Source organism: Pseudophryne corroboree, chromosome 2, assembly GCF_028390025.1.
Source record: "Pseudophryne corroboree isolate aPseCor3 chromosome 2, aPseCor3.hap2, whole genome shotgun sequence".
Taxonomy (NCBI): domain Eukaryota; kingdom Metazoa; phylum Chordata; class Amphibia; order Anura; family Myobatrachidae; genus Pseudophryne; species Pseudophryne corroboree.
The window spans coordinates 354573280-354717458 of NC_086445.1; the positions used below are offsets into that span (position 1 = coordinate 354573280).

Here is a 144179-nt window from a genome sequence, read left to right on the forward strand (position 1 = left end):
CACAGCTCCAGTCAGGCTTGAACTGTGCATGCGCTGCAGTGCGCCGGCGCATGCCAGACAGTTGATGTTCACCTGAGCCCTGCGATCGTCTCTGCCTGACAGGCAGAAGTGGTATCTGGGCGGAAGGGGGCGGGCCGGTGGAGTTTGGCCTCTGTTTTAGGGTCACTGCCCAGGCAACGAAGGTGTGCGGGGGGCGGGAGGGGGGGGCACGGCAGCTGCATGCGTCACATGCAGTCACTGCAACCCTCACAGCGATGAGTAGCTCCCTGCCAGCATGCAGGAGCCGCGCTGGTAGGGAGCTACTCGTCAAGTACAAAAGCATTGCCGCTGTGCAATGCTTTTGTACTTGTGCGACAGGGCAGAGCCAGACGTGCGGGGTGGACTAGCCCTGTGATGGGCGTCCCCCCTCATGTCTGAGTAACTGATCATAGCCGTGCAAAATTTTGCACGGCTACGATGAACTCTGAATTACAGTAGGCCCACTGTATCTCTCTCCATCACTCTCTCTCCCTGACACGGTCTCTCTCTTCCTACTGTATTTCTCTCTTGCTTCTCCCCCTCTCAAAGATCTTTGATTATGCTGGCTGCCTTAGTCATAATCAGCAGCATACGGCCACTCCCAAATTTTCTGAAGGTCTGGGGCCCCTTGGAATCACAGAGTCTGTCACAAGCATCCCCTTTCTTAAGTTGTTACTTTAATATGGTACTTTGCCATAGTACAGTAGAATACTGTATGTATAAACAAAATTGTTGGGTGTACATTAGGCTGGTCTATAAATATACTGTACAGTAAGTCAGTTTCCAAAGAAACACTCTTCAATACTGTACATCAGGGATGGGAAACCCTCAGTCCTCCAGATGTTGAACTAAACATCCCAGCATGCCCTGCAACAGTTTTAGCATGGCAAAATAGCAAAACTAGCAAGGCATGCTGGCACTATGTGTAGTTCGTTCAACAACAGCTGGAGGACCGAAGGTTCAGTGTACAGAGTGAATAATAAAAATTAAATAAATGGATCAGTAACGAAAATGCACCATGTACAGTGCTGTACAGGACACTAGTCTTTTCCACAGGAAATGTGTTTTAAAGATACTGTATGCACTAAATCAGGGGTTCTCAAACTCGGTCCTCAGGACCCCACACAGTGCATGTTTTGCAGGTAACCCAGAAAGTGCACAGGTGTATTAATTACTCAGACATTTTAAAAGGTCCACATGTGGAGCTAATTATTTCACTTGTGATTCTGTGAGACCTGCAAAACATGCACTGTGTGGGATCCTGAGGACTGAGTTTGAGAACCTGTGCACTAAATGTATAGTAAATGATTTTTTTTTTTTTTTTATTACAAACACACAAATGCATCCCAGACGGAAATCCAGCTTATGGTGACAGGACTCATTTACTGTATCCCCACCTATAGTCGTGGTGTATTTTAGATAGCATAATGAGACGCTCCTGCAGCATTGCCCCGATTCATGTAAAACCTGTGTGCATACAGTATCTCTATTGAATGTAAAGTACAGTATATTACAATAGAAAAAAAAATTCCTCATGACAGATACACAAGCTCATGTCTAAATATACAGTAAGCAATGATCCCTTGCCATTGGTTTTAAATTATGTCCTGATGGCTAAGGGACTTGGCCACTCACATACTGTACTGTATCCCTGACTTCAATGGACCATACTGTACTGTTGCTTCAACTCGTTTTGTGTCTGTATACACTATATTTATTAATTGATCACTCTATGGGACCTCATTGCCCCTGTGTATTTTAGCTAGGGTATTGAGACTCTCCTTCAGCATTGCTCTGTAGTTTGTCAACTTGCTATGTGATCGAGTCTGGTGTATCGCATACAGCACCCTCCAACTGTACCTTTTTGGCAGGTACAGTACCTTTTTTTTTTTTTCTTAATGGTCTGTACCTGCCAAAAAGGGCTTTGTACCGATTTTTGACTCTCCAAATTAACATTGAAAGTATACGAAAAGGGCCTTGGCCACACCCCCTTTTACCTGTGGTCACACCACTTTCCTAATTTATACCGATTTTCATGTGTAAAATGTTACAGGGTATGGTACAGTATCATAATGTGCATAGAGCTCGCTTATCCCCATCGCCCCTGTGTATTTTAGCTAGGGTATTCAAACACTCCTTCAGCATTGCCCTATAGCCTGCAAAACCTGTGCCGTCGCTCGCTCCGTAGCCGAGGGCTTCCACAGGGCAAGGGATAACGAGCGGCAGCCATTTTGTCAACTTGTTATGTGTTCAAGTCTGGTGTATCGTAATGTGCATAGAACTCACTTATCCCCCATCACCCCTGTGTATTTTAGCTAGGGGATTCAGACGCTCCTTCAGCATTGCCCTGTAGCCAGGAAAACCTATGCCGCCACTCGATCCATAGTCAAGCGCTGCCACGAGACGGGAAAAGTGGGTCACCTGCGGCGGCCATTTTGTCAGTTTGCTATGCGATCGAATCCAGTGTATAGAGCTCGCGTATCCCTATTGCCCCTGTATATTTTATCTAGGGTATTGTGATGTTCCTTTAGCATTGCCCTGTAGCCTGCAAAACCTATGCCGTTGCTCGCTCCATGGCTGAGGGCTGCCACGAGGCGACTGGAGTCAGGTGGCGGCCATTTTGTCAACTTGCTATGCGATACAGTCTGGTATATTGTAATGTGCATACAGTAGAGCTGGCTTATCCCTACTGGCTCTGTGTATTTTAGCTAGAGTATTGTGACACTCCTTCAGCATTGCCCTGTAACTTAAAAAAACTTATGCAGTTGTTGGCTCGATAGCTGAGGGCTTCCACGAGGCAAGGAGTCACGGGTGGTAGCCATTTCAATTGAATCTGCCCTGCTACAGAATTGTATGTGTACCTTACGGTGCATAGAACCTTATCCTCGTAACCACTGTGTATTTTACAGTAGATACGCTCCTGCAGCCTTTCCCTGCTTTATGTAAAACTTGTGTGCACACTTCTATTGAATGTGAAAGTATAGTACAGTACAGTACAATAGATACAAAAATCAAAAAATTAATAGTGTCTGGAAAAAATTAACACTTTGGGAATCGAACCCGGGACTCTAAGCATGGGAAGCGGAACACTTCACCACTCGGACACGTCGCTGCCATATGACAGATGAATAAGTCCATTGGTTTTAATTATGCTGTAATGGCTACGGGATTTGGACGCCAACATACAATATCCCTAACATCAGTAGACCACAATATGTACCTGTAACACGATCGTTTGCGTCTGTGTACACTACTGGTTTTATTTGTTTATTTGTCTGCGGGACTTGGACACAAATATTCCTACCGTCAATGGACTAAACTGTGGCTTTATCACGTTCGATTTTAAAAAGCGACATCTGGTGGATGATCACAGGTATTACACTTAAAGGTAATGCCAAACGTTCTGTGCGCCTACCTATGACTAGGCGTGCCTCCTTGCGCCCAGGCACACTGCGTATGCCCGATCGCGACTAACGCCTCAGCCAGCCAAAATAATGGAGGCTCCATCTGTACACACTTCTCTTTCGAGGAACTATGGACTCCGTATCCACATTGGGAATATATACCCCTAATATAAAAATGTAATCTGCGGACCTTCTACTGAGAAAACTGAAGGTTTAGCATAAAAAAATAAAAAATTAATATCCAGCATGGGAGAGAGCATGTGTCAAAGGTGAACCGGTAACTCCTCATAGAACTTCCAACTGGAAGTCGTGGCACTAATCATTTCCGGTCAGTGGGCAGACTGCGAGGAACAGGAACCAAATGTCTAACAATAATAATATCAATATCTATAAATCACTTTCATCCTAATAGGACTCAAAGTGCTTTCCATTTGCCTTTACAGCACAAAATACAACACAAGCTTAACAGGGGTGGTCTTCAGTATGCCGACTGTCGGGATCCCGGCGCACAGTATACCGGCGACGGAATCCCGACAGCCGGCATACCGACACTTTCTCCCTCGTGGGGGTCCGCGACCCACCTGGAGGGAGAATAAAATAGCGTGGCGCGCGTAGTGCGCCACTGTGCCCGCAAGGGGCTCATTTGCGCTCGCCACGCTGTCGGTATGCCGGCGGTCGAGCTCCCGGCGCCGGTAGCGCTGGGAGCCTTTTGCAGGGAATAATCCAGAACGTACTCTGCAATTCCTAGCACCCGCAACTCCTATAGTGGTACGATCAATAATATTTAGTTGGCATTTTATGAAAAGTAATATGTAGCACTGCCTTTGTAGGCATCTGATTGTGTGAAAAACTGGGCTAATTGCTCTCATGTAGATTTTACATGTTTCTTATTGTACAAATAAATTGTCCCTGCATTATTCCTAAATTTGCATCCAATTTACCAAAGATAAAAAAGTATTGGCCTTGGGTGCTAATACAGGTTGAGTATCCCTTATCCAAAATGCTTGGGACCTGAAGTATTTTGGATTTCGGATTTTTCTGTATTTTTGAATAATTGCATACCATAATGAGATATCCAGGTAATGGGACCTAAGATTAAGCACAGAATGCATTTATGTTTCATATACACCTTATACACACAGCATGATGGTAATTTTAGCCAATATTTTTAATAACTTTATGCATGAAACAAAGTGTGTGTACATTGAGCCATCAGAAAACAAAGGTCTCACTATCTCACTCCAAAAATTCCGTATTTCGGAACATTTGGATATGGGATACTCAACCTATAGAATCTTCTCCCATGGATCCATTGGGATACACAGTGTATTGAATACTAGACTTGCTTTGTCTTGGTTGCACTTTATAAATATTTCTAACTATCTATCATATGGGGAAGACTGCCCTTTAGCAGCGAGTCAGCTGCCAGAAGAATTGCATTTAATAAAAGAACAATGCACATATCATAACAGTGGATCTCTCCCCTAAAAATATGGTAAGGTACACCTCTGCTATTATGTTACTTCTCAGAAAAAAGCGCACTAGTGACACATACCATAAAGAAAACAAATATTTTATTGTTAAGACAACGCAGACATTTCTTCAAGTGTACAACCCCAATCAGGCATCAAGCTAGGCAACCTGCATATACATATCTATACTGTACACGTGCAGAAAAATATCATCCAGCTGTAAGTTTAAATTAAAGACAATATCCTGGAAAATAAAAACACCCATTTTATTTAGAAAAAGTAACAGCTCTGGAAAAGCAGAGCGTCCATAACTGCAAACATGACTTATAATAGAAATAGTGCATTATTAATGCCCCGCATGAGCATAGCATTTACTTTTCTAACTAAATGAGAAAATTATAGTCACTGTAACCCAAACAAAAAAACACAAATAGTTGTTACATTTAGATTGGTGTAAGTCATTTCCGTTATTAATCACATGTGCAGGATGATCTGCAATACTTAGTACCTGTAGAACAGAACATTTTCCCTTTGAGCATGAAGAGTAAGATCGTTACTGAACGCCTATGCAAAAATAGTGCATTGATAAGTAAGAACGCCTTGTGTATAAGCACTTTGTTTCTTCCACTGTGATAAGAAACAGCCCAACCCTAAGCAAACAAAAGAAATTGAGACTCATAATTTCAGGAGCAGATCCTCAGTGCATAGTCAATATATGCTTGTAAATGGCAGGTCACATTAAGACAGCAGAATCTCTTAAAATGCATGAAAATTATGCCCACACAAATACATTTCCCTAATTCAAATTATTGGCTCACTGCAATTCTGTGTTGAGCTAGTGGTAAAGCTGCACGAAAAACCCATGTTGGTTATATTGTTTGATATCCAGCATGACTTCTCTTTCTTCCGATGAGATAAGCGATCAGTACAATTAAAACAAGTCCAGCGAGACAAGCGCCAACTACAATGGGCACTAGCATGCCATTCTGATCTTCTGCACATTCCACAGCTAGAAGAAAAACAATTACATTATGCAAATAATTATGGAATATAACTGGAGTCAATAACCATTCCTAAACATAATTACTAAGCCCCAAAAAGGCAAAAATATACGTTATGGTAAGAACTTACCGTTAATAACGGTATTTCTCCTAAGTCCACATGATAACATTGAGATATAATGACGTGACAGCGGATTTGCACCAAACGGTCAAAGCTTTTCGGCTTCCCAGCATGCAACGGGCCCGTCCATATATCCCCGCCTCCTGGCTCAGGCAATCAGTTTTTCCAAAGCTCAAGGCAGGAGCATCATAGAGAGCCACAATCAGGTAAGAAGAACACATATGCACACCCTTCCATACAAGAAGGAAGAGGTTAGTGAGTAAAAGGATCCTCAAATCAGGTGCATCAGGGTGGGATGCCTGTGGACTTAGGAGAAATACCGTTATCAACGGTAGGGTCCACAGGTTATCCACAGGATAACATTGGGATGTCCCAAAGCATTAGTGGTGGGGATGCTCCTGATTGGACAGGAGAATCCTACGCCCGAATTCAGCATCCTGAGAGGCAAAAGGTATCAACGGCATAATGTCTAATGAATGTGTTAATGGAAAACCATGTGGCTGCCTTATATGTCTGTTCTGCTGAAGCACCATGTTGTGCTACCCATGATGGACCTACCTTACCAGTATAGTGAGCAGAAACATTAGCTGGAACAGGGAGATCAGCTTGAGAATATGCTTCTGAAATCTCACAGGCAGAACACAATGGTAGGTAAAAAATGGTGCTATTCAGTTGCTAACATAAAATGTAATTTATAAAAATTAAATGTAAAAATAAATAAATAAATAAATAAATAAATAATGTAATAAAAGCATAATAACATGCATCAAATAAGGAGTCCTACCGGAAGGATGGTCCTCCTTGGCAAAATCTCCTCCACTGTTCCTGGGACAGTGGAGATTTTGCCAGGGAGGACGTTTAGAACTGGTAGCTTGTGCAGGGTATGTCCAGACTGCTCTGCACTACTTTGTGACCTGCAGCTCCCCCACCATCCTTCCTTATCAGCAGGCCATCCTCTTGTAAAGTCCATAGAGAACAAAGAGAGAATCTGTCTTTCTGATAGCACTGACACGATCTACGTAGATCCTTAAGACACGGACTACTTCCAACGATGCATCTCCCGCAGAAAGGTCCTGCCTTTGGAAGGCCAGGACTGCAATCTCCTCGTTAAGGTGGAATTTAGACACCACCTTAAGAAGATACCCAGATTTAGTTCTGAAAACTGTTCTATCTGGATAAAAAAAAAAAAAAAAGAGAGAAATGCGAGGACGACATAATGCCCCTAAATCTGAAACTCTTCTAGCTGAAGCCATGGCCAGTGTAACGAGAACTTTAGCTGTCAACCATTTAAGATCCACTCTTAAGTGGTTCAAATGGAGCAACTTGAAGAGCATTTAGGACTAAAGTTAAATCCCAAGGACTCTGTAGGAGGAACAAAAGGAGGTTGAATGCGCAGCATTCCCTGGAAAAAACTGCGCACATTCTATAGATTGGCAATTTTCTTTTGGAACCATACAGTCAATGCTAACACTTGCACTCTCAAGGAAGCCACCCTTAAACATTTATCCATTCCTGCCTAAAGGAATGCCAAGACCCTGGAAACTCTGAAAGGTCTAGGGTCAAATTGCTGTTCACTGCACCATTGAATCTAGGCTTGCCATATTCGGTGATAAATGCAAGTTGAGGCAGGTTACCTTGCTCTGAGAATTGTCTGAATTACCTGTTGTGAGAATCCTCTCGACTTCAGGATAGTTTATGGCGGGAGACTCGGAGGAAACTGGTCATGAACTGGGGGGAGGGGCGATCAGGGGAGTGTCTGACTTCCCGCTGCTGACATCAACCCTAGGGATCGCGGCCTCATACTACTCCTGGAGCCTATGATCCCTAAGGCCTAGCGCTAATGCACACTAGGTGGCAGCCGCGTCAGTGACTGTTTGGTAGTCTCCTCCCAAAACAGTGCGGCTGTGTCCGCGTTCCCCCTCTAAGCGGAACCGATGCCTTACCATCTCCCCGTGCTCCGGCCGCAGCCTGGTAATGTCTGCTGGACTGCTAGTATATCAGACACAGACGCCCGCCGAAACAGCACTGTACTCGTGGGTAAGCGTTGTCGCGACCCGGCAGGGAGTTGTTGTAGCGACTCTTTCTAAGGTACGTATAAGACGCTTTTTAGAAAGATCACTCAGGAAAAATAGTAAGACTATAAAAATAAAATAAGAAAGCTTAGGGCTGCTAAAAAACAGCAGCCCTGTCACCATGGTACGGCTTTCATCCACACCAAACAAAAAACGGATTTGCCTGAGCTAGGAGACGGGGATATATGGATGGGCCCATTGCATGCTGGGAGGCCGAAAAGCTTTGACAGTTTGGTGCAAATCCGCTGTCGCGTCATCATATCCCAATGTTATCCTGTGGATAACCTGTGGACCCTGCAGGAGAAAACTATGCACAATCATTGCTGATGTGTTACTTGCAATTTATCATTTATATTACACAATTTAGCCATAACGTGGCACTGTTCAACCCATCTCTACATTTATTACAACTGAATTGGGTTTGGACACATAGAAAACTATAAGCACTCATTCCTCAATAATCTGCTAAAAGGGGGTTCGTTCTACTAGGTGTGCTCCCCTGTACTACATAATCAGGTATAAAGAAAATAATTTAAGTTAGACTACATGGGCCAAGTGGTTCTTATCTGCCATCACATTCTATGTTATGTTAGAATGCATGCAATAAACGCTGGTTTTTGCCAATAATGTATTTAGAAGGGAATTATATATATATATATATATATATATATATATATATATATATATATATATATATATATATATATATATATATTTTATATAATATATATAATATATATTATACACACACACACACACATATATATATACATATATATATATATATATATATATATATATATATATATATACACATACATACATACACACATACTGTATATACATACATACATACATACATACATACATACACACACACTATTGAAAATTATACATACAGAGAAGTAGAATAATTTTCTACAAAATGTTGCTTGCAATTAAGAAACTATATCAGAATCCCATGTTTGGTCTATGGGGATGCATTCAATATCCCGGCGCCGGGATACCGACACCTACTCTCCCTCTTGGGGTGTCCACAACACCCGTGGAAGGAGAATAAATAGTATACTGGGCCACCGAGCCCGCAAAGGGCTCTTTTACGCTCGCCCCATTGCTGGCATTCCGGCACCCTGCACCCCGTGGTCGGGATTCTGGCCGCTGGGATGACAGGCACCGGTATATTGATACCAACTAGTTCTATGGTGTAAGAAAATTAAAAGGTGACAAATGAATAATGGTTGTGAATCCTTTTATAGCCACATGATTTTACGTAAAAGAAAAGGAATCACGTGATATTACAAAGCACACAATTTAAGGCAAGGCATAGTAAACTTTTGCTTCTTACCAGGGCCAAATTTGTTTTCATCTATATCGAAGGCCTGGACTTGAAGGCTATAGGTGTCAATGGCAAAGTTGCTTGCAATCTGAAGATGTTGCTTAGAGTTGCATTTGTACGACTTATGTGTTGTTGCCTGCAGGTAAGATAGGTTTCCATGGTTCAGAATAAACCTGGGATCTGCAAATATAAATAGGTGATTCAACCGTATACTTCTCAAGAAAGGGGAACAAATATGTACACAGTTTAAAAGTTCATCTTTTTCTCGTAGTCCATAAGGGATATTGGGGAATCTAGTACGATAGGGTATAGACGGGGTCCAAAGGAGCCGGTGCACTTTACATTTCTTCACTGGGTGTGCTGGCTCCTCCCCTCTATGCCCTCTCCCACAGGCAGTTATAGGTAAAATAGTGCCTGAAGGAGAAAGGACATATACGAGAGAAGGAACATGAAAACAAAAAGTGGTGAGATTTATATATCAGCACACAACCAACATATAATAACCAGCAACAGCTGGTAACAACAGCAGCTGAACAGGTAACCACACAAAAGAGAACCTGCAGAAAAGTCAACGCACTGAGGCAGGTGCCCAATATCCCTTATGGACTACGTGAAAAGGATTTACCGGTAGGTAATTAAAATCCTATTTTCTCTAGCCTCCATAAGGGATATTGGGGAATCTAGTACGATGGGGACGTCACAAAGCTTCCAGAACGGGCGGGAATGTGCGAAGACTTCGGCAGCACCGCCTACCCAACCTGGGTATCAAACTTGTAGGACTTAACAAAAAAGTGTTCTTCCCCGACAAGGTAGCAGCTCGGCACAGTTGCAAGGCCGAGACTCCACAGGCAGCCGCTCAGGAAGAGCCCACCGATCTTGTAGAGTGGGCCTTTAGAGACTTAGGGGTCAGTACCAGTCAGTCGGCTCGTAACTGCTATGCCACAGGCTGTGTTTGAAAAATGGCAGTTAGTAGCCGATTGGCTGGTACTCTATCTCCAGTGACTATCTCCATCCAAGGCTTAGTAAATAGACACCTTTAGGAACAGGTAAAGTTGCCGACACATAGGCCTGTTGGATAGTAAGTCTAAGCCAACGAGCAATGGACTGCTTCGAAGCAGGACAACCCTTTTTCTGTGCATCATAGAGCACGAACAAGGAATCAGTCTTTCTGATCCAAGCCGTTCGCTTGATATACATCTTCAAGGCTTGCCCAACATCCAACGCCTCCGGAGGAGCAGAAGAGTCAGAACTGGACGGAAACACAATAGGTAGATTCAGGTGAAATGCAGAGACAACCTTCGTCAGGAACTGCTGTCTAGTCTGGAGTTCCGCTCGGTCCTCGTAAAAGACAAAAGCATGGACTTTTACACGATAAGGCCCCCAATTCTGAGACACGACGAGCAGAAGCCAGGGACTATAACATCACCTTCTTCCACAGTCATCAGAGGTTCACACCAGGAGGACTGTAGAAATTCCAACACCACATTCAAATCCCAGGGCGCCGTAGGCGGCACAAAAGGAAGTTGGATGTGGAGAACCCCTTGCAAGAAGGTCTGCACTTCTGGCAACACCGCCAATTTCTTCTGGAAGAAAATGGAAAGAGCTGAAATGTGGGCCTTAATGGAACCCAGACGTAAGCCCTTATCTACATCAGCCTGCAGGAAACGTAAAAAACGTCCCAAGTGGAACTCTGCAGGGGGATACGCGCGTTCCTCGGAAAGAGAGACATATCTCCTCCAGATATGACAATAGCGTTTTGACGTCACAGGTTTCCTGGTCTAAACCATGGTGGCAAAAACTTTTTTGGAAAGGCCCTTGTGAGCTAGGATGTTCCGCTCAACCTCCATGCCGTCTAACGAAGTCGCCGTAAGTTGTGTAGACGAATGGTCCTTGTTGAAGAAGATCTCTTCTTAGTGGTAGAGGCCAAGGGTCTTCGACGGACATGTCCAGAAGATCCGTGTTCCAGGCCCTGAGAGGACAATCCGGGGCAATCAGAATTGCCTGGACTCCTTGATTCCTGATTCGCTTGAGCACCCTTGGGAGCAACGGAATCGGGGGAAACAGGTAGACCAGCCGGTAAGGCCATGGCGACGCCAGTGCATCCACTGCCTTCGCCTGAGGGTCCCTGGTTTGTGAGCAATACCAGTGAAGCTTCTTGTTGAGTCGAGAAGCCATCATGTCTAATTTGTGGGCAGCCCCACCGATGTATGATCTGCTGGAACACCTGACGGTGGAGTCCCCACTCCCCCGGGTGGAGATCATGACAACTCAGGAAGTCCGCTTCCCAGTTGTCCACACCAGGAATGAAGATTGCCGACATGGCTCTTGCATTTCTTTCCGCCCAGGGGAGTATTTTTGACACATCTCGCATGCAGGCTCTGCTTTTTGTCCCTCCTTGTCGATTGATATACGCCACTGCTGTGGCGTTGTCAGACTGTACTTGGATCGCGTGATCCTTGAGCAGAGGAGAGGCCTGAAGCAGAGCATTATAGATCGCCCGGAGTCCCAGAATGTGGATCAGAAGGAGGCTTTCGTGGGCTGACCACCTGCCCTGGAACAGCGCCCCTTGGGCGACAGCTCCCCATCCTCTCAGACACATCCGTCATTAGGAGGGTCCAATCTGGAATCTGGAAACTCCAGCCTTACAGTAGACTGGAGGACTGTAACCACCACAGGAGGGAAATCCTGGCCTGAGGTGACAGCCGGATTAACCGATGCATCTGTAGATGCGAGACAGACCACTTGCTCAGGAGATCCAATTGAAATGTTCTGGCATGGAACCTCCCATATTGGACTGCCTCGTAAGAGGCGACCATCTTTCCCAGCAAACGTATGCAAAGATGGATGGACACTCGAGTAGGTAGGAGCACCACTCGAACCATCTCCTGAAGTGTTCTCGCTTTGTCCTCTGGTAGGAACACCTTCTGTTCCACAGTATCCAGCAACATCCCCAGGAACAGGAGCCGCTGAGTTGGCTCTAGGTGAGACTTCTGTAAATGAAGAATCCACCCATGGTGTGACAGAAGTTGGATCGTGTGGTCGATATGGAGCAATAAAAGCTCCCTGGATCTCGCTTTTATCAGAAGACCGTCCAGGTAAGTGACCACATTGACCCCCTGGACCCGCAACATCATCTCCGCCATCACCTTCGTGAACACCCTGTGGACAGGCCAAAGGGCAGGGCCTGGAACTGGTATTGATCATCCAGCAGGGAAAACCTCAGGTACGACTGACGAGGTGGCCAAATCGGAATATGAAGGTAGGCATCCTTGATATCCAAGGAAACCATGAATTCCTGTTCCTCCAAGCCCGCAATCACCACTCTCAAGGATTCCATTTTGAACTTGAAAACCTTCAGGTGAAGATTTAAGGCCTTTAGGTTCAAAATGGGCCTTACCGAACCGTGTGGCTTCGGTAACACAAACAGGTTGGAGTAACAACCCTTGCCGCATTGTGGTTTGGCACTTAGACAATGACGCAGGACTGTACCAACTTTAGGATGGCTTGTCTCAGCGTAACCTCCAAAGCTGGTAAGCTTGATATGAAAAATCGTTGGGGAGGAGCACCGTTGAACTCCAGCTTGTAGCCCTGAGAAATGAGATCCCTAACCCAGGTATCCTGGCAGGAATCGTCCCAGATGCTGCTGAAGTGACGCAGCCGAGCTCCCACCTCGAGATCTCCTCAGGGTGGGTGGGCACAGTCATGCTGAGGCCTTAGTGGAAGCAGAATTGGTGGACTGTTGCTGAGAACCGATGTTTGCAGGTTTTCTGGTCTTACCTCTGGTGCCTCTAGCCACATTGGAGGCACCTCTGTCCCTAGATCAAAATCTTTTAGACAGAAAGGACTGAATAGACTGCCCCGGGTAGAAGCGTCTCGCCGGTGCGGCCCCAGAGGGGGAAAATGTGGATTTCCCAGCAGTTACTTTGGAAATCCACGTATTCAACTCAACCCCAAAGAGCCATTCCCCAGAAAATGGGAGGGATTCCACACTGCGCTTTGATTCTGCGTCCGCTATCCACTGACGCAACCACAAATTCCTGCATGCAGACACTGCCATGGCAGAAGTCTTAGAATTAATATTCCCCATCTCTTTGTGCAAGTCACACAGGCATGTGCAGTGTCCTGAATGTGCTTCAGGAGAGTCACCATAGTGACCAGAGGCATAGCCCCGGAGAGGCCCTCCTGAATTTGAGTAGCCCACATATGAATGGCATGGGTCATCAAGCAACCTGCTGTGACCGGCCTTTGCGATACACCTGCTGCCATGTAAATAGATTTGAGTGTACTCTATCTTTCTGTCCTCAGGATCCTTCATGGTAAAGGAGCCCGGGGCAGGCAGCACCGCCTTTTTGGACAGTCAAAAGACTGATACGTCAAACCCCGGGGTCCTCTTCCCAGAATTTACTACCTTCAGGAGTAAATGGGAAAGTGCGCAAAAACTTTTGACACATGGAATTTTTTGTCTGGATTTTTCAAGGCCAACTTGAATAGGTCATCTAACTCTGCAGAATCAGGGAATGTGACATCAGGCTTGTTTTGTGTAAAGAAAAACGAATGCTGTGAGGCAGCGTCCTCTAGAAGGAGCTTGAACATGTCCCGTATAGCCAGAATGAGGGGATTCAATACCCTGAGCAGAATCAGAATACCCACTAATGGGATCCAAGTCCTCCCCATCCTCCTGTATATCCCCATCTGAATCAGACAGTAGGGCAGGTAAACCACACTTCTGTGGGCCTGCATGAGAGATGGAGGGCTGTGTAGCATCTGCCCTAGCAGCTAAGTCTGCAACAGCCTGTTGTAGTAGCTGAGTTTTCTGAACATTAGCAGCGAGTTGTGATGAAATATCAGACATCATAGTTTTAAGAGCACCTAGCCAGGAGGGCTCTGGACCCTCTCCCCCAGCCACTTCACTGATTTGTGAAGATTTGCTGCATTGTTCACAGGAAACGGAATCAGTAGATAAGGGAGAGAATCTGGTGTGGCATACACTACAGAGTTTGTGTTTACCCATGTTTACAGTAATCACAATGACATACACACACAGTAATACTTATCAAGCCTGCCCTTACTGTATGTGAGAGGAGACACACAGAGAAAGACCAGCACACCCCTAGCTGCACTGCCCCAGTGAGGCTGTCCGCTAACTTTATCACAGTGAAACACTAGTAAAATTTCTGTCCTGTAGAGGACACAGATTGTGTACAATACCGGCTCTCTCGCTTTGCTACACCCTGTACCAGTTTTTCAGCGTTTCTTGGGAGTCAGGAAGAGCTGTGTGCTGGTTGATGCTGCATTAAGCAGAGGAAGATGCCAAAATGCCTCTGTTTCCGCTCTGAGGTATCTCCACCCACCCCACCCCCAATGGCGCCGGAGCTAGTGATTTTTATACTGGCAGTGTCTACTATCATGCTTTAAAACATCACACAAATGCTAGTTTAAGCCATCTTGAGCAAGTTTACACAGGGGGGCTCTAGCGGGTCACCCCCAGGAGGGTTCCGTATGCCGCGCCCGCATTCAGACGCACTTTGAACCGGGGGACCCCCCTAGCTGGGCCCCCGGCTTGTGCTCCCCACAAACGTCACCTTCAGGCATATGTTAGGGGTGTGCGGCATGCTGCGAATGCGACAGCTAAGGCAGTGCCCCGCTGAACAAACAACCGCCCAGGACGGTGGTCCTGCAGCGGGGAAACGGCTCTGACACCTCGCAAGGCCGGTGACCGCCCCCCCCCCCCCCCCCCTTCCCCCCACCCCCATAACTCTCACGGTGCAGGTATGCTGTTGCCCAGACAGCATACTGAAAATAAAAAAGTTTAAAAGAATTTGAAGAACACTCTCTGGAGCTGCAGAGATGTGCATCCTCTCCCGAGGGCACTTTTTTCTAAACTATCTGTGGAAGGGGGCATAGAGGGGAGGAGCCAGCACACCCAGTGAAGAAATCTAAAGTGCACCGGCTCCTTTTGAGCCCGTCTATACCCCATCGTACTAGATTCCCCAATATCCATTATGGATGCTAGAGAAATATAGATTTCAGTTAACAAAAACACACCTTTTGAATCAGGGAGAGATGCGTTCACAAAAACCTCGCTAAGATAAAACTTGCTTGCATTGGTATTCTGAAAAACAAGAACACAGAGTGAAAAGAAGGAAACATAAGAGTACAGGCTGGCTTGAGAACAGAGAATTAGCATATTTACATCAGTATGCATATTTACAAAATGCATAAAACAAGTATAAGAAAGTTGCAATTCAATTCCTGCTATGAAAAAATAGATCTCCAGGAACTGCCCTAATTGCCCCTTCACTCTGCATTACACTTACCAATGTGAAGTTGAAGGAGAGGTCCACAGTCTTCGATAATAGCATCAAAACTGCTGAACTATTAGTGCAAGTCCCAGCGACATTAATTAGATTTGGATCAATATTGAATGCATAAGGGATTTCCTGGAAGGAAAAAAATAAATACAATTTAAATAATTCAAAAAGGTGTGATCTTACAGCTTAACAATAAAAATGAAACAGAAGCCAGAGGTAGACATGTAGCCTGAGAAGTGGAGTTGAGAGGACAACATTTAGTGTGCAAGCACAGGCACTGACTATTGTCAGGTGCTGACACCCACTGTGCAGAGAGGTGTACTACGATATCCCGGCTGTCGGGATCCCGACTGCCGGAAGGCCAGCAGTGGGGCGAGTGCAAAAGATCCCCTTGCGGGCACGGTGGCGTGCCGCGCTATTTATTTTCCCTCCAGGGAATGTCGTGGACATCCCAAGACTGAGAATAGTTGCTGGGATCCCGGCACCGGTATGCTGAGCGCTGGGATCCCGCCAGCAGGGATAGTGAATGCTTCCCGTGCAGAGAAGTGGAGGTCCTTCTGGGCAGGGTGATGAGGGTTTGTCAAATACAGATTAGTGAACCACAGATAACGAAGAGCTGGCAATGCAATTTGTTAGATTCTGTACATTGTCCTTAGAAATTCTGTTTTATATTCATCTACATATGTATAGTATATGTATTCACATATTGTGCTTAACTGTGTTTACCTGCTCCTGTATGTGTCAATAATCTGCCACCCAGGCAAGAAGCAGAATCAGTAACTTTGGCCACATGCCTCTGTATGTAGATATATCAGACATCCCAGTCCTAACTACTCTATTAGTACATCCCAATGACAAAAAAAAAAAAAAAGGAGATCACATTGTAAGCCAGGATTGCATTGCTGCTGTCAAAGTAAACCAAGGTTTCAGAAGGATACTAACCAGCTCTCTGCTAGGATCTTGGTAGACTGGTATTCTACACTAATCAGCCATCCATATTCCTGCACTACCATTTACAAAGAATGTGAAGAATGAGCATTGTAGGAATCAGATGCACGTCATGAACACTTAGCATAACCTTCCTTGAAAATCTAGTAACAGCACAGACCATAAACGTGTACAAACAGAGAATGATCAACTACAGGTTGAGTATCCCCCCTTCCCTTATCTCAGGCATGGCCAAACTGCGGCCCTCCAGCTGTTGTGAAACTACATATCCCAGCATGCCCTGTCCCAGTTTTGCTGTCAAAGAATGCTAAAGCTGTGTCAGGGCATGCTGGGATGTGTAGTTTCACAACAGCTGGAGGGCCGCAGTTTGGACATGCCTGCCTTATCCAAAATCCCACATTTTTGGGTCCCCTACTGATATAATGACTATATATATCTATTATATGTACATATATATATGTCATTGTCTCAGTAGGGAAAGAAAAAATATGGATTTTAAACCTACCGGTAAATCTTTTTCTCCTAGTCCGTAGAGGATGCTGGGGACTCCTTAAGGACCATGGGGTATAGACGGGCTCCGCAGGAGACATGGGCACTCTAAGACTTTAGATGGGTGTGAACTGGCTCCTCCCTCTATGCCCCTCCTCCAGACCTCAGTTAAAGAACTGTGCCCAGAGGAGACGGACAGTACGAGGAAAGGATTTTTGTTAATCTACCAGCCCACACCATACACTCTGGAATATACCAAACCAGTTTACAGTATGAACAAAACAGCATCAGCCAGAGACTGATCACAACTGTAACATAACCCTTATGTAAGCAACAACTATATACAAGCCTTGCAGAAATTGTCCGCACTGGGACGGGCGCCCAGCATCCTCTACGGACTAGGAGAAATAGATTTACCGGTAGGTTTAAAATCTTATTTTCTTTTACGTCCTAGAGGATGCTGGGGACTCTGTATGGACCATGGGGATTATACCAAAGCTCCAGACCGGGCGGGAGAGTGCGGATGACACTGCAGCACCGATTGAGCAAACATGAGGTCCTCATCAACCAGGGTATCAAACTTGTAGAATTTTGCAAAAGTGTTTGAACCCGACCAAGTAGCTGCTCGGCACAGCTGTAATGCCGAGACGCCTCGGGCAGCCGCCCAAGAAGAGCCCACCTTCCTAGTGGAATGGGCCTTTACCGAATTTGGTAACGGCAATCCAGCCGTAGAATGAGCCTGCTGAATAATGTTTCAGATCCAGCGAGCAATAGTCTGCTTAGAAGCAGGAGCGCCAACCTTGTTGGCCGCATACAGGACAAACAGTGCCTCTGTTTTCCTAACTCGAGCCGTCTTGGCTACATACATTTTTAAGGCCCTGAAATCCTCCAAGTCACTTGTAGCCACAGGCACCACAATAGGTTGGTTCATATGGAACGACGAAACCACCTTAGGTAGAAATTGAGGACGAGTTCTCAACTCCGCTCAATCCACATGGAAAATCAGATAGGGGCTCTTGTGAGACAAAGCCGCTAATTCGGACACCCGCCTCGCAGATGCCAAGGCCAACAACATGACCACTTTCCAAGTGAGAAATTTTAACTCCACCATTTGAAGAGGTTCAAACCAGTGTGATTTAAGGAACCGTAACACCACAATAAAGTCCCACGGTGCCACTGGGGGCACAAAAGGAGGTTGGATGTGCAGCACTCCCTTTACAAAAGTCCGGACTTCTGGGAGAGAAGCCAATTTCTTCTGAAAGAATATAGATAAGGCCGAAATCTGCACCTAAATGGAGCCTAACTTAAGGCCCAAATCCACTCCTGTATGTAGAAAGTGGAGAAAATGACCCAGCTGAAAATCTTCCGTAGGAGCATGCTTGTCTTCACACCAACAAACATATTTCCTCCAGATACGGTGATAATGCTTCGCCGTTACCTCCTTCCTAGCTTTGATTAGAGTAGGGATGACTTCCCCCGGAATACCTTTCCCAGCTAGGATTTGGTGTTCCACCACCATGCCGTCAAACGTAACCGCGGTAAGTCTTGGTACACACAGGGCCCCTGTTGCAACAGGTTCTCCCTGGGAGGAAGAGGCCACGGATCTTCTGCGATCATTTCCTGAAGATCTGAATACCAGGCCCTTCGAGGCCAATCTGGAACAATAAGTATTGTCTGCACTCTTGTTCGTCTTATGATTCTCAATATTTTTGAGACGAGTGGAAGTGGAGGGAACACATAGACCAACTGAAACACCCACGGTGTCACTAGTGCGTCCACCGCCACTGCCTGAGGGTCCCTCGACCTGGAACAATACGTCCAAAGCTTTTTGTTGAGGCGTGACACCATCATGTCTATTTGAGGAAGTCCCCAACGACTTGTTATCTCTGCAAAGACCTCTTGATGAAGTCCCCACTCTCCTGGATGGAGATCGTGTCTGCTGAGGAAGTCTGCTTCCCAGTTGTCCACTCCCGGAATGAAGACTGCGGACAGAGCGCTTACATGATTTTCCGCCCAGCGAAGAATCCTGGTGGCTTCTGCCATTGCTGCTCTGCTCCTTGTCCCGCCCTGGCGGTTTACATGCGCCACGGCTGTGACGTTGCCTGACTGAATCAGAACGGGTAGGTTGCGAAGAAGACTCTCCGCTTGTTGTAGGCAGTTGTATATGGCCCTTAATTCCAGCACATTGATGTGTAGACAAGCCTCCTGGCTTGACCATATTCCTTGAAAATTTCTTCCTTGTGTGACTGCTCCCCACCCTCGGAGGCTCGCGTCCGTGGTCACAAGAACCCAGTCTTGAATGCCGCACCTGCAACCCTCTAGAAAGTGAGCACTCTGAAGCCACCACAGGAGAGACACCCTGGCCCTGGAGGACAGGCTTATTCTCTGATGAATTTGTAGATGGGACCCCGACCACTTGTCCAGTAGGTCCCACTGAAAAGTTCTCGCATGGAACCTACCGAACGGAATGGCCTCGTAGGCCGCCACCATCTTCCCCAATACTCGAGTGCATTGATGAACTGACACTCTTTTTGGTTTTAGCAGGTCCCTGACCATGTTCTGGAGTTCCTGGGCTTTTTCCGTCGGGAGAAAACCCCTCTTTTTTCCCCATGTCCAAACCATGCCCAAAAATGACAGCCGAGTCGTCGGAACCAACTGCGACTTTGGTAGATTTAGAATCCAGCCGTGTTGTTGTAGTACTCTCAGGGAGAGAGACACGCTTTTCAGTAACTGATCTCTCGATCTCGCCTTTATCAGGAGATCGTCCAAGTATGGGATAATTGTGACTCCTTGCTTGCGCAGGAGCACCATCATTTCCGCCATTACCTTGGTGAAAATTCTCGGGGGCCGTGGAAAGCCCAAACGGCAACGTCTGAAACTGGTAATGACAATCCTGTACAGCGAATCTCAGGTACGCCTGAGGAGGAGGATATATGGGGACATGAACGTATGCATCCTTTATGTCTAGTGACACCATAAAATCCCCCCGTTCCAGGCTGGAGATCACTGCCCAGAGAGATTCCATCTTGAATTTGAACCTTTTCAAATATAGGTTCAGGGATTTTAGATTCAGAATTGGTCTGACCGAGCCATCCGGCTTCGGAACCACAAACAGGGTTGAATAAAACCCCTCTCCCTGTTGCATTAGGGGAAGCTTGATAATCACCTGCTGTTGACACAGCTTTTGTATGGCAGCTGAAACTATTTCCCTCTCTGGGGGAGAAGCTGGCAAGGCCGATTTGAAAAATCTGTGTGGAGGCACCTCTTCGAACTCCAGTTTGTAGCCTTGGGATACAATATCTACCGCCCAAGGATCCAAATCCGACTGAACCCAGACCTGGCTGAAGAGCCGAAGACGTGCCCCCACTGGTGCGGACTCCCTCAGCGGAGCCCCAGCGTCATGCGGTGGATTTTGTAGAGGCCGGGGAGGACTTTTGTTCCTGGGAACTAGCCGTAGCTGGTGTTCTTTTCCCTCTACCTCTGGCGAGGAAGGAAGAGCCCCGACCCTTTCTGAACTTATGCGACTGAAAGGACTGCATCTGGTACTGAGGTGTATTCTTTTGCTGTGGGGGGACGTAAGGCAAAAAAGAAGACTTACCCGCGGTAGCCAGGTCCGCGAGGCCCCCCCCAAATAAAAACTTCACCTTTGTAAGGCAAAGCCTCCATATGTCTCTGACATATAGCATCACCTGTCCATTGACGGGTCCACAGGGACCTTCTAGCAGAAACTGCCATGGCATTGGCTCTTGAACCCAAGAGCCCAATATCTGTCGCAGCCTCTCTCATATATAACGCTGCGTCCTTAATGTGACCCAAGGTCAACAAAATACTATCTTTATCTAGGGTGTCGATGTCAGATGACAAGTTATCTGCCCATGCTGCAATCACGCTACCCACCCATGCCGACGCTACTGCCGGTCTGAGCAGGGCACCCGTAGTCGTATAAATTGATTTTAAGGTAGTCTCCTGTCTGCAATCCGCAGGATCCTTGAGGGCTGCCATGTCCGGGGACGGTAATGCAACCTTTTTGGACAAGCGCGTCAAGGCCTTGTCCACCGTGGGCGAGGATTCCCACTGTAACCTGTCCTGAGAGGGGAAAGGATACGCCATAATAATCCTCTTGGGAACCTGCAGTCTCTTGTCAGGAGTTTCCCAAGACTTTTCAAATAAAGCGTTCAGCTCATGAGATGGGGGAAACGTTACCTCAGGTTTCTTTTCCTTAAACATGCAGACCCTCGTGTCAGGGACAGAGGGGTCCTCTGTGATATGCAAAACATATTTTATTGCAATGATCATATATTGAATACTCTTGGCCACCCTTGGGTGCAACCTTGCATCATCATAGTCGACACTGGAGTCGGAATCAGTGTCTGCTATCTGGGAAAAGGGACGTTTATGGGACCCTGAAGGGCCTTGTGACACCGTCAAAGCCATGGATTGACTCCCTGCTTTTTCCTTGGACTCTGCTTTGTCCAATCTCTTATGTAATAAGGTCACATTAGCATTTAAAACATTCCACATATCCAATCCGGTGTCGGCTGTGCCGACGGAGACACCACCACCATCTGCTCTGCAACCTCCCTAGACGAGCCTTCCGCTTCAGACATGTCGACACACACGTACTGACACCCCCACACACACTGGGATATATGAATATGGGGACAGCTTCCCAATAAGGCCCTTTGGAGAGACAGAGAGAGAGTATGCCAGCACACACCCAGCGCCACTAGACACTGAAAACAGTCCCAGCCTGTACAGCGCATATATATATATATATATATATATTATATATATATATATATATATATATATATATATATATATATATATATATATATATATATATATATATATATATATAATTTGCGCCAAATAAATGTGCCCCCCCCCCCTCGTTTTTGTCCCCTGTTACTTGGTTCAGCAGGGGAGAGTAAGGGAGCAGCTTCTCTGCAGCATGCTGTGGAGAAAAAGGCGCTGGTTAGTGCTGGAGGATCAAGCCCCGCCCCCTCAACGGCAGGCTTCAGTCCCGCTAATTTTTTTACACTGGCGGGGGTTTTATAATATACTGCCAGTGTTATGTGAGGTAATTATTGCTGCCCAAGGCGCCCCCCCTGCGCCCTTGCTGTGCTTGTGTGTGTGTGTGTGGGAGCAATTGCGCGCAGCGCGGTACCTCTCTGAAGATCTGAAGTCTTCTGCCGCCTTTGTAGTCTTCTTGCTTCATATACTTACCCGGATTCTATCTTCCGGCTCTGTGAGGAGGACGGCGGCGCGGCTCCGGGACGAACAGCGAGAACGACACCTGTGTTCCGACCCTCTGGAGCTAATGGTGTCCAGTAGCCTAAGAAGCAGAGCCTATCAGTAAAGTAGGTCTGCTTCTCTCCCCTCAGTCCCACAAAGCAGGGAGCCTGTTGCCAGCAGTGCTCCCTGAAAATAAAAAACCTAACAAAAGTATTTTCAGAGAAACTCAGAGCTCCCCTGCAGTGCATCCAGTCTACTCTGGGCACAGGATCTAACTAACTGAGGTCTGGAGGAGGGGCATAGAGGGAGGAGCCAGTTCACACACATCTAAAGTCTTAGAGTGCCCATGTCTCCTGCGGAGCCCGTCTATACCCCATGGTCCTTACGGAGTCCCCAGCATCCTCTAGGACGTAAGAGAAAAATGTGTGATTTTTTATTTTGGATAAGGGATACTCAACCGTATCAGTATATCACTGTGCCGATAATGTTTGTCATTCATATCAGTCCCTGGACCAGTGGAGCTTACAGTTTAATGACCCAACATCAAAACACACACGACCCACCCACAAATGTCAGATCAAGTGGGAGTAAGCCAGAGCACTCAGAAAAAACCCACGCAAACACCGAGAGGACACACAAACAGGTTCAGTATAATTTACGGACGGTCATAATATCAACAGCCATTGACCGACAGTCAAAATATCAACATTCATTATGCAGACATGGTCAAAATGCTGACATGAGTTTTCTGGGGGTTTGTGTCGACCTAGGTTGACATGGACACCTTCTAAGTGTTCCGCGTCCACTCACCATGCTTCGGGCACGGTGCCTCGCTTCGCTCAGCACACTATTATATTCCTCCTCCAGGTCCACTAGGATGGACAGACTGTAGGTCCGCGTACCAAGCCGCCGTGGCCAGTCAGGCACAACTAGGTTGGTAGTGCTGCCCTTCAACTTCAGTTTGCAGAGGACCCGTGGTAACGGAGTAATTGATACACGAGACAGAAGTTTAACGATACCCAAAGAGTGTCCATCAGAAAGGCTATGTTTTCCCGGGAGCGGCTTGAGCCTCGGTCAGAATGACCGCCACTTGCTGCCCGGGCCAATGTCCGAGGAGGACGGGAGGTAGCAAGTTTAGAAGTCAGTTCCCGCATAGCCAGCAGCAAGGTGGACACCCATGCCATACAGTCACCAAGCATTGTTCACAGAGGCTATCATGATCCTGTGACGAACTGTAAAAGTTGGCCTGCTAACCATGTTTACAGTGCCCCTGTTGCAAGTGTATCCCTGTTGATCTAGGTGCAGCACTGAGAAAGACTGGGCGCTATTATCAGTCCCATCAGCCACATAAGGTTTCGCTGGTGTACAGTGCAGGTGGTAGCCGGCGACACTGACCCACTTGTCAGTGCACTGGCCACCGGACCAGGGTGAAGGGGCATTCAGCGGGAGAGTGAAAAACCTGGATTCCTTTGACAGCCAGATATACAAAAAATAAAATTTAAAAATCCATTCAGAAATTCATGCCAGCACCAAAGTGAAACTGAATTAAAGATGACCATAGACGATTCAAATGATGGTTTATGGCCGATGTCAAATACTTTCACCATCGATTGCGGAGAGCCATATGGTTTCCCACCATCAATGGTAGCTGTATTCCCGATGGGTGGTCTTCTGTATGCCGGCGGTCGGGCTCCCGGCGCTCAGTATACCGGCGCCGGGAGCCCGACAACCGGCATACCGACACTTATTTTCCCTCGTGGGGGTCCACGACCCCCATAGAGGGAGAATAAAATAGTGTGGCGCGCGTAGCGCGCCACCGTGCCCGTAGCGTGGCGAGCGCAGCGAGCCCGCAAGGGGCTCATTTGCGCTCGCCACGCTGTCGGTAAGCCGGCGGTCGGGCTCCCGGCGCCGGGATGCTGGTCGCCGGGAGCCCGACCGCCGGCCAGCCGTAGTGAACCCTTCCCGATGTCCCTGTCCCCTGCCCTGTCATTTTCAGGGCTGTTGCTGCACAGAGCTACTAGACTGGCATCCAGCAGCCCTGCACCGACCCTGCCCCTTACACTGTGTGTAAGAGCCAGGAATGGGATGTCCCACTTCTTTCAAAGGCTGAGCTGTCATTCACAGCTCAGCCCCATTCCTCAGTCAGAAGCAGAGCCAGCTGCCAAGCACGCGTAAATACAATAATTGTAAAATCAACAATGAATAGTTACCGGCCAGCAATGGTTTATGTCACCAATGCCATTGATTCCTTCCATCGATGGATGCCACACCGATGGCCATCCCTAAAGTGCCTTCCGTGGGCTGGGGTCGTGGGGTATGGGAGGAGAAGTTGCCTGTGCTGCAGCCAAAAGACATTAACTATTTGGTGCCCAGGACTCCTGCAGCTCCAAGATAACCAAAGTCTATAGAGATCTGAATGTTGTGCATTAGACATCTAGTGGCCAAGAACTTGTTCTAGGTTGTAATGCAAGAACAAAACCATGTAGAATGTAACTGCACTGGCGGGGTGTGCAAGTGCACCCACATCACAGGGTATGCAGTTCATGCCTGCTTTTGAACAGGTTAAATATAAGAGAGAGACATCTGGCATATTTATTAACTGCAACTGTGGTTAACTGGAATCATCCAAAGAAATGGCTGAAGAGTGGCAAGCCAGCCAGAGCAGTCTCTCGGACCAGTGGGTGACCCACTGTCCATACATCCCAGTACCATATTGCTTGGAGGTCTGACACTGAACATAATGAAACATGTTACCTAATTGGACGGGTGTTAGATTTCACTTGGTAGAACATTGAAGCCACGAAACACTTAAAAGTAAATCCTCTCTCATAACAAGACATTAGCGTTTCCTTACAATGAGAAGCTGTAGTTTCAGAGAATGGTGCACCAATAGCCTCCAGACAGCAATGACTGGAGACTTTTATATATAATTAGTGCAACTTATTAACAAAGCTTAAACAACTTTACGCTCTGGTAAAATATGCAGGTTACAGTAGGTTAGTAGGCGTGAGACAACAAACCACAGATTAAGGCTTCTTCCCATCCAGAGAATCACTTACACACTAGCTTCCATGATCTAAATGAAGTAAATGAAGTAAATTTATGCTTACCATAACAACCCTTTTAACATGGATGCTTAAAACCAGGTGAAATGCTGGCTCGAATTTAGCCAGCCACAGAACCTGTGTAATTCAGGAGTGTCCCAGTTTAAGGGTATATTATGGTAAGCCTATGTAAATTAGATACTGGTCAACATGGCTGCTGGACATATGAAAAGTAGGCTGACCAAATAAATTGACTACCCATCAAATGCATCAGAATGAGAATCAGTCATAACGTAACTGGTTAAACCTACTGTAATACTGAGAGATGTAGTACAATTACTGTATATGCTCTAATGACAAATACAAAAAATAAGAATTTACTTACCGATAATTCTATTTCTCATAGTCCGTAGTGGATGCTGGGGACTCCGTAAGGACCATGGGGAATAGCGGCTCCGCAGGAGACTGGGCACAAAAGTAAAGCTTTAGGACTACCTGGTGTGCACTGGCTCCTCCCCCTATGACCCTCCTCCAAGCCTCAGTTAGGATACTGTGCCCGGACGAGCGTACACAATAAGGAAGGATTTTGAATCCCGGGTAAGACTCATACCAGCCACACCAATCACACCGTACAACCTGTGATCTGAACCCAGTTAACAGCATGATAACAGAGGAGCCTCTGAAAAGATGGCTCACAACAATAATAACCCGATTTTTGTAACAATAACTATGTACAAGTATTGCAGACAATCCGCACTTGGGATGGGCGCCCAGCATCCACTACGGACTATGAGAAATAGAATTATCGGTAAGTAAATTCTTATTTTCTCTAACGTCCTAAGTGGATGCTGGGGACTCCGTAAGGACCATGGGGATTATACCAAAGCTCTCAAACGGGCGGGAGAGTGCGGATGACTCTGCAGCACCGAATGAGAGAACTCCAGGTCCTCCTCAGCCAGGGTATCAAATTTGTAGAATTTAGCAAACGTGTTTGCCCCTGACCAAGTAGCTGCTCGGCAAAGTTGTAAAGCCGAGACCCCTCGGGCAGCCGCCCAAGATGAGCCCACCTTCCTTGTGGAATGGGCATTTACAGATTTTGGCTGTGGCAGGCCTGCCACAGAATGTGCAAGCTGTATTGTACTACAAATCCAGCGAGCAATAGTCTGCTTAGAAGCAGGAGCACCCAGCTTGTTGGGTGCATACAGGATAAATAGCGAGTCAGATTTTCTGACTCCAGCCGTCCTGGAAACATATTTTCAGGGCCCTGACTACGTCCAGCAACTTGGAGTCCTCCAAGTCCCTAGTAGCCGCAAGCACCACAATAGGCTGGTTCAAGTGAAATGCTGAAACCACCTTAGGGAGAAATTGAGGACGAGTCCTCAATTCTGCCCTGTCCGTATGAAAAATTAGGTAAGGGCTTTTATAGGATAAAGCCGCCAATTCTGAGACACGCCTGGCTGAAGCCAGGGCTAACAGCATTACCACCTTCCATGTGAGATATTTTAAGTCCACAGTGGAAAGTGGTTCAAACCAATGTGATTTTAGGAATCCCAAAACTACATTTAGATCCCAAGGTGCCACTGGAGGCACAAAAGGAGGTTGTATATGCAGTACCCCCTTGACAAACGTCTGTACTTCAGGAACTGAAGCCAGTTCTTTTTGGAAGAAAATCGACAGGGCCGAAATCTGAACCTTAATGGACCCTAATTTTAGGCCCATAGACAGTCCTGTTTGTAGGAAATGCAGGAAACGACCCAGTTGAAATTCCTCTGTAGGGGCCTCTTTGGCCTCGCACCACGCAACATATTTACGCCAAATACGGTGATAATGTTGTACGGTTACATCCTTCCTGGCTTTGATCAGGGTAGGGATGACTTCATCCGGAATGCCTTTTTCCTTCAGGATCCGGCGTTCAACCGCCATGCCGTCAAACGCAGCCGCGGTAAGTCTTGGAAGAGACAGGGTCCCTGCTGGAGCAGGTCCTTTCTTAGAGGTAGAGGCCACGGGTCCTCTGTGAGCATCTCTTGAAGTTCCGGGTACCAAGTCCTTCTTGGCCAATCCGGAGCCACGAGTATAGTCCTTACTCCTCTCCTTCTTATGATCCTCAGTACCTTGGGTATGAGAGGCAGAGGAGGGAACACATACACTGACTGGTACACCCATGGTGTTACCAGAGCGTCCACAGCTATTGCCTGAGGGTCCCTTGACCTGGCGCAATATCTGTCTAGTTTTTTGTTGAGGCGGGGTGCCATCATGTCCACCTTTGGTTTTTCCCAACGGTTCACAATCATGTGGAAGACTTCTGGGTGAAGTCCCCACTCCCCCGGGTGGAGGTCGTGTCTGCTGAGGAAGTCTGCTTCCCAGTTGTCCACACCCGGAATGAACACAGCTGACAGTGCTATCACATGATTTTCTGCCCAGCGAAGAATCCTTGCAACTTCTGTCATTGCCCTCCTGCTTCTTGTGCCGCCCTGTCTGTTTACGTGGGCGACTGCCGTGATGTTGTCCGACAGGATCAGCACCGGCTGACCTTGAAGCAGAGGTCTTGCTAGGCTCAGAGCATTGTAGATGGCTCTTAGCTCCAGGATATTTATGTGAAGTGATGTCTCCAGGCTTGACCACAAGCCCTGGAAATTTCTTCCCTGTGTGACTGCTCCCCAGCCTCTCAGGCTGGCATCCGTGGTCACCAGGACCCAGTCCTGAATGCCGAATCTGCGGCCCTCTAGAAGATGAGCACTCTGCAACCACCACAGGAGAGACACCCTTGTCCTTGGAGACAGGGTTATCCGCTGATGCATCTGAAGATGCGATCCGGACCATTTGTCCAGCAGATCCCACTGAAAAGTTCTTGCGTGGAATCTGCCGAATGGAATCGCTTCGTAAGAAGCCACCATTTTTCCCAGGACCCTTGTGCATTGATGCACTGACACTTGGCCTGGTTTTAGGAGGTTCCTGACTAGCTCGGATAACTCCCTGGCTTTCTCCTCCGGGAGAAACACCTTTTTCTGGACTGTGTCCAGAATCATCCCTAGGAACAGCAGACGCGTCGTCGGAATCAGCTGCGATTTTGGAATATTTAGAATCCACCCGTGCTGTCGTAGCACTACTTGAGATAGTGCTACTCCGACCTCTAACTGTTCCCTGGACCTTGCCCTTATCAGGAGATCGTCCAAGTAAGGGATAATTAAGACGCCTTTTCTTCGAAGAAGAATCATCATTTGGCCATTACCTTGGTAAAGACCCGGGGTGCCGTGGACAATCCAAACGGCAGCGTCTGAAACTGATAGTGACAGTTCTGTACCACAAACCTGAGGTACCCTTGGTGAGAAGGGCAAATTGGGACATGGAGGTAAGCATCCTTGATGTCCAGAGACACCATATAGTCCCCTTCTTCCAGGTTCGCTATCACTGCTCTGAGTGACTCCATCTTGAATTTGAACCTTTGTATGTAAGTGTTCAAGGATTTCAGATTTAAAATAGGTCTCACCGAGCCGTCCGGCTTCGGTACCACAAACAGCGTGGAATAATACCCCTTCCCCTGTTGTAGGAGGGGTACCTTGATTATCACCTGCTGGGAATACAGCTTGTGAATGGCTTCCAATACCGCCTCCCTGTCGGAGGGAGACGTTGGTAAAGCAGACTTCAGGAACCGGCGAGGGGGAGACGTCTCGAATTCCAATTTGTACCCCTGAGATACTACCTGCAGGATCCAGGGGTCCACTTGCGAGTGAGCCCACTGCGCGCTGAAATTCTTGAGACGACCCCCCACCGTACCTGAGTCCGCTTGTAAGGCCCCAGCGTCATGCTGAGGACTTGGCAGAAGCGGGGGAGGGCTTCTGTTCCTGGGAAGAGGCTGCCTGCTGCAGTCTTTTTCCCCTTCCTCTGCCCCGGGGCAGATATGAGTGGCCTTTTGCCCGCTTGCCCTTATGGGGACGAAAGGATTGAGCCTGAAAAGACGGTGTCTTTTTCTGCTGAGAGGTGACCTGGGGTAAAAAGGTGGATTTCCCAGCCGTTGCCGTGGCCACCAGGTCCGATAGACCGACCCCAAATAACTCCTCCCCTTTATACGGCAATACTTCCATATGCCGTTTGGAATCCGCATCACCTGACCACTGTCGCGTCCATAACCCTCTTCTGGCAGAAATGGACAGCGCACTTACTCTTGATGCCAGAGTGCAAATATCCCTCTGTGCATCTCGCATATATAGAAATGCATCCTTTAAATGCTCTATAGTCAATAATATACTGTCCCTGTCCAGGGTATCAATATTTTCAGTCAGGGAATCCAACCAAGCCACCCCAGCACTGCACATCCAGGCTGAGGCGATTGCTGGTCTCAGTATAACACCAGTATGTGTGTATATACTTTTTAGGATATTTTTCAGCTTTCTATCAGCTGGCTCCTTGAGGGCGGCCGTATCAGGAGCAACTTGCTTTGATAAGCGTGTGAGCGCCTTATCTACCCTAGGGGGTGTTTCCCAACGCGCCCTAACCTCTGGCGGGAAAGGGTATAATGCCAATAATTTTTTAGAAATTAGCAGTTTTTTATCGGGGGAAACCCACGCTTCATCACACACCTCATTTAATTCATCTGATTCAGGAAAAACTACGGGTAGTTTTTTCACACCCCACATAATACCCTTTTTTGTGGTACTTGTAGTATCAGAAATGTTCAAAACCTCCTTCATTGCCGTGATCATGTAACGTGTGGCCCTACTGGAAAATACGTTTGTTTCCTCACCGTCGACACTGGAGTCAGTGTCCGTGTCTGGGTCTGTGTCGACCATCTGAGGTAACGGGCGCTTTAGAGCCCCTGACGGTGTTTGAGACGCCTGGACAGGTATTAACTGTTTTTCCGGTTGTCTCATGTCGCCAACAGTCTTTTGTAAAGTGCTGACGCTATCACGTAATTCCTTCCATACGACCATCCAGTCAGGTGTCGACTCCCTAGGGGGTGACATCACTATTACAGGCAATTGCTCCGCCTCCATACCATTTTCCTCCTCATACATGTCGACACAACGTACCGACACACAGCACACACACAGGGGATGCTCTGATAGAGGACAGGACCCCACTAGCCCTTTGGGGAGACAGAGGGAGAGTTTGCCAGCACACACCAGAGCGCGATATATAGATATATATATATATATATATATATATATATATACACAGGGATAACCTTATATAAGTGTTTTTCCCTTATATAGCTGCTGTATTATTAATCTGCCAAATTTAGTGCCCCCCCTCTCTTGTTTTACCCTGTTTCTGTAGTGCAGGACTGCAGGGGAGAGTCAGGGAGCTTCCCTCCAACGGAGCTGTGAGGGAAAATGGCGCTTGTGTGCTGAGGAGATAGGCTGCCGAGAAGGGGGCGGAGCCTTTCTCCCGCTTTTTTAAGGAAAAACTGGCAGGGGTTAAATGCATCCATATAGCCCAGGAGCTATATGTGATGTATTTTTAGCCATCTAAGGTGTTTTTATTGCGTCTCAGGGCGCCCCCCCCCCCAGCGCCCTGCACCCTCAGTGACCGGAGTGTGAAGTGTGCTGAGAGCAATGGCGCACAGCTGCGGTGCTGTGCGCTACCTTATTGAAGACAGGACGTCTTCTGCCGCCGATTTCCCGGACCTCTTCAGTCTTCTGGCTCTGTAAGGGGGCCGGCGGCGCGGCTCTGGGACCCATCCATGGCTGGGCCTGTGATCGTCCCTCTGGAGCTAATGTCCAGTAGCCTAAGAAGCCCAATCCACTCTGCACGCAGGTGAGTTCGCTTCTTCTCCCCTTAGTCCCTCGGTGCAGTGAGCCTGTTGCCAGCAGGTCTCACTGAAAATAAAAAACCTAAAACTAAACTTTTCACTAAGCAGCTCAGGAGAGCCACCTAGTGTGCACCCTTCTCGTTCGGGCACAAAAATCTAACTGAGGCTTGGAGGAGGGTCATAGGGGGAGGAGCCAGTGCACACCAGGTAGTCCTAAAGCTTTTACTTTTGTGCCCAGTCTCCTGCGGAGCCGCTATTCCCCATGGTCCTTACGGAGTCCCCAGCATCCACTTAGGACGTTAGAGAAACATACTGCAAAAACAACATACATACCTTGCCAGCTTTATTGGTGTAGGTAATATTAAGCTGCAAACCCATCTTGGCCAATATGCAAGCTACCCCAGAAGTTGTATTAACCCTATAATCCCCGGGTTTAGGTGTTTGGGGGTTTACAGGTGCAGTGGTTGGTGTAGCAGTGGTTGGTGGAACAGGTGGTCCGGAGGTTGGACTAGTATCCTCACTGCATAAAGAAACTATAAAGAAATGAAAAGTCAAAATTAACACGCATATGTTCTATAGTTAAAAACGTGCCATATTGCTTTTTTAAAAACTCCAATGTAAAACCTAGATTGCCCACATATTGGAAGTAATCTACAACAGAAAGTTAATGACACTAGATTAGATAATAGCATAATCAAAAAGCAGGTGCTCATCACATGATATTGCCTATGACTCAAACACAACCTTTTTCAGTCTCAAACCCTTGTTGTAATTGGTATTTAAAGATCACATTGATTTCTCCGTTGCAATTGCTTATTGCCCTTTCACACAAGAGTCTCTGACTCGGGGGTTATTCCTGGGACAAACCTGGATAAAATGCAGTGTGGAAGACATGACCTGGGTTACATTTAAAAGCGGACAAATGGCTGTGTATGAAGGGCAGACACGAGTGCAGTGTGAAGGAGAAGTCACAGGCCACGCGGTGAGAAAAGGAGTTTGAGCAGCTGTGACACTGCTTGAAACAAACAGTGACCTGGATTGGACCCGGGATTTAGGTGCGAAAGGGGTATTATTAGCATGCATTGAATGCACATTGGCATAAGGGATGATAGCAAAGATAACTGTCGGGTATAAAACCGTTTTGCCTTCTACAACTATATACAGAGTATTTCTCCTCACGCAACACAAAAAAAAAAAAAAAAAAAAAAAAAAGGACTGTTCCTTCGAGCAATTATAGGAACAAGAATGTTTTGCACTTAAGAGCTAAAATACAGAAGACAAATGAATATTCTGCTTTATATCAAATATAGTCATTGGCAGTTTCACCTGCTACAGGGAAAGCTTAGTCTGAAAATTCAGTAAGAAATAATTTAAGTTATCAGCAAATATCTGGTTTCCCTTTCATCTGCTCTATGCCATGTTTTGTTTTTTCCTCAGTATCAGTACGCATGCAAGGGCATATCTCAAACTCTTGGAAAGTCATGAACCCAAAATGTTGTATTACAAGACAATTAGGACATGTGAATAAGATTAAAGAGGGGGTGGGTGGGTCTTGGGAGGAGATAAAAGGTATTCTGCACGCATCCCAACAACATTTACACATATTAATCAGCACATAAGTCATGCCCTTGAGCCACCTAACCTTACCCTAACACATCCCTTTTGAATGAAACACCAACCACTTGGATGCAATTTCTAAACCCTCTAGAACTCAGTGAATCAGGACAGTTGGGAGGTATGGATTATGGAAACGTTCTAAATATGGTAAGTAGATGATGCCCAGCTGCGCACATAAAGTACTGGGGAGTTACAGTAGTGCTCACTGTGCAAGTTTTTCCTCACAACTCTATGAGGTGAAAGAGAAGACTTACAATGCCAGTTGTCACGATGTGCTGTTCTTGAAAGACAATGTCCCAACACATACAACTAAATTCCTGCTAGGGGAAAGTTTGCTAACAGGATGCTTTGTTTCAGTAAAAGTAGATAGTCATACCGTTTAAACTGAAGGTTTTGTTGTTCAGATATGCTTCCAATGAAACATTATAAAATGTCACATTTACATTTCCCATTGTGACTTGATGCGGATTTGAACACTTGTAAAGATAGTTGATATTAGCGGCTATTGCCGTTTTCGTTGATGACACTTCCTTAGTTCCTGAAAAGCAAAGAAAATCAATGATATAAAACATTCTTATAAAAAGACAAATGTAAAAGAAATCGCCATAAACTCACCATTCTCAACTGCATTAGGGAAAGTAGCTTTATCTGAAAGATTGTAAGTAAACACTAGTTCATCAACTTGATACTGTGTCTTAGACTTGGTGAAATTCATGCTTAGCAAGTGGCCATTTCCAAACTTGATGACCAGAAGTGGTGCAGTTGTGTTCTCTTTGCCACAGGTGCTTGTTGGATCTGTGGCTGCATTTTCAGGTAACAAAATCAAAGCTGTAACCTGGAATATAAACAAACACACTATTAAACACAAGTGGCAGATTGTTTTTCGAAACTGTAAGATTATAGGGTTCGTAACTCGCTGTAGCTAAATGCAAAGCGTTTTATAGGTGTTGACCATTTTTTGGATAACACCCTTTTTTATATAACACCCTTTTTATATCTTTGCTCTATTTTCTATCACAGACACTCAGATTTTTTTACTCACTGTAAAATCTATGCCTTGAAGTCCATCTGGGGGATACTCCATTACCCCAGGGTATATAGTGTGGGCTTTGGAGACTGGCACTAAAACAGTTAAAAGCTGGCTCCTTCCCCCTATATAACCCTTCCCCCTCCAACAGTACCACAATCTACATAAAGCAACGGCGCACGGAGAAAGACAAAAAGAAAATGAATAGCTGTTAAGTAAAATTGCCTCCAACAGCAAAAGGCAAACTGGCAATAAACCAGAGAAGTCAGGTAAGGAGCTCAGCGTCACCCAGATGGACTGGCAATAGACCAGACAAGTCAGGGAAGGAGCTCAGCGCCACCCAGACGGACTTTGAGGAATGCACTTCACGTTGAGTTGCAAATATAATTTCCTCTTGCATACATCTGAGCTGCACTACCTGAGCTGCACTACCTGCACATCTGAGCTGCACTACCTGAGCCACTTGTGTGGGTTGTAGGGAGGTCATAAAGGCACGTGGAGGCCACACACACTACTGAGCCTCATTTTGACTTGTTTTAAGGACATTACATCAAAGTTGGATCAGCCTGTAGTGTTTTTCCACTTTAATTTTGAGGGTGACTCCAAATCCAGACCTCCATGGGTTAATAAATTTGATTTCCATTGAAAATTTTTGTGCGATTTTGTTGTCAGCACATTCAACTATGTAAAGAACAAAGTATTTAATAAGAATATTTCATTCAGATCTAGGATGTGTTATTTTAGTGTTCCCTTTATTTTTTTGAGTAGTGTATATTATATATATATATATATATATAAAATGGCCCGACCTGACAGCGCTTTTAATGATAATAATCAACACCAATTTTGCTGTGCCCCCCCCGTTTAGCACCCTGTTACTTGTCACAGAAGTGGAGGTCAGGGCCAGCGTCTCATGCAGCTTCACTGTGGAGATAAAATGGCGCTGATTAGAGCTGGGAGGACCAAGCCCCGCCCCCGTAATGGCGCGCTTATGTCACGCTATTTTTTTATACTGGCGGGGGTAGTATACAGTGCCCCTGCACTGTATGTACTTTTGCCAGGCTGATTTCAGGTCTTATTGCTACCCAGGGAGGAGCCAGTTCACACCCATTTCAAGTCTTAAAGTGCCCATGTCTCCTGCGGATCCAGTCTATACCCCATGGTCCTTTTGGAGTCCCCAGCATCCTCTAGGACGAAGGAGAAACAAAATGATTACTCAGAAGTAGGAAGAGTAGAGACTGCCTGCATAAGAACAGTTGTTTAGCAGCAATCTTGAGGAAGAGGGGTGGCACAAAAAAAATAAAAAAAATAAGAATTTACTCACCGGTAATTCTATTTCTCGTAGTCCGTAGTGGATGCTGGGAACTCCGTAAGGACCATGGGGAATAGCGGGCTCCGAAGGAGGCTGGGCACTCTAGAAAGATTTATGACTACCTGGTGTGCACTGGCTCCTCCCACTATGACCCTCCTCCAAGCCTCAGTTAGGACACTGTGCCCGGACGAGCTGACATAATAAGGAAGGATTTTGAATCCCGGGTAAGACTCATACCAGCCACACCAATCACACCGTACAACTCGTGATACTATATCCAGTTTGACAGTATGAAAACAACTGAGCCTCTCAACAGATGGCTCAACAATAACCCTTTAGTTAGCAATAACTATTTACAAGTATTGCAGACAATCCGCACTTGGGATGGGCGCCCAGCATCCACTACGGACTACGAGAAATAGAATTACCGGTGAGTAAATTCTTATTTTCTCTGACGTCCTAGTGGATGCTGGGAACTCCGTAAGGACCATGGGGATTATACCAAAGCTCCCAAACGGGCGGGAGAGTGCGGATGACTCTGCAGCACCGAATGAGAGAACTCCAGGTCCTCCTCAGCCAGGGTATCAAATTTGTAGAATTTTGCAAACGTGTTTGCCCCTGACCAAGTAGCTGCTCGGCAAAGTTGTAAAGCCGAGACCCCTCGGGCAGCCGCCCAAGATGAGCCCACCTTCCTTGTGGAATGGGCATTTACAGATTTTGGCTGTGGCAGGCCTGCCACAGAATGTGCAAGCTGAATTGTACTACAAATCCAGCGAGCAATAGTCTGCTTAGAAGCAGGAGCACCCAGCTTGTTGGGTGCATACAGGATAAACAGCGAGTCAGATTTTCTGACTCCAGCCGTCCTGGAAACATATTTTCAGGGCCCTGACAACGTCTAGCAACTTGGAGTCCTCCAAATGCCTAGTAGCCGCAGGCACCACAATAGGCTGGTTCAGGTGAAACGCTGACACCACCTTAGGGAGAAACTGGGGACGAGTCCTCAATTCTGCCCTATCCATATGGAAAATCAGATAAGGGCTTTTACATGATAAAGCCGCCAATTCTGACACTCGCCTGGCTGAAGCCAAGGCCAATAACATGACCACTTTCCACGTGAGATATTTCAGATCCACGGTTTTTAGTGGCTCAAACCAATGTGATTTTAAGAAACTCAACACCTTGAGATCCCAAGGTGCCACAGGAGGCACAAACGGGGGCTGAATATGCAGCACTCCTTTCACAAATGTCTGAACTTCAGGTACTGAAGCTAGTTCTTTTTGAAAGAAAATCGACAGAGCCGAGATCTGTACTTTAATGGAGCCTAGTTTTAGGCCCATATTCACTCCTGCTTGCAGGAAATGCAGAAATCGACCTAGTTGAAATTCCTCTGTTGGGGCCTTTTCGGCCTCGCACCATGCAACATATTTCCGCCATATGCGGTGATAATGATTTGCCGTAACATCTTTCCTGGCTTTAATAAGCGTAGGAATGACTTCTTCCGGAATACCCTTTTCCTTCAGGATCCAGCGTTCAACCGCCATGCCGTCAAACGCAGCCGCGGTAAGTCTTGGAACAGACAGGGCCCCTGCTGTAGCAGGTCTTGTCTGAGCGGCAGAGGCCACGGGTCCTCTGAGATCATCTCTTGAAGTTCCGGGTACCACGCTCGTCTTGGCCAATCCGGAACCACGAGAATTGTGTTTACTCCTCGCTTTCTTATTATTCTCAATACCTTTGGTATGAGAGGCAGAGGAGGGAACACATAAACCGACTGGTACACCCACGGTGTCACTAGAGCGTCCACAGCTATCGCCTGAGGGTCCCTTGACCCGGCGCAATATCTTTTTAACTTTTTGTTGAGGCGGGACGCCATCATGTCCACCTGTGGTTTTTCCCAACGGTGTACCAGCATCTGGAAGACTTCTGGATGAAGTCCCCACTCTCCCGGGTGGAGGTCGTGTCTGCTGAGGAAGTCTGCTTCCCAGTTGTCCACTCCCGGAATGAACACTGCTGACAGTGCTAGTACATGATTCTCCGCCCATCGGAGAATTCTTGTGGCTTCTGCCATTGCCATTCTGCTTCTTGTGCCGCCCTGTCGATTTACATGGGCGACTGCCGTGATGTTGTCTGACTGGATCAGCACCGGCTGGTGTAGGAGCAGGGATTTTGCTTGACTTAGGGCATTGTAAATGGCCCTTAGTTCCAGAATATTTATGTGAAGGGAAGTCTCCTGACTCGACCATAGTCCTTGGAAGTTTCTTCCCCGTGTGACTGCCCCCCAGCCTCGAAGGCTGGCATCCGTGGTCACCAGGACCCAGTCCTGTATGCCGAACCTGCGGCCCTCTAGAAGATGGGCACTCTGCAGCCACCACAGTAGAGACACCCTGGTTCTTGGAGACAGGGTTATTAAGCGATGCATCTGAAGATGCGATCCGGACCATTTGTCCAACAGGTCCCACTGAAAGATTCTGGCATGGAACCTGCCGAAGGGAATTGCTTCGTAAGAAGCTACCATCTTTCCCAGGACCCGCGTGCAGTGATGCACCGATACCTGTTTTGGTTTCAGGAGGTCTCTGACTAGAGATGACAACTCCCTGGCTTTCTCCTCCGGGAGAAACACTTTTTTCTGGACTGTATCCAGAATCATACCCAGGAACAGTAGACGTGTCGTCGGAACCAGCTGTGACTTTGGGATATTTAGAATCCAGCCGTGCTGGTGCAGCACTTCCTGAGATAGTGCTACTCCCACCAACAACTGTTCCTTGGACCTCGCCTTTATTAGGAGATCGTCCAAGTACGGGATAATTAAAACTCCCTTTTTTCGAAGGAGTATCATCATTTCCGCCATAACCTTGGTAAATACCCTCGGTGCCGTGGACAGTCCAAACGGCAGCGTCTGGAATTGGTAATGGCAATCCTGTACCACAAATCTGAGGTACTCCTGGTGAGGATGATAAATGGGGACATGCAAGTAAGCATCCTTGATGTCCAGGGATACCATGTAATCCCCCTCGTCCAGGCTTGCAATAACCGCCCTGAGCGATTCCATCTTGAACTTGAATTTTTTTATGTATGTGTTCAAGGATTTCAAATTTAAAATGGGTCCCACCGAACCGTCCGGTTTCGGCACCACAAATAGTGTGGAATAGTAACCCCGGCCTTGTTGAAGTAGGGGTACCTTGATTATCACCTGCTGGGAATACAGCTTGTGAATTGCCGCTAGCACCGCCTCCCTGTCTGAGGGAGCAATCGGCAAGGCAGATTTTAGGAACCGGTGGGGTGGAGACGCCTCGAATTCCAGTTTGTACCCCTGAGATACTATTTGAAGGATCCAGGGATCCACCTGTGAGCGAGCCCACTGATCGCTGAAATTCTTGAGGCGGCCCCCCACCGTACCTGGCTCCGCCTGTGGAGCCCCACCGTCATGCGGCGGACTTGGAAGAAGAAGCGGGGGAGGACTTTTGCTCCTGGGAACCTGCTGTTTGTTGCAGCCTTTTTCCGCTACCTCTGCCTCTGGACAGAAAAGGCCCGCTTTTTCCACGCTTGTTTTTCTGGGTCCGAAAGGACTGAACCTGATAAAACGGCGCCTTCTTAGGTTGTGAGGGGACATGGGGTAAAAATGCTGACTTCCCAGACGTTGCTGTGGAAACTAGGTCAGAGAGACCATCCCCAAATAATTCCTCACCCTTATAAGGCAAAACTTCCATGTGCCTTTTAGAATCTGCATCTCCTGTCCACTGGCGAGTCCATAAGCCTCTCCTAGCAGAAATGGACAATGCACTTACTTTAGATGCCAGCCGGCAGATTTCCCTCTGTGCACCTCTCATATATAAGACTGAGTCTTTGATATGGTCTATGGTTAGCAGGATCGTGTCTCTGTCTAGTGTGTCAATATTTTCTGACAGTTTATCTGACCACGCAGCGGCAGCACTGCACATCCATGCTGACGCAATAGCTGGCCTAAGTATAATGCCCGAGTGTGTGTATACAGACTTCAGGATCGCCTCCTGCTTTCTATCAGCAGGTTCCTTGAGGGCGGCCGTATCCGGAGACGGTAGTGCCACCTTTTTAGACAAACGTGTGAGCGCTTTATCCACCCTAGGAGGTGTTTCCCAACGTGACCTATCCTCTGGCGGGAAAGGGAACGCCATTAGTACCTTCGTAGGAATTACCAATTTTTTATCAGGGAAAGCCCACGCTTCTTCACACACTTCATTTAATTCATCTGATGGGGGAAAAACTACGGGTAGTTTTTTCTCCCCAAACATAATACCCTTTTTAGTGGTACCTGTATTTATATCAGAAATGTGTAACACCTCTTTCATTGCCTCAATCATGCAGTGAATGGCCTTAGTGGGCATCAGGTTAGACTCATCTTCGTCGACACTGGTGTCAGTATCAGTGTCGACATCTGCGTCTGCGATCTGAGGTAGCGGGCGTTTCAGAGCCCCTGATGACCTTTGAGACGCCTGGACAGGCACGAGCTGAGAAGTCGGCTGTCCCACATTTGGCATGTCGTCAAATTTCTTATGTAAGGAGTCTATACGTGCACTCATTTCTTTCCATAAGCTCATCCAACTCAGGTGTCTGCCCCGCAGGGGGTGACATCCCTTCTAAAGGCATCTGCTCCGTCTCCACATCATTATCCTGATCAAACATGTCGACACAGCCGTACCGACACACCGCACACACACAGGGAATGCTCTAACAGAGGACAGGACCCACAAAAGCCCTTTGGGGGGACAGAGTGAGAGTATGCCAGCACACACCAGAGCGCTATATAATGCAGGGACTAACTGAGTTATGTACCCTATAGCTGCTTTTTCTATATAAATGTATACTGCGCCTAAATTTAGTGCCCCTCCTCTCTTTTTTACCCTTTTCTGTAGTGTAGACTGCAGGGGAGAGCCAGGGAGCTTCCTTCCAGCGGAGCTGTGAGGGAAAAATGGCGCCAGTGTGCTGAAGGAGATAGCTCCGCCCCTTTTCCGCAGACTATTCTCCCGCTTTTTCCTATATTCTGGCAGGGGTATTTTCCACATATATAGCCTCTGGGGCTATATATTGTGGTATTTTTGCCAGCCAAGGTGTTATTATTGCTTCTCAGGGCGCCCCCCCCCCAGCGCCCTGCACCCTCAGTGACCGGAGTGTGAAGTGTGTGTGAGGAGCAATGGCGCACAGCTGCAGTGCTGTGCGCTACCTTGGTGAAGACTGATGTCTTCTGCCACCGATTTTCCGGACCTCTTCTTGCATCTGGCTCTGTAAGGGGGACGGCGGCGCGGCTTCGGGACCGAACACCAAGGCTGGGCCTGCGGTCGATCCCTCTGGAGCTAATGGTGTCCAGTAGCCTAAGAAGCCCAAGCTGGCTGCAAGCAGGCAGGTTTGCTTCTTCTCCCCTTAGTCCCTCGCTGCAGTGAGCCTGTTGCCAGCAGGTCTCACTGAAAATAAAAAAACCCAATTTCTATACTTTCTTTCTAAAGGCTCAGGAGAGCCCCTAATGTGCATCCAACCTCGGCCGGGCACAAAATCTAACTGAGGCTTGGAGGAGTGCCCAGCCTCCTTCGGAGCCCGCTATTCCCCATGGTCCTTACGGAGTTCCCAGCATCCACTAGGACGTCAGAGAAATAAAAAAACATTTTGGGACAGGACTCCACAATGTAACCCCTGGACACAATTCCACTCATCCAACGGATCCTTGCAGATTTTAAACCAAATATCCTGAAACCTGAGTAAACAGGCCCCCACCACCTGAGGGTGGGTCAGGGCCCTCAGGCCATCATGCAGATTGTCCTGCAGCCTTGGCGGCAGGACAATGGGTTCCAAGGGTACCATGAACTGAAGAGCAACCTAGATGGGAAAATCTAGTCAGACTTCGGAAGGACTAAAAAGTTTCCCTTACCCTTGGGCCTGATGAAAACAGGAAGTCACCCTCAAAAGGGACTGCCTTCAAAGTGTGTTTGGACTCAGTATCAGCCTTCCAGGTCCTAAGCAGGCCACCTGGTCAGGAAGAGGAACCGGACAAAAACCTATTGCAGGACATCACTAAAATGGCACTAAAAGTGGAGATAATAATCATGGAAGACTTTAATCTTTCTGATGTTAACTGGGAGGTGTCTGTTGCTAGTTCCACTAGCAGTATGGACATTTTGAATTCCTTGCAGGGAGCATCCCTGCACCAATTGGTGAGTGAGCCTACTCAGAAAGATGCAATATTAGACTTAATACTTACAATGGAGACAGATTATCTGATGTAAAAGTGGGTGAAAATAAGAATTTACTTACCGATAATTCTATTTCTCGGAGTCCGTAGTGGATGCTGGGGTTCCTGAAAGGACCATGGGGAATAGCGGCTCCGCAGGAGACAGGGCACAAAAAGTAAAGCTTTAGGATCAGGTGGTGTGCACTGGCTCCTCCCCCTATGACCCTCCTCCAAGCCTCAGTTAGGTACTGTGCCCGGACGAGCGTACACAATAAGGAAGGATTTATGAATCCCGGGTAAGACTCATACCAGCCACACCAATCACACTGTACAACCTGTGATCTGAACCCAGTTAACAGTATGATAACAGCGGAGCCTCTGAAAGGATGGCTCACAACAATAATAACCCGATTTTTGTAACTATGTACAAGTAATGCAGATAATCCGCACTTGGGATGGGCGCCCAGCATCCACTACGGACTCCGAGAAATAGAATTATCGGTAAGTAAATTCTTATTTTCTCTATCGTCCTAGTGGATGCTGGGGTTCCTGAAAGGACCATGGGGATTATACCAAAGCTCCCAAACGGGCGGGAGAGTGCGGATGACTCTGCAGCACCGAATGAGAGAACTCCAGGTCCTCCTTAGCCAGGGTATCAAATTTGTAGGATTTTACAAACGTGTTTGCCCCTGACTAAATAGCCGCTCGGCAAAGTTGTAAAGCCGAGACCCCTCGGGCAGCCGCCCAAGATGAGCCCACCTTCCTTGTGGAATGGGCATTTACATATTTTGGCTGTGGCAGGCCTGCCACAGAATGTGCAAGCTGAATTGTATTACACATCCAACTAGCAAAAGTCTGCTTAAAAGCAAGAGCACCCAGTTTGTTGGGTGCATACAGGATAACAGCAAGTCAGTTTTCCTGACTCCAGCCGTCCTGGAACCTATATTTTCAGGGCCCTGACCACATCTAGCAACTTGGAGTCCTCCAAGTCCCTAGTAGGCGCAAGACACCACAATAAGCTGGTTCAGGTGAAACACTGACACCACCTTAGGGAGAGAACTGGGGACGAGTCCGCAGCTCTGCCCTGTCCGAATGGACAAACAGATATGGGCTTTTTTGAGAAAAAAACCACCAATGTGAGATGCTTCAAATCCACAGATTTGACTGGTTTTAAACCAATGTGTTTTGAGGAATCCCAGAACTACGTTGAGATCCCACAGTGCCACTGGAGGCACAAAAGGGGGTTGTATATGCAATACTCCCTTGACAAACTTCTGGACTTCAGGAACTGAAGCCAATTCTTTCTGGAAGAAAAATCGTCAGGGCCGAAATTTGAACCTTAATGGACCCCAATTTGAGGCCCATAGACACTCCTGTTTGCAAGAAATGCAGGAATCGACCGAGTTGAAATTTCTTCGTGGGGCCTTCCTGGCCTCACACCACGCAACATATTTTCGCCACATGTGGTGATAATGTTGTGCGGTCACCTCCTTTCTGGCTTTGACCAGGGTAGGAATGACCTCTTCCTGAATGCCTTTTCCCTTAGGATCCGGCGTTCCACCGCCATGCCGTCAAACGCAGCTGCGGTAAGTCTTGGAACAGACATGGTACTTGCTGAAACAAGTCCCTTCTTAGCGGCAGAGGCCATAAGTCCTCTGTGAGCATCTCTTGAAGTTCCGGGTACCAAGTCCTTCTTGGCCAATCCGGAGCCATGAGTATAGTTCTTACTCCTCTACGTCTTATAATTCTCAGTACCTTAGGTATGAAAAGCAGAGGATGGAACACATACACCGACTGGTACACCCACGGTGTTACCAGAACGTCCACAGCTATTGCCTGAGGGTCTCTTAACCTGGCGCAATACCTGTCCCGTTTTTTGTTCAGACGGGACGCCATCATGTCCACCTTTGGTAATTCCCAACGGTTTACAATTATGTGGAAAACTTCCCAATGAAGTTCCCACTCTGCCGGGTGGAGGTCGTGCCTACTGAGGAAGTCTGCTTCCCAGTTTCCATTCCCGGAATGAAACACTGCTGACAGTGCTATCACATGATTTTCCGCCCAGCGAAAAGTCCTTGCAGTTTTTGCCACTGCCCTCCTGCTTCTTGTGCCGCCCTGTCTATTTACGTGGGCGACTGCCGTGATGTTTTATCCCACTGGATCAATACCGGCTGACCTTGAAGCAGAGGTCTTGCTAAGCTTAGAGCATTATAAATTTACCCTTAGCTATATTTATGTGGAGAAAAATCTCCAGACTTGATCACACTCCCTGGAAATTTTTTCCTTGTGTGACTGCTCCCCAGCCTCTCGGGCTGGCCTCCGTGGTCACCAACATCCAAAACTGAATGCCGAATCTGCGGCCCTCTAGAAGATGAGCACTCTGTAACCACCACAGGAGAGACACCCTTGTCCTTGGATATAGGGTTATCCGCTGATGCATCTGAAGATGCGATCCGGACCATTTGTCCAGCAGATCCCACTGAAAAGTTCTTGCATGAAATCTGCCGACTGGAATTGCTTCGAAGGAAGTCACCATTTTTTTACCATGGCCCTTGTGCAATGATGCACTGATTTTAGGAGGTTCCTGACTAGCTCGGATAACTCCCTGGCTTTCTCTTCCGGGAGAAACACCTTTTTCTGGACTGTGTCCAGAATCATCCCTAAGCACAGGAGACTTGTTGTCGGGATCAGCTGCGATTTTGGAATATTTAGAATCCACCCCTGCTGTTGTAACAGTATCCGAGATAGTGCTACTCCGACCTCCAACTGTTCCCTGGACTTTGCCCTTATCAGGAGATCGTCCAAGTAAGGGATAATTAAGACGCCTTTTCTTCGAAGAAGAACCATCATTTCGGCCATTACCTTGGTAAAGACCCGGGGTGCCGTAGACAATCCAAACGGCAGCGTCTGAAACTGATAGTGACAGTTCTGTACCACGAACCTGAGGTACCCTTAGTGATAAGGGCAAATTTGGGACATGGAGGTAAGCATCCCTGATGTCTCGGGACACCAGATAGTCCCCTTCTTCCCGGTTCGTTATCACTGCTCTGAGTGACTCCATCTTGATTTGAACCTTTGTAAGTGTTCAAATTTTTTTAGATTTAGAATAGGTCTCACCTAGCCTTCTGGCTTCAGTACCACAATATAGTGTGGAATAATACCCCTTTTCTTGTTGTAGGAGGGGTAATTTAATTATCACCTGCTGGGAATACAGCTCGTGAATTTTTTCCCATACTGCCTCCTTGTCGGAGGGAGACCTTGGTAAAGCAGACTTCAGGAGCCTGCGCAGGGGAAACGTCTCGACATTCCAAACTGTACCCCTGGGATACTACTTGTAGGATCCAGGGGTCCTGTACGGTCTCAGCGTCATGCTGAGAGCTTGTCAGAAGCGGTGGAACGCTTCTGTTCCTGGGAATGGGCTGCCTGCTGCAGTCTTCTTCCCTTTCCTCTATCCCTGGGCAGATATGACTCTTATAGGGACGAAAGGACTGAAGCTGAAAAGACGGTGTCTTTTTCTGCAGAGATGTGACTTAGGGTAAAAACGGTGGATTTTCCAGCAGTTGCCGTGGCCACCAGGTCCGATGGACCGACCCCAAATAACTCCTCTTCCTTTATACGGCAATACACCTTTGTGCCGTTTGGAATCTGCATCACCTGACCACTGTCGTGTCCATAAACATCTTCTGGCAGATATGGACATCGCACTTACTCTTGATGCCAGAGTGCAAATATCCCTCTGTGCATCTCGCATATATAGAAATACATCCTTTAAATGCTCTATAGTCAATAAAATACTGTCCCTGTCAAGGGTATCAATATTTTTAGTCAGGGAATCCGACCAAGCCACCCCAGCTCTGCACATCCAGGCTGAGGCGATCGCTGGTCGCAGTATAACACCAGTATGTGTGTATATACTTTTTATGATATTTTTCCAGCCTCCTGTCAGCTGGCTCCTTGAGGACGGCCCTATCTATAGACGGTACCGCCACTTGTTCTGATAAGCGTGTGAGCGCCTTATCCACCCTAAGGGGTGTTTCCCAACGCGCCCTAACTTCTGGCGGGAAAGGGTATACCGCCCATATTTTCTATCGGGGGGAACCCACGCATCATCACACACTTCATTTAATTTATCTGATTCAGGAAAAACTACGGTAGTTTTTTCACATCCCACATAATACCCTCTTTTGTGGTACTTGTAGTATCAGAAATATGTAACACCTCCATTCATTGCCCTTAACGTGTGGCCCTAATAAGGAATACGTTTGTTTATTCACCGTCGACACTGGATTCAGTGTCCCTGTCTGTGTCTGTGTCGACCGACTAAAGTAAACGGGCGTTTTAAAACCCCTGACGGTGTTTTTGAGACGTCTGGACCGGTACTAATTGTTTGTCGGCCGTCTCATGTCGTCAACCGACCTTGGCGCGTGTTGACATTATCACGTAATTCCCTAAATAAGCCATCCATTCCGGTGTCGACTCCCTAGAGAGTGACATCACCATTACAGGCAATTGCTCCGCCTCCTCACCAACATCGTCCTCATACATGTCGACACACACGTACCGACACAGCACACACACACAGGAAATGCTCTGATAGAGGACAGGACCTACTAGCCCTTTGGAGAGACAGAGGGAGAGTTTGCCAGCACACACCAAAAACGCTATAATTATATAGGGACAACCTTATATAAGTGTTTTCCCTTATAGCATCTTTTTTATATATTTCTAACGCCAAATTAGTGCCCCCCCTCTCTGTTTTAACCCTGTTTCTGTAGTGCAGTGCAGGGGAGAGCCTGGGAGCCTTCCCTCCAGCCTTTCTGTGAGGGAAAATGGCGCTGTGTGCTGAGGAGATAGGCCCCGCCCCTTTTTCGGCGGCCTCGTCTCCCGCTCTTAACGGATTCTGGCAGGGGTTAAATATCTCCATATAGCCCCCGGAGGCTATATGTGAGGTATTTTTAGCCAAAAAAGGTTTTCATTTGCCTCCCAGGGCGCCCCCCTCCCAGCGCCCTGCACCCTCAGTGACTGCCGTGTGAAGTGTGCTGGGAGGAAAATGGCGCACAGCTGCAGTGCTGTGCGCTACCTTAAGAAGACTGAGGAGTCTTCTGCCGCCGATTCTGGACCTCTTCTCGTTTCAGCATCTGCAAGGGGGCCGGCGGCGAGGCTCCGGTGACCATCCAGGCTGTACCTGTGATCGTCCCTCTGGAGCTAATGTCCAGTAGCCAAGAAGCCAATCCATCCTGCACGCAGGTGAGTTCACTTCTTCTCCCCTAAGTCCCTCGTTGCAGTGATCCTGTTGCCAGCAGGACTCACTGTAAAATAAAAAACCTAAGCTAAACTTTTCTAAGCAGCTCTTTAGGAGAGCCACCTAGATTGCACCCTTCTCGGCCGGGCACAAAAATCTAACTGAGGCTTGGAGGAGGGTCATAGGGGGAGGAGCCAGTGCACACCACCTGATCCTAAAGCTTTACTTTTTGTGCCCTGTCTCCTGCGGAGCCGCTATTCCCCATGGTCCTTTCAGGAACCCCAGCATCCACTAGGACGATAGAGAAAACCTGGAATCCAGTGATCGTCAAGCAGGATGGTTCAGCATAAACAGAGACTGACTCATCCCACACAAAAACAAAAAGGTGTGAGATTTTAAGAAGGCTGATTTTGTAGGGATAGGAAAATGTGTAAGTGATTCTTTAGCAGAGTAGATGAACTTGGGAGTACAGGAGGGGTGGTAAACATTAAAAAGTGCAATATTAAAAGGCAACAGACCTTTGTATCAAAAAAGTGTTAGGAAAAACACAAGGTAAAAGGAAGCCAGTGTGATTTGCGAAAGAAGTGGCAAGTACTGTGAAAGCAAGAGAGATTCTATTAGGATATAAAAGCAGACATAAAATAGTGAACACAAAAGATATATCTTGTTAGACAGGACACCAAGAAGGTAATCAAATGTGCAAAGGCACAAGCTGAGGAGAAAATGTTTTTTTGTTTTGTTATGTAGATAAGCGAAAGGAGAAAAACAAAAAGGCGGAATAATAAAACACTGAAGACAGAATGGGAGTCTTGTTGAGTGAGACAATGTAATAATTATTTTTGCTCAGTATTCACAACTGAAATAGAGGGGAATGGGCCACAGTTAAGTTGCAAGGATATTCAGAAAAATTAAACAAGTACATTTACAAAAAAGGAGAAGGTCCAAACAAAACTTTCTTTCAAAGCTGAAAATGTATAAATCAATGGGGCCAGGTGGGATACATCCAAGGATACTAAAAACCAAGCTTAAAGGGGTGCTAGTAGCACCATTAACAGAATTATTCAACCAGTCACTAGCTACAGGAGTAATTCCAGAGGACTAGAAAAGAGCACACAGTCCCACTGCACAAAAGTGGAATCAGTAGTAGGGGAATTGATGGAAACACTCTTAAACGTTGTAGATTATCTCAGATCCAGCAATTTACAGGATCCCAAGCAGCATGGATTCACTGGGGGGGAGATCATGTCAAACAAACCTTATTGACTGTGTGACTAAAGTAATAAAGGGCTGTAGATCTAGCTTATCTAGACTTAAGTAAGGCTTTTGACACGGTCTCATATTGCAGACTGCTAAATAAACTTGAACTCTTGGGTTTGGATACTAAGATGGTTGAATGGGTAAGATCTTGGTTGCAGGATAGAAAAAAAAAAAAAAAAGAAGAGGGTTGTAGTAAATGGAGTGCATTCACATTAGGGAAATGTTACCAGTGGAGTACCCAAGGGATCTGTACTTGGACCAGTGCTTTTTAATATCTTTATTGGCGACATTGCAAATTGCATTAAAAAGGGAAAGTATACCTTTTTGCTGATGACACATAAGGTATGCAACAGGGTAGATACACCAGGAGGGGTACAACAAATGATTGAGGATCTAGGTAGACTAGAGGAATGGTCAAGAGGGTGGCAATTACAGTTTAATTAAAAAAAATATGCAAAATCATGCACTTGGGTCTCAAAAATCCAAAGGCTAAATATAGTATTAATGGCACTATAATGGAAACTACGGAGGAAAGTGATCTAGGAGTCACTATTTCAGGTGACTTAAAGGCAGGTAAGCAATGTAACAAAGCAATGAGGAAGGCTAGTCAGATGCTTGGTTGCATAGAGAGGAATCAGCAGCAGAATTAAAGTAATAATGCTACTGTATAGGTCATTGGTATGGCCTCATCTAGAATACTGTATTCAATTTTGGAGGTCATATCTTTAGAAGGATATTAAAAAACATTAAAGACTGTATAAAGGGCAACTAAAATGGTGCATGGCCTACATCACAAAACTTTCCTGGAAGAGACTAATAAATCTCAATATGTATGGTCTGGAGCAGAGAAGGGAAAGGGGAACATAATAGAAACTTTCAAATATATCAAGAGTTTTAACTAGAGATGAGCGGGTTCGTATGCAACGCCAGAATTAATGCCAGTTCAGTTTTATCCGGATTTTTCTTATTGGCTATCCAAAACACGCGACGTCCATGAGCCAATAAGATGCCGTTTTGAGAACAGAGTAAAACCGAACCCGCTCATCTCTAGTTTTAAACAAAAGTCCAAGAGGGAAACATTCTTCAAATGAAGAGAAGTATTAGAACAAGAGGACATACACTGAAACTGGAGGAAGGTAGGTTCAGGGGAAATTTAAGGAAAAATTAATTTACAGAAAGGGTAGTGGACAAGTGGCATAGCTTCCCATCAGATGTGGTAGAGCAATTTAAACATGATAGACTTAAGGATATCCTTACAAAGAAATAAGAATCAAATAAGGTTTGAGGCAAAAAAAAAAAAAAAGACTATATGGGCCAAGTGGTTCTTATTTGGCGTCAAAGTCTATGTTTCTACAAAGCCACAGAGAACATCTGGCGCTACTGCCAAAGATGAGATGCAAGACTGCACATAAACAGTGTCTAATAAGGCATCCCCTATATAAGCCAGAGCCTCCGTAATTTGATCAGCTAAAGAAATAGCCTCAAACGGATCATCTGACTGGGACTTGGAGACCATCTGGGACATCCAGGAATCAAGAGCTTTAATCACCCAGTCGTTAACCAGAATAGGGCGCAGTGAAATGCCAGATAACGAAAATAGCTTTAGCCTCGCTTATCCTATCCAAGGTATCTAAGTGTAATGGACTGAACCGTGGAATAACAGTTCTCGCTAAGCTAGCAATAAGGACGTCTTCCTTTGGTGGAGTCACCCAACGATTGGTGTCCTCCTCGGCAAAAATGCGCATGGTACGCAACGCGCATGCGCTAAGTACTTTCACACAAAACTTTGTAGATTTACACAAGCTCGAGCAACGTTTTTTCATTGCTCGAGTGATCGTAGTGTGATTGACAGGAAGTGGGTGTTTCTGGGCGGAAGCTGGCCGTTTTCAGGGAGTGTGCTAAAAAAACGCAGGAGTGGCTGGAGAAACGGGGGAGTGGCTGGCCGAACGCAGGGCATGTTTGGGACGTCAAACCAGGAACTAAACGGACTGAGGTGATCGCAGTCTAGGAGTAGGTCTGGAGCTACTCAGAAACTGCAGGGAATTATTTAGTAGCAGTTCTGCTAATCTTTCGTTCGATATTCTGCTAAGCTAAGAAACACTCCCAGAGGGCGGCGGCCTAGCGTTTGCAATGCTGCTAAAAGCAGCTAGCGAGCGAACAACTCGGAATGACCACCATCATCTTCTTGGATAGGGCAAACTTCTTTCCTGGGGAGACCCAAGCCTCTTGACGTATGTCAATTAAAAGGTCAGAATGAGGGAAAAAAAAAAAAAAAAGGAGGATTTTAATACCTACCGGTAAATCCTTTTCTCTTGGTCCGTAGAGGATGCTGGGGTAACCATAAGAACCATGGGGTATAGACGGGATCCGCAGGAGACATGGGCACTTTAAGTTTTTGAATGGGTGTAAACTGGCTCCTCCCTCTATGCCCCTTCTCCAGACTACAGTTTTAGGAACTGTGCCCAGGGAGACGGGCATTTAGAGGAAAGGAATTATTGTTAAACTAAAGGTGAGATACATACCACCTCACACCACAAACACACCGTACAACATGGCATTCAACAGAACTCCAGCCAACGGCCTGAACAATGTCAGCAAAAGAATGACTATAAAGTAACACAAACTGTGTATAACCAGAACTGCAGATACAGTACGCACTGGGATGGGCGCCCAGCATCCTCTACGGACTAAGAGAAAAGGATTTACTGGTAGGTATTAAAATCCTATTTTCTCATACGTCCTAGAGGATGCTGGGGTAACCATAAGAACCATGGGGTTACACAAAAGCTCTAGAACGGGCGGGAGAGTGCGGATGACTCTGCAGCACCGATTGACCAAACATGAGGTCCTCCTCGGCCAGGGTATCGAACTTTTAAAAAACTTTGCAAAAGTGTTTGAACCCGACCAAGTAGCTGCTCGGCATAGTTGTAAGGCCGAAACCCCCCGGGCAGCCGCCCAGGACGCGCCCACCTTCCTGGTAGAATGGACCTTCACCGATTTCGGTAACGGCAATCCAGCCGTAGAATGAGCCTGCTGAATCGTAGAACAGATCCAGCGTGCAATAGTCTGCTTAGAAGCAGGAGTCCCAATCTTGTTGGGATCATACAGGACAAAGAGCCTCCGTTTTCCTAATCTGTGCAGTCCTGGCGACATAAATTTTTAAAGCGCTGACCACAGAGAGACTTCGACTCCACTAAGGCGTCAGTAGCCACTGGCACCACAATAGGTTGGTTCATGTGGAACGACGAAACCACGTTCAGCAGAAACTGCTGACGAGTCCTCAACTCCGCTCTATCTTCATGGAAGATCAAATAAGGGCTCTTGTGAGACAAAGCCGCTAATTCAGATACCCGCCTTGCGGATGCCAAGGCCAACAGCATGACCACTTTCCAAATGACGAATTTCAATTGCACCTTTTGTAAAGGCTCAAACCAATGTGATTGAAGGAACTGCAACACCACATTAAGATCTCATGGTGCCACAAATGGAGGTTGGATGTGCAACACGCCTTTCACGAAAGTCTGAACCTCTGGAAGGGAGGCCAATTGTTTTTGAAAGAAAACCGATAAGGCCGAAATTTGTACTTTAACTGAGCCCAATTTCAACACCTGCCTGTAGAAAATGGAGAAAACGTCCCAACTGAAATTCTTCCGTAGGAACCTCCTTCGATTCACACCAAGACACATTTTCTCCAAATACGGTGGTAATGTTTGGACGTTACTCCCTTTCTAGCCTGCAGAAGTGTGGGAATGATTTCACTAGGAATACCCTTTCGGGTTAGGATCTGGCGTTCAACCGCCAAGCCGTCAAACGTAGCCACGGTAAGTCTTGATACACGCACGGCCCCTGTTGTAACAGGTCCTCGCGCAGAGGAAGAGGCCAGGGATCTCCTATGAGTAATTCCTGAAGATCTGGATACCAAGCCCTCCTTGGCCAGTCTGGGACAATGAGGATCGCCCGAATCGTCATTCTTCTTATGATCTTTAGGACTTTTGGAAGGAGAGGAAGTGGAGGGAGTACATACACCGACTGAAACACCCACGGTGTCACCAGTGCATCCACTGCTATTGCTTGAGGGTCTCTCGACCTGGAACAATCTCTCTGAAGCTTCTTGTTGAGACGAGATGCCATCATGTCTACTTGAGGAACTCCCCAACGACTTGCCACCTGTGCGAAGACTTCTTGGTGGAGGCCCCACTCTCCTGGATGGAGATCATGTCTGCTGAAAAAGTCTGCTTCCCAGTTGTCCACTCCCGGAATGAAGACCGCTGACAGAGCGCTTGTATGTCTTTCCGCCCAGCATAGAACCCTTGTGGCCTCTGCCATTGCCGCTCTGCTTTTTGTTCCGCTTTGGCAGTTTATGTACGCTACTGCTGTTATATTGTCTGAATGGATCAGTACGGGCAGATTGCGAAGCAGATGTTCCGCTTGAAGAAGGCCGTTGTAAATGGCTCTAAACTCCAGAACGTTTGTGTGTAGACAAGTTTCCAGGCTTGACCATCTTCCCTGGAAGTTTTCCCCCTGTGTGACTGCATGTGCAGGTGGGATCCGGACCACTTGTCCAACAGGTCCCACTGAAACACCCTGGCATGGAACCTGCCAAACAGGATGGCCTTGTAGGCCGCAACAATCTTTCCCAGTAAACGAGTGCATTGATGGACTGACACTCTTGCTGGTTTCAGAATTTTTCTGACCAGGTTCTGAATTTCCAGAGCCTTTTCCACTGGAAGAAATACTCTCTGTAATTCTGTGTCCAGAATCATTCCCAAAAACGACTGTCGCGTCGTCGGAATCAACTGTGATTTTGGCAAGTTTAGGAACCAACCGTGTTGTTGCAGAACTGCCATGGCGAGTGTAATGTTCTGCACTAGTTGGTCCCTGGACCTCGCCTTTATCAGGAGATTGTCCAAGTATGGGATAATCGTGACTCCTTGTTTGTGAAGGAGAACCATCAATTCCGCAGTCAATTTGGTGAAAATCCTCAGAGCCGTGGACAGACCAAACGGCAACGTCTGAAATTGGTAATGACAATTCTGAATTGCAAACCTCAGGTAAGTCTGATGCGGAGGATAAATGGGAACATGTAAGTAGGATTCTTTTATGTCCACCGACACCATAAAATCCCCTTCCTCCAGACTGGAGATCACTGCTCGGAGTGACTCCATCTTGAATTTGAATCTTCTTAGGTAGAAATTGAGGGAATTTAGGTTCAGGATTGGTCTGACCACGAACAGGCTCGAATAAAAGCCTTCTCCCTGTTGTGATGGGGGAACCTTGATGATGACCCGATTTTGACACAACTTTTGTATTGCGCCGCATATAGGGAGGCCAATCCTGGGCGTTTTTTTCAATCCCGGGATTCGGGATTGAAAAACTGTCAATCCCGGGATTCCCGGGATTGCAGTAGGGACCAGTGAAAGATGTAGGGAGCAGCGCTGGAGGGAGGGAGTAGGTAGCAGTGCGGGAGGTAGGGAGTGTGTAGGTAGCGGTGCGGGAGGTGGGGAGGGGGTAGGCATAGGCGTGCGCAGACACTGACTGCCGGGTGCCGCTCCGGACTCCCCTCCCCTCCCCCCCCCCCCGGCATTATAGTGTTCTCTCACCTCCCCTGTCCTGGATACAGACTGCTCACCTGGGCGGGGGGGGGGGGGGGGGGGGAGAAGAGTCTGTCAGTGTCTGGGCACACTTATGGGGGTAGGTAGCGGTGCGGGAGGGTGTAGGTAGTGGTGCGGAAGGGTTGGTAGCGGAGCGGGAGGGAGGGTGGGTGTAAGTAAAAACACTTACTATTAGGCGGGAGGCCGCGGCCGCCATGGACACACTGAACGCGGCGGCATTTCAAATGAAGCGCCGGCCAATCAGAGCTGGCGGACCGGCAGCCAATCAGGGAAGCTGCGGTAGCTTCCCTGATTGGCTGCCGGTCCGCCAGCTCTGATTGGCTGGCGGCCGGCGCTTCATTTGAATTGCCGCAGCGTTCAGCGTATCCATGGCTGCCGCGACCACCTGATAGTAAGTGTTATTACTTACACCCACCTGCCCTCCCGTGCCGCTTCCAACCCTCACGCACATGTGTACTGTAATCCTTTGAATCCCGGGATTGGAGGCTCCAATCCCGGGATTCAAATCCCGGCATTTTTGGGCCCAAATCCCGGGATCCCGCCGATCCCGGGATTGGCCTCCCTAGCCGCATACTACCTCCCTGTCTGGAAGAGAAGCTGGTAAGGTCGATTTGAAAAATCGGCGAGGGGGAACGTCTAGAAACTCCAGTTTGTACCCTTGGGACACTATTTCTAAAAACCATGGGTCCAGGGCCGAACGAATCCAGAACTGCAGAAGAGTTTGAGACGTGCCCCCACCGGTGCGGACTCCCGCAGAGGAGCCCCAGCGTCATGCGGTAGATTTGGCAGAAGCCGGGGAGGACTTCTGCTCCTGGGAACCTGCCGAAGCCGGTGATCTTTTACCCCTTCCCCTTCCTCTAGTAGCAAGGAAGGAGGAACCTCGGCCCTTTCTGTATTTATTGGCCCGAAAGGACTGCATCTTATAGTGGTGTGTCTTCTTTTGTTGTGAAGGACCGTAAAGCAAAAATGATGACTTACCCGCGGTAGCTGTAGATAGCAAATCTGCGAGACCTTCACCAAACAAGACACCACCTTTATATGGCAGAGATTCCATATTTTTCCTGGAATCAGCATTCCATTTGTGGATCCACAATGCTCGCCTAGCTGAGACTGCCATGGCATTGGCTTTTGATCCCAAAAGGCCAGTATCTCTCTCCGTTTCCTTTAGGTAGGCCGCTGCATCCCTGGTATGACCCAGTGTCAAAAGGACGCTATCCCTATCTAGGGTATCTATCTCAGATGACAAGTTATCTGCCCACTTTTTTATAGCACTACTCACCCACGCAGACACTATGGCTGGTCTGAGCAGCGTATCCGTGGTGGCATAAATGGATTTTAATGTATTTTCCTGCTTGCGATCCGCAGGGTCCTTAAGGGCTGCCGTATCAGGAGACGGGAGAGCCACCTTTTTAGACAAGCGGGATAGGGCCTTGTCCACAATGGGGGTGACTCCCACTTTTCCCTATCCCTGGAGGGAAACGGATACGCCACCTGAATCCTCTTGGGAATCTGAAACTTTGTCAGGGCTTTCCCAAACTTTTTCAAAAAAAAAGAAAAAAAAGAGAGAGAGTGTTCAGCTCATGAGAGGGAGGAAACGTTACCACAGGTTTCTTTTCTTTATACATACAAACCCTTGTATCAGGAACAGCAGGGTCCTCAGAAATATGTAATACGTCTTTTACTGCTACAATCATGTACTGAATACTCTTTGCTAATTTAGGATCCAATCTGGAATCACTAAAGTTGATACTGGAGTCAGTGTCTGTGTCGGTATCTGTGTCTGCCAACTGGGCAAACGGACGTTTTTGTGACCCCGAAGGGGTCTGTACCTGTAATACATCCTCCACAGATTTCTTCCATGCCTGGTTCTGAGAATCAGACTTATCTAATATCTTATTAATACGAGCCACATTAGCATTCAACACATTTACCCAATCAGGAGTCTGCGGTGCCGACAGGGTCACTCCCACAGCCGTTTGTGTCCCTAAAACAGCCTCCTCCTGGGAAGAGCTTCAGCCTCAGACATGCCGACACACGTGTCCTAAACACCTACAGACACACGGGCATATAGGGGACAGACCCACAGCAAAGCCTGCCAGAGAGACACAGAGGGAGTTCTGCCAGCTCACAACCCAGCGCCTAATCACCAATACTGGAACACTAAAGAATGCCCCAGACTTGTAGCGCTTTTATAACAAATATATATTGCACCAATATTCCTGCCCCCCCCCCCCCCCCCCCCCCCGGTTTTGCACCCTGATACTTAGTCAGAAGTGCGAGGAAGGACCAGCGTCTCTGCAGCCTTGTGGAGAGGAAAATGGCACTGAGCTTCGTGCGCTATGAGGACGAAGCTCCGCCCCCTTAAATGCACACTTCAGTCCCGCTTTTTTTAAATATATATTTATACTGGCGGGTGTTAGGACAGTGCCTAGGCACTTATGTCCCCTCTTGCCAGTCCATTTTAGAGGTTTATCTGCTGCCCAGGGCGCCCCCCCTCGACTTTTTGCAATTCGACAGTTGTCAAATTCGACATGTCTGCAATGGTAAAAATGCGGCTTTTCGACAAAAGTATATTCAATTGAAGAATGTCGATTCGACAACAGTGCTTTTCGACAGTCATTTCGTCAATTTCAGTCCGCCTCATTTTGCCGTCGGATCTAATAAAAAAATTTAAAAAAACGTTTTTTTTGTGTGTTTTTTTTTATTGCTAATAGCATATCTATTTATAATAGAAGGGATTATGTACTTGGTTTGCCTATTAGGAGCCACAAGTATTATTTATAATATAATATTTTTTTTTTTTTTTTTACGGACTAAAATAATATGGAGAGATCAGAGCATGTTTTTCAGTGGGAATGTGTAAAAAATCCTGAAAAAAACCAATGCGTTGGGTCCCCCCTCCTAAGCATAACCAGCCTCGGGCTCTTTGAGCCGGTCCTGGTTGTAAAAATACGGGGGGGGAAATGATAGGGGATCCCCCGTATTTTCACAACCAGCACCGGGCTCTGCGTCCGGTCCTGGTGCCAAAAATACGGGGGACAAAAAACGTAGAGGTCCCCCATATTTTTAACACCAGCACCGGGCTCCACTAGTCAGAGAGATAATGCCACAGCCGGGGGACACTTATATCGGTCCCTGCGGCCATGGCATTAAATCACTAACTAGTCACACCTGGCCGGGGTACCCTGGAGGAGTGGGGACCCCTTAAATCAAGGGGTCCCCCCCTCCAGCCACCCAAGGGCCAGGGGTGAAGCCCGAGGCTGTCCCCCCCCCCATCCAAGGGCTGCGGATGGGAGGCTGATAGCCAAGTGACAAAAGAATATTGTTTTTTGTAGCAGAACTACAAGTCCCAGCAAGCCTCCCCCGCAAGCTGGTACTTGGAGAACCACAAGTACCAGCATGCTGGGGGGGGGGGGGGGGGGGGGCGCGCTGGTACCTGTAGTTCTACTGCAAAAAAAAAATACCCAAATAAAAAAACAGGACACGCACACCGTGAAAGTAAAACTTTATTACATACATGCACGCCGACAAACACATACTTACCTATGTTCACACGCCGACTCGGTCCCCTTCACCAGTAGAATCCATGGGGTACCTGAAAATAAAATTATACTCACAAAAATCCAGTGTAGATCGGTCCTCTTCAGAGCTTGTAATCCACGTACTTGGCAAAATAAAAAAACGCCAAACCTGGACCACGCACTGAAAGGGGTCCCATGTTTACACATGGGACCCCTTTCCCCGACTGCTGAGACCCCCGTGACTCCTGTCACAGTGGGTCCCTTCAGCCAATCAGGGAGCGCCACGTCGTGGCACTCTCTTGATTGGCTGTGCGCGTCTGAGCTGTCAGACGGCGCATAGCACTATGCCGCTCCATTATATACAATGGTGGGAACTTTGCGGTCAGCGGTTGACCGCGAGTAACCTCACCGCTGACCGCAAAGTTCCCACCATTGTATAAAATGGAGCGGCATAGTGCTACGTTTTTTGTCCCCCGTATTTTTGGCACCAGGACCGGACGCAGAGCCCGGTCCTGGTTGTGAAAATACGGGCGATCCCCTGTCATTTTCCCCCCCGTATTTTTACAAGTCAAATACAGGACACACACTATCATCAATTGGTCTGTTTTTCGACAGCGGGACTGTCAAATCAGTTTTTTATTGAATATGTCGAATTCGGGTCCTTGGCAGGAGGGTGTCTGTCGAATTTAAAAACGGTCGAATTCCAGCCGGATTTCGACCGCAATTGCATATACCCCATAAAATAAAATAAATATATACACACACACACACACACACACACACACAAACAGAAAGTTCAGCACTCACCACAGCAAGCTCACTTATTTTCACAACATCAATAAATAAATTATGGGGGTTTAACTCATTAACGGTGGCCACAAGCTTTGTTCATGCACCCCTATGCAAGCCCAATTATCTTAAACCTGAGTCAGCTGTTCTTTAGTAATTTATCAGCCAGTGTCAGGTGACTAGTGTACCTTTAAAAGCCATGGAGTATTTGGCAGATACACAGTAAACCAAGTGGGCATATTTGCAGTTATATTATGTGTGACACAGTTGCTAGGTTTTAATTTTGAGACTCTGTGATAGTGTAGGACATGCAAGAAGGTGGGGTACCTTAGCGAGCGGTTTGCAGGCTTCCGTGCATTGGCCAATTCACTAACTAAACCCCCATCATTTATTTATTGATGTCGTGAAAATAAGTGAGCTTGCTTTGGTGAGTGCTGAACTTTCTGTTTGTGTATTTTTAAGTAGGTGGCCATGGGCTACATGCACCCCAGGCCCTATGAGTGCAGACACTGCACCCCGCTTCTGGGGTGGTGAGTGCTGTGGTTTTACATTTGTTGATAGAGAGGATATAGAGATATAGAGATATAGAGATATAGAGATATAGAGATATAGAGATATATATATCCATCTACTGCCGGCACTCTGTACACACAGGACAGCTTGCTCCGGTGCCATATCCAAAATCAAATACAAGTCCATGTAAGAAGGCACTCAGGAGACATCAATAGTAGCAAAAATAGGATTTTGGTACTTACCAGGTAAATCCTTTTCTTTGAATCCATAGGGGGCACTGGAGTACTCTTGGGATATGGACGGGCGTAGCCGAACAAAGGCACTGAATATTTAAATATAGGACTCCCCCCCCCCCCCCCCCTCCATATCCCCGAGTACCTCAGTGTACTCTCTCAGTGTTTTTTACTGAGCGAACAGGAACGATATAGAGAGGTTGACAATGGAGAATACCTATAACATAACGGACAACAACAATGTTGACCCATAACCTTACTGTCAACTAAACAGTTGACACCATAACCGCTAGAACTTTATAATTTGAACCAATCGGTGAAAATGTGTTACCATAAGCTCCTCTGAGCTTAATATCAATCAAGTAAAACTTGTTACCCTAAGCTCCCTTGAGCTTAAAACAACCCAGGTAAAACTGCTCTGGGTGGGCGTCCAGTGCCCCCTATGGATTCAAAGAAAAGGATTTACCTGGTAAGTACCAAAATCCTATTTTCTTTATCATCCACTAGGGGTCACTGGAGTACTCTTGGGACGTACCAAAGCTTCCCTCGTGGGCGGGAGAGCTGTTTGATACTTGTAACAGTAGGCAGCCCAAAGCTAGATGCTGATGGCGCCACCATTTATAACGTGTAAACGTGCACAAACGTGGTGCACATGAAGGCTATATAGCCGCGTTTTAGACGCTCCACGACCCACTGGGTCTGACATTCCCACAGAACCTGTGGGATGAGCTATTACTGACGTAGGCGATTGTAACTTAGCCTTAAAGTAAGCCTGACTTGTAGTCATTATTATTATTACCCAACTGGATAATGTCTGCTGAGAAACTGGCTAACCCCAGTTGGCAGTATCATAGAGAACAAACAACGGATTCATATCACGTACTGTTGACGTTCGGGACATATATAAACGCGTAATGCGTGTACCACATTCAGAATTCTAGAATGTGCTGTCCACACAGGAACCCCTATTGGTATATTGATGTGAAGAATACGAAAGCGTGATTCGTCCGAAGATCTGCTTTGTCATGAGAAAACTCAAATACGGTGGCTTGGAATACAAGGCACCCAAATATGAAAACAAAACCCTTGCCGAAGCCAAGGCTAGAAGAAAAATGTTTTCCAAAGTGAGAAACTTAATTCCCATTTGTTGAAAAGGTTCAAAATATGAAAACTGTAAGAAATCTGAACCCAACTTCAAGTCGCCTGGCGCTGTAGGTGGGATAAATAGAGTCTGAACTTTGATGACACCTTGTAGAAAGATGTGTACAGACGCAAATAGAGGCAAACGTCTTTGAAAATAAGTTTACCACACAGATACCTGCACTCTTAGTGCAGATCAACTCAGTTTTCCATCCCACCCCGTTTAACAGAATACGGGTAACTTGAAGGATGATGTTGGAAACTTCCGAGGTTTACAACCTATGTAAGCACACGAAATTTTGTAATAATGAGCTGCCTTAAGCGGCTTACTATTTCGTAACATGGTTGGTATAACCGATACTGTAATGCTCTATTTCTTAAGAGGGCGGTCTGAACCCTCACCCCGTCAACCGCAGCTGCGGTACATAGATAATAGGTACATAGGTAACTATGGGTAAACTAACGTTCCCTGATGTAACAGGTTGGACGTATTATGAGCGGGCCAAGATCGTGTGCAAGTATTCCTTGAAAATTCGAGAAGCAAACTTCTCCGAAACCCATGAGATACCACCAGTATGACTGTGACAAACTGTCTTATGATCCGTTTTGGCAACGGAGAGAGCAGCGGAAAATGGTGGAGCCAGATACACGATGCTGAATGACCACATGAATGTGAGAGACTCCACCGCCACTGCCCTTGTGATCTGTTTTGTACACATACTGAGCTTTTCTAATTGTGGCGAGATGCCATCATGTATACTTGAGGGTAACCCCCTTCTGTGGACTCACATATGACACACCTCTGGATTTAATGTCCAGTTTTCAGGATCCAAATCCTGACGGGTGAGATCCTCTGTCTAACAGATGTCCACTCACGGAATGATCTCTTGACATTTTCACATAATGGTGTTCTGAGCCATTGAGGATTTGAGTCACATGCCGCATTGCCATGCGGCTTCTTGGTTCTCATGCCGCATTGCCATGCGGCTTCTTGGTTCTCACTGGTTGTTGTGTATGCAACTGCCGTTGCCTTGTTTGACTGCTTAAGGCCAGCGTGAGGCAGGCATCAAAAATTTACATGAAACTCACGGTTGTTCCTCTCCACGGAAATCTTTAGTAAAAGGCGAAAGATTTATTCGTTCTGAAGAGAAACCAGAGTATATCCCTGGTCAGACTGAAAGCGAATCATGTATTGCATTGTAAAATGCACAGAGTTCTAGGACATTTATCGACCGCAATCTGTCGTGTTTTAGAACCTTTGTCGCTGATTTTAACTACAAATCCTGACCCTCTGCGACTGTCGTCCAGAGTATATGCACCCTTGTCCCTCTGTGGGAAACGCGAGTGAAGGGTGGCGAACTAAATTGAAAACACATCTTTATTCTTAATAGGTGAATACACCAATGTACCGCTAGTGTGCGTGTTTTGTGCTAATTACTAGATGTACATTTGTTCTTGCTGGTGTAGTAGGTAAAAGTCTTTGATTTACCGTATTTATAATCTTACCTAGGAATTGACATCGTTTAGACGGAATTAGATGCGATTGTTTTCGAACTTGATCTGCTACCGCAGTATACCTTAGTAGCGCAAGTTAGAGGAACTTTGTTGAGACAGAGTTCTTATGTGAGATGAGCTATCATCCCAACATCACTTTGGTAAATACCCAAAGCGATAAGCAACGGTAGACATGAAATGGTTAATGGTTGTGGCGATTTGCAAACGCTAGAACCTGTGATGAACAAACCGGACTGGGTAAATACGCATTGTGAAGATCAAATGCAATTATGCAAATTTTGTGGCTCCAATAAGCAAATACTAACCGCAGAAAATCCATTTTCTAACTGTAGTAAATGACTTGCTGATTGATATTGCGACGGAGCTGTTTGGTTTTGCTCAAACAGAAGGGAATAAGTAACTCTGACTCTGTTGGCGTACTACTGCCTGGTTTATAAACCAGCAAAGACTAAATGACAACCTGCCAAACCGTTCGACAGAGGCAGTTTTGTACTTTAAGCTGTAAATAGCTGAGACATGTATGAGTTGAAGTCCTGAAACCTCGCAAATGTAACATGTAAAGACGCGCTTCCACAATTGTAAAAGAGGTCATCAAACCACTGGCTTGCTGACTGTAACGTCCTGTCGTTACAAGGCGTGACTGTTTCTTATAAAGGGATAAAACGCCGTTACAAGTATACTGTATGCGGTAATGGCTGAATATCATAAAGGGATAAAATACCGTTACAAGTATATCAAATTTATGAGCAAACAAGCTCTGGCCTTGTCGCGCTTAACTAGCGACAATGAAAATAACCGGCGTTAGCAGAAGCTTTACAGATATACTCTGCAGCTTCTTTTACCAGTGATCGTCATTGTTTCATACATAGATTCTAGTGACCCAAATGTATCCTGGGTTTTTATAATGTTTGACAGAAAATCATCTACCAATGGCGGATCGCGTCCTTTTGGAAACGATTATGTATGGTTGTTAAAAAGCCCCCGCACTATCTGAGTGCTGGACTAATGTACCCTTCTCACTCGTAGTTATCGGTGTGAAATTTGACATAGAATCGTGCATTAAATTATAAGACCAGTGAAATAAACACTCTGGTACCCAAAGGGAAATTGGCCCTTTGGAAAGACTGTCTTTTGTTAGAGCTGGCGGAGACATTCCGAGACTCCGATGTTACCGCTCTTTTAATTTGAATTGCCAATGTTAACATAGGATTTTTAAAATTATTTTTAGTCTGCACTATAGCCCTACTCGCTATGTAGACAGACACCACAATAGGCAACAGACAGACACTTGCACGGCTTAATGAAGTTATTATGTGTCATATATATATATGTTATTGCTGAACAGCCTATTCATATGAAACTCAAGCTTGTTTCTCTCTTCGGAAATCTTTAGCAAAAACCGAAAGATTTATTCGATATGAAGAGAAATCAAAGTATTCTTTATGTGAAAAGCAGTTCACATGGGCATATGAAACCCGAACCAAATTCCTACTAACTTCCCTGCGCCTCTGGTGGCTTAGAGATGTAGGGCAGGAATGTTCTAGAATTAAGTAGAAATACAGATTACATGGCTAACTTATGTGAAACTGAACCAAAAACTTCCCACTAACACCCCTGCGCCTCCTTGTGGAGTATAGGTGTATGGGCGGAATGTTCTGGAATTATAACCTGTAAGAACAGCAATGATTAAAATGACCGTCATGCCATGCTTCCACTGAAAATCACAGGACAGGTTACCTGCTGCAGTGTTAATATAGGCTTAATAGCCTATTATACATTAAATATAGGCTTAATAGCCTATTCTACAGTTACAGGTCTATTATACAGTAAAATCCGTGCAGTTTACAATACATTATCTTGCAGCCTTATGCTTTAGCTAGCCTTCCAGTTATTTCCATTAACTGTTTAAACACTAAGCAGTCTCTTAACCCATGCAGCCTTCTGCTGCTATGGGCTTTACTCAACACTGCCTGCAGTGATGTATTATTTCCAATATATCTTATTCCCAAGCAGCCTTTGCTGCTGCTATGGGTCAATAACTTGTTTAAAACTGAGCAGTCTCTTATTTAAAACTGAGCAGTCTCTTAACCCATGCAGCCTTTGCTGCTGCTATGGGCTTTACTCACCGTCACCCCCCTGCAGCCGCGCTGCTTGTGATGTAGCTTTTAGCTTCTCCCTGTGCAGCGGCCGGAAGCGAGTGCAGGGAGCCTAGGGAAACCCGGGGAGCGCTGCTATATTGCGCCGGGGAGCCCTCCGGAAGAACGGGCGGCGCCTCATACAGCAGTGGCCGGGTGCAGCGCTGGAAGAGCGGCCGGCGTCTTTAGTGACGTACGGCCGCTCGGAGCTTTAGACACGGGTACGCAGAGTGGCTGCTTGGGCGGCGCTCGCGTACAGTGGCTGGGAGAGCGGCCGGCGTCTTTGAATGACGTGCGGCCGCTCGGATACGTTTCTACAGTGGCAGAGTTCTGGTACAGTGGCTGGGAGAGCGGCCGGCGTCTTTGAATGACGTGCGGCCGCTCGGATACGTTTCTACAGTGGCATCTGGTACAGTGGCTGGGAGAGCGGCCGGCGTCTGTGAGTGACGTGCGGCCGCTCTCTTCGTTCAGCGGGGTATCCTGCTAATGAGCGCGCTGTAAGCGGCGGGCAAAGCGGTGGTAACAATAAAGGCTTTCCCCACACAGCAGGGCGGCAGCGTGAGCTGACCGCCCTGACCCCCCACCATACCTTGTAGTGCCGCACTCTGTAAGCTCCGTCCAGATTGTGACGGGGCTTTCATCCTGGCTGTGACGGGGCTTCTTTCTGTAAGCTCCGTCCAGTTGCAGTAGGATACATGCCTGTGGCTGAGGGTGCTCTTTGTGAGGACCGACACGCCATGCGCTTAGCGCCTGTGGCTGTGAGGGTGCTCTTTGTGAGGACCGACACGCCATTCGCTGCCCGTGCAGCGGCACTATCCCGGACCCATGTTTTTCCAGAAACTGGGAAGGGATGTGCTAAGTGTAAAAATAAAAATTAAAAATAAAAATTAAAAATAAAAATCCAAGTGTGGTTATACCACAAGCCAATGTTCGTGCTGTGAGCACCGAAAAAACACAGAGAGTACACTGAGGTACTCGGGGATATGGAGGGGGGGGAGAGTCCTAAATTTAAATATTCAGTGCCTTTGTTCGGCTACGCCCGTCCATATCCCAAGAGTACTCCAGTGACCCCTAGTGGATGATAAAGAAAACTCAAAGTGTATTCACGGTCACGGTGACCGTGAATACACTTTGAGTTTTTGCTACTATTGATGTCTCCTGAGTGCCTTCTTACATGGACACATATATATATATATATATATATATATATATATATATCTCTCCATCTATCTCCGACTGACACTATATATAATATATCCCTCTCCTATCTCTCCCTATATATATGGACCCTGACGCACTTCTCACAGGGCTCAGAATATAGTGATAGCAAAGGCGTGATACCCTAAAGGGAAACCACACAGCAGCTATATGGCATACTCCGTCACAAACACAATGCAGGAATACTGTACACAACAATAATACTGCACTGGACAAGCAATTTATATATAAAAGTAGATATGTATATGCAGAGAGCTATAACAATGTACAGTAGAACTGGATGTATATCACAGAATAATCGTACCACCTATTCTGGCAGCAGCACACTTATTTCTTAACTAACAGTCAAAATGACAGGTAGAATACTCAATCCTGTATACTTTTTCCTTTGCAATCAAATTAGCCTTTTTCTCCGAAACAGGAAAAAAAAAATGGAACTAGTTTCTTCTTCATATGTATAAAAGAATTTATTCCAAACAGTCCAAATAGTACCACCATATGTACATGACAAAATCAATTAAAAAAAGGGGAAAAAGAGAAAAAGTTATAAAGATTTAAAAACAAATCCCAATAAGGACAAAAAGATCCAGAGACAAGGGATATGACTGCAATTCTCCTTTTCAAAAAGCTACTCACAGTACAGCTGTCCGATGCGTTTTGGTCTTAAATGGACCTTTATCAAGAACTCTTTCCTCTGGACCTTTTTGTCTTTATTGGGATTTGTTTTTAAATCTTTATATTTTATTTTTTCCTTTTTTTTTTTTAATTGATTTTGTCATGTACATATGGTGGTACTTCTGGTACTATTTGGACTGTTTGGAATAAATTATTTTATACATATGAAGAAGAAACCATTTCCATTTTTTTCCTGTTTCGGACAAAAAAGCTCATTTGATTGCAAAGGAAAAAGTATACAGTTTATGACAAAGATACCTTTATAGGAGTCATCTATTTATTACCGAGTGAGATGGGGTACGCATATGATTGCCTTTGTGTTTGAGAAAGATACCTTTATATGAATTTCTCATCCCCGATTAGTATAAGTTGGGGTACGCATCCATTGAATAGTCTGCTTTTAAAGATACCTTTATAGGATTTTATCCTCCCCACTCTGAGAGTTTCGGGTACGCCCAGCCATTTGACTTCCGTTTTGAACTAAAGGGAATTATATAGACGTCCTAAAAACATACCTTTATGGGCACCCACTTGTTTCTGTGTGAGTGGGGTACGCCCTTCCTTTTATTTAGTGGAGATGATGAGAAGTTGAGTTTTGTCCTTTGAAACGGTTCTACGCATTTTTTTTTCTTGTTTTTATTTCTTTGATTTAACTTGGAGGAACTCATTACATACTGAAAGAAGATCGTTCCAAACGGAGAATACTGATTCTAATGTTTTCCTACAATTGGAGGGAATCATTCATCTTTATAAACAAGGGATGTATTATATTTTATGTATGCGCCCTGGACATAGATTAATATTTCTTTTTTCTGTATATTGTTATGTAAAAGCGGTGATTTTTACATTGATATTTTCAGTGGACGGGCAGCTTTGCGCCATATAGTTGAACCTTCCATACTTTCTTTTCTTGTGTTATCTCCTGCCTGGTAACATTCTGAAATGGTGTGAAGCGCAAATCACCTGCATCAATTCCTAGGCATACTCCATGAATTCCCATAAACATGGCCTGTTTCCTGGAGGTAGCAGACTGGCGTTCCCTGGGTAGTCAGATCAGTCCTTGGCTTGCCTAAATTGGTTGAGAGTTGCCGGGACCAGACAGCAGGTAAGCCCTTACACTGCAAATAATAAAAATCATTGCCTGATCACCCTTGCTTGAGACAGGAAGTCACATAAGGGAAGAGGAGGAGCTGTATTCCATATGGTCTGGGGCATTTGTATTTAACCTGTGTCAACCTAACCTGTAACGGCTGCCAAAGAGGAGATCAAGAATGTAATCAGATGTAAACAATAACCACCACATAAGACTACCTCTATGCATTACCTGTTTCTCTGCAGTTTTATATTCAACTGTGAAATTAATGGAAAGATCAGCCAATATGCAAGTGATGTTCTGGCCAGTCACTTCAAATTTAACGGAATAAGCAGACTGGAAAATACCTGTGTAAGAAGAGAGAAAAATAAAATAAAACAGTCTATATGTGTATTATTATATATTTAGAACTGACCAGAGAATAGCATATCTCTGCAACTTTATTGTATTAGCATTAATTAGTATCACTGTCACAGCATAGGTTCAGTTAGTAATAGCTAGAACTATAGCTCTGCACTCAGTAAGAAGCCTTATTAAATAAATGTTAATGGCACAGGCAGCATGATTTAATAACTACAAAATGTCTTGAATTTTAGACTCTAGGTCAACCAAATTGGAATAATTGCCTTACTGGAGACAGCAAATCTGAAAAGAATTGCACCAACAATGTCCCTACTGACTCTCTCATACCATAAGACGAATGACTGATAATGAGGATAAAAAATTCAAATAAATTTATTATGACAAAAAATCAATTTTAGATTCATGCATGATATTGCACTGATTAAAACATGAGGATATAGACCTGCAGACAATGTCTGAAGCAAAGTGACTGTGCATAGAGGGAGTGTGAATCTCTCACCGTGTCATGGCCCTGCGGTGGGCTAGCTTTCAAGAAAGCAATTTGCGGTCCAGAGCTGATACAGCCCGGCACCACCGCACAGGGCTTGGATCAGCAAAATGTGTCCCGGACGAGTCAATGCTCCACTGGTTCTGCTGTAGTATATTCTCGTTGACAACGCGTTTCGGTAGGTATGTCCTACCTTTTTCAAGTCAGTAATGGTTCTGTTGTAAACTGTTAGGGTTTTTATACCCATTACCCTAATTTCCATTAGTGTCACCTGTGTCCTGAAGGCGGAACAATGTTTCTCCGGCATGTGTGGCCGGAAGTGACGCACCATGCGTTCCAGCGCATACCGGAAGTTGGTATGGCGTGCGTTCCATGTTACTCCGGCTTTGTATTTCCGGAAGTTCCGCGTCTTGCGTTCCAGCGATACCCGGAAGTTGACATCGCAGGCGTTCTATTCGTTCTGGGAGTGAAATTTTAGATTGAAAATCCACCACGATCATGATGCTTTTTATTTATACATATCCCCAAAACGGAGGTTGTAAACGAACTGCCTGTGGTGAATGGTTCTGTTTCCAAACTGACACCATCATAGAAGAGTCCTCATCCTCCATCTTTGTTATGGGAACGGACCCGCCATTTTCCAATTCTTGAGATTCCAAATCTAATTCCAAAATATTTTTATTTATCTTCCGGAGAATAACCCACTCTGACCAAGCTCGGTGGTACTTCGTATTCCCACTAGTCCTTCCCTAATACCCGAGTGGGTTTACTCCATTATTCACGGTATTTAATATGGAATTTCGTGATCATGCAGGAAATGACATGTAAGAGCAAAAGATAAAAAGAGAAAAATTAAAACAAGAGATTAAACCACTGTGTGAGAATAAAAGATTAATCTAAAAACCACTTCAGTTCAAAATCAGAGTTATGACCATTGGGTTTCAAGGAATTGAGATCAAATATCCAGCGCATCTCACTCTGCGCCAAGCGTTTTTCAAGATCCCTGTTTCTCCAATTAGTTTTTATTTGCTGGATGCCTAGATACCCAATTATATTTCCCTCACATTTTTTGTGTACTTTGCCAAAGTGTTCTGAAAAAGGGTGACTCTCCAGGCCTTTGCGGATGTTGTAGATATGTTCCGCCATTCTAGTTTTTAAAGGCCTGGAGGTTTTGCCCACGTATAAAAGCCCACATTTGCATTCAAGGAAGTAGATTACGTTCCTTGAATTACATGTAACGAAATCTCTGATTTTGTGTTTTTTTCCATTCACTATAAAATCAGTTGTTTTCCGTGGGAGATCTTTTTTATATGTGGTTCGACACATTAGGCATGCTCCACACCTGTGGAAACCCTGATTGCATGTCCTAACCAGGGATTTGTCTGGTAAGCTACTTTTCACCAGACAATCCTTGAGGGATTTTGCTTTTTTATAAATAAACATAGGTTTGTTGGGAAGGATTTTTCCAATAACCGGGTCATCCTGTAGGATCCTCCAATTTTGTTTGAAAATTCGTTCGATTCTTCTGTGATGCGCTCCGTATTTGGTTACAAAAGCCCATTCATAGGGGTTGTCTCTTGTTTCCTTTGGCATTTTTTCTAGTAGTAATGTATTCCTATCTATTTGGGTTACTTGTTCTTCTGCCTTCTCTAGGATAGATTCAGAGAATCCCTTTTCACGAAAGCGGTCTCCCATCTCTTTTAATTGAATGCCTAGTATTTCAGGATCCGAGCAATTTCTTTTAAGCCGTTTGTATTGCCCAACTGGGATGTTTTCTAACCACTTATGGTGGTGCTCACTGTCAATATTAATATAGGCGTTGGAGTCCGTCGGTTTTCGATGGGTAGATGTGCAAATACGATTTCCTTGATTATAAATGTTATCATAAAACCTGCAGATAAGGGCGGGGGGGTTGTTCTCATGAACAAGTCCCAATACATTGGGGAAATTGAAAGGCAATTGGGAGATGAATGCACATACAGAAAACTGAAGGTGGACCCCCTTACTAATATGAGTAAGAAGTTAGAAGAATTAACCAAGAAGGCAGTAGATGCTGGAGCCATATCCAGTACAGAACGGGATTTTATACATCTGGACAATCCGTCCACCCCAACCATCTATATCCTGCCGAAGGTCCACAAGGACATGGCGAATCCGCCGGGTCGACCCATAATTACGGGTACAAACAGTCTGACGTCAAATCTATCAGCGATGGTTGATTCCTTCCTCCAGCCCTTAGTGACCACAACTCCTGCATTCCTGAAAGATACAGGAGATGTCTTAAGAAAACTAGAAGAAGTCTCATGGACCAATGAATGCACAATGGTCAGTGCGGACGTTAGTACCCTCTATACCATCATCAATTGGAATGAGGGAAAAAGGGCAATAGAGTTTTATTTACAAAAAAGTGAGTACCAAGATGTAGTTCAGTTATTTATTTTGGAATCCATTGATTTTATCCTGAATAATAATTATTTTTATTTCGAAGGTGTATATTATCTCCAAATCAGGGGCACCGCCATGGGCACCAGGTTCGCCCCTAGCTATGCAAATCTGTACATGGCCTATTGGGAGATGCAAACAATAGATACCATGAGAACGACGGGGGTGAACCTGGTGGCATGGTGGAGATTCATAGACGATATTTTATTCATTTGGAAGGGTACAGACGTAAGTCTATCCCCCTTTTTAGAATCATTGAATCAAAACAATTTTAATATTCACCTTACTTTTACTCAGAGTAGGAATGAGATAGTTTTTTTAGATCTTAAAATTTATAATCAAGGAAATCGTATTTGCACATCTACCCATCGAAAACCGACGGACTCCAACGCCTATATTAATATTGACAGTGAGCACCACCATAAGTGGTTAGAAAACATCCCAGTTGGGCAATACAAACGGCTTAAAAGAAATTGCTCGGATCCTGAAATACTAGGCATTCAATTAAAAGAGATGGGAGACCGCTTTCGTGAAAAGGGATACTCTGAATCTATCCTAGAGAAGGCAGAAGAACAAGTAACCCAAATAGATAGGAATACATTACTACTAGAAAAAATGCCAAAGGAAACAAGAGACAACCCCTATGAATGGGCTTTTGTAACCAAATACGGAGCGCATCACAGAAGAATCGAACGAATTTTCAAACAAAATTGGAGGATCCTACAGGATGACCCGGTTATTGGAAAAATCCTTCCCAACAAACCTATGTTTATTTATAAAAAAGCAAAATCCCTCAAGGATTGTCTGGTGAAAAGTAGCTTACCAGACAAATCCCTGGTTAGGACATGCAATCAGGGTTTCCACAGGTGTGGAGCATGCCTAATGTGTCGAACCACATATAAAAAAGATCTCCCACGGAAAACAACTGATTTTATAGTGAATGGAAAAAAACACAAAATCAGAGATTTCGTTACATGTAATTCAAGGAACGTAATCTACTTCCTTGAATGCAAATGTGGGCTTTTATACGTGGGCAAAACCTCCAGGCCTTTAAAAAAACTAGAATGGCGGAACATATCTACAACATCCGCAAAGGCCTGGAGAGTCACCCTTTTTCAGAACACTTTGGCAAAGTACACAAAAAATGTGAGGGAAATATAATTAGGTATCTAGGCATCCAGCAAATAAAAACTAATTGGAGAAACAGGGATCTTGAAAAACGCTTGGCGCAGAGTGAGATGCGCTGGATATTTGATCTCAATTCCTTGAAACCCAATGGTCATAACTCTGATTTTGAACTGAAGTGGTTTTTAGATTAATCTTTTATTCTCACACAGTGGTTTAATCTCTTGTTTTAATTTTTCTCTTTTTATCTTTTGCTCTTACATGTCATTTCCTGCATGATCACGAAATTCCATATTAAATACCGTGAATAATGGAGTAAACCCACTCGGGTATTAGGGAAGGACTAGTGGGAATACGAAGTACCACCGAGCTTGGTCAGAGTGGGTTATTCTCCGGAAGATAAATAAAAATATTTTGGAATTAGATTTGGAATCTCAAGAATTGGAAAATGGCGGGTCCGTTCCCATAACAAAGATGGAGGATGAGGACTCTTCTATGATGGTGTCAGTTTGGAAACAGAACCATTCACCACAGGCAGTTCGTTTACAACCTCCGTTTTGGGGATATGTATAAATAAAAAGCATCATGATCGTGGTGGATTTTCAATCTAAAATTTCACTCCCAGAACGAATAGAACGCCTGCGATGTCAACTTCCGGGTATCGCTGGAACGCAAGACGCGGAACTTCCGGAAATACAAAGCCGGAGTAACATGGAACGCACGCCATACCAACTTCCGGTATGCGCTGGAACGCATGGTGCGTCACTTCCGGCCACACATGCCGGAGAAACATTGTTCCGCCTTCAGGACACAGGTGACACTAATGGAAATTAGGGTAATGGGTATAAAAACCCTAACAGTTTACAACAGAACCATTACTGACTTGAAAAAGGTAGGACATACCTACCGAAACGCGTTGTCAACGAGAATATACTACAGCAGAACCAGTGGAGCATTGACTCGTCCGGGACACATTTTGCTGATCCAAGCCCTGTGCGGTGGTGCCGGGCTGTATCAGCTCTGGACCGCAAATTGCTTTCTTGAAAGCTAGCCCACCGCAGGGCCATGACACGGTGAGAGATTCACACTCCCTCTATGCACAGTCACTTTGCTTCAGACATTGTCTGCAGGTCTATATCCTCATGTTTTAATCAGTGCAATATCATGCATGAATCTAAAACTGATTTTGTCATAATAAATTTATTTGAATTTTTTATCCTCATTATCAGTCATTCGTCTTATGGTATGAGCGCCAATGCACACTGCACTTTATTGTATTTACCTTGTATTCACGGGATTTATGTGTTTGTCCCGCTGAGTGGAGAAGCTGGGCAGCTCTATTCATTTTATTGCGCAAAATTGTTGGTGTGCACCCTTTCTGTATCCTACTGACTCTCTGCTTCATAGAGGTTGTGTATCATATCAAAATTGGGTATACTCAAGGTATAATTGCACAGATTTATGGGTTCATTTCTTACCAACCTAGTTTTAACCTATTATTAAATTATTATTTGCATTACTATTAAGTATCGATTCCAACATCTGCCAAGGCTGGAAGGTTGGAAATCTATTTCATATTAAGGAAGCTACATTGATAATTTAGAGGTTTAACTAATCATAATTGTTTCAGTATTCTCATAGATCTTTTCTCTCGATAAAGCAGGTGGTGGTATTACGGGGACTTCAGATTAGTCCCAACTCTGAATCTCCTCTACAGTATTGTCTAGCTATTAACAGATGTAGAGGCCTCCATATCACAAGTCACTATATAACAGCCTTCATTCCTCTATAGAATGAGAGGGAACATATAGGCTCTATGGGGCCGATACAATTGGGGGGGGTGTTTTGGCTGCCTATTAACTACGCTCACTGTTTGCGCATCAATCGCACCCGTTCCGGCATCCCTGATGGGCGCAATTCAAAAATTTTTTTTTGGTGCTCAAACACACTATCCCCGCCCACTGCACATGCTGTTTGGGCACCCATTCGGAAGCTGCAGCTCTCAATGTTTTCATCACCTGCTTTCCCACCCACGGCTGTGTGGTTTACATTGTGTCATCCACCCAGGCCCCGCCATCTCCAGCTTCCACAGTATCCGCTGTCCCACAAGGTGGCTTCAGCAGCTTAATATAATAATTTTATTTATATGGCGCTCTTTCTCCAATAGGACTCAAGGCGCTTAACAGATACATAGCCTAATAAAGTACAGAAAATAACGAAGTACAGAAATGCTTTTCATAAAATACAGAAGAATGTAGATACTAAACGGATATTATGGAAATGCTTGAGTAAACAGGACAGTCTTGAGTCTACTTTTGAAGGATTCTATAGTTGGGGCCTCTCGCACTGTGCGGGGAAGTGAGTTCCATAGAGTTGGAGCCACATGACTAAAAGCTCGTCCCCCAGATGAATTATGGGAGATTCTAGTAACTGCTAAAAGTCCTTCATCTACAGATTGCAGGAATCGAGTGGGGCAGTATAGGGTCAGAAGCTGCTTCAGGTACCTTGGGCCCTGGTCATTTAGTGCTTTGAAACTCAGTAAGCCAATCTTGAAGATTATTCGCCATCTTAAAAGGCAGCCAGTGAAGGGAGTAGAGTATGGGTGTTATGTGGCTTGAACGGGGCTAGTCAGTTAACAGCCCGGCAGCTGTATTTTGCACCAGCTGTAAGTGGTGCAATTCTTTTTCTGGAAGACCAAGGTAGAGGGCATTACAGTAGTCTACTCGAGATAATGCAAATGCATGGATGACTTTTGGCAGATCTGAGGGAAGTGCTTGATTCTGGCTATGTTGCTCAGGTGAAAAAATGAGGATTTGCTTGTGGCTGATATCTGATGTTTAAGTGTCAAGCCACCATCCAGGACAACATCAAGATTCCGCACACGATCAGTGGTTTGTAATTCTGAATCCCCGAGTGTAAGTCCAGTTGATTGGCTATGCTGCAGTCTTGTTCTTTGATGTTGCGGTCCTATCATAAGGACCTCTGTTTTATCTGGGTTCAATCGCAGCCAACCGGCACTCATCCACTCCTGGAGTTCAGCTAGACAGCCATTTAGGGTTGCTAGTGGGTTATCAGTGCCCGGAGCAAAGGAAAAGTATAGCTGCATATCATCTGCATAGCAGTGGTAGACCAGCCCATGGTGCCCGATTATTTCACCCAGCGGGAGCATGTATACTGCAAAAAGCATGGGGGTTAGTATAGAACCTTGTGGGACGCCACATCGCAATGGCACTGATGGTGAGGAGTATACTCCAGACGATACTCTGTGACCTGCCTGTGAGAAATGATTTGAACCAGCTTAGTACTGTGCCATCCAGTCCACAAAAATGTATCAGTCGCTCAATTCTGGAGCCCATGGTCCATGGTAACAAATGCTGCAGAGAGATCCAGAAGGATTAATATTTAACAGTCACCTCTGTCTCTTGCCATCAGAAGATCATTTAACACACACACACACACACACACACACACACACACACACACACAGGCTGTTTCAGTGCTACGTCTTCTCCTGAATCCGGATTGGAATGGATCATAGATATCATGGGTTGTCAGACTGGTTTCCATTTGATTTCCAACCACTTTCTCAATAACCTTTCCTAGAAAAGTAAGGTTTGGTACCGGTCTGTAGTTGGTCATGCAGTCGGGATCTAAATCGGGTTTGGGGTTTTTTTTTTTTTAAGAAGAGGTCTAACAATTACTTCCTTTAGGGGTCCAGGAAAAATGCCTGTCTGCAGGGCATTGAACAATTTTTGCAAAGACAGGACCAATTATATCCATACAACCTATTAGAAGCTTGGTTGAGGCAGGGTCTAGATCACAGGTGGTGGGACGCAAAATCCGAGCAATTTCAGCAATGTACTTTACATCCACTTGGTTAAAGCTGGTCCATGAAGGCAGGTGGCTTATCCTTTGATGGCACTGTGGAGATTCCAGACCGGATGGTGGATATTTTATTTGCAAAGAAGTTTGCAAACTCGTTGCATCTTACCTGGTTTCATCAGTCTGCAGGCATGCTGGCTTTCCAAGCATCTCGAGAGAAAAAAAAAGTATAATTTCAATATGATTATTGGATTTAAAACTTAACTTTTATTCGTTACTTTCCTAAAATATCCTTATTTTGAAACTTAGCTTTTAATTTTAATTTCATGAAATTAAAATATCCTATTTCATGAAATATAAATACATACATATATATACACATACATACATACATATATATATATATATAGTATGAATCAATAAAAAATTGATTATAATATCGTATGGGCTCACTGTGTTATTATTCCATCATATTGTTTAATGAATGATTGGTAAATTTGAAATTAATCATAAATAATTTTTGTTTTTATAGGGGATCAGTAGTTATATGTATGTTATGATCTGTATCTACAATATTATGAGATCAAGGAGGGATAAATGATCATAATATATGGATTTTTTCATATACACAGGAAAACACATCCACTAAATTAAATTCAATTACTATACAGGAGATGAGAGAAACACTTCCACATACCACGTCTATTATGCAAATTTATGGGGTGTTTGGAGTCTGCTGACAAGATTGTTCTAATTCCTATGGATAATAGATGTACTCCATAGTATAGTTTCACATCCTGTCTAGTATGCAGACCAATACCTCCTAAAATATATGTACAGTATCCTAATTGTAAACCCCTATGATTGCCTGCTGACAAGGTTATCTGATCCCTGTGGATAATGTATATGATGTCATGAGTCCCATTCAAGGGTATATTTCCTCACAATCACTCCACAGTATAGTCTCACACCTTGTCTATTGCACAGACTAAAAGAGCAATGGTTTGCTGACAGTGGATTGGAAATAAATGCAGTTTCTCAACTGTACATTCATGTCCAGTCTAATTGTATATCTCATATGTATTTCTCTGTATATATCTATATATATCTATATCTATATATCTCATACCCTTTTCCCTCCATGATTCTTCCATATACAGATACTAAGTATATAATATATTATTTTAATCCAGATCTTGATTAAAATCCTTATTATGACTGAATGTGTATATCTGTGTTTGTTATCAATTATACTAGCCAAAGGGAACAGGAGCAAGTGTTGATCCAGGAAAATAACTCAGTACAGGTTTACTCTGTATCAAAAAATTGGTAACAAATCTCAGCTTAGTAATAGCTTCCTCTATTGATACATTGAGTAAACTTCCTATAGTAGTTGCACAACCAATTAGGACAAAGTATCTCTTTTGTATTTGCTATAACGCCTGAGCAGCTGGTACGTAGTACTGAGATAATATTCTCAGTACTACGTACCAGCTGCTCAGCGTTATACAAATACAAAAGAGATACTTTGTTCCTAATTGTTGTGCAACTACTATAGGAAGTTTACTCAATGTATCAATAGAGAACTATTACTAAGCTGAGATTATTGTTACCAATTTTTTGATACAGAGTAAACCTGTACTGAGTTATTTTCCTGGATCAACACTTGCTCCTGTTCCCTTTGGCTAGTATAATTGATAACAAACACAGATATACACATTCAGTCATAATAAGGATTTTAATCAAGATCTGGATTAAAATAATATATTATATACTTAGTATCTGTATATGGAAGAATCATGGAGGGAAAAGGGTATGAGATATATAGATATAGATATATATAGATATATACAGAGAAATACATATGAGATATACAATTAGACAGGACATGAATGTACAGTTGAGAAACTGCATTTATTTCCAATCCACTGTCAGCAAACCATTGCTCTTTTAGTCTGTGCAATAGACAAGGTGTGAGACTATACTGTGGAGTGATTGTGAGGAAATATACCCTTGAATGGGACTCATGACATCATATACATTATCCACAGGGATCAGATAACCTTGTCAGCAGGCAATCATAGGGGTTTACAATTAGGATACTGTACATATATTTTAGGAGGTATTGGTCTGCATACTAGACAGGATGTGAAACTATACTATGAAGTACATCTATTATCCATAGGAATTAGAACAATCTTGTCAGCAGACTCCAAACACCCCATAAATTTGCATAATAGACGTGGTATGTGGAAGTGTTTCTCCCATCTCCTGTATAGTAAATTAATTTAATTTAGTGGATGTGTTTTCCTGTGTATATGAAAAAATCCATATATTATGATAATTTATCCCTCCTTGATCTCATAATATTGTAGATACAGATCATAACATACATATAACTACTGATCCCCCATAAAAACAAAAATTATTTATGATTAATTTCAAATTTACCAATCATTCATTAAACAATATGATGGAATAATAACACAGTGAGCCCATACGATATTATAATCAATTTTTTATTGATTCATACTGTATACATATATATACGTATTTATATTTCATGAAACAGGATATTTTAATTTATGAAATTAAAAATAAAAGCTAAGTTTCAAAATAAGGATATTTTAGGAAAGTAACGAATAAAAGTTAAGTTTTAAATCCAATAATCATATTGAAATTATACTTTTTTCTCTCTAAGTGCGCCAATGTAAAAGACAATCTTGTTCTTTTGTTTTTTCGTATTCTAGTACCATTGTCTTGGGCAGCACCCCCATCTCCTAGATTCTAATTAATGACAATATGAACAATTGGGGATACAATAAGGAATAAAACTTGTGCAGAAGTAGATCATTCCCATTCCCTTTTTTCCCCTTCTTTTCCCTTATGAAAACTTTCCAAGCATCTCCACTGTGCGGAAAAGTTGAGCTGGCCTATTGTTTGCTGCCGTGATCTCATTTGACAGGTAATGTGATTTCTTACGGGTGCTTGTCGATTGATATTCTTCGTTATGCTTTATTAGTTTTATTTTGTCATCCACTAGGTTAGTCTTACTCCATCGTCTTTCCAGTCTACGCCCTTTTCTTGAGCTCACTAACACTGTTGTCGAACCAGGGAGCTCGACGTTGTGGTTTACGAGGTCTTATACGCACAGGGGCGATAATATCAATTGCAGCCATAACATCCCTATTATAATAATGGACTAGGGAACAGGGATCTTCACAGGCACCCAGTATAGCAGAGAGATCCAGATTTGCTGCTAGAGCCTGGGGAGTCATACCCCTCCTTGGACGATACCTGGTCTACTCCACAGGCAGAGATCTTATTTGAGGGGTTGCAACTGAAAACCAAAGGGAGTGGTGGTCTGACCAGATGACTGGGTTTATTTTTAGGTTAGTGACTTCTAATCCAATCTGAAAGACAAGATCAAGAGTGTGACCACTTTTAAGTGTCGCAGAAGGAATGACCTGTGTGAAGCCCAGACCATTCATTGTGCACAGGAGGTCTTGTCCAAGGCGTGAGCACTCATCCACCAATGCATTGAAATCCCCGAGGATGAGCCATCTTTGATGTTCCAGAACCAGGCCAGCAGTGTTTGCAATTTCTTGTAGAAACATCTTTCTATCTCCAGGGGGCCAGTAAATGAGAAGTACTCACACTGTGTGCGCCCCCTCTCCCAGCCCGTGGCTGTAGCATACTCTGTGCCCCCCTTCCTCTGTTCTCTAACACCTGTTGGCAGCTGCTTAGACTGTGCCACTGCCCCCCGCGGCAGCAATTTAAACTGCCCTCCCTCACCACCACCACCCGGCGGCAGCTGTTTAGACTTTGCGCCTCCCGGGACACTGTGGTCAGAGAAGTATGGGCTCTAGGCATGCTGTAAACGTGTCCTGAGCCGGACAACCCGGGTAACCCGTTTCCACTACACCCTTACCAAAGTCATTCCCGGATCCAACCCAGGTAACTACCCGGGTAGTATTCCCTTGTCACTTGACCCGGGTTTTTCTGAGGGAGCAGTTTCCACTACCAAAAACCTGGGTCGATTCGTGCCCCCATGCAAAAACCCGGGTTTTTTGAGCTAGTGGAAAAGGGGTATTACAAAAAGGCTTTCCCCGGTTCAAGGAAAAAAGCTACTTGGGTAAGCTAGACATGCTGGGATCTTAACTGTTCTTCTAAACATCTCTATAAATATTGGTTTAAACAAAATATTTTATTTTTATTGCACAAACTGCGTTTAAGCAATGCTGTTGTGCATGATCAATAGCTCTTCACATAACACAATTTAGAGATCTGGGTCTAATATTAAAAAGCTAAAAATAATCTGAAACAAAAAGGACTGAAGACCATGAAGAACTTTTTGCCAAATGAGAGACATGTAAGTTTTCTAACATTTACTATTCTAGAGCCAACAGCCTACCCCAACCAAGTATATGTTAAGGTGAATACACACTGGACGTTTTTGCCCAGCGTGTATGCACAGCGATGTGAACATTGCTTGCAGGAAAATAGCTCAGTGCATACACACTGAGGGATTTTCCCTGTGCCCAGAAATGTTCACGGCAGGGGGAAGGTGATGCACTTTCCACAGTAGGAGTCTATGGAAAGTGGTTCACTCGGCTGTTAAAACAGCCCAATGGACGGCGGCGGCCGGGCAATGATGCCGGGCGATGAGTGCCGATGTGCGCTCCCGCCATACACACTGGCTACTTTGAGCTCAAAATTGGCTAGTGTGTATGGGCCTTAAAGGCTGCTACCATCAATGATACCCTTCATGCACCGACCCCGTGCATGTCTAGCAGACATACCCAAAGTTGCTACATTTTGGAGTAGTAGTTACATACTTCTATGTTACATAAAGTAAAGTTGATCAGCCTCTGAGCACATGGCAGTCCTCAATGCAGGAACAAAGTAACGTTCCCTGTTTGGGAGCCAGTGATCAGTGCAGAGATACAGGAACCGGTCAAAATGCCAGCCTGTCGGGATCCCATCAGTCGGAATCCAGACACTCGTCAGAATCCCGCCCCCTTAATCCCGCCAGCTGGCATCCCGACCGTTAGTACAGCAGGAGGGTAAGCGTTAGGGCCGGGGAGGGAAGTTTAGGCTACACCCCGGGAGGCTGTGGGAGGGAGAGGTGAGGGTTAGGTTACGATGAGGCAGAGTTAGGGGTAGGGGGAAGGGGAGAACAGCCCTACCTCAACCCTGTCGGGATTTCAATTGTCTGGATGCCGGCGTCTGTATACTGTCTTACGGTCATTCATACCCAACCTGAGATACAGAACTGAGTGAGCTAGAAGCACCAATGTAGATAGGGAAACCCAGACAGGAAAGAGTAACTGCATGGGTTTTGAAAGGTGCAGGGTGCTAGAATGAACAGGTGGTATTCATGTGACCAGGGATCGGGAGATTGACAGTCACATGACCTCCTCCAGCATCCCGACCCCTCATTATCCCGATGGTCGGCATGCCGACCAACAGGGACTATTTCCACTCGTGGGTGTCCACAACAACCATAGAGTGGGAATAGAACCCGCGGTGTCCGCAGGTCGCCACAGAATCCGCAGCGTGGCGAGCGCGCAAGGGGCTTGCTGCACTCGCCCCTCCCCGCCAGGTTTCCGGCGTCGGTATGCTGCCGGAATCCCGGCGTCGGTATGCTGCCATACTACACCCGAATGAACACTAGTGAGCTGAAATCAATTGTTTTCTTGCACCCAAGTGACGGGAGAACGTGCAGAGATATTCAACGAAGCACCCTTATCGCACTCATATCAGTCAGATTTAGCTGCGTAAAGAGACTAAAGTCATGGGCACGATCACTAAAAGTCCTGTTTGGGCGCTCAAACAAGGACATTTTTGCGCATTTCAGCTCGCCACCCCCAGGGCTAAAGAGCTGAAATGAGGATATCGCTCCTGTAAGCAGAAACTACAGAATAGATGCCGGCTGGCGTGATCGGGGGCGGGGGGAAATTTTAATTCTGCCCTATAGGGCCAATTCAATTGATTTAGGCGCACAAACAATTGTCACAATTCAAATGTGTTTGGGCATGCATGCACATCATGCATGTCATGCACTAAAATGGCTAAACCAGTTTAAACTCCCTGCTTTGGACATCCTTGCCGAGTTGCCACACATTTCTCACACCTCAGAAGACTGGGGGGGAATGAAAAAAAAAAAGTCTGCCCCGTGGCAGCAACTCATAATGCAACAGATTTCAAAGATGTGTGCTACAAACAAATAGATAGATAGATAGATAGATAGATAGATAGATATCTCTATCTATCTATCTCCTTTTGTCCTAAACTGGACACCAAACTGAATTCTACTATTTTGATGACTAGTGATGGCAGAGTGTGACGACAGATAAGTATAGGTTTCACAGCTGTTTAAACAAGCATACACCACATATGTATTAAATTTCACACTAGTCTGCAACCTGTATGCCAGTTCTACTTGTATCAAGACAGAATTTCTAGATAAAGTTGTGAGAGCTGTATACATACAACAGTACTCCATATTCCTATCATGTCCCCTTTTTAATCTCCTTTTTTCCAGTGTGAACATGCCAAGCCTAGCAAGCCTTTACTCGTGTTCTAGCATTTCCATCCCCTTAATAAATTTAGTCGCCTGTCTCTGAACCTTTTCTAGTTCCAGGATATCCTTTTTGTAGTATGGTGAGAGGATCCGACATGAACTGAATAGACCCCATAATTGTGCACAGTATTCGAGATGTGGCCTCACTAGTGATTTATATAATGGGGAGTATAACACTCTCATCCCTTGCAACAAGAAAGTGATTCTTTTTTTGGGGCACACTAAAATAATGATCAGTTAAACGTAATGATTGTAACATTAAAACTTAGGATTTATTTCACATTCACTAAAATAACAGGGTGTCAGACTTCTACCCCTTTCACATCACACAACAACCCGATATATTGCCGGGTTGAGGTGCGGTGTGAAAGGGGTATATGAGAATTTCCTGGGTATTTCAACCCGGGAATAAAGCAGGGTTATTCTCGGGTTGAAGTGCAGTGTGAACGGGTTGCCGGGTCGATGCAAACCGGGACCTGTTCACTCTTTAAGGAGAGGCGGCACTTGGAGCTGATCTGATCTTCAGATGCCATCTCCGCACACGTCACTAACTCAGCAATATGACTGGTAGGGCCACCAGTCTGAAAGGGTGCGACCTGCTAATTGCGATGTGAAAGCAGTAGTAGTCATCATTTTTCATAGCCTCTAAATATAAAAACAAAAACAAAAAATCTAACAGACAGAATTTGTCCTGGTGAAGATCTCTCTGCACGTTACATCTGTCCCACCTGAAGTGCAACATGATTCTGCCCATTAGTGCGCTTTTTTAGTTTGCTAACAAACCTGAATAACCCCCATTATTTGTTATAAATTCTCAGTCATAAGTGTGCCTGAGTTAATGAACTGCTGAATTCTCTATGTAGTAGCACTGTGGTATGAAGAATTATATGAATCCGCATAAATGTACAATCCAGGTATGATGCTGTGGTTTGCAGCTGATGTGATGTTACTGTGGCAAATGTTACAATCATAAAAATATTTTTTTTTGGTGCAGATTCTTACACAATGGTCTATAGGTGAGATTTAATTAGCTAAGGCTTCTTCTTTCCAAGGAGATACAATCACTGTCTTCATGACCAGAAACAGTAACTGGTTATATAAATGTGCATAGACTAGTCAGGTGTGGAATTCTCTGTACAGCAGCTCACTAACCAACACAGGGTACAATCCTTACATGCACCAATAAGGCAAACTAGGAGTTAATCAGTCTGTTATACCCATGGTTATCTTGTTTGCTATAGATCCACACTACCTTGCTGATCTCCCTCAGAGGAGAACACATACCCTATTACATGTGTAAAACCTCTGTTCCTCAACCAGTAGCAATAAAAGGCATTGTACCAGGCTCGGATGGATATCCCAGCAGACGGGATGCCGGCGGACAGAATACCGACTACAGCATCCCGATGATCAAAATCTTGAGAGGGAAAGTATACTGAACCTCTTCCAATGGCCCCACTAACCCCCCACCCAGCCTAACCCTAAACCTCCCCCACCAGTGGTACCTTACCCCCCTCCCAGCAGCCTAAACCTAACCATCCCAACCACCCCCCCCCCCCCCCTCCACCGCAGCCTAGCCCTAATTCTCCCCGGGGGTGCCCAACCCTAATCCCCCTCCCTGCAGCTTAAACCTAACCTCCTAGGGCCGCAGCCTAACCCTTACACACCCCCCCCCCCCCTGCAGCCTAAACCTAACCTCCCCCCGCGCTTACCTTTCTGGAGGGTCAGCAGTGTAGCGACCGGGATCCCAGGTGTCGGGATGCTGGCATCTGTATTGTCAGCCCGGATCCTAACCAATCCCATTGTTTTTAAACGATGCAAGAAAAATAAGTGCATCCCCTTGGGTGGTAAAAATAAGAGTATTAAATTCAAACCAATGTGGTTAAACAAAAAGGTAAAGGAAGAAATGGATAAAAAGAGGGGAGCTTTCAAAGCTTTCAAATTAGACGGGAAAGAGGAGTCATTCCGGTACCACAAGGAATGTAACAAAAAATGTAAAAAAGGAAATCAGAGCAGCTAAAATAGAAAACGAAAAGCAAATCGCTAAGGAGAGTAAAACTAACCATAAAAAATTCTTTAAGTACATAAATGGTAAGAGGCAAAAAATGTAAAAAAAAAGAAAAAGAAAAAAAATAATATAGGACCATTTAAAAGCAAACTGGGATTCCTGATAAATGACAAAGAAAAAGCTGAAATATTGAACACATTTTTCTCATCAGTGTTTACTAGAGAGGACCAGATTGTGGGATCAGTAAGTAACAACAACAATAGTATTGATAAAGGCCCATTGCTTAATACTAATAAATCTCCTGGTCCAGATGGCCTACATCCTAGGGTTCTGATGGCGCTAAATGCTGAAATAGCAAGGCCACTGTATCTGATTTTTACAAAGTCACTTAGATCAGGCATAGTACCAAAGGACTGGCAGATGTAGTCCCAATATTTAAAAAGGGTATTAAACTTCATCCTGGTAACTATAGATCGGTTGGTCTGACATCAATAGTGGGGAAACTATTGGAAAGTATACTAAGGGACAGCTTACAGGATTAATCGGAGCACTCCCATGCTATTAATAAGAACCAGCATGGTTTTGTGAGAAATAGGTCATGCCAAACTAATTTGATTCGCTTCTATGAGATAGTAAGAGACAATCTCGACCAAGGTATTGCAGTTGATGTGGTTTATCTAGATTTTGGAAAAGCTTTCGAGACAGTGGGGCAGATGTATTAACCTAGAGAAGGCATAAGGAAGTGATAAACCAGTGATATATGCAAGGTGATAAAGGCACCAGCCAATTGGCTCCAATATGTAAATTAATAGTTAGGATCTGATTGGCTGGTGCATTTATCACCTTGCACATATCACTGGTTTAATCACTTCCTTATGCTTTCTCCAGGTTAATACATCTGCCCCTGTATCTCACAGGATGCAGACTTTCAAATTAAGGGAGCTCAGTATAGGAGACACTATTTGTATATGGGTGAGTAATTGGCTTGATAACAGGGAACAGCGAGTGGTGATTAATGGGATGTTTTCCACCTGGTCTAAAGTAATTAGTGGAATACCGCAGGGTTCTGTGCTGGGGACACTAATGTTTAAATAAGAATTTACTTACCGATAATTCTATTTCTCGTAGTCCGTAGTGGATGCTGGGGACTCCCTAAGGACCATGGGGAATAGCGGCTCCGCAGAAGACTGGGCACAAAAGTAAAGCTTTAGAACTACCTGGTGTGCACTGGCTCCTCCCCCTATGACCCTCCTCCAAGCCTCAGTTAGGATACTGTGCCCGGACGAGCGTACACAATAAGGAAGGATTTTGAATCCCGGGTAAGACTCATACCAGCCACACCAATCACACCGTACAACTCGTGATCTAAACCCAGTTAACAGCATGATAACAGAGGAGCCTCTAGAAAAGATGGCTCACTACAGCAATAACCCGATTTTTTGGTAACAATAACTATGTACCAGTATTGCAGACAATCCGCACTTGGGATGGGCGCCCAGCATCCACTACGGACTACGAGAAATAGAATTATCGGTAAGTAAATTCTTATTTTCTCTAACGTCCTAAGTGGATGCTGGGGACTCCGTAAGGACCATGGGGATTATACCAAAGCTCCCAAACGGGCGGGAGAGTGCGGATGACTCTGCAGCACCAAATGAGAGAACTCCAGGTCCTCCTCAGCCAGGGTATCAATTTTGTAGAATTTTACAAACGTATTTGCTCCTGACCAAGTAGCTGCTCGGCAAAGTTGTAAAGCCGAGACCCCTCGGGCAGCCGCCCAAGATGAGCCCATCTTCCTTGTGGAGTGGGCATTTACAGATTTTGGCTGTGGCAGGCCTGCCACAGAATGTGCAAGCTGAATTGTACTACAAATCCAACGAGCAATAGTCTGCTTAGAAGCAGGAGCACCCAGCTTGTTGGGTGCATACAGGATAAACAGCGAGTCAGATTTTCTGACTCCAGCCGTCCTGGAAACATTTTCAGGGCCCTGATAACGTCTAGCAACTTGGAGTCCTCCAAGTCCCTAGTAGCCGCAGGCACCACAATAGGTTGGTTCAGGTGATACGCTGAAACCACCTTAGGGAGAAACTGAGGACGAGTCCTCAATTCCGCCCTGTCCGAATGGAAAATCAGATAAGGGCTTTTACAGGATAAAGCCGCCAATTCTGACACGCGCCTGGCCCAGGCCAGGGCCAACAGCATGACCACTTTCCATGTGAGATATTTTAACTCCACAGATTTAAGTGGTTCAAACCAATGTGACTTTTGGAACCCAAAAACTACATTGAGATCTCAAGGTGCCACTGGAGGCACAAAAGGAGGCTGTATATGCAGTACCCCTTTTACAACGTCTGAACTTCAGGGACTGAAGCTAGTTCTTTTTGGAAGAAAATTGACAGGGCCGAAATTTGAACCTTAATGGACCCCAATTTCAGGCCCATAGACACTCCTGTTTGCAGGAAATGTAGGAATCGACCCAGTTGAATTTCCTCCGTCGGGCCTTACTGGCCTCGCACCACGCAACATATTTTCGCCAAATGCGGTTATAATGTTTTGCGGTTACATCCTTCCTGGCTTTGATCAGGATAGGGATGACTTCATCCGGAATGCCTTTTTTCCTTCAGGATCCGGCGTTCAACCGCCATGCCGTCAAACGCAGCCGCGGTAAGTCTTGGAACAGACAGGGTCCTTGCTGGAGCAGGTCCCTTCTTAGAGGTAGAGGCCACGGATCCTCCGTGAGCATCTCTTGAAGTTCCGGTTACCAAGTCCTTCTTGGCCAATCCGGAGCCACGAATATAGTGCTTACTCCTCTCCATCCTATCAATCTCAGTACCTTGGATATGAGAGGCAGATGAGGGAACACATACACTGACTGGTACACCCACGGTGTTACCAGAGCGTCTACAGCTATTGCCTGAGGGTCCCTTGACCTGGCGCAATACCTGTCGAGTTTTTCCCAACGGTTTATAATCATGTGGAATACTTCTGGGTGAAGTCCCCACTCTCCCGGGTGGAGGTCGTGTCTGCTGAGGAAGTCTGCTTCCCAGTTGTCCACTCCCGGAATTGCTGACAGTGCTATCACATGATTTTCCGCCCAGCGAAGAATCCTTGCAGCTTCTGCCATTGCCCTCCTGCTTCTTGTGCCACCCTGTCTGTTTACGTGGGTGACTGCCGTGATGTTGTCCGACTGGATCAACACCGGCTGACCTTGAAGCAGAGGTCTTGCTAAGCTTAGAGCATTGTAAATGGCCCTTAGCTTCAGGATATTTATGTGAAGTGATGTCTCCAGGCTTGACCATAAGCCCTGGAAATTCCTTCCCTGTGTGACTGCTCCCCAGCCTCGCAGGCTGGCATCCGTGGTCACCAGGACCCAGTCCTGAATGCCGAATCTGCGGCCCTCTAGAAGATGAGCACTCTGCAACCAACACAGGAGGGACACCCTTGTTCTTGGTGACAGGGTTATCCGCTGATGCATCTGAAGATGCGACCCGGACCATTTGTCCAGCAGGTCCCACTGGAAAGTTCTTGCGTGGAATCTGCCGAATGGGATTGCTTCGTAGGAAGCCACCATTTTACCCAGAACCCTTGTGCATTGATGCACTGAGACTTGGCTCGGTTTTAGGAGGTTCCTGACTAGCTCGGATAACTCCCTGGCTTTCTCCTCCGGGAGAAACACCTTTTTCTGGACTGTGTCCAGGATCATCCCTAGGAACAGAAGACGAGTCGTCGGAACCAGTTACGATTTTGGAATATTGAGAATCCAATCGTGCTGCCGCAACACTACCTGAGATAGTGCTACACCGACCTCCAACTGTTCCCTGGATCTTACCCTTATCAGGGAATCGTCCAAGTAAGGGATAACTAAAATTCCCTTCCTTCGAAGGAATATCATCATTTCGGCCATTACCTTGGTAAAGACCCGGGGTGCCGTGGACCATCCATACGGCAGCGTCTGAACTGATAGTGACAGTTCTGTACCATAAACCTGAGGTACCCTTGGTGAGAAGGGTAAATTTGGACATGAAGGTAAGCATCCTCGATGTCCCGAGACATCATGTAGTCCCCTTCTTCCAGGTTCGCAATCACTGCTCTGAGTGACTCAATCTTGAATTTGAACCTCTGTATGTAAGTGTTCAAAGATTTTAGATTTAGAATCGGTCTCACCGAGCCGTCCGGCTTCGGTACCACAACAGTGTGGAATAATACCCCGTTCCCTGTTGCAGGAGGGGTACCTTGATTATCACCTGCTGGGAATACAGCTTGTGAATGGCTTCCAAAACTGTCTCCCTGTCAGAAGGAGACATCGGTAAAGCCGACTTTAGGAAACGGCTAGGGGGAGACGTCTCGAATTCCAATTTGTACCCCTGAGATATCACCTGAAGGATCCAGGGGTCTACTTGCGAGTGAGCCCACTGCGCGCTGAAATTCATTGAGACGGGCCCCCCACCGTGCCTGATTCTGCTTGTAAAGCCCCAGCGTCATACTAAGGGCTTGGCAGAGGCGGGAAAGGGTTTCTGTTCCTGGGAACTGGCTGATTTCTGCAGCCTTTTTCCTCTCCCTCTGTCACGGGGCAGAAATGAGGAACCTTTTGCCCGCTTGTCCACGAAAAGACTGCGCCTGATAATACGGCGTCTTCTCATGTTGCTTCCAAATGCCGTTTGAAATCCGCATCACCTGACCACTGTCGTGTCCATAACCCTCTACTGGTAGAAATGGACAACGCACTTAGACTTGATGCCAGTCGGCAAATATTCCGCTGTGCATCACGCATATATAGAAATGCATCTTTTAAATGCTCTATAGGCAAAAATATACTGTCCCTATCTAGGGTATCAATATTTTCAGTCAGGGAATCCGACCACGCCAACCCAGCACTGCACATCCAGGCTGAGGCGATTGCTGGTCGCAGTATAACACCAGTATGTGTGTAAATACATTTTAGGATACCCTCCTGCTTTCTATCAGCAGGATCCTTAAGGGCGGCCATCTCAGGAGAGGGTAGAGCCCTTACAAGCGTGTGAGCGCTTTATCCACCCTAGGGGGTGTTTCCCAACGCACCCTAACCTCTGGCGGGAAAGGATATAATGCCAATAACATTTTAGAAATTATCAGTTGTTATCGGGGGAAACCCACGCATCATCACACACCTCATTTAATTTCTCAGATTCAGGAAAACTACAGGTAGTTTTTCCTCACCGAACATAATACCCCTTTTTGGTGGTACTCGTATTATCAGAAATGTGTAAAACATTTTTCATTGCCTCCATCATGTAACGTGTGGCCCTACTGGAAGTCACATTTCTCTCTTCACCGTCGACACTGGAGTCAGTATCCGTGTCGGCGTCTATATCTGCCATCTGAGGTAACGGGCGCTTTAGAGCCCCTGACGGCCTATGAGACGTCTGGACAGGCACAAGCTGAGTAGCCGGCTGTCTCATGTCAGCCACTGTCTTTTATACAGAGCTGACACTGTCACGTAATTCCTTCCAACAGTTCATCCACTCAGGTGTCGACAGGGGAATGCTCTGATAGAGGACAGGACCCCACTAGCCCTTTGGGGAGACAGAGGGAGAGTTTGCCAGCACACACCAGAGCGCTATATATATATACACAGGGATAACCTTATATAAGTGTTTTTCCCCTTATAGCTGCTGTATCTTTAATACGGCGCGTAACTAGTGCCCCCCCTCTCTTTTTTAACCCTTTCTGTAGTGTAGTGACTGCAGGGGAGAGCAAGGGAGCTTCCCTCCAACAGAGCTGTGAGGGAAAATGGCGCCAGTGTGCTGAGGAGATAGGCTCCGCCCCCTTATCGGCGGCCTTATCCCCCGTTTTTCTATGTATTCTGGCAGGGGTTAAATGCATCCATATAGCCCAGGAGCTATATGTGATGCATTTTTTGCCATCCAAGGTGTTTTTATTGCGTCTCAGGGCGCCCCCCCCCCAGCGCCCTACACCCTCAGTGACCGGAGTGTGAAGTGTGCTGAGAGCAATGGCGCACAGCTGCAGTGCTGTGCGCTACCTTGTTGAAGACAGGACGTCTTCTGCCGCCGATTTTCCGGACCTCTTCTGTCTTCTGGCTCTGTAAGGGGGCCGGCGGCGCAGCTCTGGGACCCATCCATGGCTGGGCCTGTGATCGTCCCTCTGGAGCTAATGTCCAGTAGCCTAAGAAGCCCAATCCACTCTGCACGCAGGTGAGTTCGCTTCTTCTCCCCTTAGTCCCTCGATGCAGTGAGCCTGTTGCCAGCAGGTCTCACTGAAAATAAAAAACCTAAAACTAAACTTTTCACTAAGCAGCTCAGGAGAGCCACCTAGTGTGCACCCTTCTCGTTCGGGCACAAAATCCTAACTGAGGCTTGGAGGAGGGTCATAGGGGGAGGAGCCAGTGCACACCAGGTAGTTCTAAAGCTTTACTTTTGTGCCCAGTCTCCTGCGGAGCCGCTATTCCCCATGGTCCTTACGGAGTCCCCAGCATCCACTTAGGACGTTGGAGAAATATATTTAATAGTGATTTAGGTGAAGGACTAGAAAGCACAGTGTCAGTTTTTGCAGACCATACTAAAATATGCAGGGTAATCAAGTCAGATATGGAGTCTCTTCAGAGAGATTTAAATAAACTAGAAGTTTGGGCAATGAAATGGTGTATGAGGTTTAATGTGGAAAAATGTAAAGTTATGCACTTTGGGACTAAGAATAAACATGCAACCTACCAATTAAATGGGGAAAAATAGGGGATACTGTATTAGAAAAGGATTTGGGGGTGGTCATTGATAGTAGATTTAGCAGCAACACACAATGTCAAAGTGCAGCAACAAAAGCAAATAAGGTGTTAGCATGCATTAAAAAGGGAATGGAGACAAGGGCTGAGAGTGTAATCCTGCCACTGTATAAACAGTGCCGTTTCTAGCGGCGGGCGAGCCGTGCAACCGCACAGGGCGCCCGCCGCGGCACTTTGTTACTCCTTCTCGCCTCTCCCGAGCGCTCCTGCTCGGGGGGCGGAGTTTCGCGGAATGACGCGAAGCCCCGCCCCCCGAGCAGGAGCGCTCGGGAGAGGCGAGAAGGAGATAAGCATGAAGGAGGCGGCGGCCGGCGCGAGGGACGTGAGGCGGCGGGACCGAAGAGCGGGAAGACGTAAGTATTCTCTCTCTCCCCCCCTCTCCCCCTTCCTTCCCCTCAACTTGAAACCTGCCTGCCGCTCTGTGTAAAATGGGGACACCTGCCTATGGGGGCACCTGCCTGCGTACTGTGTAATATGGGGGCACCTGCCTGCGTACTGTGTAATATGGGGGCACCTGCCTGCGTACTGTGTAATATGGGGGCACCTGCCTGCGTACTGTGTAATATGGGGGCACCTGCCTGCGTACTGTGTAATATGGGGGCACCTGCCTGCGTACTGTGTAATATGGGGGCACCTGCCTGCGTACTGTGTAATATGGGGGCACCTGCCTGCGTACTGTGTAATATGGGGGCACCTGCCTGCGTACTGTGTAATATGGGGGCACCTGCCTGCGTACTGTGTAATATGGGGGCATCTGCCTGCGTACTGTGTAATATGGGGGCACCTGCCTGAGTACTGTGTAATATGGGGGCATCTGCCTGCCGTGCTGTGTAAAATGGGGATATCTGCCTGCCGTGCTGTGTAAAAATAAGAATTTACTTACCGATAATTCTATTTCTCGTAGTCCGTAGTGGATGCTGGGAACTCCGTAAGGACCATGGGAATAGCGGCTCCGCAGGAGACTGGGCACAAAAGTAAAGCTTTAGGACTACCTGATGTGCACTGGCTCCTCCCCCTATGACCCTCCTCCAAGCCTCAGTTAGGATACTGTGCCCGGACGAGCGTACACAATAAGGAAGGATTCATGAATCCCGGGTAAGACTCATACCAGCCACACCAATCACACCGTACAACCTGTGATCTGAACCCAGTTAACAGCATGATAACAGAGGAGCCTCTGGAAGATGGCTCACAACAACAATAACCCGATTTAGTTAACAATAACTATGTACAAGTATTGCAGACAATCCGCACTTGATATGGGCGCCCAGCATCCACTACGGACTACGAGAAATAGAATTATCGGTAAGTAAATTCTTATTTTCTCTGACGTCCTAGTGGATGCTGGGAACTCCGTAAGGACCATGGGGATTATACCAAAGCTCCCAAACGGGCGGGAGAGTGCGGATGACTCTGCAGCACCGAATGAGAGAACTCCAGGTCCTCCTCAGCCAGGGTATCAAATTTGTAGAATTTAGCAAACGTGTTTGCCCCTGACCAAGTAGCTGCTCGGCAAAGTTGTAAAGCCGAGACCCCTCGGGCAGCCGCCCAAGATGAGCCCACCTTCCTAGTGGAATGGGCATTTACAGATTTTGGCTGTGGCAGGCCTGCCACAGAATGTGCAAGCTGAATTGTACTACAAATCCAACGAGCAATAGTCTGCTTAGAAGCAGGAGCACCCAGCTTGTTGGGTGCATACAGGATAAACAGCGAGTCAGATTTTCTGACTCCAGCCGTCCTGGAAACATGTATTTTCAGGGCCCTGACTACGTCCAGCAACTTGGAGTCCTCCAAGTCCCTAGTAGCCGCAGGTACCACAATAGGCTGGTTCAGGTGAAACGCTGAAACCACCTTAGGGAGAAATTGAGGACGAGTCCTCAATTCTGCCCTGTCCGTATGAAAAATCAGGTAAGGGCTTTTATAGGATAAAGCCGCCAATTCTGACAGACGCCTGGCCGAAGCCAAGGCCAACAGCATTACCACTTTCCATGTGAGATATTTTAAGACCACAGTGGTGAGTGGTTCAAACCAATGTGATTTTAGGAACCCCAAAACTACATTGAGATCCCAAGGTGCCACTGGAGGCACAAAAGGAGGCTGTATATGCAGTACCCCCTTGACAAACGTCTGAACTTCAGGAACTGAAGCCAGTTCTTTCTGGAAGAAAATCGACAGGGCCGAAATTTGAACCTTAATGGACCCCAATTTTAGGCCCATAGACACTCCTGTTTGCAGGAAATGCAGGAATCGACCCAGTTGAAATTCCTCTGTAGGGGCCTTCCTGGCCTCGCACCACGCAACATATTTACGCCAAATGCGGTGATAATGCTTTGCGGTTACATCCTTCCTGGCTTTGATCAGGGTAGGGATGACTTCATCCGGAATGTCTTTTTCCTTCAGGATCCGGCGTTCAACCGCCATGCCGTCAAACGCAGCCGCGGTAAGTCTTGGAACAGACAGGGTCCTTGCTGGAGCAGGTCCCTTCTTAGAGGTAGAGGCCACGGGTCCTCTGTGAGCATCTCTTGAAGTTCCGGGTACCAAGTCCTTCTTGGCCAATCCGGAGCCACGAGTATAGTTCTTACTCCTCTCCGTCTTATAATTCTCAGTACCTTGGGTATTAGAGGCAGAGGAGGGAACACATACACTGACTGGTACACCCACGGCGTTACCAGAGCGTCCACAGCTATTGCCTGAGGGTCCCTTGACCTGGCGCAATACCTGTCTAGTTTTTTGTTGAGGCGGGACGCCATCATGTCCACCTTTGGTTTTTCCCAACGGTTCACAATCATGTGGAAGACTTCTGGGTGAAGTCCCCACTCTCCCGGTTGGAGGTCGTGCCTGCTGAGGAAGTCTGCTTCCCAGTTGTCCACTCCCGGAATGAACATTGCTGACAGTGCTATCACATGATTTTCCGCCCAGCGAAGAATCCTTGCAGCTTCTGCCATTGCCCTCCTGCTTCTTGTGCCGCCCTGTCTGTTTACGTGGGCGACTGCCGTGATGTTGTCTGACTGGATCAGCACCGGCTGACCTTGAAGCAGCGGTCTTGCTAGGCTTAGAGCATTGTAAATGGCCCTTAGCTCCAGGATATTTATGTGAAGTGATGTCTCCAGGCTTGACCACAAGCCCTGGAAATTCTTTCCCTGTGTGACTGCTCCCCAGCCTCGCAGGCTGGCATCCGTGGTCACCAGGACCCAGTCCTGAATGCCGAATCTGCGGCCCTCTAGAAGATGAGCACTCTGTAACCACCACAGGAGAGACACCCTTGTCTTTGGTGACAGGGTTATCCGCTGATGCATATGAAGATGCGATCCGGACCATTTGTCCAGCAGGTCCCACTGGAAAGTTCTTGCGTGGAATCTGCCGAATGGGATTGCTTCGTAGGAAGCCACCATTTTTCCCAGGACCCTTGTGCATTGATGCACTGAGACTTGGCCTGGTTTTAGGAGGTTTCTGACTAGCTCGGATAACTCCCTGGCTTTCTCCTCCGGGAGAAACACCTTTTTCTGGACTGTGTCCAGGATCATCCCTAGGAATAGAAGACGCATCGTCGGGATCAGCTGCGATTTTGGAATATTGAGAATCCAACCGTGCTGCCGCAACACTACCTGAGATAGTGCTACCCCGACTTCCAACTGTTCTCTTGCCCTTATCAGGAGATCGTCCAAGTAAGGGATAACTAAAACTCCCTTCCTTCGAAGGAGTATCATCATTTCGGCCATTACTTTGGTAAAGACCCGGGGTGCCGTGGACAATCCAAACGGCAGCGTCTGAAACTGATAGTGACAGTTCTGTACCACAAACCTGAGGTACCCTTGGTGAGAAGGGTAAATTGGGACATGGAGGTAAGCATCCTTGATGTCCAGAGACCCCATATAATCCCCTTCTTCCAGGTTCGCAATCACTGCTCTGAGTGACTCCATCTTGAATTTGAACCTCTGTATGTAAGTGTTCAAGGATTTTAGATTTAAAATAGGTCTCACCGAGCCGTCCGGCTTCGGTACCACAAACAGCGTGGAATAATACCCCTTTCCCTGTTGCAGGAGGGGTACCTTGATTATCACCTGCTGGGAATACAGCTTGTGAATGGCTTCCAATACCGCCTCCCTGTCGGAGGGAGACGTCGGTAAAGCAGACTTTAGGAAACGGCGAGGGGGAGACGTCTCGAATTCCAATTTGTACCCCTGAGATACCACCTGAAGGATCCAGGGGTCCACTTGTGAGTGAGCCCACTGCGCGCTGAAATTCTTGAGACGGGCCCCCACCGTGCCTGAGTCCGCTTGTAAAGCCCCAGCGTCATGCTGAGGACTTGGCAGAGGCGGGAGAGGGCTTCTGTTCCTGGGAACTGGCTGTTTGCTGCAGCCTTTTCCCTCTCCCTCTGCCACGGGGCAGAAATGAGGAGCCTATTGCTCGCTTGCCCTTATGGGGCCGAAAGGATTGCGCCTGATAATACGGCGTCTTCTTATGTTGAGAGGCTACCTGGGGTAAAAATGTGGATTTTCCAGCAGTTGCCGTGGACACCAGGTCTGATAGACCTACCCCAAATAACTCCTCCCCTTTATAAGGCAATACTTCCATATGCCTTTTGGAATCCGCATCACCTGACCACTGCCGCGTCCATAACCCTCTTCTGGCAGAAATGGACAGCGCACTTACTCTTGATGCCAGTCGGCAGATATCCCTCTGTGCATCACGCATATATAGAAATGCATCTTTTAAATGCTCTATAGTCAGTAATATACTGTCCCTGTCTAGGGTATCAATATTGTCCGTCAGGGAATCCGACCAAGCCACCCCAGCACTCACATCCATGCTGAGGCGATTGCTGGTCGCAGTATAACTCCCGTGTGAGTGTATATACATTTTAGGATATTCTCCTGCTTTCTGTCAGCCGGTTCCTTAAGGGCGGCCGTCTCAGGAGAGGGCAGTGCCACCTGTTTAGACAAGCGTGTGAGCGCTTTATCCACCCTAGGGGGTGTTTCCCAACGTGCCCTATCCTCTGGCGGGAAAGGGTATGATACCAATAACCTTTTAGGAATTATCAGTTTTTTATCGGGGGAAACCCACGCTTCATTTAATTCCTCAGATGCAGGAAAAACTACAGGCAGTTTTTTCTCACCAAACATAATACCCTTTTTAGTGGTACTTGTATTATCAGAAATATGTAAAACATTTTTCATTGCCTCAATCATGTAACGTGTGGCCCTACTGGAAGTCACATTCGTCTCTTCATCGTCGACACTGGAGTCAGTATCCGTGTCGGCGTCTGTGTCTGCCATCTGAGGTAGCGGGCGTTTTAGAGCCCCTGATGGCCTTTGAGACGCCTGGACAGGCACAAGCTGAGTAGCCGGCTGCCTCATGTCATCAACCGTCTTTTGTAAAGAGCTGATTCTGTCACGTAATTCCTTCCATAAGCCCATCCACTCAGGTGTCGACTCCCTAGGGGGTGACATCTCTATTACAGGCAATTGCTCCGCCTCCACATCATTTTCCTCCTCAAACATGTCGACACAATCGTACCGACACACAGCACACACACAGGGAATGCTCTGATAGAGGACAGGACCCCACTAGCCCTTTGGGGAGACAGAGGGAGAGTATGCCAGCACACACCAGAGCGCTATATATATATATATATATATAATGTGTTTTCCCCTTATAGCTGCTGATATTATCAAAATGCGCCAAATTAGTGCCCCCCCTCTCTTTTTTACCCTTTTCTGTAGTGCAGGACTGCAGGGGAGAGTCAGGGAGACGTCCTTCCAGCGGAGCCGTGAGGTGAAAATGGCGCCCGTGTGCTGAGGAGATAGGCTCCGCCCCCTTCTCGGCGGACTTTTCTCCCGCTTTTTGCTGTATTCTGGCAGGGGTTAAAATACATCCATAAAGCCCTGGGGGTTATATGTGATGTATTTTCGCCAGCCAAGGTGTTTTTATTGCTGCTCAGGGCGCCCCCCCCCTGGCGCCCTACACCCTCAGTGACCGGAGTGTGAAGTGTGCCTGAGGAGCAATGGCGCACAGCTGCAGTGCTGTGCGCTACCTTGGTGAAGACTGATGTCTTCTGCCGCCGATTTTCCGGACCTCTTCTTGCTTCTGGCTCTGCAAGGGGGCCGGCGGCGCGGCTCTGGGACCGGACTCCGAGGCTGGGCCTGTGTTCGGTCCCTCTGGAGCTAATGGTGTCCAGTAGCCTAAGAAGCCCAAGCTGGCTGCAAGCAGGCAGGTTCGCTTCTTCTCCCCTTAGTCCCTCGATGCAGTGAGCCTGTTGCCAGCAGGTCTCACTGAAAATAAGAAACCTAAAACTAACTTTTTCTAAGAAGCTCAGGAGAGCCCCCTAGATTGCACCCTGCTCGGTCGGGCACAAAAATCTAACTGAGGCTTGGAGGAGGGTCATAGGGGGAGGAGCCAGTGCACACCAGGTAGTCCTAAAGCTTTACTTTTGTGCCCAGTCTCCTGCGGAGCCGCTATTCCCATGGTCCTTACGGAGTTCCCAGCATCCACTTAGGACGTCAGAGAAATGGGGATATCTGCCCGCCGTGCTGTGTAAAATGGGGATATCTGCCTGCCGTACTGTGTAAAATGGGGATACCTGCCTTCCGCGCTGTGTAAAATGGGGACACCTGCCTGCCGCGCTGTGTAAAATGGGGACACCTGCCTGCCGCGCTGTGTAAAATGGGGACACCTGCCTGCTGTAATGTGTAAAAAGGGGACTTTTTTATTTTTATTTTTTCCCCCCAGTGGTGGGTGTGATGATATCAGATGAGGCCATGCCCACTTTAATGAGACCACGCCCATTTTAATCAGGCCACACACCCTTGTCGGGAGCGTTCTTTTTATGGCTATATGGGGGGGCACACATTTCTTTTTTAGAGCAATAGGGGGGGGGGGGCGGCATTTTGAAATCTCGCACTGGGAGCCAAATTGTCTAGAAACGGCCCTGTGTATAAATCATTGGTACGGCCGTATCTTGGGCCTAATTCAGAGTTGATCGCAGCAGCAAATTTGTTAGCAGTTGGGCAAAACCATGTGCACTGCAGGGAGGGCAGATATAACGTGTAGAGAGTTAGATTTGGGTTGGGTGTGTTCAACCTGAAATCTAAATTGCAGTGTAAAAATAAAGCAACCACTATTTACCCTACACAGAAACAAAATAACCCACTGAAATCTAACTCTCTGTGCACGTTATATCTGCCCCACATGCACTGCACATGGTTTTGCCCAACTGCTAACAAATTTGCTGCTACAATCAACTCTGAATTACCCCCCTTGAGTATTTTGTACAGCTCTGGTCACCACACTATAAAAGACATATTAGAACTTGAAAAGGTTCAGAGGCGAAATTGATTAAGGGGTTGGACACTGGACTATGAGGCGAGGCTTTCTAGGTTAGATATGTTTACACTAGAAATTATACGACTAAAGGTCCATACACATTAGACGATGTCGCTCTGTGAGCGACGTCGTCTAATGCTTCCCCCTCCCGGGCCGGCCGGCCGGCAGCCGAATGTACACACTGAGCGATATGACTGCTCATATCGCTCAGTAACGTCACGCCTCCGCCAGCCCTGCATGCAGGTCATGGACAACAGTCCAGATCCTGCATGCATACCCTACCGACAGAGACAATCGTTGCCGACCCGCGGGGCCGCGCATCGGTCGTCGCTGGCGGCATACACTTGACGATAAAATGAGCGACGTCTCTCATTTTATCGTTAAGTGTGTATGGTGGACCTTAAGAGGAGATAGGATTAATATTTACAAATATATAAAGGGGCAATATGCGGAGCTATCAGGTGAGTTGTTTACAGAGAGGCCTCTACACAAAAAACGCAGACACCCGCTAAGGCTTAAGGAGAGAAAATATCGCACTCAGCGCAGGAAGGGATTATTCCCCGTAAGGGCAATGCGAATATGGAATACACTGCAAGAGGAGGTTGTAATGACGGACTCAGTCAATGCGCTTAAAAATGGGTTAGACAAATTTCTAACGGAAAAAGACATAGGAGGATATAGCCTTTAACCTAAATAGATTAGGGAATGCAATATAATTCAGGTTGATCTCGATTGACTACTAGTCTTTTTCAACCTCACAGACTATGCTACCCTATTCTGCTGTACAGTATGTATGTTACTACATGTTTATTTTGAGTAGCACACTCCATGAAGTGATAGTCATCAGTAATTATTGTGGATAACTCAGATATTAGTGTCTTTAAAATAAGATTTTACTCACCGGTAAATCTATTTCTCGTAGTCCGTAGTGGATGCAGGGGACTCCGTAAGGACCATGGGGAATAGACGGGCTCCGCAGGAGACTGGGCACTCTAAGAAAGATTTAGTACTACTGGTGTGCACTGGCTCCTCCCTCTATGCCCCTCCTCCAGACCTCAGTTAAGGAAACTGTGCCCGGAAGAGCTGACATTACAAGGAAAGGATTTTGGAACCCAGGGTAAGACTCATACCAGCCACACCAATCACACCGTATAACTTGTGATAAACTTACCCAGTTAACAGTATGAACAAACAACAGAGCATCAACCAATGGATGCCAACATAACATAACCCTTTATTAAGCAATTACTATATACACGTATTGCAGAAAGTCCGCACTTGGGACGGGCGCCCAGCATCCACTACGGACTACGAGAAATAGATTTACCGGTGAGTAAAATCTTATTTTCTCTAACGTCCTAGTGGATGCTGGGGACTCCGTAAGGACCATGGGGATTATACCAAAGCTCCCAAACGGGCGGGAGAGTGCGGATGACTCTGCAGCACCGAATGGGCAAACACAAGGTCCTCCTCAGCCAGGGTATCAAACTTGTAGAATTTTGCAAAGGTGTTTGAACCCGACCAAGTAGCAGCTCGGCAAAGCTGTAATGCCGAGACCCCTCGGGCAGCCGCCCAAGAAGAGCCCACCTTCCTTGTGGAATGGGCTTTCACTGATTTTGGATGCGGCAATCCAGCCGCAGAATGAGCCTGCTGAATCGTGTTACAGATCCAGCGAGCAATAGTTTGCTTTGAAGCAGGAGCACCCAGCTTATTGGATGCATACAGGATAAACAGCGAGTCAGTCTTCCTGACTCCAGCCGTTCTGGTTACCTAAATCTTCAAAGCCCGGACTACGTCAAACAGCTTGGAATCCTCCAAGTCACAAGTAGCCGCAGGCACCACAATAGGTTGGTTCAAATGAAAAGATGACACCACCTTTGGCAGAAATTGCGGACGAGTCCGCAATTCTGCCCTGTCCATATGGAAAACCAGATAGGGGCTTTTACATGACAAAGCCGCCAATTCTGACACACGCCTAGCCGAACCTAAGGCCAACAGCATGACCACTTTCCACGTGAGATACTTTAGCTCCACAGTCTTAAGTGGCTCAAACCAGTGGGATTTCAGGAAACCCAACAACACGTTAAGATCCCAAGGTGCCACAAAAGGGGGCTGAATATGCAGCACTCCCTTAACAAACGTCTGAACCTCAGGCAGTGAAGCCAGTTCTTTTTTAAAGAAAATGGATAGGGCCGAAATCTGGACCTTTATGGACCCTAATTTTAGGCCCATAGTCACTCCTGACTGTAGGAAGTGCAGGAATCGACCCAGCTGGAATTCCTCTGTAGGGGCCTTCCTGGCCTCACACCAAGCAACATATTTTCGCCATATACGGTGATAATGCTTTGCTGTCACGTCATTCCTAGCCTTTATCAGCGTAGGAATAACTTCATCCGGAATGCCTTTTTCCGCTAGGATCCGGCGTTCAACCGCCATGCCGTCAAACGCAGCCGCGGTAAGTCTTGAAACAGACAGGGCCCTTGTTGCAACAGGTCCTGTCTGAGAGGCAGAGGCCATGGGTCCTCTGTGAGCATTTCTTGCAGTTCCGGGTACCAAGTCCTTCTTGGCCAATCCGGAACAATAAGTATTGTTCTCACTCCTCTTTTTCTTACAATTCTCAGCACCTTTGGTATGAGAGGAAGAGGAGGAAACACATAGACCGACTGGAACACCCACGGTGTTACTAGTGCGTCCACAGCTATCGCCTGAGGGTCCCTTGACCTGGCGCAATACCTTTTTAACTTTTTGTTGAGGCGGGACGCCATCATGTCCACCCGTGGCAGTTCCCATCGATTTGCAATCTGCGTGAAGACTTCCTGATGAAGTCCCCACTCTCCCGGGTGGAGGTCGTGCCTGCTGAGGAAGTCTGCTTCCCAGTTGTCCACTCCCGGAATGAACACTGCTGATAGTGCGCTTACGTGATTCTCCGCCCAGTGAAGAATTCTGGTGGCTTCTACCATCGCCACCCTGCTCCTTGTGCCGCCTTGGCGGTTTACATGAGCCACTGCGGTCTGACTGGATCAGAACCGGTTGGTCGCGAAGCAGGGTCTCCGCTTGACTTAAGGCGTTGTATATGGCCCTTAGTTCCAGGATATTGATGTGAAGGCAAGTCTCCTGCCTTGACCACAGCCCTTGGAAATTTCTTCCCTGTGTGACTGCCCCCCACCCTCGGAGGCTTGCATCCGTGGTCACCAGGACCCAGTCCTGAATGCCGAATCTGCGACCTTCGAGAAGGTGAGCACTCTGCAGTCACCACAGGAGAGACACCCTGGCTCTGGGGGATAGGGTGATTAACCGATGCATCCGAAGATGTGATCCGGACCACTTGTCCAGCAAGTCCCATTGGAAGGTCCTCCTATGGAACCTGCCGAAGGGAATGGCCTCGAATGATGCCACCCTCCTTCCCAGGACTCGAGTGCAGTGATGCACTGACACCTGTTTTGGTTTTAATAGATTTCTGACCAGTGTCACGAGCTTCTGAGCTCTCTCTATCGGGAGATAAACCCTTTTCTGGTCTGTGTCTAGGATCATGCCTAGGAGAGGCAGATGAGCTGTAAGAACCAACTGCGACTTTGGAATATATAGAATCCAGCCGTGTTGCCGTTTCACTTCCAGAGAAAGTGATACGCTGTTAAGCAACTGCTCTCTTGATCTCGCTTTTATGAGGAGATCGTCCAAGTACGTGATAATAGTGACACCTTGCTTCCGCAGGAGCACCATCATTTCCGCCATTACCTTGGTGAATATTCTCAAGGCCGTGGAGAGACCAAACGGCAACGTCTGAAATTGGTAATGACCATCCCGTACTGCAATTCTGAGGTACGCCTGATGAGGTGGATAAATGGGGACATGAAGGTATGCATCCTTTATGTCCCGAGTCACCATAAAATCTCCCCCTTTCAGGCTTGCAATAACCGCTCTTAGCGCTTCCATCTTGAACTTGAACCCTTTCAGGTATATGTTCAGGGATTTTAAATTCAATATGGGTCCGACCGAACCGTCTGGTTTCGGGACTACAACATGGTCGAATAATAACCCCCTCCTTGTTGAAGGAGGGGAACCTTGACCACCACCTGTTGAAGATGCAATTCATAAATTGCAGTTAACACTGTTTCCCTCTCGTGGGGGGAAGCCGGCAGGGCCGTCGGTGAGGGGGCATCTTCTCAAAGTTCAGCTTGTATCCCTGAGACACAATATCTATTGCCCAGAGATCTAACAGGGAGTGAACCCACTTGTGGCTGAACTGACGAAGGCGTGCCCCCACCGGGCCTAGCTCCGCCTTGCGGTGGATTTTTGTAGAGGCCGGGGAGGACTTCTGTTCCTGGGAACTAGCTGTGTTGTGCAGCTTCTTTCCTGTGCCCCCGCCTCTGGCAAGAAAGGACGCACCTCGGACTTTCTTGTTTCTTTATTCGAAAGGCTGCATTTGATAATGTCGTGCTTTCCTAGGCTGTGCAGGAATATAAGGCGAAATACCAGAATTACCAGCTATAGCTGTGTAGACCAGGTCCGAGAACCCTTCTCCACACAATCCTCAGCCTTCCACATGCCTCTTAAGTCGGCATCATCTGTCCATTGCATATTCTACAGGACACGTCAAGCAGAAATCGACATAGCTTTGACTCTAGGACCCAGTATACTCATGCAGTGATCGCGCTGAGCCAAAAAAAAAAAAAAAAATTGGGGTCCTACCGGTCTTTTTCTGGGTCCCATCGGAATGAAGGTTCTTATTAATTTTAATCTTGTTTGGACACTACAAAAGTGTTGCAAGATGGGGGGATGGGGGTGACAGTGCTGCTGGGCTGTGTAGCATGCAGGACACCCTGCACCAGAGCTGTAACTAGACATATTGGTGCCCTTAGGCAGAAAGTGAATTGGTGTTCCACCACTCAGACCTTAAAGCATAGGTAGTTCGCGCCGTAGGCGCGCAGCAAAGTTTTAGGGCGTGGCTTCATAGGGAAGGGGCGTGACCACATAATAGTGTCAATTCACATTACACCACACAGTAGTGCCGCTTATACACATTGCACCAGGTAGAACCTCCTATGCACACTGCGCCAGGTAGAGCACGTCATACACTTTGCTCCAGGTACAGCACGTCATACACTTTGCTCCAGGTACAGCACGTCATACACTTTGCTCCGGGTACAGCACGTCATACACTTTGCTCCGGGTACAGCACGTCATACACATTGCGCCGGGTACAGCACGTCATACACATTGCGCCGGGTACAGCACGTTATACACATTGCGCCGGGTACAGCACGTTATACACATTGCGCCAGGTAGAGCACTTACAAGTTGCAGCCACCACCACAGACCCCCAGTCACCCCTATAGCAAGACCAGCCACCACGCACTTCACTCACTGGTGCCGCACTCTCACCCTGTGTCCGGAGCTGAGGAGAGGAGTGCAGTCAGTCTGCTGCTGCGCTGTAAAAAGCTACAGTTTGCTCTGCAGCAGCTTTCCTAAAACTCCATGGCTACCCCCCCTGCCGCGAACCCTGATTCTAAAGCCCTGAGTGCCTCACTGCGGCTGCATCTGAAGAAATAAACTATCGGTGCAGCAGCAGCATGGATCGGACTTGCGGGGGGTAGGTACTCAGAGCACACAACATTTCCCCTACGTGCGCCAGTGCCCCCAGCCACCTGCCGCTGCATCTTCCCCGGTCTTGATCCCTCAAACGGCTTCCTCTGCTGACCAATGTGGCAGAGCTTCATGCCCGGCCGGAGATGACGGCCCCCAGCCACACAGCGGGCTGGATGTTCCGGCCGGGTCCCGTACAGAGCAGAGAGGGGAAGGCGGGAGATCACTCTCTCCATGGTCTCCTCCCCTTTCTCTGCCATTGGAAAGTTAAGGGCCCTACTCACTGGCCGACCCGCCGCCGAGCTGCCCGACGGCGGATACGGCCGACGAGCGACTTGGCGGCGGGGGCAGTGACGGGGGGAGTGAAGTTTCTTCACTCCCCCCGTCACGCGGCTGCATTGAAGTGCAGGCAAATATGGACGAGATCGTCCATATTGGCCTGCATGCACAGCCGACGGGAGACCAGCGATGAACGAGTGCGGGGCCGCGCATCGTTCATCGCAGGAGTCTCCACACTGAAAGATATGAACGAGTTCTCGTTCATTTATGAACGAGATCGTTCATATCTTTCAAAAAATCGGCCACTGTGTAGGGCCCTTTAAAGTGACGGACAGCACAGGAGAGCGCTGCTGATTGGTCAGAGTGCGTTTTTGTTTTTTTTGAGTCACCGATGACAATTAATGGGTAAAATACGCGCTATAGCGCGTATTTGCGAACACTGCTCATGTCTCTTTGGGCATGTGATAGAGATATAGATATAGATATAGATATAGATATAGATATAGATATATATATATATATATATATATATATATATATATCTATATCTCTCTATCTATATGCATACTAGGGTCTCAATCTCTGCTGATAAGGTACGCTGCCACAGCGCTATAAAGCCATGCCGACACAATCACCGGTCTGAGTAGTATACTAGAATGTGCACGCTATCTGCAGGATCCCTGAGAATAGCTAGTGCTACCTTCTGTGCAAACAGGACACCCTAGGGGAAGATTCCCAACACATCCTGGCCCTAGTGGGGAAAGGATACTGCCTGAGAATTCTTTGTGGAAAACTGCAGTCTCTTGTCTGGAGATACCCGCTCTTTTTCCTCATGAGAGGAGGGAAATTTACCTCAGCTTTCTTCCCCTTAACATGTGTACCCTTGTGTCAGGGACAAAGGAGTCATCAGTGATATGCAAATCATCTTTTATTACAATAATCATATACTGAATACCTTTCAGCCATCTTGGCTGTAACTTTGCATTATCGTAGTCGACACTGGAGTCAAACTCCGTGTCGATATCAGTGTTTATTATTTTGGATAGTGAGCATTGTGAGACTCTGAAGGTCTCTGTGACATAGGGACAGACATGGGTAGATTTCCTGTCTGTTCTCTAATCTTTTGTGCAATAAATTCACCTCAGCACTTACACATATCCAAACAGGTGTCGGCGTTGTCGACGGAGACACCCTCTCACACACATATTTGCTCTATCTACTCCTTAGGGGAGCCTTTTACCTCAGACATGTCGACACACACGTACCGACACACCACACACACAGGGGATGCTCTATTTGAAGACAGTTCCCCCACAAGGCCCTTTGGAGAGACAGAGAGAGAGAGTATGCCAGCACACACCACAGCGCTATATGACCGAGGAATCACACAGTAACTTAGTGTTAACCCAGTAGCTGCTGTATATATTGTTTTTACGCCAAATTTATGTGCCCCCCCCTCTCTTTTTCACCCTCTCTATCGTGCAGGGGAGAGCCTGGGGAGCTTCCTCTCAGCGGAGCTGTGGAGAGAAAATGGCGCTGGTGAGTGCTGAGGAAGAAGGCCCCGCCCCCTCAGCGGCGGGCTTCTCCCGCGATTTTGTGTACAATTAATGGCGGGGGCTCATGCATATAACAGTGTCCAACTGTATATATGCTGCTTTTGCCAGGAGGTACTTAATTGCTGCTCAGGGCGCCCCCCCCTGCGCCCTGCACCCTACAGTGACCGGAGTGTGTGGGTTAGTGTGGGAGCAATGGCGCACAGCTGCAGTGCTGTGCGCTACCTCATGTGAAGACAGGAGTCTTCTGCCGCCGATTTCGATGTCTTCTTGCTTCTGCCTTCTGGCTCTGCGAGGGGGACGGCGGCGCGGCTTCGGGAACGGACGACCAAGGTTAAGATCCTGTGTTCGAACCCTCTGGAACTAATGGTGTCCAGTAGCCTAAGAAGCGCAACCTAGCCGCAGTTAGTAGGTTTGCTTCTCTCCCCTCAGTCCCTCGTAGCAGAGAGTCTGTTGCCAGCAGAAGCTCTCTGAAAATAAAAAACCTAACTAAAATACTTTCTTATTAGCAAGCTCAGGAGAGCTCACTAAAAGCACCCAGCTCTGGCCGGCCACAGATTCTAACTGAGGTCTGGAGGAGGGGCATAGAGGGAGGAGCCAGTGCACACCAGTAGTACTAAATCTTTCTTAGAGTGCCCAGTCTCCTGCGGAACCCGTCTATTCCCCATGGTCCTTACGGAGTCCCCAGCATCCACTAGGACGTTAGAGAAATTATGTTTCTACTCTGTCTCTGTTGTCTCTCCAATTACTGATACCATTATATAAAAGTGTCAAAATAATAGGACTTCAATATTTTCACCATTAAACTTACTCTGTCTGCTATATTTTCACCAGGACAAATTCTGTTATTTTTTTACGAGCTAGAGGGTATGACAAATGATGACCAAGTACATGACGGATTCAGTTTGATATCCCGATGGATGGGATGTCGGCGGTCAGAATTCCTACAGCAGCATCCCGACTATCAGAATCCCGACAGCCTTCCCCCCCAGAAAGTAACCTAACCCTCCCTTGTGGGTGCCTAACCTCCCCTTCTAAGTGCCTAAACCCACCTCCCCGGAGCCTAACCCTAACCTCCCACCTTCCGCGGCAGGACGCGAGTGTGTCCCACTGAAAGAATGATCAGGATTCCGGGCGTCACTATTTTGACATCAGAATCCCAACCTCAGTCGAGATTTTGACGCGGTTTTATGCCGTTGTTCAGGATTCCGGTGCCAGTATTTCGACAGGATCCGGTCCAGCTGCATTTTAACTACATCCCTCCACAACACACTGTTATTTTAATGAATGCAAAATAAAGCATAAGTTTTAACGTTACAAACATTACATTAAACTGTTTTTTTTTTTGTTTTGTTTTTTTTTTTTTTTTAAACTGCCCCAAAATGGAATTACTTTCTTGATTAGATTTTTTACTTTGAGTACACTGTATCCTATTCCTAGGAGCACATCCAACATCGAGTTCAATTCCAGGTATCTTCTGGATAGATAACAAATGTTTTTTTGTGGGATTACCGATTATAAATAATAATCCAGAGAAGGATCTTTTTTTCTCTTTAGGGACCAGTAGTGAACAGGCAGCTATGTTTCCACCTGCAACTGCTTTCTGTGCGGTCGGCCCTTTTCTCTGCTTTATGCCCAGTTGAGCTTTACCTCTGTGTTTATTTAAAAAGTATGAGCAGCTGGTTAAGCTCAATGGTTCATAAAGCAGAGAATATTATGCTCGATTTTATCTATCCGATGGCGCCTGCTTCCGCAATGCAAACTCCTCCCCCCCGGAGGTCAGAGGAAAAGTGATGTGAAGGCTGCATCACACGATGGCCATCATCATTCACAAAACAGAGATACTTGAGTCATACAGTGCATCACAAAAAGTATTCACAGCGCTTAATTTTTTCCACATTTTGTTATGTTACAGCCTTATTCCACAATGGAATAAATTAATTTTTTCCCCACAATTCTACACACAATACCCCATAATGACGTGAAAAAGATTATTATTATTTTTTAAATGTTTGCAAAATGTATTAAAAATAAAAAAACGAAGAAATAACATGTACATAAGTATTCACAGCTTTTGCACAATACTTTGTTGATGCACCTGTGGCAGCAAGTACAGCCTCAAGTCTTTGAATATGATACCACAAGCTTGGCACACCTATCTTTGGTCAGTTTCCCCCATTTCTCTTTGCAGCACCTCTCAAGCTCCATCAGGTTGGATGGGAAGCATCGGTGCACAGCCATTTTCAGATCTCTCCAGATATGTTCAATAGGATTCAAGTCTGGGCTCTGGCTGGGTCACTCAAGAACATTCACAGAGTTGTCCTGAAGAGACTCCTTTGATATCTTGGCTGTGTGCTTAGGGCTGTTTTCCTGATATAAGATGAACCGTCACCCCAGTCTGAGATCAAGAGCGCTCTGGAGCAGGTTTTCATCCAGGATGTCTCTGTACATTGCTGCATTCATCTTCCCCTCTATCCTGACTAGGCTCCCAGTTCCTGCCACTGAAGCACTTCCCCACAGCATGATGCTGCCACCACCATGCTTCACTTTAGGGATGGTATTGGCCTGGTGATGAGCGATGCCTGGTTTCCTCCAAACATGACACCTGGCATTCACACCAGAGAGTTCAATCTTTGTCTCAGACAAGAGAATTTTGTTTCTCATGGTCAGAGTCCTTCAGGTGCATTTTGGCAGACTCCAGGCAGGCTGCCTTGTGCTTTTTACTAAGGAGTAGCTTCCATCTGGCCACTCTACCATACAGGCCTGATTGGTGGATTGCTGCAGAGATGGTTGTCCTTCTGGACGGTTCTCCTCTCTCCACAGAGGAATGCTGACCGAGTGACCATTGGCTTCTTGGTCACCTCCCCGACTAGGGCCCTTCTCCTCCCATCGCTCAGTGTAGACAGCCGGCCAGCTCTAGGAAAAGTCCTGGTGGTTCCGAACTTCTTCCATTTACATATGATGGAAGCCACTGTGCTCATTGGGACCTCCAAAGCAGCAGATATTTTTCTGTACCCTTCCCCAGATTTGTGCCTCAAGACAATCCTGTCTCGAAGGTCTACAGACAATACCTTATATAGACAGGTGTGTACCTTTTCAAATCATGTCCAATCAACTGAATTTACCACAGGTGGACTCCAAATAAGCTGTAGGGACACCTCAAGGATGATCAGTGGAAACAGGATACACCTGAGCACAATTTTGAGCTTCATGGCAAAAACTGTAAATACTTATGTGCATGTGATTTCTTAGGTTTTCTTTTTTAATAAATTTGCAAAAAAACTCAAAAAAACTTCTTCACGTTATTATGTATTGTGTGTAGAATTGAGGGAAAAAAATTAATTTATTCAATTTTGGAATAAGGCTGTAAGATAACATACCTCCCAACATGACCCTCTCCAGGAGGGACAGAATGCTCTGCTCCCGGACTTCCCTCTTAATTTATGATTACCATCACCTGTGCTGATACACCTTTCTTATCCACTACCTGTTCAACACAGGTGCCGGCAATCATACTTTAAGAGGAAAGCAGAGTCCCTCCTGGAGAGAGTAATGTTGGGAGGTATGACATAACAAACCATGGAAAAAGTGAAGCGCTTTGAATACTTTCCGGATGCACTGTAGCTACTTTCATAAAGCAAAGTGAGGAATTGTAAGGCTGATTGTTGACCATTTTTGGTACCATTTACTCATGTGTATGGACATACTCCATCATCAGGCACATTAAAAACAACAAGCACAACAGAAAAACCTCTCGGAAGCATTGCACAGTGCCTGTCCCAGCTACGTGTATACCTAACTATTAAAAGCTGGTGGGAAATTTAGGGGCATATTTAATGAGGGATATTCTGGTTATCACTAGTTACAAATCTCCAACCAATCTGTATCGGTCACGTGTTAAAAAAAATGACAAGAGCCGATCGGCTGGAGTACCATTTAAGATTAGTAACAAGTTATAACAAGAATGTAATTAGTTATTTGTCTCTCAAAGGCCAGCAAATTGGGTGCATTTCTCATAGCTTATGTTTGTTTACCTTGCATTAAAAGGTGTGGAGGTTAGAGTGCTGCACATGTGGTCTCATCACAAAGTTTCCAGAATATTACGTGGCCTGACCAACCAAAAAATAACCACACATATTGTTGTGTAAATACTACCTCTTCACGCTAACATCGTATTGCTTGCATGATATGGCCGTACATCATTTAGAGCAGATGTAGTAAGACATGGAGAGCGATAAAAGGGGAGAGTGATACGCTACCAACCAGCTTCAAATCCAGCCTGTAAAAGGTAGGCGCACACCAGGTGATGTGCTATATGAGCGACGTTGCCTATCGTTTCCGCTCCCGGCCCAGGCGGTCAGTGCATACACACTGAGCGATATGATGACCATATCGCACAGTGAGGTCACGCTGCAGCCAGCTTTCGGTTGACAGTCCAAATGGAGCAGCATGCACGGCCAACAGCGAGGGCTGTTAACAACCCGCAGGGGCGCGCATCGCTCATCGCTGCCATACACACTTGCCGAGTAAGTAAACGTCGTCGCCCAGGAAGGGTGAAAATGAGCGACTCGGCATGTGTGTATGCACCTTTACATAGCATTTAGGAGCTGATTGGCAGGTACTTTATCTCTCTCCACGGATTAGCACATCTCTCTCTATAATGGCTGTTATACGTTTGCTGTATACTACAGACGATGGCACTTCCTATGCCCAGTTCAGAGGGCACAGCCTGACTGACGCAGGAGCCCCCCAGGTCATGAAGGTGACTTACCCTGCACACAGGGACCATCCTCCATTGCCGCCAGCGAAAGGTTATTATATGCCCATGCACTTACCAAGCAGCAACGCCAAGCCCAGCGCGGCCTCCGCAAGTCTCCCCTGCCCGGTGATCTTCATCTCTCCGAATTCTGCCAGCAAGTACGAGGCGAGCTCTAGCAACGAACCCCGGCTGGCGGGAGGTGACTGCAGCGGGGCGGGCACACGGTCCGGTACGGGGAAGCTCTCACTTAGCACAGAGCAGCAGAAGTCATATGAAGTTACGTCACGAGATCACGAGTTCTGTGTACATAAGAGATTGGCGTTTAGAGAGTGTTGTTTGGAATATGTGCAAAGCACAGTGGAAGACGGACATTTTCTCGTAGGCTAAAACCTATTGATTGATACGCAATAAACCTACCCAAAATGGCCTTCACATGGAGACAGATACAGTCATATTTCGTATCTTGTTAACTAGCGTCCTTCCCGTTTTCTTGAAGGTTTATTAACCCTTTCAGTTTGAATCAACACAAGCTTTCTAATGGGATGAGATTTATAATTTTACATACCCTCCACCATGACCCTTTCAGTCTACCAATAGCTCTGCTCCTGGATCTTATGGCGACCATGCAGTTGTGAGATATCTGGTACAACCGTTCGATTTTGACAGCATCGGTGTGATAAATCGCAGGATTGTATGCACGTCGAATGTGTCCCGCGATGCGCGAGCACGCTGGTCGAATCTCGCACCTCAAGATATTATGTGCTGCACTTACATACCCTCCAACATTTTACACATAAAAATCAATACAAATTAGGGAAGAGGTGTGGCCACTGGTAAAGACCACGCCCCTTTTCCTATACTGTACTTACAATGGAAGTTTGGAGAGCCAAAAATCGGTACAGACCATAAAAAAAACCTACTGTACCCTGCCAAAAAGGTGCAGTTGGAGGGTATGCACTTAATATTTATCGGCTCACACATGCGATCGCATGCTGTTTTTGCCACATTCGATTTATCGCACTGCGATGTGCAATCTGTGAGGTATTTAGCTCACTTCCTGGACACTCCCGTCCACCCATTTCTGGTCACCCGATTTATGGTCGTAAGGGGCATGGGATAAATCACTTTCACGAAAGCACTTTCGGTGCTATTTATCGCACGGGGAGCTTCAAGGGAAATCGAAGCGCGATATCACACAAGTGTATGGGCACCATTATACTTATGTATGACAAGAACTCATTTAATGAAAAGGGTGTTTTAAACACAGATGACTGAAATCATGCAAGTGGAAAGTGCAGAATCTTGTACCACTTTTAAGGGCCCCATACACTTATACGACATGACATTCCGTCATGTCGTATAAGATTTTCCTTCAACCTCCCGGCAGCCTCCCGGGCGTCAGGATAGTATAAGGTACATCGTATGCGGTCCTTTTGCATACAATGTATCTTATACGAACCCAGCCATTCCTGCGGGATCCAACATATCACGAGTGCAGCAGGGATCGGATCGGGTGTGAAGCACAACGAAAATGCCCAATTTCACCCAATATATCGGCCCGAATGCCCGAATTGGGCTGAAATCGGGCATTATCGTTCTAGTGTATGGGGCCCTTTACACTGAAATGCAGGGACGCACTCGGGATTTTGTAGTCGGCTCCAACTCGGCTGAGACCCTGCTTAAACTGGCGCCAAGACCCGGCACTCACATCAGTGGTCACATGTGCACTGCCGGCGATAGGAGATGAGATCATCTCTTAGCTCCAGCTTTCCTATGCTGTAAGCAGGTCCTGGGTCACAATGACTCGGCTTACCCATTTACACTGCACCGTGACCCGGATCCTTCGTTGGACCAACCCTGCTAGCTAGCTGGGTTTGATTCCCGGGTCACTGAACCCTGGTAAACCCTTTTACATTGAGCCGCAACCCAGATTAATCCAGCAATAACCCGGGTTAAAAGCGCAGTGTAAAGGGGGTATTGGAGTGTCTGGATTCAAACTTTGCTCTTCACCCCCTGTCTATTTAAAGCTTGCATATGCAGACCCTCCTTCCATCAGGTACCTCCCAACATGACCCATTCCAGGAGGGACAAAGTGCTGTGCTCCTGGGCTTGCCTTTTAATGTATGATTGCCATCACCTGTGCTGAAACACATTTCTCATCAGTTAACTAATTTAACACAGGTGGGGCAATTATAAATTAAGAGGGAAGCCCAGGAGCAGAGCATTTTGTACCTGATAATATGGATCATTTTGGAAGGTCTGCATATGTCAGCTTTATTTTGTAGGGTCTACAGATGCAAAATGTTTTGTAAGTAGTGTCCTAAAACAAACTGGGAATATTGTCCTGATTTTTCAATATAGACCAAGTGCACTGCCATATCTCCTAACAACAGATCCTGATAAAATAAGCCCAGGCCCACAATGGTCCGCCCTGATCCAGCATGTTATGTGTGACTAATTGTCTAAATACAGTAATTGTGTGGGTGATTCATGGGGGCCTATGTATTAATAATTGCAGCACTGGCAAAATCTGCATCGCTGCAGATATTTTCATTGTGAGAGTTACTTCCACAGCATAATGGAAGAGTTTTTCACATTTGTGAAAGACTCCTCTGTGGGAGCGTTGGGTATGGGATGCCGGCAGCCAGGATCCCAACTGTCGGCAATGTCTACATCCCCTGGGGGGTTTCTGACACTGCACATGCACACAGTGTCAGTGACCACTCCTGAGCGGAGACTGCAGGAGAGGGATCGGAAGGTCTCTCACCTGCATGTAAACCTCCATAGGATTAATGCTGTTTATAACTTCGAAGCTGGTGTAAACCAGGGCTGGCCAAACCAGTCCTCGAGATCTACCAACAGTTCACATTTTCCAGGCCACCTAGCTGGTGCACAGGTGTAGTTGTTACTAATTAAGATTTACTGCATTCGTTCCTAACTTACAGTTCTAGAGATCTCCAGGAGGCCTGGAAAACATGAACTGTTGGTAGATCTCGAGGACCGGTTTGGCCAGCTATGGGGTAAACCTATGTGGACAATCTCCGAAAATCCTCCCTAACTTTTATTGAAATTGCACTATTATACAGTGCATTCGGAAAGTATTCACAGCGCTTCACTTTTTCCACATTTTGTTATGTTCTCAAGGATGATCAGTGGAAACAGGATACACCTGAGCTCAATTTTGAGCTTCACGGCAAAGGCTTTGAATACTTATGTACATGTGTTTTCTTAGTTTTCTACAAAAAAAAACGTTTTTCACGTTACCATTATGGGGTATCGTGTGTAGAATTTTGAGGGAAAAAGTTAATTTCTGCTGCGGGGTACACTGGGCTCCACAAGGATAGACATTGGGGTGTAGAGTAGGATCTTGATCCGAAGCACCAACAGGCTTAAAAGCTTTGACCTTCTTCCCAAGATGCATAACACCGCCTCCTATATCACCCCGCCTCCGTGCACAGGAGCTCAGTTTGTAGTTGGTGCTTGCAGTGCAAGCATGTAACAGGAAGAGCTGCTCACAGCAGCTCTAGAAAAAGCTTTTTCTGAGGAAAAAAGAAGACTACATGGGCTGCAGCAGAGGCACAGATTGTGTTAAATGTCAGTAGACATTACCTGCTGCAGCTCCATCTCTCCCCCAGCGGTGCTGTACACTCCCGAGCCCTGGTTGCTGGGTACCTACAGCAGGAGGCTCCAGTTTCCTTCCAAGTCACTCACACACGGCTGGGGCTCTCCGGGATCGCGTGGCCGCACTTTGTGAGGAGGTAAGTGGGTCCAGCTTGCGGGACCCGCCCTTTATCGCGATCCGGCGCGGCCGGTGGGAGGCGCTGGACACTGGCAGTACAGGCGATCCCACTAGATCACCAGGGCATGGGTGCAGGTCAGATTTTCTCTCTAAACCTTTTTACAAGTAGCCCGCAGTACCCGGTGGTTTTGCCAGCAGGGTGGATAAGGCTCAGACCTGGAGCCCCTCCCCCAGCTCCTTGCCCCCCAGTGGGACTGTGTTAATGGGGGTACATAATGACCCACCGTGGGCTACTTTCTCCACGCTTCTAAGTACGCTAGTTACTAAACTAACACCCCCTATGGGACCTCCTATGCCGGTTCAACCGTATGTGGTCCCCGCAGCTAACCCGCCGTGGGCGGATAATTTGTCTGCTTAATTGAAGAAGTTGAACCAGTCCTTGACTACTAAAAAGTCTGACCCTCGCTCGCCTAAGACCAAGGGGTCCTCTAAGCGAGCTCTTACCTCCTCACAATCCACTGCTGTCACTGACACCTCGTCTGATGAAGATGGCGCTTACACTGACCCCACAGATTCTGACACAGATACCGCTGATGGGGAGGGTAGTTCACATGTGGATGTTCCTGATCTTTTGGAGGCTATTAAGTTGATTCTATAGATTACGGATGATCCCGAGCCATCCGTCCCTCCTAAGAAACCAGATAGGTTCAAGTGTCAGAAGATGGTTAAACAAGTTTTACCTCACTCTGACCACCTAGTGGATATACGTCAGGAACCCTGGGGAAACCCGGGTACGAAGTTTGTGCCTCAAAAGAAGATGCTGGCTCGCTATCCCCTCGCGCCAGAACTGTCTAAAAATTGGGAAACGCCTCCTCCAGTAGACTCGCATGTGGCTAGGATGGTGGTTTCCTCAGCTCTACCTGTCACTATCGTCACGTCTCTAAAAGAGCCTACGGATAAACGTGTTGAGGGTTGTCTGAAAGCGATTTACACCCTCAGGGGTGCTGCACAAAGGCCCACTATTGCAGCAACATGGGCTGCAGAGGCATTTGAAGCATGGGCCCTAGAGTTGGAAGCTGAAATCTCTCCTGACCATGCTAGACAATGCTTGTCATATATTGTCACAGCTTCTCACTATATTAAAGAGGCAGCTTCTGATGCCGGTATTCTAGCAGCCAAGGCCTCTACTATGTCAGTCCTGGCTCGCCGGATATTGTGGCTGAGATCCTGGTCTGTGGATCTGGACTCTAGAAAAACCCTGGAGGTACTCCCTTTCAAGGGAGATATTCTGTTTGGGGAGGACTTAAACAAGATAGTGGCTGACTTGGCTACTGCCAAAACTGCCTGTCTGCCAAGTACCGCTCCTTCTGTGTCGAAGGCTAAAGGTACTTCCTTTCGCCCCTTTCGTCCTTCAGGTAAAGCAAAAGGTCAGGCGTACCACAAGCAGGCCCGCACTTCCAAACCTGGTAAGCCGAAGCCCAAAAGAGCCTGGGCTGCCCGTCAGCCAGCTTCCAAGACAGATAAGCCTGCCGCATGACGGGGCGGTCCTCCCCCTGGGGGATCCCAGGGTGGGGGGCCGGCTTCTAGGGTTTACCCAGGAATGGTTGAAGACCACTTCAGATGCCTGGGTACGGGAAGTCATCACTCGAGGTTACGCCATAGCCTTCAAAAACCGTCCCTCTCATCGATTTTGCCTGACAGACGTCCCTTTGGACCAGACAAAGGCAAAAACTCTACATTCGGTGGTACAGACCCTCTTGCTCAGAGGGGCCGGGGGTACTATTCTCCGCTGTTTCTAGTCCCGAAACCGAATGGGTCCTCTCGGCCCATTCTCAATCTCAAGGCATTGAACAGGTTTGTGTAAGTTTCCAAGTTCCGTATGGAAACCCTTCGCTCTATAGTTCTGGCCTTGGAACCTGGGGATTATATGGTCTCCCTGGACATACAGGATGCTTACCTGCATATTCCTATAGCAGTGTCACATCAGCAATACCTGAGGTTTGCGATTGGCAACCTCCATTACCAGTTTCGGGCGTTACCTTTTGGTTTAACTACGGCTCCGCGAGTCTTTACCAAAGTTATGGTGGTGGTACTCCGCCGTCAAGGGGTCAGGATCCTGACGTATCTGGACGACTTGTTGATCCTGGCAAATTTCTCAGAACTTCTCCTACGTCATCTGGATATGACTGTCCAGTTTCTACAAGCCCACGGGTGGCTCATCAACTGGAAGAAATCCTCCCTGGTCCCTGCTCAAAGCATGGTGCACCTGGGAGCGCTATTGGACACTCACAACCAGCGGTTGTTCTTGTCTCAGGAGAAAGTCCTGAAGCTTCAGGACAGCATTCGTTGCTTCCTTTCTCGTCCGCAAGTGTCGATACATTCGGCGATGCAGGTGCTGGGTCTCATGGTGTCAGCATTCGACATGGTGGAGTATGCTCAATTCCATTCTCGCCCCCTCCAGAGGCTGATTCTAGCCAAGTGGGACGGCCTGCCTCACCGGATCAGGTCTCGCATGATTTCATTGACTCCGGAGGTCCGTCTGTCGCTGCACTGGTGGCTCCAGGACCAACGATTGTGCAGGGGCCGTCCCTTCTGGATATCCGACTGGGTCCTGTTGACGACAGATGCCAGTCTAAGAGGTTGGGGTGAGGTGCTGGAGCAACACTCCCTTCAGGGTCGGTGGACCAAGGAGGAATCTCTCCTCTCGATCAACATTCTGGAATTGCGGGCGGTCTTCAATGCGTTGAACTTGGCCCAACATTTAATTCAGAACCGTCCTGTTCAAATACAGTCAGACAATGCCACCACAGTGGCTTACATAAATCATCAAGGCGGCACTCGAAGCAGTTTGGCAATGAAGGAAGTCTCACGGATTCTACAATGGGCGGAACGCCATCTACCGGCCATATCGGCAATATTCATTCCGGGAGTCCTGAATTGGGAAGCGGACTTTCTCAGTCATCAGGACGTACACGCCCAAGAGTGGGGCCTCCATCCAGAAGTGTTTCAACTCCTAGTGGAAAAGTGGGGCCTTCCAGACGTGGATCTGATGGCATCTCGACACAATCACAAGGTTCCAGTCTCGGAGCAAGGACAAGGGATCCTCAAGCAGCATTCGTGGATGCGCTGGCGGTGCCGTGGAGGTTTCGGCTGCCGTACGTGTTCCCTCTGGTGTCACTCCTGCCCAGGGTAATTCGGAAGTTCAAGCAAGAAAGAGGAATTCTGCTTCTCATAGCTCCAGGGTGGCCCAGAAGGCACTGGTTCTCAGACCTGCAGGGCCTATCGTCAGAACGTCCAATTCTACTTCCACAATGCCCAGACCTCCTCGTTCAGGGCCCCTGTGTCTACCAGGACCTAGCCCGGCTGTCTTTGACGGCGTGGCTCTTGAAGCTTCCGTCTTGAGGGCTAAAGGGTTTTCTGAGGCGGTCATTCAAACTATGTTGCGGGCCCGGAAACCGGCTTCTGCTCGGATTTACCATAGGGTCTGGCATTCTTACTTTGTTTGGTGCGCATCTAACGATTATGACGCTTCCAAGTTTAGTACAGCCAAGTTGTTGGCTTTTCTTTAGCAGGGCTTGGACTTAGGCCTGCGTCTGGCCTCCCTCAAGGTTCAAATTTCTACCTTGTCGGTGTGGTTTCAGAGAAAAATTGCGAACTTACCTGATGTGCATACCTTTACTCAGGGCGTGTTGCGTATCCAACCTCCCTATGTCCTGCCTGTGGCTCCTTGGGACTTGTCGGTGGTTTTGGAGGCATTACAAGAGTCTCCGTTTGAACCTCTTGGTTCAGCTGATCTTAAGTGACTTTCCCTTAAGGTGGTGTTTCTGCTGGCTATTGCCTCAGCTAGAAGAGTGTCGGATTTGGGTGCCTTGTCTTGTACTTCACCATATCTGATATTTACCTAAGGTGGTTTCTTCGTTCCACCTTAATCAGGAGATTGTGGGTACGGCACTTGTTTCTCCTGATCTGTCTCCCAAAGAGCGGGCTCTCCGTATCTATGTGAAGAGAACTGCTTCTATTAGGAAATCTGATTCTCTCTTTGTTCTGTTTGGGTTTCACAAACGGGGCTAGCCTGCTCACAAGCAGACTTTGGCCAGATGGATTAGAATGGTGATTGCACATGCTTAATGTGAAGGCTGGTCTGTCAGCTCCTGCTCACGTTACGGCCCATTCTACTCGGTCCGTTGGACCTTTTTGGGCGGCCCGCCATGGTGCGACCCTTGAACACTTGTGCAAGGCGGCTACGTGGTCCTCAGGAACATGTTCATAAGGTTCTATGCCTTCGATACTGCCGCTTCCCAGGATACTTCCTTGGGACGCCAGGTTCTTGTGCCCGCTACAGTGCGTCCCCTCCCATAAGGAACTGCTTTAGGACATCCCCAATGTCTATCCTTGTGGAGCCTAGTGTACCCCGCAGCAGAAAATGAGATTTATGGTAAGAACTTACCATTGTTAAATCTCTTTCTGTGAGGTACACTGGGCTCCACAAGGCGCCCACCCTGACGCAATTAGCTTCTTTGGGTTGGTGTGGCTATAGCCGCTGACACTTTCTCCTGTCGGGAGAGTGTGGTGTTTGTGGCAACTTGCAGTTGTCATCTCTTTTACTTGCTACTGCATTGGGCTGGTTAACAACACTGAACTCCTGTGCACGGAGGCGGGGTGAAATAGGAGGTGGCGCTATGCATCTTGGGAAGAAGGTCAAAGCTTTTGAGCCTGTTGATGCTTCGGATCAAGATCCTACTCTACACCCCAATGTCTATCCTTGTGGAGCCCAGTGTAGAGATTTAACAACGGTAAGTTCTTACCATAAATCTCGTTTTATTCCATTTTGGAATAAAGCTGTAACGTTAAAAAATGTGAAAAAAGTGAAGCGCTGTGAATACTTTCCAGATGCACTGTATATGACATGAAAATGGCGACTGTTATGCTCCAAGGTTCATCAGTACTGTATACATACAGTGAAACTTACACTGATGCACTGGCTCAGCAATAAAATGTCTTTGGAAAATGTTTTAAAACCAAACTCTACAAGGTTCTGTGAATTTGAGGTGCTTACAATTTTTATTTGCTGTTGCTACACTTCAGCAATACATTTATTACACAACATGAAATATATAAAAAAGACATACTAATATGACCATTTGTCCTGCGCTGTCTTACATGTGACAAATATTGGGGAACGGAGTGCACCCATTTGAATCCAATTTCTTTTTTCTTCCTCATTTTACATGATATATTGCTATGTTGGAGGGTGGCACCCTATTAGGACAGTATTACTGGAAGTGGAGGCATAATTGTCCCAGAGATCAGGACCAAGGTTCCCGTTGAATCAAATTGTTATATTCTGGTGTGGAAAAATCTTCCTTTTTTGCAAATATTGGGGAACGGAGTGCATCCATTAGAATCCAATTTCTTTTTTCTTCCTCATTTAAAACATAAATATTACAATGGCATAGGCCTCTTTTGACAGGAGAGGGAGCAAAAATGGAAAAATAGGTACTGCAGATCCTATATATCACAGACGGAAATACCCTTCACTCACCATATGTTGTATATTGCCCTCCAAACCCCATCACCATGTTTCATACTGCCCCCCCACCCCCACATTCCAATCTCTATGTTCCATAATGCTTCCCATACCCCCATCTGTTACATATTGTATCCCACACTACATCTCTATGATCCCTGCTGCCCCCATACCGCCATTTATGTTACATATTGTTCTTCAAACATCATCTCTGTGTTTAATACTTTCCTCCACAGCCCCATCTATTTGTAACATATTGTTCCCCACACCCCCATCTTTATGTTCCTTACTTCCCAACACAACCCCATCTCTGTGTTCCATATCGTTCCCCTCAACCTCATCTCTATGTTCCATATTGCCTTCCACTTCCCATCTATGTTACATATTGTTCTCTACATCCTCATCTCTATGTTCCCTAGTGCCCTCCACAACCCCATCTCTGTGTTCCATATCGTTCCCTACAACCCCATCTCTGTGTTCCATATTGTTCCCCACACCCCCATCTCTATGTTCCATATTGCTTTCCATTCCCCCATCTGTTACATATTGTTCCCAACATCCCCATCTCTATGTTCCCTACTGCCCTCCATAATCCCATCTTTTTGTTACATGTTGTTCCCCACACCCCCTTCTCTTTGTTTCATACTACCCCATCTCTGTGTTCCATATTGCCTCCCATACTCCCCATCTCAGAATCAGCTTTATTGGCCAGGTATACTTGCGTATACTAGGAATTTGTCTTCGGTTTGCTATACAACAGCCAAGTAGGTAACAGATAAGCAGGTGGGGGGGGCAAGTAAAGTCATACAGATAGGAATACCGTAGGGACACAAGTGAGTTACATGTACGTCTAGTCAGTCAATGTTTAGGAGTTCAGCAGGCAGACTGCTTTGTTGCCCGCTTTTTAGCTCTGGACTGTTACAGGTCCTGGACTGACGGAAGGTCAGCCCCAATGATCTTCTCTGTGGTTCTGACCACCTTTTGTAGCTTGCATCTGTCCCTCGCACTGACGGAGCAGTACCATACCAGTATTGAGGAGCACAGTACCGACTGCACAATCGCGGAGTAGAAGAGGAGCAGAAGCTTCTGTCGGATGTTGAACTTCCTTAGTTGCCTGAGGAAGAACAGCCTCTGCTGCGCTTTCCTAAAAGTGGTGTCAGCATTGGACCCCCATTTAAGGTCCTGGGAGATTGTGGTTGAAGGAGTCCACTAGCGATACCACACTGTCAGCAATCGTTAGCAGAGGTGCACTAGCTAACTTTTTTTCCTGAAGTCCACTATCATCTCAACAGTTTTGAGGGGGTTGAGCTCAAGGTTGTTGTGGCTGCACCACTGGGCCAACCGGACTACTTTCCATCTATAGGCCGATTCGTCCCCGTCCTTGATGAGGCCAATGACGATGGTGTCGTTGGCGAATTTGATGATCTTTACAGATTGCGCCTCTGAGGTGCAGTCATTTGTGTACAGGGATAAGAGCAGGGGTGAGAGGACACAGCCCTGAGGGGCCCCTGTACTAATGGACCGAGCTTGAGAGGTGAATTCCCCCACTTTCACCACCTGTGTTCTGTCTGTCAGGAAGTCTACTATCCGGGAACAGGTAGCTTCTGGGACCCCTAGGCAAAGTAATTTGGGGTGGAGGATGCTGGAGACGATTGTATTGAAGGTCAAGCTGAAATCGACAAACAGGACCCTTACGTAGGTATCGGGAATGTCTAGGTGCTGTAGAATGCAGTGCAGGCCCAGGTTGACTGCATCCTTGACTCACTGATTCAATCAATAGGCGAACTGTAGGGGGTCCAGACATAGTTTTCAGGTTATTCAAAACCAGATGCTCGAACGTTTTCATGACCACAGATGTCAGTGCTATCGGCCTGTAGGCTTTCAGGTTCATGATAAAGGGTTTCTTGAGGACCGTGACGATAGTGGACCTTTTGAGACAGGAAGGGACTTTCTGTAGCTCCAGCGATTTGTTGAAGATCTTGGTGAATATGGGGGTGAGCTGACCTGCACATGCTCTCAGGGCAGATGTTAACACTCCATCAGGGCCCGGAGCCTTCCTGGGTTTGGCCCTTTTGAACAGTGCCTCCACCTCTTCTTGGGCGACTTGCAGTGCCTGGAGTTGGCCGTCGGTGTTCGGGGCATCGTAGAGGGGATTGTTTGGGTCGCAGGGGACTTCTTTTGCAAACCTGCAATAAAAGTGGTTTAGCTCGTCTGCTAGGTCTTTGTGCATGGTGGTGGACTTCAATGTTTATTTTAGTTGGTTTTTGGACTGCATTCCTTTCCATACAGATACGGGTTCATTGGTGGAGAGATCGTTTGTCAGCTTGTCTGAGAACTGCTTTTTTGCTAGCCTGATTTCCTTAGTCAGAGAGTTCCTAGTTCGGTTGTATAGTGCTCTGTCACTGCTGCAATAGGCCTCCTCTTTGGCCTGACAAAGCTGCCGGAGCTGGGCGTTGAACCAGGGCTTCTTGTTGTAAATGTGGTAAGTCTTGGCAGGTACACACATGTCCTCACAGTAGCTGATGTAGGATGTGACAGTGTCTGTCAGGTCATTCAGGTAGGTTGCCTAGGCTTCAAAGACCCCCCCATTCCGTACAGTCGAAGCAGGCCTGGAGCTTCATCTTAGTCTCATTGGTCCATTTCTTAACAGTCTTGACAACAGGCTTAACCGCTCTCAGCTTCTGTGTATAGGTAGGGAGTAGGTGGACGAGGCAGTGGTCAGATAGGCCGAGTGTAGCTTGTGGGATAGACCGGAAGGCAGACTTGAGGGTTGTGTAGCAGTGGTCAAGGGTGCGCCCTTCCCTAGTGGGACAAGTGACTTATTGTTTGTACCTGGGTAGCTCCTTGATCAGGTTAGTTCTGTTGAAGTCGCCCAGCACTATGGGGGTCATTCCGACCTGATCGTAGCTGTGATAAATTTAGCACAGCTACGGTCACTGACACTGACATTGGGGGGACACCCAGCACAGGGCTAGTCCACCCTGCATGTCAGGCCGCCCCCCCCCCCCCCCCAAGTACAAAAGCATTGCACAGCGGCGATGCTTTTGTACTTTAAGAGTAACTACCGGCCAGCGCAGCTCCTGTGGCTGGCCGGGAGTTAATTGTCGCTGTCCTGGGTTGCTGTCAATCAGGCATAGGCGATTGCTACGTAATGACAGCCATCGGCTGTTAGCCATGCACCGGCGCACTGCGGCGCCGGCGCATGCACAGTTCTGACCTGATCACTGTGCTGTGATAAACTGCAGTGAGCGATCAGGTCAGAATTACCCCCCATAAGAAGAGTCTGGGTGTTTTTGTTCTATGTCGGATATGCATACGACCCTGTAATGCCTGACCCTGCGCTGCCCAGAAGGTGGGACAGTTCGTCAAACTTGTTTGCCAGTGAGCGCATGTTCGAGAGCAAGATCGCAGGAAGTGCAGACTGGTGCTTTTGCCGCTGCCGCCACCTCACTAGGGCGCCTGCACGACAGCCTCTCCTCTGTGCCCAGGTCCTTCTACTAGGGCCGACATGAGGGCCTCCATCATTCTCTTTCCGGAGCCTCCGATCCACACGCCAGTCGCTGCACGGGCTGCAGGGGACCGCAGCCGCTCGGTCATCCACTTTGGCATTCATGACGTCTGCACACACAGGGCAGCGAGATCTGCAAGGGCCGCTGATCCGCCTGCCGACAGGCCTGAACGTGGAGTAAGCACCGCTGGAGCGCTCCAATTTAGGAGGGCTTCTCTGCTGCATTTGGTCACTGGTGAGGTAGACAAGGGCAGGGGAAAATAAGGGGAAACAGGTATTTTGGCTGAGCTGCATAGCTCCGAGGCAGCCATCTGCGGCACCATCTTCGATTGTAATCGCTATAATCGTTATTGCTATAACCTGTTGCTGCTCTTTAATCCAATGGGTATATTTGAAACAAGTGATAAATAACTTTGCTTTTTCTGTTGCTGATTTAGTCAGTTATTCCAGGACAAAGCAGGCTTGTAGAAAGGTGTTAGAAGCCAATTCCTATTGTGTAGGTGTGAAAGATCTCAGTGTACGAGGCCTTTGAAGTAGATTTCTTGTGGGGTTAGTGATAACATGTGTCCTGAGGAATGGCTCCTGCAATTTGAAATGAACAGTGACCCTTCAGCAATTCAGAGCCTTAATATACTGTATATTAGTTGATTAATGCAAGAAGTCAGAGTTATTTGTTGCTAAGAAAACAGAGGTGAATGATGTCTAAGTGAGGGGAGTGGATGGAGCCAAATATTTATTTAATTTTATTTATTAGCAGTTTCTTATATAGCACAGCATATTCCATTGCGGCTTACAATTAGAACAACAGTTATAGAACAAAACTGGGCTAAGACAGACAGACATAGAGGTAGGAAGGCCTTGCTCGCAAGCTTACAATCTATAGGGAAATAGGCACTGATACACAAGGATAGATGCTACCTGTTGCATAATGGTCCACCAGATTGCTAGGTTCCAGCAACGTTGGAAGACAAAATATGTGAGGTTATGTGGACTGTACAGAGAGGATGTAACTGGATAGGGAAGCATTGAAGGTTATGTGGGTGGGTCTGGAATTTGGTAGGCTTGTATGGAGAGATGAGTTTTCAGGGAACGTTTAAAGGTTTGGAGACTAGAGGAGAGTCAAAGATAGGTTGTAGTACACAGTACCTTGTCTGGGATGTCCAATGCAGAGTCAGTAGATTCCAAACTGAAGGACATCTCAGTGGAGAGATGCAGAGGTTACATATTGTTCCTCGCACCCTCATCTCTATGTTCAATACGGTATCCGGACTCTAGGTCGACACCAATTAGGTCGACACAGACATTAGATTGACATGAACAAGGTCGACATGCAAAAAGGTCGCCATGAGTTTTTCAAATTTTTTATTACTTTTTAATACTTTTCGATCCACGTGGACTACGATTGGGAACGGTAACCTGTGCCGAGCACAACGGTAGCAGAGCGAGGCACCTTGCCTGCAGCATGGCAAGCAAAGCAAGCCATGGAAGTGGACGCGGTGCACTAATTGGGGTTCCCAGTGACTTGACAGACAAAACAACACAAAAAAAACATAAAAACTCATGTCAACCTTTTTCCATGACAACCTTGTTCATGTCGACCTAATTGCCGTGTCGACCTATTTCAAGTATCAACCTAACCACTGTCAACCAATCGGTGTTGACCTAATTGGTGTCAACCTTGAGTCCCATACCCGTTCAATACTTACCATCACAAGCAAATCTCTGTTACATTTATTTTCCCCAGGGATGCAATCAGGATCCCGGCAGTCTGAATCCTGAGGGATCCTGGAGGTAAGTACTCGGGTTAGGGTTAGAAACTAGGGGAAGGGTTAATGTTAGGCTGCAGGGGTGGGAGAGGTTAGGCTGCGAGGGGGGCTGTTAGGGTTAGGCTGCAGGAGGTGGCTGTTAGTGTTAGAGTTAGGCTTTGAAAGGGGCGAGTTAGGGTTAAAATTCTCACCAGGATCCGTCTGTATTCTGTCCATTGGGATTCCGCTGACAGTTTCTGACTGTCAGGATTCCAACAGCCAGGATTTTGTACCCAACCCATTTCCCACACCCCCATCTCTATGGTCCTTATTGCCCTACCCAAACCCATCTCTTTGTTACATATTGTCCTTCATACCCCCATCTTTATGTTCCATATGTCCCGCACACCCCCATCTCAATGTTTCATACTGCCTCCCCCTACCATCATCTATGTTGTACTTCACACTTGTCAAAGTAAAAAATATTACATAAAGAGAACATACAAACTACACACATTTAAGTCGCTATACTTGCAAATATGCGCAGCGAGCACAGCAATATATGGTAACACACGCATTTACACGGAAATGCCACGGAGATGGATTCGACGCTTATTTCATACAGTACATAATTATAATAATATCAAGAGCCAGACATCATGATGATTTAAAATTACCTAAAGAATTAATGTCATGAATGTGTATTATTTGAACGGAACCAGATACACCTGTCATGCTTACTATTGAAGCAACCAGCTTAATGTGTAGATTAATTTGATACTTGTTATTAAGTTGTAGTACATTGCAACACGGAATTATGATTACATGTATAAAAGCTAAAATCGCTCTTATTAGAACAATAGATATTCTTAGAGGTAGAGGACAGGGAACTCAGGCCAGCCCTTTGGATGTCTTCAAGGCTGAATCTGATTACCATATACAAAGGAATTGGTGACTCACCATGAATCCCTCCCCCAGAAACTAGATAATACTCTGCTGACCACACAGGAAGTCAGTTACTTGCTTTTTGGTCTCTGAGGAAGATGAAGTCTACAGGGAGAGAGAGAGAGTCATATGGAGGGACAAACTTATATGAGAAAGATAATGGTAATTGTATCACTGGCATGTAACTGAAACTGCATATAACTGTATGTAATAGTATGTTCTAACTGTTTACTGTGTGAGTTGTATTCATGTAACTATAGGTATACTGTACTTTGTAATATATATTGAATCCATACCCTTTTAACAACAAATATATACATCAATGAGCTTTGGAACTCAGATGTGTGGGTGTATTGTTTTCTCTTATGGGATACAGTGTTTTGCGATGTACAGCGCACTTTTATCGTATATGGTAGTAAGAGGTGCAGGCATTTACAATATATATTAGAGCGGGCATTTTAAATATTTGTGAGAAATCAATTTGGCATTCTTAGATGAGGGCTCTTACGGGATATCAGGGTCTTAATTATGAACTGTACATTACAAATGTGGCTGTAATTGACCGGCTCCAATGGACGCATTGAGAAGTTGATGAAAATAACATTCACGTTAATGTATTTTTGTGTTATCAGTAAGCCAATGATATGAAATTCAAGGGACAATGCGTTTCTCATAATATTTAAGATGCTAAAATGTATTTTTATTGTTGCAAAACAAGGTTCAAATAAGTCATATTGTGTTTAATTCAGATTGGATTGTTTATCTGTTTAAGTAGGTTTAAAAGTATATTTAAAAGTTGCTGCATAGCTTTGATATAGTTTTTATTTTTAACTCAGGTGCTTGCATGTTGTGTGATTTCTTTGTGACAAAGGAAGCCGCATGGTCTGTCCTCCATTTTGGACTAACCACATGGCCTGTCCACCATTTTGTGTAACCCTCATGGATGTGGAAGGGGGAGGAGCAGTGGCCATTTTGGGAAGGTCATTTTTCTAGATGGCTGATTTTTTTTTAGTCTGCTCAGAATAATCAGCTTTCCTTGGTCACATGAAACACGATTTATGAGTTACCAATGCATTTATTTAACCTATGCCATAGTCAATTACAAATAGTTTCAATGGGGCCTAGTGAAAGTTAATAGTGAGATGAATACTTGATGTAAGAATTACACACAGATATAAACAAAGTTTTATTTTTTTTCTTTTACCTCTAGGATTCAGTTAAATCTGCTTGCTAGTTTAAGATAGCCATTGAAATGTTAATTAACCTGTCCCACTACCCTCTTGAACAGGCAAATGAACCTTTGTTGATATGCAAATTAGAAGCACTGAATAGGTAAATGAGTCTCAGGAGATCAGTGAATGGTACATATATATAATTATTATAATTATGTGTATATTTAAATCAGTGTATGTTCTGCAAGATAGCTATCCAATCTGAATCATATCATTTAAATTATTGATCATTGCTAGATTCATTTAAACCTATGTGAAACCGAAGATATTTTTGTTGCTATATAGTTAAAACTAAAATAAATGTTAAGGAAGTAAGTGTAAGACACACACACGCAGCCTGGCCTAGTTGTAAAGGTTTATACAGAAAGAAACTGTGTGTTGTGTTAAGTGAGCGATTATAGTTATTATTGCTCACATTTATAGAATTGTGTGATTTGTGCTATTGCGGACGTACGGTTTTGTGCACGTGTCTCGGACAAAGTACGGAACTGCACACGCGGCGTAAGCACGGTCGCATGTTTACGCAAATTGCGTAAGAAATACGGTCGCTAAGTACAAATTACACAATAGTTCGTTTAGTTTAAAGGCGGGACAGTAGCCATGCTACAATAGCATCAAACCACCCGGTTTCTAAAGAAATTTAGTATAAAAACAAAATTTAGTATAAATAATGTTTTTTGTTTTTTTTAATTGCCTCTGGGGGTAAAGCTGCCAACTTGAATGAATCCTAATTTTCTGTACAGAAAAATAAAGTGTATTTGAGTGAGCGAATGCAGGAGTGAGTGGATACTGAACCCAAGAACTGAAGTGGTCTAAGCTAGGTGGTCTAGGTGGACACACTGGGTTAGTAGAGGCCCGGTGGCGTAGGGTTCGCAACCCTGCGTTATTAACTAGGTGGTCTTAGTGGACTGAATGGTATCCCATACAACTCTTAGTGGTCTAGGCTAGGTGGTCTACAGCAATCGTAGGGCATATAGATAACTAGTATCTATAGGCTGTGCTATTGCATCACATGTCCGTTTGTCCTGCACAGCGCAACGTGACATTATTGTGTCATATGCGCTGTGGAAGAGCATACGCAGACGTGATTGTATAGACAAAGGGGTTTTTCTTTGATAACTTCGGGAAATCTCCCTGGTGGGCTTCACTGGAAAGGGTGAAAGATAGTTATCTAATTTCTCTGTTTTTCACCCTACAAACAATTCCAGTTGAAAGATACCGAAAAGGAAATTTTCACTGCCTCTCTCAGGAAAATATTCCAAACAGAACTTCCACCGAAAGAAATTACGGTGTAAGGTCTGATAGGAGCCCTAAGTTGGGTACATTGCGATCCACTATCAACAGTGTATCGTTGTATTGGCCAGCGTGGGTGAGAGCGAGTGGAAGGCGCTCGGGTATACTTCCACCGTCTACTTATATTGAGTATTTTGGTGTTTGTGGGAATTTCTTTTAAGTTATTAGAAGAGACCCACAAATATGGGAGCCAGTTGCTCAAGTAAGAGACGTTTAGACAGGGTTCAGGCAGAATTGTGGCCAAAAGGCTCAGCAAGGTTTATCATGTGCGAAAAATATGGTTCACACACAGAAGTCTTATGCAATGAGTGGGTATGTATGACTAACAATGATAGGGTACCATTCCCTAGGGTGGGCAGCTTTGAACCAGAGGTTCTGCAGAATGTAAGCAGTAAAATATGTCTGATAAAATCCCGAAAACAAAGGGTCAGATATACAAATTGTTTAAACCTGTGACAGCAAGAGGGGTTGGTGAGTTTGATCCTAAGGTATTGCAGGTGGTATGTCTAACCAAAGTCATATAAGACAAGGATGGAAATATAAGAACTGTAGCAACAATAAATAAGTAAAAAAAAAAAAAGAGAATGCAAGTACACCGCCTTATGTAGATGTGGAAGCAGTTACGGCCAGCATACAAACTATAGAAAGAAAATAATAAAAATATGAAAAATATGACTGTAACCTATATATGTACTAATGAATTTGAAGTTTTATTTAGGAGGAGAAGGTGACCTGATCGTTTTCAGACATTTCTCATGCACTCAGAGGAGTATGCAACCGGTAAAAGAAGAGCAGTAGCCTGTGGGGGAAGTGGCTGAGACCAGTGGAACAGGTAAGTATGGTATCATTCGTGTACATATATTGTAAAATGCAAAAAAATGAAACAAAAAAATCAAGAAAGTAACGTCAGAAATGGAGAAAAACCTGTCCGCACATTAGTATTTGCCAGCAGGAAAGCGGACAGAGACAAGGTTACCCCAGGGTATTTCTTTCAGTTACCATATAAGAAGTATTTGTTCCTAGTAATGCCCCTAGTAAAGATGAGCTCGGAAATGTTTGATGGACCATGTACAGACCCTTAATACGGGATGAGAAGGATTGAATGAATACTTCGCATGGCCTAGAAGCTTGTTAAACTTTTTTTTTTTTTTTTTTGTCCATTGCAGAAATAGAAAACTCTCCATCTGGATAAGACCACTGGTAAACACTAATTCGGCAAATGGGAGGTGGCTGTCTCTGTGCAAATGGACGGGCTCAATAAGGCATAGAGTGTCAGGGTGCAGACTTCTTTGGAATTGGAAAGGTCACAGTAGCTAATCTTAGATATTGTGCTATTGAACATCACAAGAATAGTGTTAGGGGCAGAGAACAACAGGTGGAGAGGTTGAGGATGGTAAGTATACTGGCACATACAGGAAAGACCCATCAGTCCAAACCACAGATCCCAATTGGTCAATAATATGTTACACTTGTAGGAAGGAAGGGCATTTTGCCAGAGATTGTAGGAGTAGTAGGACACATAGTCAATATAGATCCCCTAGACAGAAAACACAAGCCAAATTATTAAACATAGACGGGACTAAGGGACATATAGTAAGGAATCATAAGCCATATAGAAAACACAGATTCGGTTAATGGGAAGAACAGAATAAATGCAACTTACTAATGTTACATTTCACTGTTCTAGATGCATGTCCATCACAGGTAGAGGAAATTAACTCACAGATACCGGGTTCCCTATGAACTTAGGATGGACAGGACACTGGATTGATGGCTGGGATAGTCCCAGTAGAGATAAGACACACAGAATTTTTTTTTTTTTTTAAAGGGGAATAGACCAAGTAGAGAATCACTTCCCCGTAGTGCCCAATCTAGTTGTCAAATTTTTATAAAATCTTCTTCACCTCTACAAACTCATCTGTCACCAACCTCTATTCTGTTTCTCTACAGTTTCCTCTTCATCTTTTGCGTTCACACAGGGTGGTACAATACATGGACCCAAGTACAGTTCAAACTTCACATGCCTAGGTCCTTCAGAGTTCTGTCCGAACCCAGTATATCTCAACAGCACGATGACACCAGTATTACTGCAGTGTGCCTTGTCATGCACAAAGGGTGGAGAATGGGAATACTGGTGAAGGGAAATTTTGTATAGACACTGATATGCCTGTTGGTAAATGGCAAACCTGACATTTTCATTTTCTTCTTCTTTCTCTCCTATAGAGATGTTTCTTTTTTTTTATTTTTTTTAGTTATGCTCATGGTACTCTACATTGCAAACACACGATAGTTAAATTAAGATACAAAAATTTGTGTTCCCTGCAGGAAGAGGCAGTCTGGAGGACAAAGGGGTATGGCCAGGAGTCCTCAGGACTGTGGGCAGGTGGACACGGTAAGCCAGTAGCCCCCAGAGCATACTTTCCAAGTCTAGCTGAGGTGGCACACGGTCTGACTCATCTAGGCAAAGAGGGTAGGTACAGGCTGATGAGAGCCTACTGGTATGCGCCAGGATTCTATTCTCATGCAGGTAAGAGAGCAATGACCTGTCTTACTTGCTTGAGGAAGAATATTGGTAAAGCAATACCAACAGAGCCATCCCATATCCCTCCTGCAGACGGATCTTTTCAGGAAATACAAATCGACTTCGTACAGTCAACACCCTTTAGTAATTATTGTTATGTATTGGTGTGCACTGATGTTTTCTCAAACTGGGTGTCACAACTGAGGGCCTGAGCTGACGGAAGGCAGCCTCAGTTGTAGGGGCTGAGATGTACCGGAACCTGGGAGGTTGTATCAGACCCCTGGACATGTAAGTAACATGAAGAGAAACCGCCCGAAGGCGTGACCACGACAACTTGAGTAAAAGTCAATGATATTTATTTATGACAAACTCCATGCATCACAGTAGCAGTAAAAAGAAACATAAAAATCAGCAGAGAAATAATAATACAGTTCCTGGGTACTACAGGGTGGCAGGGGCCACAGAGCTCTGGTGGTATGAGACAGTTCTTATTATCTGCAAGTTGGAAAGTCCTTACCAGGCTCAACTGTAGCAATGAGGAAAGCCCAGGGTCGTACCAGCTGGTGTTCCAGGGAAAGCTGGACTGCTGTAGATAAAATGCTGCTGTGGGTACTGGTTAGAACCAGACAGGTGTTGGCACGGAGTGGATACTGGCTGGAACCAGTTAAATAATAAATAAAGCTTGAGAGCGATGCAATATAGATGAAATGTAGAATTTGAGAGCGGAGAAATAATAATACCGGTGGAGAGTGGTAAACTGCAGAAAGGACACCGGCCCTTTAAGAGAAGCTGTACACTGCTGGAAGCTGAGCTGGAAGCAGGTGATGTTGTAGCTGGAAACAGGTGAGTCCAGAATGGATCGGAGAGTCAGGCTACACCGCAGATGGAATGCTGGTGCGGGTCTCTATAGCAGAAGTCTGGAGACAGGAGCTGGAACCTGGAAGACAATCACAGCAGAGAGACAAACTGGAACTAGGTTTGACAACCAAAGCACTGACGCCTTCCTTGCTCAGGCACAACCTATTTATACCTGCAGCAAGGAAGGCATTGGCTAGGCAATTATGCAAATCAACAATACTGACAACGGATTGGTAGGAAAGATCAGCTGACAGAATCCAAGATGGCCGCGCCCATGCAGACACTTGGAGGGAAGTTTGGATTGTATTCCATGTGGTCTGGAAAACAGTAATGGCGGCGCCGGCCACCGGAGACAGGAGACGCCAGGCTGACAGATGCACATCCGACCACGCGGACACAGCGGAGGCCGCGGCTGACGTAATCGCCACTCTGAATGCAGAAGCTCAGGGACGGCGGCGGAGGCCGCGGGAGACGCCATGCCAGATGTATAAGGCGTTACTGTGACTGCGTCCAGAGAGACAGGAGAGGATGCGGGAATGTGCACATCAGGATAACAGATGGGATCCGGTCCTGGAGCGCTGAGCCAGCCTTAGGAGACATCTGATAGGTAAGAAATGGCGTCCAGATACCCGGATCGTGACAGCACCCCCCCCTTTAGGAGTGGCCCCAGGACACTTCTTTGGCTTTTGAGGAAACTTGGAAAGGAATCTCCGGACCAAGGCAGGAGCATGGACATCAGAAGCATTGGTCCATGAACGTTCCTCAGGGCCATAACCCTTCCAGTCAATAAGATACTGAAGTTGACCGTAACGGTGACGTGAGTCCAGGATCTTGGCTACTTCATACTCAACGCCTCGTTGAGTTTGGACTTTCGGAGTTGGAGGAAGTGAGGAATGAAACCGATTCAAGATTAGCGGTTTCAACAGGGAAACATGGAATGTCCTGGGTATTTTTAAGAAGGGAGGCAACTGGAGTCTGTAAGCAACAGGATAGATGACTTGATCAATTTTAAAAGGACCGATGTAGCAAGGTGCAAACTTCATACTGGGAACTCTTAACCTCAAATTCTTCGTGGATAACCATACCCGATCACCCACCTTGAGAGCAGGAACTGCTCGACGCTTCTTATCCGCAAACTTCTTGTACCTGAACGATGCCTTGAGCAGAGCTGATCGTACGCTCTTCCAGATATTGGCAAACTGATGCAAGGTGATATCCACTGCGGGAACAGAAGTTGCTGGAAGCGGTTGGAACTCAGGGACTTTAGGGTGGAATCCAAAGTTGGTGAAGAATGGTGTTGAAGAAGATGAAGAATGATACTGGTTGTTATGACAGAACTCGGCCCAGGGAAGTAATTGAACCCAGTCATCTTGAGAGGAGGACACATAGATGCGGAGGAAGGACTCCAAGTCCTGATTCACCCTCTCAGTTTGACCATTGGTCTGAGGATGGTAAGCCGTGGAAAACTTTAGCTTGACTTGGAGGACTTGACATAAACTTCGCCAGAATTTGGCTGTGAATTGAACTCCTCGATCTGAGATAATTTCTTCTGGAAGACCGTGGAGTCGAAAGATCTCTTGTATGAATACTTGAGCCAACTTGGAAGCTGACGGAAGACCGGTAAGAGGAATGAAGTGTGCCATCTTGGTGAACCGGTCAACTACCACCCAGATGGTATTAAACTTGTTACACATGGGCAAATCTGTAATAAAATCCATCGACAAATGGGTCCATGGTCGACGGGGAACAGATAGTGGAACCAGTTGCCCCGCAGGCGACTGGCGGGATACTTTATGTTGAGCACACTTTGGGCAAGATGCAATAAACTCCAAAACGTCCTTTTTCAGAGTTGGCCACCAATAGGACCTAGAGATAAACTCCAGGGTTTTTTGGATACCTGTATGTCCGGCAAAGCGGGAAGCATGGGCCCAATGCATGAGCTTCTTCCTTAGTGTCGGCTTCACAAAACTTTTCCCTGATGGGGGCGTAGAGTCCATCCCTACCGTGGAGAATGCCAACGGATTTATAATAGGATGCTTGTCTGAAGACTCTGACTCATTTTCTTGCTCCCATGAGCGGGAAAGGGCATCGGCCTTGCGATTCTGAGAGCCCGGACAGAACTGGAGTTTAAAGTCGAACCTGGAAAAGAAAAGTGCCCATCTGGCCTGACGAGGGTTGAGACATTGTGCGCCTTTCAGATATAGAAGGTTCTTGTGGTCTGTAAGGATGGTGATTGAATGAGAAGCTCCCTCCAACAGATATCTCCACTCCTCTAGAGCGAGCTTGATGGCTAGCAACTCCTGGTCGCCAATGGCATAGTTGCGCTCCGCTGGGGAGAACTTCCGTGAGAAGAAACTGCAAGGATGTAAATGGCCATCTTTAGCCCTCTGAGATAACACCGCTCCTACTCCAACGGAGGAGGCATCCACCTCTAAGATGAAAGGAGAGTCGATGTAAGGCTGTTTCAGGACAGGCGCAGAGATGAACCTCTGTTTTAAAAGAGGAAAAGCTTGCATGGCTTCTTCAGACCACTTGGACGGGTTAGCACCCTTCTTGGTGAAAGCAGTAATAGGCGCCACAATGGTGGAAAAATCTCGTATAAACTTTCGGTAATAATTGGCAAACCCTAAGAACCTCTGGACCCCTTTGAGGGTTAAGGGTACCGGCCAATTCTGGATTGCTTGTAGTTTCTCAGGATCCATCTCTAGTCCGGAACCGGACACAATGTACCCTAGAAACGGAATGGACTTGACTTCAAAGACGCATTTCTCTAATTTGCAATAGAGATGATTGACACGGAGACGGGACAGAACCTCCTTTACCCAAAAACGATGTTCCTCTAAATTGTTGGCAAAAATGAGGATATCATCTAGATAGACCATGACATGACGGTATAGAATGTCTCTGAAAATCTCATTGACGAAATGCTGGAAGACAGCTGGAGCATTGCTCAATCCGAAGGGCATGACGAGGTACTCATAATGTCCGTCACGGGTGTTAAATGCGGTCTTCCACTCGTCACCCTCACGGATCCGGATGAGATTGTATGCACCTCTCAAGTCCAGCTTTGTAAAGATGGTAGCTCCGCTAACTCTGTCAAAGAGCTCAGTAATCAGGGGTAAAGGATAGCGGTTCTTGATGGTAATGTCGTTCAAACCTCTGTAGTCGATGCACGGCCGCAGACCACCATCTTTCTTTTTTACAAAAAAGAAGCCTGCGCCGGCTGGAGAAGAAGAAGGTCGAATGAACCCCTTTGCTAGGTTCTCTTTAATGTATTCCTCCATAGAATGCGTCTCAGGCAGAGACAACGGATAAGTTCGGCCTCGAGGTGGAACCTTCCCTGGAACGAGATCAATCGGGCAGTCCCATTCTCTATGAGGAGGAAGGATATCAGCAGAAGCTTTACTGAACACATCTGTGAAATCTTGATATGGAGGAGGTGGAACATCAGACGACCTGGGGGAGGAAGAACAGACAGGCAACACTTTAAACAAACATGTCTCAGCACAGGAGGAACCCCATGCCAGAATTTGCGTAGTCGTCCAATCAATTGTAGGATTGTGAAGACGGAGCCATGGAAGGCCCAGGACCACAGGATGTGTGGCTCTTGGAATCACTAAAAGTGAAATAAGTTTGGAATGAAGAACTCCCACTCTCAGACGAACTGGTAGAGTCCTTAGAGCAATAACTGTATCAAAAATTTTACTGCCATCCACGGCAGTTAAGGAAAAGGAGGAAGGAAGTCTCTCGGTGGGTAGGGACCACCGTTTAACATAGGCTTCGGTAATAAAGTTCCCAGCTGCTCCGGAATCCAGGAGGGCAATGACGTTCTGATAACGTTGAGCAACTTGAAGCGAGACTGGGAGATTACAATCTTGAGGAGATGGAGAGGAGATCATTACTCCTAGCCGGCCCTCTCCTTGGCGAGCTAGGATTTGGAGTTTCCCGGACGTTTGGGACAGGCATAAATAGTGTGAGACGGAGCTGCACAATACAGACAGAGAGACGTCTTCGGCGCTCAGCAGGAGTTAAACGGGAACGGCCAATTTGCATGGGTTCATCTTTAGTTGGTGACAGTTGGCGAGGAGGAGGAGCAGAAGATTTTGGAGCAGATGATCTTCCACGCTCAGTTGCTCTCTCTCTGAAACGTAAGTCAACTTTCGTACAAAGTGAGATTAGCTCATCTAACTTGGAGGGTAAGTCTCTGGTAGCTAACTCATCTTTAATACGCTCGGATAAACCATGCCAGAATGCAGCATACAGGGCCTCGTCGTTCCATGCCAGTTCAGATGCCAGAATCTGGAACTGTATAAGATATTGTCCTACAGTATGTGATCCCTGGCGTAAACGGAGAATCTCAGACGAAGCTGAAGTTACCCGGCCTGGCTCGTCGAAGATGCGCCTGAATGTTGACACGAATGCAGTGTAAGAAGATAGCAGGGTGTCGGACCTCTCCCATAACGGTGATGCCCAGTCGAGGGCTGAGCCACTGAGAAGAGAGATGATGTAGGCAATTTTTGTACGGTCACTGGGAAAATTGCCAGGTTGTAGCTCAAACTGAATCTCACACTGGTTGAGAAATCCCCTGCAGAATCTTGGAGATCCGTCAAATTTTGCTGGCGTTGGAAGATGAAGACGTGGAGCAGAAACGGGTAAGGTGGGTGGGGTTATAGTTGGAGTCACTGTGGTTGACGCCCCAGATGCGCCTGATCCACGGAGAGTTGTCTGAATCCCATCCAGCCGAGTAGAGAGATCCTGGAGACAGCGGATGATGTGGCCCTGTGCAGCCTCCTGATGTTCAAGTCGGGCTGCCAGTTCTTGCATCGGCCTGGCCGCTTGATCCTGGTCTCCGGCTGGATTCATTTGGTCAGTGCTTACTGTCACAACTGAGGGCCTGAGCTGACGGAAGGCAGCCTCAGTTGTAGGGGCTGAGATGTACCGGAACCTGGGAGGTTGTATCAGACCCCTGGACATGTAAGTAACATGAAGAGAAACCGCCCGAAGGCGTGACCACGACAACTTGAGTAAAAGTCAATGATATTTATTTATGACAAACTCCATGCATCACAGTAGCAGTAAAAAGAAACATAAAAATCAGCAGAGAAATAATAATACAGTTCCTGGGTACTACAGGGTGGCAGGGGCCACAGAGCTCTGGTGGTATGAGACAGTTCTTATTATCTGCAAGTTGGAAAGTCCTTACCAGGCTCAACTGTAGCAATGAGGAAAGCCCAGGGTCGTACCAGCTGGTGTTCCAGGGAAAGCTGGACTGCTGTAGATAAAATGCTGCTGTGGGTACTGGTTAGAACCAGACAGGTGTTGGCACGGAGTGGATACTGGCTGGAACCAGTTAAATAATAAATAAAGCTTGAGAGCGATGCAATATAGATGAAATGTAGAATTTGAGAGCGGAGAAATAATAATACCGGTGGAGAGTGGTAAACTGCAGAAAGGACACCGGCCCTTTAAGAGAAGCTGTACACTGCTGGAAGCTGAGCTGGAAGCAGGTGATGTTGTAGCTGGAAACAGGTGAGTCCAGAATGGATCGGAGAGTCAGGCTACACCGCAGATGGAATGCTGGTGCGGGTCTCTATAGCAGAAGTCTGGAGACAGGAGCTGGAACCTGGAAGACAATCACAGGAGAGAGACAAACTGGAACTAGGTTTGACAACCAAAGCACTGACGCCTTCCTTGCTCAGGCACAACCTATTTATACCTGCAGCAAGGAAGGCATTGGCTAGGCAATTATGCAAATCAACAATACTGACAACGGATTGGTAGGAAAGATCAGCTGACAGAATCCAAGATGGCCGCGCCCATGCAGACACTTGGAGGGAAGTTTGGATTGTATTCCATGTGGTCTGGAAAACAGTAATGGCGGCGCCGGCCACCGGAGACAGGAGACGCCAGGCTGACAGATGCACATCCGACCACGCGGACACAGCGGAGGCCGCGGCTGACGTAATCGCCACTCTGAATGCAGAAGCTCAGGGACGGCGGCGGAGGCCGCGGGAGATGCCATGCCAGATGTATAAGGCGTTACTGTGACTGCGTCCAGAGAGACAGGAGAGGATGCGGGAATGTGCACATCAGGATAACAGATGGGATCCGGTCCTGGAGCGCTGAGCCAGCCTTAGGAGACATCTGATAGGTAAGAAATGGCGTCCAGATACCCGGATCGTGACACTGGGTAGAGGCATTTCCTGCCGCCACGGATGCTGCTGTGTTTACCGCTAAGAAAAAATTGCGCAGAAATTTGTGTGTAGATAATGGTACCCCTAAAAGTAGGAGCGAAGCTTGAAATTGTACTATTGTGATCATAGATACTGCCACTAGTATTATGTAGCTTCGGAACCACTCCCAGATCTTCACTCGACGAATCACCCTCTTCAAAATTTGTTTTTGTTTTGGTATTTGTGTCTTTTTGGTTGTTTTTGAAAGACAACCTCATGTCATGATTGATCCACACAATGATCAGAAATACACCAATGAGGTGACAGTACAGTACCTTATTGAGATGAGCCAGCATTTGAGAACTTGACAAAAGAACTTGAAACTGTTGATTGCTGGTATGCCAAATGCTAATTGTCTTGATTGTGAACCAAGAGACTGTGTGATTGCTCTTACACTCAGGTTGCCTAATAGACAGGTGGGAAGGACCATACCAAGATTTGATGACGGCACTAAAGGTCGCCGAAAGAGAGACTTGGGTCCACTCGTCCCACTGCAAGAAGGTCGCTGACCCGGAGAGAACTCTTGACAAAGTAGTTTATTGCTCACATTCATCAAGTTTGTGTGTTCGAAGTGAACTGTGTGTTCAAAGAGCAAGGTGGAGAGCAAAGTGAACTGTGTGTTCCAAGTGAACTGTGTATTCAAAGAGCAAGGCAAAGAGATCGCAAAAGTATCACCAGAGACTCTGTTCCGTGAAGACTGAGAGGCGGCACTGTTGTACACTACCTGAGCGTACTAAAGGACTGCAGAAAGACCAGTCATTGTAATTGATTTGTTATGAACAAGAGTTGTTTTGTTCTATTTCTCTTTTCTCTCTTTCCCGCTGACAAACATTTTCTTTCAGGATATTCTATTTTTGCGAGGTTTTTTTTAGAGATGAGCGGGTTCGGTTCCTCGGAATCCGAACCCGCCCGAACTTCAGGTTTTTTTACACGGGTCCGAGCGACTCGGATCTTCCCGCCTTGCTCGGTTAACCCGAGCGCGCCCGAACGTCATCATCCCGCTGTCGGATTCTCGCGAGGCTCGGATTCTATCGCGAGACTCGGATTCTATATAAGGAGCCGCGCGTCGCCGCCATTTTCACACGTGCATTGAGATTGATAGGGAGAGGACGTGGCTGGCGTCCTCTCCGTTTATAGAGAAGAGAGTGAGACTAGAGTAGAGAGAGACACAGTATTTACTTTAGTAATTTTGGGGAGCATTAGGAGGAGTACTACTACTTGCTGAAGTGATAGTGTGACTGTATATCTGACTTGTGGGGGAGACAGTGGGGAGCAGTTAGAGTCTGAGAGCAGGAGTACATATTTTAACGTACAGTGCACACTTTTGCTGCCAGAGTGCCACACTGCCATTGTGACCACACTGACCACCAGTATATATTGTGATTGTCTGCTTAGGAGTACTACTTGCAAGTTGCTGATAGTGTGACCAGTGACCTGACCACCAGTTTAATTAATCACCACCAGTTTAATATATATATATATATATATATATATATAATTGTATATAATATATATATAATTGTATACCACCTACCCGTGTTTTTTTTTTTTTCTTTCTTCTTGATACATACTACTATAGTAGCTTACTGTAGCAGTCTGCGGTGCTGCTGAGCTGACAGTGTCCAGCAGGTCCGTCATCAGTCATTACATAATAAATATATATACCTGTCCGGCTGCAGTACTAGTGATATTATATATATATATATATATATTAATTTCATCTCATTATCATCCAGTCTATATTAGCAGCAGACACAGTACGGTAGTCCACGGCTGTAGCTACCTCTGTGTCGGCAGTCGCTGGTCCATCCATAATTGTATACCACCTACCCGTGTTTTTTTTTTCTTTCTTCTTGATACATACTACTATAGTAGCTTACTGTAGCAGTCTGCGGTGCTGCTGAGCTGACAGTGTCCAGCAGGTCCGTCATCAGTCATTACATAATAAATATATATACCTGTCCGGCTGCAGTACTAGTGATATTATATATATATATATATTAATTTCATCTCATTATCATCCAGTCTATATTAGCAGCAGACACAGTACGGTAGTCCACGGCTGTAGCTACCTCTGTGTCGGCAGTCGCTGGTCCATCCATAATTGTATACCACCTACCCGTGGGTTTTTTTTTCTTTCTTCTTGATACATACTACTATAGTAGCTTACTGTAGCAGTCTGCGGTGCTGCTGAGCTGACAGTGTCCAGCAGGTCCGTCATCAGTCATTACATAATAAATATATATACCTGTCCGGCTGCAGTACTAGTGATATTATATATATATATATATATATATTAATTTCATCTCATTATCATCCAGTCTATATTAGCAGCAGACACAGTACGGTAGTCCACGGCTGTAGCTACCTCTGTGTCGGCAGTCGCTGGTCCATCCATAATTGTATACCACCTACCCGTGGTTTTTTTCTTTTTCTTTCTTCTTGATACATACTACTATAGTAGCTTACTGTAGCAGTCTGCGGTGCTGCTGAGCTGACAGTGTCCAGCAGGTCCGTCATCAGTCATTACATAATAAATATATATACCTGTCCGGCTGCAGTACTAGTGATATTATATATATATATATTAATTTCATCTCATTATCATCCAGTCTATATTAGCAGCAGACACAGTACGGTAGTCCACGGCTGTAGCTACCTCTGTGTCGGCAGTCGCTGGTCCATCCATAATTGTATACCACCTACCCGTGTTTTTTTTTTTTCTTCTTGATACATACTACTATAGTAGCTTACTGTAGCAGTCTGCGGTGCTGCTGAGCTGACAGTGTCCAGCAGGTCCGTCATCAGTCATTACATAATAAATATATATACCTGTCCGGCTGCAGTACTAGTGATATTATATATATATATATATTAATTTCATCTCATTATCATCCAGTCTATATTAGCAGCAGACACAGTACGGTAGTCCACGGCTGTAGCTACCTCTGTGTCGGCAGTCGCTGGTCCATCCATAAGTATACTAGTGATAAAGCTGAATATTTATCTTATATAAAACCCTTTATGAGGTCTAAGAACACTGTACGCTATTTACGTATGAAGTACCGTAAGGGTACGCTCGTTGCGTAACAATCGCTTAGCCGTAGTCGAGACGCTCAAGCGTCACGTTCGCTCACGGCCAAGAGATCACAGGCAGGCACGCTATTGGCTGCTGACTAACGTAATGATTCGCTATAGCGTAGCGGACGCTCGGGACCACGAGGAGATCACCAGCGGCGCTGACGCTCACAATGTTAAACCTTTAAATCTAAACCATAAACAATGTAATATGCTGTAAAACCTTAGTGTAGAGATAGGGTGTAGATGCAACACAGTGTCACCTTATTAACTCAAAAGCTGTTTGAGCGTCACCGACGCTCTGAGAATACTTAACACTATAAGAAATACACAGATACCTGGGCTTAGGGTCCAACGCCTAATATATATATATTATGACTGATATACTTGCAAAAGAATTAATACAAATACAAATCATACACTGCAATATAACATAGACTACCTAACCAGATAACTACACAGGAAATACAATACAATACAATTACGTTTTAAGGGTAAATAAGAGAGAAAGAGGAGAAGAGAGAGAGAGAAATTGGCCCACAATAACAAGAAGATCAATATAGTTGCGGAGAAAAACTTACGCACAAAGGAAACGATCGCATGCGCCTCTGGACATCCAGCTCCCGATTTTCAGCAATGATAACCGTTGAAGAGTGAGAGCTGGATGTGATCGGCCTGTCTATTTATGCCCCACACACAATGCAATTCAATGGTCCCTACAATCTCATTGTTCATTGGACACAGGAATTCCTCCTCGCATTATAACAAAAGGTCATAGGTTGATTCATACAGGTGGGCCGTGACTATTTCCAACAGCTCAGGTGGGAGGGAAACTGGGTTTCCCGCCGCATGGATAAGTAAGTGCAAATACAGTAAATGTTCATAAACTTCTTATGTCCATAACTATTCGCACGAGCGATTAATCCGCTTCAAACCAACACCGGAATATTGCTAATTAAATACTCTTCCGATGGGTACTAAACACCACTGTATTACTCCTGTCTGACCCTTCGTATCAAACAAAGAGGGATTTCTCTGTTCACGAACATTCTATATTAACCAAACTTTCAGAATCTATCAAAGGGACCATGATCTACAAAATACATTATATAGTGAAAATATGTAACGATTGAGTCGCACGCTACGATCACATAAACTCTACCGTAAATACGCATACCGTGCGCCTGCGGGTGCCCGCGACTGTGAGTATGCGCACGTACGGGAGAGCATACGCATGCGCAGCACGGACCTGTGTGAGGTGCAAATATGGTAGTGTGCATAGAGATATTTTTCTGACTTTGACAGTCCACCCTTTGGCAGTCAACAATAACTGCCACCTTCTAAAACATTTCAAAAAGAGAAAAATATATGTCAGGGGTTAATACATTTACATGGTTGGGTAGGGGAGGAGAGGAGAAGGTAGGAAAAGGGTATGACCTAGTGAGATAGCAGAAGCATGTGTGTATGAATCCGTGCTTGGGGGTCATGTATCATTGTGCCGTACGTGTTTTAAATCAAGCTTCGAGGTATTGCGAAGTATACATTTGAATTCCTTCTTATCCCGTGGTACGGGTCTGTGGATGGGCTGTCAAACTTTACCGAGCTCTTTTCGGCTTTGGTTGTAACAAAATGGGGGAGCACATTTTAGTTGATGATACATGAATGGGGGAGATATGTGATTGCTGATATCTGTGCCTGTATTCCCTATCGACTATGTGTGTCATTACCTGAGGGTTGTAGAAATGAAGGAAATACATAATTATGGTAAATGCGGTGGTATTCTATGTCAGGTGAATGTACATTCGTCGATTGAGGTCTTGTTAGGTGTCTGTTGAATGCAGTCTTCTGCGAGCAAAAGCTGTCAATGTCCATAGATTTACAAAAGTGTTGGGCTAGCGTAATTTTAAAATTTCTAGGGAAACTGGGGATCCATGGCATAGTTCATCAAAAATCTGTGTATCAGGTTGTCAAAACTTCTTCTTTAATCCATCTGTTGTCTGTATATCGGCTCATCAAACTCCTCGTCCAAGTGGGTCTTTTTACCTTGGAGAAAACGGAAAAACAGGTGAAAGAAACAGACCGTAGAAATCGCATTTTCATCACATCATTGTTTCTACCGTTGGGTCATAAATCAAGTCCATTGGAATTACAGTTTCCTCACTCCTTAAACTCATTACCCTAGTACGACGATTGCACTTCATTAAAGCCTGACCGCATCTAAATATCAAACCAAGTGATATGACAACACCTAAGATACATAGGAGAAACTTCCCAACATCCATTATGACTCCTTGAGCCCAGTCTCCTAAACCAGAGAACCAATTTCGCGGGTTCAACCATGACACCCAACCAGTCAGCTCATTACCTACAGCAGCAAGAGTGAGATTGTGTCTCCTGCGAAATTCCCACTTCAGTTGGAGAATATCGTCCATCTTTTGGTCTATGACCTCGACCGGGTCCTCGGTGCTATTCGTAATATATGTGCAACATTTCACGCCGTATTGTGTTGCCAGTGTGACACAATATCCGCCTGTCACTGCTGTGAGGTAATTAAGAACCATTCTATGCTGTACCAGTTCTGTTTTATAAGCCTGAAGTTCTCTTCCAGTATACCTAAACGTGTCATCATACATTTCAGTGATATTATCTAACAAATTTGCAAGCGCAGATATGTATTTATAATTCAACACTCCTCTGGCGGTGCGAGTGATGTCTAACGCGATTAGAAACTGAATCCCGGTGGATTCATGGATCATGTCAGAGGCCGGATGCTCTGTTCTTTCTATCAGGTGCCGTTTAACTACGTGCTCGTAATGGGTGTGAGTGTAAGGAGTTTGGGCAACACGGTGTATGTCTTTCATTTTGTCATGTGATACAGTCATTACTTCAGGCAGTACTTTTCCAATATAACACAATCCTTCAGAGTTTGGGGCAAGCCACTTATACGCCTTTCTCCCGCATATGAAATATGCATCATCGGGGAGAACATATGGGACGGAGTAGGACATAACCATATTACACACCTTCCATGTGAAATCTCCTAACCCTAATTCTTCCATCTGCTTAGTACACGTATCAGGTTGTACGATATGTGCACAGTATCCTGGTGATACCTCTCCAACTCTCGTAATCCTATTTCCTAAGGTATACCTATACCGGAAAGATTTTCCTCTACTGGCTATGTGGCGTATAAGCTCTGTATCTGTAGGCATTCTATCTGCTCTATGCGAAAAGGTCATGGTTTGATTACTCCATGACACTTCCCAATTTCCCGGCTTTCGGGGATTGGAGATGTTAAAACATAATAGGGACCTATCCACATGGTATTGGTGGAGCTTCAAACTAGGAGGGCTGGAGATATTAAACCTCCTGTCCACCGGTCTCCCACCACTTAACTCAAGTACCTCCCCTAACGTTAAAGGAAATGGTACTAGCCCTGATTTGCTATGACCTTGAGGTACTTGAGAGCATACCCAACAATCTGTTTTATTTAACACACTACCCACTAAGGAGTGATAGTCACTCAATGGATGCCGGTCCATATGGATATTAAAACTGGATTGGCATTTCTTTATGCACCCATCCTCAATGACATTGTTACAGAGCCGACAGATACAGTTTTCTTCAGCTAACAATCCTTCACAATTCCTTCTATGGTCAATGCTATCGGATCGTTTTCTGATACTCGCCTTTGCTTGTTGATTATGTTGTTCTTGGAAAACTACGCCTCCATCTCTGTCATCAGAACCCATTCCAGAACCTCTCTCGACCTCCATGGTACTCTCGCCGGAACAGACTGCTCTGGTCAACATCATGGTCAACAGGAAAATCCGGATCACAGTCTCTTGGGGCAAGTCCATCTTGTAGGAGGAAATGGAGAAGAATGAGAAGGGGGAAAAAAATAATTTGAGGGAGAGGGGATGGGAAGTTGGAGAAAAACAATAAAAGGGAACAGGGGATCGACAACTGCTTTTGGTCTTGTGATTTTCAATGCTCAGGTGCCGCCTCAATCCTCCTGGAACAGACACTCCAGTGATACAACCTCTACCGTCTGTTCCTTATCACGGGGCCTCTCTGGATCAGCAACCTTCTTACAGTGG

The 144179-nt window shown here is 46.2% G+C and overlaps 1 protein-coding gene and 2 non-coding genes across 3 annotated transcripts; all 3 read right to left on the reverse strand.

The window, feature by feature from the left end:
• Positions 1–4979: 4979 nt before the first annotated feature.
• LAMP1 (lysosomal associated membrane protein 1) lies at positions 4980–109699 on the reverse strand. Its single transcript, XM_063953118.1, has 9 exons — positions 109477–109699; positions 66527–66642; positions 33436–33655; positions 33197–33358; positions 31537–31736; positions 15742–15864; positions 15470–15536; positions 9434–9604; positions 4980–5903 (listed from the first exon to the last, which is right to left on the reverse strand). Exons 1-9 carry the CDS (start codon positions 109535–109537, stop codon positions 5764–5766), a joined length of 1260 nt encoding a protein of 419 aa, XP_063809188.1. The 5' UTR covers positions 109538–109699; the 3' UTR covers positions 4980–5763.
• Positions 60707–60820, reverse strand: LOC135054095 (U5 spliceosomal RNA). Its single transcript, XR_010243348.1, has one exon. It is a non-coding gene; the product is annotated as a U5 spliceosomal RNA (small nuclear RNA).
• LOC135054188 (U5 spliceosomal RNA) lies at positions 62501–62611 on the reverse strand. The gene has a single exon (XR_010243415.1). It is a non-coding gene; the product is annotated as a U5 spliceosomal RNA (small nuclear RNA).
• Positions 109700–144179: the final 34480 nt, after the last annotated feature.

Coding starts and splice junctions, on each gene's coding strand:
- LAMP1 (XM_063953118.1), bottom strand. CDS start 109,537: ATGAAGATCACCGGGCAGGGGAGACTTGCGGAGGCCGCGCTGGGCTTG. Junction 33,656..66,526: donor ATAAAACTGCAGAGAAACAG/GTAATGCATAGA, acceptor TTTATATTCCAG/GTTACAGCTTTGATTTTGTT. Junction 31,737..33,196: donor CAAAACCTTCAGTTTAAACG/GTATGACTATCT, acceptor ATTTCTTTATAG/TTTCTTTATGCAGTGAGGAT.